At 34.2% G+C, this 116474-nt stretch overlaps 15 protein-coding genes and 1 long non-coding RNA gene across 19 annotated transcripts in view; 5 read left to right on the forward strand and 11 right to left on the reverse strand.

Annotated features, from left to right (window-relative positions):
- The window catches only part of LOC120773390 (fizzy-related protein homolog), a 37757-nt gene extending 30979 nt beyond the window's left edge, over positions 1 to 6778 (reverse strand). The window contains exons 1-2 of one of the 2 annotated variants that reach the window (XM_040102225.1): positions 6648 to 6778; positions 6190 to 6580 (exon numbers count right to left, since the gene is read on the reverse strand). The gene's annotated coding sequence lies outside the window, so the exon portion shown is untranslated. Of the gene's footprint in view, positions 1 to 6189 lie in introns of both variants that reach the window. The other variant, XM_040102224.1, reaches the window with a different exon arrangement.
- A 529-nt stretch (positions 6779 to 7307) lies between these two features.
- LOC120775630 (lanC-like protein 3 homolog) lies at positions 7308 to 9205 on the reverse strand. The gene is made up of 2 exons (XM_040105884.1): positions 9071 to 9205; positions 7308 to 8931 (listed from the first exon to the last, which is right to left on the reverse strand). The coding sequence occupies exon 2, from the start codon at positions 8923 to 8925 to the stop codon at positions 7666 to 7668; it is 1260 nt and encodes a 419-aa protein (XP_039961818.1). The 5' UTR covers positions 8926 to 8931; positions 9071 to 9205; the 3' UTR covers positions 7308 to 7665.
- Positions 9206 to 9641: 436 nt separating this feature from the next.
- Positions 9642 to 11351, reverse strand: LOC120775669 (growth hormone-inducible transmembrane protein). Its single transcript, XM_040105938.1, has 7 exons — positions 11241 to 11351; positions 10868 to 11179; positions 10695 to 10806; positions 10497 to 10638; positions 10092 to 10428; positions 9907 to 10039; positions 9642 to 9843 (listed from the first exon to the last, which is right to left on the reverse strand). Exons 2-7 carry the CDS (start codon positions 11106 to 11108, stop codon positions 9756 to 9758), a joined length of 1053 nt encoding a protein of 350 aa, XP_039961872.1. The 5' UTR covers positions 11109 to 11179; positions 11241 to 11351; the 3' UTR covers positions 9642 to 9755.
- Positions 11352 to 12093: 742 nt separating this feature from the next.
- On the forward strand, positions 12094 to 14403 carry LOC120775745 (zinc finger protein 20-like). Its single transcript, XM_040106070.1, has 5 exons — positions 12094 to 12558; positions 12622 to 12747; positions 12833 to 12913; positions 12980 to 13294; positions 13352 to 14403. The coding sequence occupies exons 1-5, from the start codon at positions 12325 to 12327 to the stop codon at positions 14330 to 14332; spliced, it is 1737 nt and encodes a 578-aa protein (XP_039962004.1). The 5' UTR covers positions 12094 to 12324; the 3' UTR covers positions 14333 to 14403.
- A 213-nt stretch (positions 14404 to 14616) lies between these two features.
- LOC120776133 (protein rogdi-like) lies at positions 14617 to 18707 on the forward strand. Of its 2 annotated transcripts, none has more exons than XM_040106664.1 (6): positions 14617 to 14679; positions 15157 to 15228; positions 15407 to 15541; positions 15604 to 15761; positions 15844 to 15964; positions 16030 to 18707. In XM_040106664.1, exons 1-6 carry the CDS (start codon positions 14644 to 14646, stop codon positions 16270 to 16272), a joined length of 765 nt encoding a protein of 254 aa, XP_039962598.1. In that variant the 5' UTR covers positions 14617 to 14643; the 3' UTR covers positions 16273 to 18707. The 2 variants fall into 2 exon arrangements, with proteins under 2 accessions (XP_039962598.1, XP_039962599.1); XM_040106665.1 differs by lacking the exon at positions 14617 to 14679 and adding an exon at positions 14909 to 15078.
- LOC120776132 (lambda-crystallin homolog) lies at positions 18532 to 22052 on the reverse strand. The gene is made up of 3 exons (XM_040106663.1): positions 21757 to 22052; positions 21314 to 21692; positions 18532 to 19438 (listed from the first exon to the last, which is right to left on the reverse strand). Exons 1-3 carry the CDS (start codon positions 21789 to 21791, stop codon positions 18908 to 18910), a joined length of 945 nt encoding a protein of 314 aa, XP_039962597.1. The 5' UTR covers positions 21792 to 22052; the 3' UTR covers positions 18532 to 18907.
- Positions 22053 to 24933: 2881 nt separating this feature from the next.
- On the reverse strand, positions 24934 to 25412 carry LOC120773606 (D-3-phosphoglycerate dehydrogenase-like). Its single transcript, XM_040102606.1, has 2 exons — positions 25409 to 25412; positions 24934 to 25331 (listed from the first exon to the last, which is right to left on the reverse strand). Exons 1-2 carry the CDS (start codon positions 25410 to 25412, stop codon positions 24934 to 24936), a joined length of 402 nt encoding a protein of 133 aa, XP_039958540.1.
- Positions 25413 to 25833: 421 nt separating this feature from the next.
- On the forward strand, positions 25834 to 27103 carry LOC120776131 (D-3-phosphoglycerate dehydrogenase). Its single transcript, XM_040106661.1, has one exon. It carries the CDS (start codon positions 26061 to 26063, stop codon positions 27063 to 27065), a length of 1005 nt encoding a protein of 334 aa, XP_039962595.1. The 5' UTR covers positions 25834 to 26060; the 3' UTR covers positions 27066 to 27103.
- Positions 27104 to 30879: 3776 nt separating this feature from the next.
- Positions 30880 to 35495, reverse strand: LOC120776130 (synaptic vesicle glycoprotein 2A-like). Its single transcript, XM_040106660.1, has 8 exons — positions 35407 to 35495; positions 33553 to 33642; positions 33166 to 33490; positions 32089 to 32446; positions 31675 to 31998; positions 31488 to 31617; positions 31275 to 31431; positions 30880 to 31216 (listed from the first exon to the last, which is right to left on the reverse strand). Exons 1-8 carry the CDS (start codon positions 35408 to 35410, stop codon positions 31033 to 31035), a joined length of 1572 nt encoding a protein of 523 aa, XP_039962594.1. The 5' UTR covers positions 35411 to 35495; the 3' UTR covers positions 30880 to 31032.
- Positions 35496 to 37262: 1767 nt separating this feature from the next.
- On the reverse strand, positions 37263 to 42800 carry LOC120775841 (synaptic vesicle glycoprotein 2A-like). The gene is made up of 8 exons (XM_040106210.1): positions 42368 to 42800; positions 39949 to 40038; positions 39533 to 39857; positions 38717 to 39074; positions 38300 to 38626; positions 38103 to 38232; positions 37887 to 38043; positions 37263 to 37829 (listed from the first exon to the last, which is right to left on the reverse strand). The coding sequence occupies exons 1-8, from the start codon at positions 42369 to 42371 to the stop codon at positions 37634 to 37636; spliced, it is 1587 nt and encodes a 528-aa protein (XP_039962144.1). The 5' UTR covers positions 42372 to 42800; the 3' UTR covers positions 37263 to 37633.
- Positions 42801 to 53302: 10502 nt separating this feature from the next.
- LOC120774040 (synaptic vesicle glycoprotein 2A-like) lies at positions 53303 to 75596 on the reverse strand. Its single transcript, XM_040103340.1, has 8 exons — positions 74364 to 75596; positions 55530 to 55613; positions 55125 to 55449; positions 54683 to 55043; positions 54298 to 54624; positions 54093 to 54222; positions 53865 to 54021; positions 53303 to 53804 (listed from the first exon to the last, which is right to left on the reverse strand). The coding sequence occupies exons 1-8, from the start codon at positions 74431 to 74433 to the stop codon at positions 53600 to 53602; spliced, it is 1659 nt and encodes a 552-aa protein (XP_039959274.1). The 5' UTR covers positions 74434 to 75596; the 3' UTR covers positions 53303 to 53599.
- A 9756-nt stretch (positions 75597 to 85352) lies between these two features.
- Positions 85353 to 98665, reverse strand: LOC120775906 (synaptic vesicle glycoprotein 2B-like). Its single transcript, XM_040106297.1, has 7 exons — positions 98158 to 98665; positions 89222 to 89332; positions 87177 to 87501; positions 86744 to 87110; positions 86189 to 86675; positions 85971 to 86127; positions 85353 to 85900 (listed from the first exon to the last, which is right to left on the reverse strand). Exons 1-7 carry the CDS (start codon positions 98195 to 98197, stop codon positions 85672 to 85674), a joined length of 1716 nt encoding a protein of 571 aa, XP_039962231.1. The 5' UTR covers positions 98198 to 98665; the 3' UTR covers positions 85353 to 85671.
- A 6987-nt stretch (positions 98666 to 105652) lies between these two features.
- On the reverse strand, positions 105653 to 107091 carry LOC120775479 (transmembrane protein 256 homolog). The gene is made up of 3 exons (XM_040105678.1): positions 106631 to 107091; positions 106270 to 106563; positions 105653 to 106203 (listed from the first exon to the last, which is right to left on the reverse strand). Exons 1-3 carry the CDS (start codon positions 106724 to 106726, stop codon positions 106060 to 106062), a joined length of 534 nt encoding a protein of 177 aa, XP_039961612.1. The 5' UTR covers positions 106727 to 107091; the 3' UTR covers positions 105653 to 106059.
- A 283-nt stretch (positions 107092 to 107374) lies between these two features.
- Positions 107375 to 108704, forward strand: LOC120773864 (40S ribosomal protein S2). The gene is made up of 2 exons (XM_040103020.1): positions 107375 to 107445; positions 107829 to 108704. Exon 2 carries the CDS (start codon positions 107830 to 107832, stop codon positions 108646 to 108648), a length of 819 nt encoding a protein of 272 aa, XP_039958954.1. The 5' UTR covers positions 107375 to 107445; position 107829; the 3' UTR covers positions 108649 to 108704.
- A 731-nt stretch (positions 108705 to 109435) lies between these two features.
- On the reverse strand, positions 109436 to 110880 carry LOC120773865. Of its 2 annotated transcripts, XR_005705196.1 has the most exons (6): positions 110780 to 110880; positions 110373 to 110531; positions 110123 to 110199; positions 109891 to 109947; positions 109658 to 109709; positions 109436 to 109468 (listed from the first exon to the last, which is right to left on the reverse strand). It is a non-coding gene; the product is annotated as an uncharacterized LOC120773865 (long non-coding RNA). The 2 variants fall into 2 exon arrangements; XR_005705195.1 differs by lacking the exon at positions 109436 to 109468 and having other exon boundaries at positions 109475 to 109709.
- A 348-nt stretch (positions 110881 to 111228) lies between these two features.
- On the forward strand, positions 111229 to 115603 carry LOC120773863 (TBC domain-containing protein kinase-like protein). The gene is made up of 9 exons (XM_040103019.1): positions 111229 to 111627; positions 111697 to 111952; positions 112018 to 112777; positions 112842 to 112997; positions 113061 to 113238; positions 113304 to 113510; positions 113588 to 113859; positions 114177 to 114470; positions 114530 to 115603. Exons 1-9 carry the CDS (start codon positions 111426 to 111428, stop codon positions 114632 to 114634), a joined length of 2430 nt encoding a protein of 809 aa, XP_039958953.1. The 5' UTR covers positions 111229 to 111425; the 3' UTR covers positions 114635 to 115603.
- The last annotated feature ends 871 nt before the right edge of the window (positions 115604 to 116474 follow it).

A 116474-nucleotide genomic window follows, 5' to 3' on the forward strand; every position in this document is an offset into this window, starting at 1 on the left:
TACAGCTATGGACATATAAATGGCACATCCATTTAAGCATACTCTCATATGCTAAAGCATCTTAATATTCTTTCAAACAACCAAGTTTTTGGTGATTTCTGAAAGTTTTATTCTCATATATAAAATATAGCACAAACTCAATTTCGAATGCATTAATAACACAACAAAAATTATGAAAGGTAGAAAAGGTGAAATTAGATGGACACATAAAATGGCAATAATCTGCAAAAAGAGGGTAAAAGTCGAGTTAAAACGTGTTTTATCTGGTTCTTCTTTTGTGTACAAACAATTTAGTAGCTAATATTTTGTGCTATAGCCTTGTTTACGACTGCTTCACACCTGCGACTCATACTCAACCAGTTTTCACACTTATTCAGGTGTGACATGCCCAGCTTCTGACCAAGTGTTTCAAAGATCGTCCAGATTTTTATATAATTTTCATGGCGACTCTAATCTTGGACTTCATTCCATAAGTTTCAATGGGATTTAAGTCGGGCTCTGCGCTGGCCACCTAAGACGATTTTCTCCGCATCTAAACCAATTTTAACTAGTTTGAGGAGTGTTTGGGGTCATTGTCTTGCATAAATTTCCATTTAATTGGTATGTTATCGAAGGCATATGGTTCCATATGATGTCTCAAAAATGCCTAAGTATTGAAACTTATCCATCTTGCCGTTTATCCGTACGAGTGGCCCTATGCCATGCTACAGGAAAATGCACCCCAAAACCATAATGTTTCCTGCCCCTCGTATGATTGTTCTGTGTGAACCTGGATTAAATTTTGGCTTTTAGGACGATGAATGCAAAGACTCTTCCATCTGGCCCTCTATCCTGTTGATCTTCGTTTCGTCACTCCACAATATGTTTTTCCAAAAATTGATTGCTTTTTCTGATGGGTTCTGGCGAAGGCCAATCGTTTAGAAATGTTTTATTGCGAGCGGCTTTTTCCTAGAAATGCCCAAACAAGCTTTGCTTCATTCAGTCATCTCCTGACGTTTCCACAGGATATTTCTGTATCCACGATTGAGCTGATATCGGTTGCCATCTGTCGTGATGACTTGAATGGGTCATTTTTTGGACATTCTACAATAGCAGCATCCGTGGCCGCGCATCTGTTTTCGAGGCCTTGATTTTCGAATCTCTAGGATTTTTACTCAATAAATCAGGGTTCTTTCTACACATGAATTAATTGCATTGTATACTTTTTTCCGAGAAATATTTAAATTTTATAATTTCTGGCCACTTTATGTCCTCCTTCATGCATTTTCCATATGATTCGTCTTTTTCTTCTATTGTGGTATGCTTTCCTGATCCCATTTCTATAACTTTCTATTTTACTCAAAATACTTCTTGATAAAAAACTATCCAAACTGCAAAATATCGCGCTTCTCTATCGAAGTTTACGCGGAACTGTGTATGCAAATTAGTTTGTGCCATTTACGTGTCCATTCAATATTAGTGTTGTTTACACAAAATTGATAACGGTAAATAATTAGCAAAACATAACGGAATATTTCGCTGCTGCAGATATGAGAGCTGTTACGGGACAAAGTTGGATGCAAAAAATTTGACATATGTACACTATTTGTGGTCGCATGATAATACTAATTTATTTAAGAACTACACAATATAACTTTGCTCCTTAATGCTTTCTAAAATCTAAACCGCAGCCAACATTCTTTCAGTTAATTTCGAAATCTTATCACAATAATGACATATTTCACTGTCACTCTATTTGTTGCATTGTATTCCATTTGTGTACATACATAAGTACCTACTTACATATATACATACATATATATAAAATAATTTGCTTTATGTTAATACAAACCGAAGCATATACTGACTATCAACCTGAAACAATTCAGTGTATTCCACTTACCTAATAACAGGTTACTTTTTTGTGTTCATTGATAATTTAGTTTATCACCATACGCATATATGTATGTACATACAAACATTATACCATACTAATAGCTAACTGATAAGGTTTGCCATATCTTTGGGAACGTAGGTACTGAAATTATCTACACAGGTTTAACCGATAGAAAAATTGTATTGTTATGCCTGTGTGTCTAACGTGACTTTAGAAAATGAGAAAAATTTTTGAAAAAAAAATTACCACAATGCCTCAACAAAAGCTTTGCCGTTGCGTTAATATGGAAAATACACTTATGTACATATCATTTATATTTTTTAGAAGTAGCGACTGAACATAAATGATGTCGAATGGAATTTTTCACTTTATTTGAAGAACAGCACCGCCGTGTTACTATGACTTTTATTGACAACTGAAGTAAAAATTAGTCAGTAGACTGTTATAACTATTAAAAACCTGCATAAATATCTATCATATAAATATGTATGTAAGCACATGTGTATAAGTAATGGTGATAACTCGCTACATAAGCGCATTGTTATAATCATCTATGTACATAGCATATTCTCACCTAAATTTTTGTTTTATAAATGGGGGCGTTTACTTATCTACTGCAATTTATTGCCTGCTGTACTTTGTCGTTTACATAGGTAAGACTTGTTTGTGCATACTATGTGGCTGCATAGCAAATCTATTCACACTTGAGTACATACCGATGCGTACGTATCTTTATACTTATGAAATGTCTATGTAAATAATCAAACAATATGGATTTGTCAATCAGAAAACAATTGCAGCAAACAAAAGCCGCTATCAGTAGTGATGACGTCAAATGGAAAACATTTTCTCATACATACATACATACATACATATGTACATACGTGTACGTCTGTATGAATATATTGCCATAAATAAAGTATAGCATGTGGGCATTCTAATGCATCTGATAACAATGCTAAAAAGTCAAACGAATTTTATAAATGTATGTATGTATGAGTGTGGGTCTTTGTGTGAATTATTTATAATATACATATGTACATACATACATATGTAGGTACAAATGCATTTTTAATACTTTTATTTTGTATGCAGTTAAATTTATTTTAATGTAACTAATCATTTCGGCATTTGAAATTTGGTAAACAGAAAAACATGTGTTTACTTATATGTACATTAGGGTGCTTAACAAATTTGTTTGAATTGAACTCTTACTCCCTCAAATGTTAGTGATTGACAAAAATAAAATCCTCCCTCAAGCCAGGCGCTGTAGCTTAACTCTAAGGGGTCGCTATTTTTTTAGGTTCTCATTCATTTAACATAGGAATTTCCGTTTTTTCTTTCAAAATAAAATTTCAACAATTAATTTTCAATTCTCAAAAATAACCATCACATATTCAGAAAGTTGGCTTTTCAAACTTTAAAAATTCCCGCGACAAAATTATTTTTTTATTTTTATTGAAAAAAATCGAAATTCCAAATCACTATTTTTAATCGTCTAATTGAGATAATCAAATTTTTTATCAATCACAACATTTGAGGGGGTAAGAGTTGAAAAAAAAAATTAAAAAGTTTTTTTGAAGCACGCTAATGTACATTAACATTGTTAGGGCGGCGGTGCAATGGAAATGTTAGATGATAGCAGGTACAGCCATTACTTGGCTTTGGAACTAATAAATAAGCGTTCATAAATTTGATATACAAATATTAAGAGAATATAATGAGTAAAAGTATATAAATGTAAGGCCAAACTGAAATAAAAATAATAAAAAAAATACTTTGCAAATGGGCGTAATCGATCATAAGCTCAAGAAACAATTTTGTTGTAAAATTTTACTTTTTTAAAATACAACCTGTAAAAAAATTATAATAAAATTTGGCATAACTCAATTTAAATTTCTTTGCGTGCTTTAAATATATACATTGAAATTCCTCATAACCGGGCACACACCGTCGCAGAGTTTTTGTCCGGCTAAGGGAGCTGGCGATTTATGGGGGCGTGACAAAAAGCAATGTTTAAAATGCATTCTTAGAGTCAGAAGCTGCAACTGAGAACCATATTTCTATTGAACTAATAAATGCGAGCCAATGTCAACCGGGAGCGAATGAATGATAATTAACCCCTAAGCTTCCGTTGAGCCACCGCGAACCAGGCGGCACCGGCGCAAGACAATTTCTTTGCAGTGATAATTTCACGTATTGTTCTTAAAAAAACTGTCTCAATTTTTAGGAATTTAAAAAGCAAGAACTATAAATTGTACACAATTTTATTGACAAATTTTATGAAATACTCTCCATTTATCAGAGATAATTTGAGCGAAATATTACCGAAATAGTGTGGGTGTCCGACCATTAAAACGTTCTCATGTCCGGTTATAGAAATTGCTTTTGTTCTTTCAGTTCAGACGAAAACGTTGTGTTAATGAAATTTGCCCAGGCAGTGGCGTAGCTACAACTTTGGGCGCGCGGGGCCAAGGATGTTCTGCCGCCCCCCTTTATCTACCTACCTACAAGTTTCATGAGGTGGTTCGAACAAAAGTGAATTGTTACAAAATATCTTCGATATTAAGTATATAAAATTTAGGAACTAGAAGCCACGCAAATTCTGAAGTTCCAAAATTCTCACAACACGGTTTTTGAGGAAATTGATAGTAAATTTACAAGACATCTTATTAAAAGCCATAGAAAAAACCCATTTTCGCCCTATATCTTGTACACTTTTGACACAATTTGCAGGAATTTTGGAATTTTTGCCCGAATTGGAGTTTTTAAATACCATTTTTGAAGATTTGGAGAAATAAAAGTATTTGTTACATTCAAAGCATAGGGTAACTCTGAGAGTGACACGTCGCTAGACAAAGTTAGAAAAGTGCATCTTTAAGTTCTATCACTATTTTTAAGAAAGATATAAGCCAAAAGATATAAGACAAATTCAAAGACTGAAGAGTATTCGAGTAAAAATTAATATTTTTCATTGTTATTCAGATTATTACATTGAGAGTGTACAACTATTTATCTTTTATAATAAATTTTGTAAAAGAATTTGTTGAAGTATTTTTCTGGGCTGGGGTTTAGGATAGCATCCCCGGATTTCGGGAATAAAATGGGTATCACTGGAAAGGTGACGTTCTCCAGATCACGAAAATATATATATATAGTTGCCGCTAACTTATAGTTTTAAAGATATTTGCATTTAAAGTTGAAAAATTGATAACTTTTACATTGGTAATTTGTATATTGTGAACAACTTTTTCACTTATATTATGCACTTTTCACTTACTAACACTTCACTATAAGGTTTCTGTATATTAATTTTTTTAATATTTGTTGTAAATAAAGCTTTATTTTAATTATTTTATTTTAGTTACAATTCTCTGCATTTGCACAATAAGAAAAGGGCTGCCATGGTTATTTTTTTTCTGCGCCGCGCTCCAAAAGCTTTATTTACAACAAATATTAAAAAAATTAATATACAGAAACGTTATAGTGAAGTGTTAGTAAGTGAAAAGTGCATACTATAAGTGAAAAAGTTATTCACAATATACAAATTATCAATGTAAAAGTTGTCAATTTTTCAACTTTAAATGCAAATATCTTTAAAACTATAAGTCAGCGGCAACTATATATATATATTTTCGTGATTTGGAGAACGTCACCTTTCCAGTGATACCCATTTTATCCCCGAAATCCGGGGATGCTATTCTAAATTTTAACCTTTTTCTGAATATTAAAAAACAGCGAAGATCGTTTTGCCGCCCCCAAAACGTTGCGCCCGGGGCGACCACCCCCTTCATCCTGCCCCCCCTAGCTACGCCACTGTGTCCAGGTATGGGAGATGTCCGGCTATGAGGACTGGGGAATTTCACATAACATATATTATTTTAAATAAACTAATATGGCAATCAATGTTGTGAAGACAAAGGACACGAATAAAATATAAAAAAAAAAAAAACAAGAAAACGTTAACTTCGATATTGGCGATTGTAGCAAATGAGCTGCAAGAAATTCGTCAAATTTCACTATTTTATTTAGTAAGTGTTTCACGAGCAAAATATTGACAGTCCTGAGGATAGTTGAATATTTTATAGGTATAAATTTTATATTTATACTATTTTTTTACTTCAGTTATGTTTCTATATTATACTTTTTTACAGAAATTGTAAGGAAACAGCGTAATCTTTATTAATATGGAAAACTTTTAACTAAATATTAATATGGCAATACATGCAAAGGCGAAGGACTATCGAAAGGAAAAACACAAATAAACAAATTGTTTGCCTTATCGATCCGGTTGCTGGACAAACAACCCTTACCTGAACTCACTTCTCGCTTTCAGCCCACCTCTAGCGTTAGTTACTGCAGCAATAATCCACATACACCCCCTTTGGTTTAGGTTTGCTTGTCTAATTTTTTTTACGATTTTCTTACGTTTCATAAACAAACGAGAATAGGGCTAATAGTTCATTCACTCTATATTTATATACAGTTTTTGATTTGATTTATTTTTAACACGTTCCTCTTGAAATTTACGGTTTGCTTAAACTTCACTGCATATAAGTCACTTTTTTGGACAAAATATATGTAGGCATACGTATGACACAACTGTGGAAAATCGAGAAAATATCCCCCAAGCACTAGCTTTTCCACGGATGCGCGTTCAATTTTCTTCGTTTGGTTTCGTTCGCGACGTTTATACAATCGGTTCTGTAAGAGGATACTGTACGAACTTATGTTTTCGCACTAATTAATACATTGAAAAAATTTCACAAACCGAATTGTTTCCCGTATGTTTATGGTTTTCAGAAATTTTCCAATTGATAAAAACTACGAGACACGAACGAAGCGGCAGAAACTTAACAAATGTAGACAAATCGTTGAATTTTTCGTCTCTTCTTAAACTACTCCGCTTTTGGCTGTCAATTTATTGACAGTTACGACATGCTTTTGTGTTGGTGAGATCACTGAGAGCACTTTTTGAAACCTCTTTTAGTACAACTGACATTTAAACATTCATTGTGAATGGCTACACAGCGTCGCAATGGGTATGATTTTTCTAACCAAATAATCAAATAAGATCTTCAATCAGACTGTGGTGAATATGTGCAAACAAATGAATTTGAGGTAATTACTATACACCAATTTATATACATACTTATGTATATTAAATAAATTCAATATTCAAATACCATTTTCGACGATCTAAAACTGGTGCAGGGAAATTTCCACCAAAACTGCCTTTAAAAATACGTTGACAATTTAGTATATTGCCAAATTCTGAAATTTAACAGTATGTAAAACGTTTTCCGCTGAACATAATAAAAACTAGGTCCCATGGTAAAGTCAACTTGATGTTTTATTTGTAAATGTAAACTGGATAGTAAATACCATAAAAATATTAATTATGTTCTCTTTACAAATAATTTAAGTATCGTTTCGAAGCAATTTTATGTAAGTTTATATTTTGAATATTTATGCATACGTTTTGGAGTATATATTATATAATATAAATTGTTAGCAAACATATTTTGGGTCATTTTTCGATAATTTAACCCTTTTAAAGGTCATGCAATATCATAATTTGTAATGTCACAAAATTGATTTCCTTTTTAACGAAGTCAAAAAACTTAAGAGTAATACAAGTTACAATTTTGGATAACATATATCTGACACTTGAGTATTCCCTGATATGCTTTGTAAATCTGCACCGCTCCTGTGGTCATTTGTCAATATAGTAGTACATCCGATACTATAACAAATTCGTTCCTTCAATTTTCTAAGCAGAAAAAAGACTAATGAAAAACGTCCATGAAGGGAAAATGAGCCTGTTGTGGATTTAGCAAATCTATCAAGTAGCAAACTGTTCCAGCTACGCCTTCATATAAGCTATGTGGTCGATCCGGAGTACGCGCACGATGTTTAAATTCTGAATCAGTTAACAATTCCATAAATTTGACGGCGCGGTAGTAATACTTGGGTTCGTTTGTTAAGCGGTAGAGTAATAAGAAGACGTATCCGTTTCCAGCGACACCATGGCAAATTCCAGGCCCCTTACGTAAAAAACCTTTCTTCCACACCAGATCAGCGCAGCGGCGCAAAGCTTGCAAGTATTTATCCTCCTTAAATATTAGATATGCTTTAGCAAGTAAATATACCGCTCCTGGCGCACCATGACACCAATGCACTAAACGTTTTTCACGACCACTTTTTAAATCCTCCAATGCGACGGGAAAATTACCCTCCGAGTCTTGGAGCGTTAAAAAGAAATCTATTGAACGTTTTATGTCGCGTAATTCTGCGCTGGGTGCAGATATTGGGTCTGTACGAAACCACGGGCTATCTAATAACATATGCAAAATAGCGCACACACCATGAGCAGCACCTAAATATTCCGTTCCGTGGTACTGGTACATTAGAGGCAATGGGGCGTTGGTCTTTTTAGCGTATTCTCTACCGCTGTTAATTATCATTTGACAAATAGATATTATGTCATCATCAGTTATTTTTTTCTCACAAAGTATATCATTAAGCCAATAACATCCAGACAGAAAACCTGCTCGGCCTACTAGAACTTCATCGCAACCATATTTAGTATGCATAAATTCTTTGCTGGATGGTATACCAGACTTAAAACTTGTCAAGTCATCGGACAACTCTTCCATATGTTTTAGATCATGGGAGATTGCTGCGGAAACAGCAAAAATCCCAGCATTTCCACACAAAAATGAATACCTTTCTGCCGAACGTTTTTTGTATCGATCTGCATTGCATTTAGCATTGCGAATAAAAGTTTCTGCATGCTCGAGTGCTGGATAAAGGTCTTTAGTATTTTCCGACCTTGATAATTTCCAGAACATAAAGGCAATTCCAGCATTTCCTACGTACAAATCTCCTCTATGGTCTTCTTCCGAATTGCCAATTTGACAGCATTCCATGATTGCGTCTATATATGTGCAAATAAGATTCTTAACGTGTTCCTCATCCAGAACTATAGGGGTACTTTCTGGACTGATGTAGTCGGGGAATGGGTTTTCCAAAAATCGTTTCTCCATTTTTATCTGTAAAAATAAATTTGAAAAAAATTATATTATATCGATCTGAATCTTGCAGCCAGACGCTACACCCAAATTGCGTATGTATGCATGACAATACTCTGAAAATATTTTATTTTAATGATCTTTTACTGACAGAAATTACCTTTTTTCAAAATTTAAATCTCTTTTGTAAGTGTCCACGGTAAATATATTTTTTTAAGAATAATAATTTTTTGTTTATAATATTAGCACAATCTGTTCTAAGCCGGTCGGTTGTTTGGTTGGCCAATACTTTGACATTCACAATAATACAAAATTGAAACAAATAAATCATTCACAGTCTGTTTCTAATCGCAGCTGGGTTCCGGTATATTAAAAAAAATAATATAGTTAAAATTAACCTTATAACTTTTCAAAATTTATAAATACTCAATTCGCTCTCGCGTTATATTAATAAAATACATAATAACAAATTTAATTTCTACCGATATACATATATCCAGAAAAAAAATTTCTATTACTATGTTGACCGATGAATATCAAAAGTTTTACATAATAACTCAATAACTATGTTCATGCATGCAATTACTTTGTTGTAAAATATTTTATTAATATGGTTTTCGAATATTTTTAAGATTCCATAAATTTGTATTGAGAGTACTCTTAATTATTTATATAAGAGCACATACATACTTACATACAAACGTATAAGTTTACAACTGAAAATCTGTTCATAAGCTTCTAATTATGTTTATTGAAAATAATTAACGAAATACATTGTGTACTGTTAAAGCGAGCTTTTTAGATTTTGTAATCAATCTTATCACGTCAGGTATCAATTATAGAGCTTAGCGACGACGATTTCCTCCACCACCAGCTAATATTGTTGCAATTCGAATAAATATATTTATCGTATCCATGTAAATCGACAGACATCTATAAACAATATTGCTTTGAAATAAAACCATTTCATTTTATATTTAAATAGTAAATACTTACGCATTTATAGGATCATATGGCTTTACAAAAATTTGTGGGTGGTTCTCCGCATATCGCACTATACGTTGTGTGTCATAAAGTAAAAACCCTCCGAAAAGGATTAATCCACCATAAAGGGACATCGATGCCAAACCTAAACCATATATCATAATATTTTTCGAAAACTTTTGGTAATTTGTACATACCAGCTCCTAAAGCTGTTGTCGGCGGTAGCCACATTGAAGCCAGGGATGATGCGAACACCAATCCAAGGCCTACTGCCAAAGGACCGCCCATATATAAAAATTTGTCACTCGGTGCACAAACTGCTACTGTCGAGAGTCCTCCTACAATGCCGGCGGTGTATAAAGCTGCCCTAGTAAGAATCGGTCCACCAAGGAAACACATTGGTGCAACAACAGCACCTAAAACAGCACAGTGCAAAGCCCAGGCTATTTGTTTCGGGCCAATACCGGGTTGGTATTCGATAGATTGGGTTAGAGCACCGGTACCGATCATTAGGGCAAATGTGCCTAACATGGACTAATAGATATTGTATTACAAATTTTCCAAAATTTATAAATACAAATTGATAATATTATAAATCTTACCATCCATCCACTCCTTGTTACTAATGAGAGCAGACGAGGTGATCGAAATACTGCCATGGCCGCACCTGCAGTAATAGCGCATGATGCACCAAAGTATCCGTAGGTTGCGTGAATTCGATCGCGAACGAACTCTGGCCATAACCTTAAAAAAATATATATAAAATATAGCTACATATTTAATCCAGTTTTATATCTTACATTGAGTTAGTGTATATGCTTGGATCTTTATTTAATCCAAGACCATAGAAACATAATGCTCCAAGTCCTATTGCTGATGCACCGGCAGCTGCTCCCTTTCCAATAGAGTATGCTAAAAATGTATAAAATACAGTATACCAATTGTTAAGTGTTGGTGTTTAAAATTGCTCTACCATTTTCTGAAGGAGGGCCCATAAGCTTTTCCTTTAATGTTGGTGCACGCCCGGCTTCGTTTCGAGTATATGGACCGCGAGTTGGACCTCGAGCATAACTTCTCGATATATTTAAGTTATAAGATTTTAAGGAATTTGTAAGACGCGATTCTAGTGGACCACATCTTATTACATTGGATAGTGCCACTGTTTTGAATCCAGCCCGAACGGGCATTGTAGATAATGCAAAACGTAACAACATTTTTATATGATGAAATTTATTTGCTTATGACGAATATGAATTCGAAATTCCCTTACAATAATCAGTTTGCGCTAAAACACAGGAAATGTTTATAAAATTGTATTATTTGAAGGATGTATGTAAGTGTATTACGTTTTATCTGACAAAGCTGTTTAACAAATATTTTTTAGAATTTTCTCGATACTGTCTGATTTTGTTTGGTAAAATTTCCTAAATTTTGACAAGTCGAGTTATTTACTAAAGACGACACAATCGATAAATATATCGTTCCACACGTTCTTAAAACTTGACAATAAATTGTTGAATTTGGTCAGTGTACATAGGTATAAATAATGGTGATATTTAAACTATTATATATGTTTTTGTTTATAATATTTAAATTTCATAGAAAAATTCATCAACTAAAGTTCTTGAATATCTAGACATACTGGAATGAATTAATGGTTAATTATTGAACAACTATCGTGAATGTGATATCGAAGAAGAACAATATTGATTAGAAAAAAAAACTATTTTTTGAGTTAAAGCAGAGAACGTAAATTATGATCAGAGAACGTTTCCGTCACACCACATATGTATGTAAATATGTAACAGAGAACGTTTATAATAATAATATAATTATGATATAAACGTTCTCTGTTGAGTTTTTTCGATACCCATATGCGCCGACATCAGAAACGTCCTAATAATATATGCAACATATATTATGTTCAAAAGCAAATTTGAATGTTGCGCGACAAGATTTGTAATGTTTGTGGAAAAGAGTTCACTACGACAAAATACTTACATCAACATAAGCAAATTCACTCAGAGGAAAATAAATATATTTGTAGAATATGTGGGAAAAGTTTTGCCAATATGCCGGTCTTAGTGGACATATAAAGTCTCATGGCACATCATTGGTAAATACCCTTGGAAATGGATCAGAAAGGCTGAATAGTTTAAGCGATAACAAAGATTACGGGTAATTAATTTAACAAAAGTTAAGTATTGATAATTGTACGTATTTTTGAGATTCGATAATCAATCTCTACTCAAGATGCTCTAATGAGTCGTTAAAATAATCGATAAAATATTTTGCGCTCAAATTGTCATATCTAGCATAGACGTTGTAAACAATTGTAAATAAGATATTGGTGTTAATATATGTACTTATATACATTCAAGATTTGATTTGTGATTTTATTTTTGATCTATTTGATTGGTCACTGGAAGTATGGATATTTCTGTTCAGAAGTGTGGTGAGGTCACCACTTGCTTAAAAGAGGGGAAAAGAGAGTATTTCCTCAATTGCATATTTTGTGACGGAATGTTTGTAACTTTAGATAAATTCGGCAAGCATTTGGAATACGTACATTTGCATTCGTCAGATGGATATGATCAGGAGTTATTAGAGGATTATAAAATAAAAGAAGAAATAATTCCTTCGATAGACGCTGATGCGGAAGAGGTTGGTAATGTTACAATAATACTTGCAAATTTAAAATGCAATACAAATTTATTTATTACACAGAAAAATGTTTTTATCAATATAGAAGTACTGGGTAATTCACAAGGGAAAACTGAAGAAATAGAAAAAATAATTGGATTCCAGGAAAATGAAAATGTCAAACACTTATTTGAATTGAGGGAAAATCAGGTTAGTATCTATATAGCGTACAAGATAGTGGGATAAAAATAAATTAAATATTTAGATTCACAAAAATTAAAATATATAAACATAGGTAAACTGCAAAAATGAAGAAAACTATAACGATATTTACGAAGAAACTGACGAGGAATTAAGCGACACAGAAAAACACTGGGTATGTTAAATATCAACAAAGCTCTACTTTTCAGAAAAATTACAAAAAAAATTGTTTCTGTTTTAGCCGAACGACCCATTGAAAATGTTTGATAAGGAAACCATGAAGACAATATTTTCAAATTTTGAGAATCATTCTATATTGTGGGACAGAGAAGATCCAACATCAAAAAACATTCATTTACGTTCGATTGCATATAAAAGTTTAGCATCAGATGTAGGAAAGTTGGGTCAGTGGAAAAAAGTAAGAGATTTGATTCGAAAACTTAACTACCGGCTTAGACATGAGATCCAGAAAAAAAGAAATTCCATTTCGTTGGATGAAGACTACACTCCATGGTGGTTAAAGGATATTGACTCTTTTCTCAGAATTAGGAAGGAGGTATTGCTGTCAATGAATAATATGTTAATTATTTAAGCAATGTTTTTGATTTCCTAGAACAAGAAACTCGTCGTAGCTCCAAGTATACTCACAGACTCGGAACGAAAAGTATTTATAAAATGCTATAAGGGATTTACGTGCCTTTGGAATGAAATTGATATTGATTATCGATTACCAAACAAACGAGAAGAAGCAATGATTGAAATAGAAAATTCGCTCCAAAATCATGATATTTTCCTCACACAATCGCAAATAGAGCAGGAAATTGCTCGAATGAGGAAAATTTGTTGGCAAGAGAAAAAAAGAAGACTAAAATGTGAAGAGTTAAATAATCCATACATACCTCATTATGCCACCTATGAACAAATCCGTTTTCTTGAAATAGATGTTGGTCCTTTCAAGTGTGATATTTGTAATGATATCCTTCCTGGACTCAATAAATACAAAATGCATATATCCAAACATGATGGAATAAAACCTTTCACTTGTCCTCTATGCGGTAATAGCTTTACTACTGTACATAGCTTAAATATTCATATAAATCGACATACGGGTGATTACAAATATATGTGTAAATATTGTGAGAAAAGTTTTCCTGCTTTATCAGAGCTAAATGTCCATGAACGTAGTCATACCGGCGAAAGGCCATACTTTTGTGATCAGTGCGGAAAAACATTTCGTGTATGGGTATATTATGATTCACATATAAGGCGACATCAAAACCGACCGGGGTATAAATGCAACATTTGCTCGAAAGATTTCTTTGGCGCCCATCATTTAAATGAGCACATGAGTATTCATCGCAAAGAACGAGATCAAGTGTGTAATGTATGTGGGAAGGCTTTTAAAATGGCAAAATACCTTAGGCAACACAAACAAATTCATTCCGTTAATAAAAGATACATTTGCAAAATTTGTGATAAAGCCTTTGCACAATATGCCGGCCTAAGCGGGCATATGAAAACACATGGTACCACTCTTGTAGGCCATAATAACAGAATTAACACAACTGGAGATGATAGTAATGAAATGTTATAGTAAGTGGTATTAGATGTCTAAATACATTATGACATATTTGAATAAGTATAATAAACGTATTTAAAATCACATTGGTCTTCTAATTTGCTAAAAAATGTGTTAATCCACTGGTCATTGAGTTTTTCGTGTCACTAGAATTACTACTACTTTAAAACCATTACACTCATTCATTCCCAACATACATTTGCAACTACTCAGCAACCCCTTTTTGTGCTTTTGCTGCATTAGTTTTTTCGGCGCTTTTTCTTGGTTTTCCACTTTTTTTAACGCTAACGTCTGTCAAACGTCATTCCGTCATCCGCACACAAACAATGGAAGACACCGAAGTTGAAGAAATTAAAAATCTTGTAAGTTTTCTTTAAAAAAATGAATAAAACTAAAGTTTTTTAATGATTGTGTAAACTAATTGCAATTGCAAGGACAAGATGAAAGGCCAAAGTGTCGGCTCATAATGAGTTACGGTCAATAGAGTCGAATACAAGCAGCTGAATATATAGATTATTTTCGCATCGTAAATCATGAATAAAATAATCAATATAATTGAAAAGGAAAAAACAATACTAAAAAACCAAAACGAATAAAACTACTACAAAAGAATCTGTGTTAATTTTCTGAAATAAATACATACATATATCTTTTTATATATAAGTTATTCACGCTGATTTAACCATTGCACTCAAGATGTGATATAAATTTACTTCTTTTCACCAGCGGTAATCAGTATATGCAGTGGCAAAAATCAATAAGTAAAAGTTGGCGCCCGTTCTACAATTGCTGTAGTCTGCAAAATTAAATTAAATTGTAATTACTTTTCTCTTTTTCAGCAAACCGAATTTGAGTGGGTTATGCGTGATGAGGTTCACGCCATACTTAAGAAACTACGAGAGATTCTAGTGGTGAGCAATTTTTATTGTTGATCCTTTAATAGTGGGAAAAAAGCTTTAAAAACAAAGAACTTGTTTTTCAGTTATAACTTTTAAAGAAAAGTTAAAAAAGTAAAACATTAGTGCATATGAAATGTGACATTATGTACCTAAATATGGTTAATACTCGTACATTTATCTAACATTACAGGAGTGCGCAAGACGATTTCCGGTACCATGTTTTCCAGACAACGAGGGTAAACGTACTGAAAAGTTTGTGTTAATGGCTGCACAGGATCAGTTAAAGTGTTCCGTCACGCTCACTGGCGACAGCATAACTCAAGCTGTAATTTTGATAATATTTTTAAAATTGACTTGCCAGTACGAAATAATTTGTGTATTTTCAAGGATATTAGTTACAAATTGAAACGTGCATCCAGCCAAGTGCAACGTACGTCCATAACACCCGATGCCCCATGGAAACTTCAACAGGTGCAAGATGCTGCAAATCATCTACAACAAGCTATCAATCATATTGATAATGTTGACGGCAATTATGCATTCAAGTACGTATAAACAGGGCAGTAATTTTCCTTTACGTATCCTCCTTTCATGGTGACATCTTTCTGAATTGGTTTTTTGTTTTAGATCTCGTGAGGAAGTGCTTCAAATAATTGGCGAATTGATAGGAGCTCTGCAGCGTGGTCGAACTAGTCTAATAATACCAAAGAAAAAGGCAATAGATGAACTTATGAAGGGGCGAAATATGGTGATTGCTACCAAATTAATATTAACGAAAGTAACTATTAATAACATATGGTTTTTAAATTACAGAAATCGCTAACACCTAACCTACCAGAAGATCAAGCAATATCCTTCTTTTTACAATGCCACAAACTCATTGTAGCTGTTTATCAATTGTTAAACGTTCAGGGAACTATGAAAATGGAGGCCACTCAGGCTGAATGCTCAGTCGGTTGGCTTAACGAGGTGCTTGTGTTGTTCACTGTTGGCCTAACACTATGCCAACAGCTCAAGGATAAAATTAATGCATTTAAAATGGACGTATCAAGTTAGTAAATTACATGCCATCTTCAATATATTTTGTTGAAAGTAAGTTAATATTCATATATATATTATGCCAAAGCCAACATAAACAGTGTGCGGGTTCAAACCTTTCTAGTACTATAAAAAAAACTAAGTACACCTACTATATTTATAATACCGCACATGCAAGTAATATATCAATGGTTAGTTATAAATACGTACATACATATCGGCAATAGAAAAAAGGCATGCTACAAATATATAACTTCCATTAGTTGTGGCGATAAACCTATACACTGTCACAGTCACAGTTACTATGATGAAGAAGGTGTTACAAAAGCGGGTGGTAACCAAACAAATTTATTGATCTCAACCAGTTAAACATAACTTGAGCATTATGTTATTATTTTTCGAATTTCAACATTCGGTTTTAGTATTTTCATTTTGATTTAAATATGTTTTAAGAAATAAATATTTTTTTTTTGGCTTTTGCTCACCACCCTGAAAGTTTAATAAAAATCAGAACTTAGCAAATCTTTGGCAGTAAGTATATTTTGGGGCTTAGTTCGGCGTGTGTAGACAAGTATGTATATTGCAATCAGTTGAGGTTGTAAAAGTTTTTCAACTTTATGACACTTAGATTACAATTATCTTTACGTACTAGGCATCGGTAATAGTAAAGGGTATAAACTTGCATTATGCATTTTCTGTATTTATTTATATAAAAAAATTTGCTGCTGTTTTTATTCTCATTTCTGCCTACATTCTATCTTTAAGTACATTCTCTGATGAATTTTAATAGTTTAGGATTTGTTAAAAAAAAATTATAAAATAAATTTTTTTGAGGAATAATGTAAATTTGTCCATTCATGAGATTATTATAAATTCCAGTTGGTCGCCTAATAATTTTTATTGTATAAAATTTTATATTCCTATGCAATAGCATTTTATTTGATCAATATGCTATTTTTTTTAACATGCTATCCGCAAAAGAAATGCATATTTGCAGACAAAAAAATTCCCCATATAATTTGTGGCAATGTTGCCTAGTTCAGAATTGAACATAATTCCGTTTAGTGTTTTCTCCTTCAAGGAAACGGATTGATAAAGCTTATGCCTAGGTTTTCTTACGTGCGCTTTGGTTCCTTATTAGCAATATAGCAATATACATTTCTTCTTCCACACAGTCAAGCTGCTCCACATCATTTTATTTTAGTTTTTTTATGTGCGAAGCATTTTTGGGCAAAAAGAATTTATAATACATACAAAAACTGAATATGTATGGATGTGTGTTTCACAAACTTAATGCCACCTTCGAAAATACTGCAAAATTTTTTTAAAAAACTGTAACAATAGTTGTGTGCACGTGGATGTATGTATGAACACTTCTAGGGTGCTGCCGTTAGTAATATTAAGCTGCAAGAAGCAACATAGTATTTATAAAAATATATACGTATGCATGTCAGCAACAGCAATATGTAGTAGCAACGACAAAAGCAAATGCAGTTATCCAACTGAAATTTATTGGTTCAACAAAAATTAATAATAATAATTAAACAAAAAATTGACAATAACTTCTATTCTGCAACTTGCAAAATTAAACCGTTAAATATACAATGGCATAGTAATATAAACGGGATACTTTGCTCGTACTAAATGTGCTATATTGAAATATAAATATTATCAAAGTTCTATTCATAATTACATTTAAAAATGTTGACTACAATCGTTATAAAAAAAGCGAAATGGCGCCTATTTCTCCAACTGGCCATTTAGCGAATTTATTGCCTTTCAGTGATTGTATCATGAAAAATGTCGAACAATTTAATATTATGTATATTATTCATGTCTGCTAACAGTATTTTGAATTTTTACAAGTACTTACTACATAACCTAATTAGGTGTGCGAGTTAACGAGAGTTACTAACCTTACTTTAATCAGCAATGAAAAGTACGTGTGTTTCACGATTTTTTTTTCGAATTTCAAAATGTAGTTCTAAGATAAAATGAAAGCCCAAACAGAAATTTGGAATCAATTATTCTTGATTGCCTTGGATTAATTAGATTATTGATGAAGCAAAATTAATTATCTTTGCGTGTTTATAAGAAATTGGAAAAATATCCTTTATCTCGCTATTTACTTAATATATATGTAAGGCACTTTAAATCTCGAAAGAAACCGATTAACTACCTACTCAACTAAATACCTGTATACTTAAATTTACTTAAGCGTATTTATTTACAACCATATGTGTTTTAAAATAAAATAGTAAAAAAAAAGAAATTACGTTCTTTCGCTAGCATTTAAGTATTTATTTACATGCAACATAAGTAAATGATTTATGTATGTCTCATTAAGAGCGTGGAGCATAGTATATCCCTTAAGAAGCTCCCATTTTAAGAATAATAAATGTTTAAAAAAAGCTCATGATATACAACAAATACCATACATACAAACATGATAAGTGAATAGCGTTTTTTGTAAGCTACAATATTAGATTTATATATACATATGTACGTATGTATTACAATTGAATTAAAAAAAAAAAAGTTGTTAAATGAGTTTATAATTCAAATAAATGTAATCAACGTTACTAAAACAACGTATAAATTCAACAGATATATTTACATTTCATTCATATTAATATACTTTCAACACGACATTTTATTCATTCAGCTTTTTCTTCAAAATGCTCAACTGTGTTAAGCAATTATCACGATAGGTGCGTCGTTCAGCCAACTTGTCTAACGGTACCATAACTTCCAATTGTTTCGCGATCTCCACCGCTGTTGGGCCTTCCATTTTCGGTGTTGGTCCCATAGTTTGACTTACTGCATACATGGTGTTTGAATAGCGTTCGAAGTAATTGGTCATACCCTCGGCATTTAAATGCGCCGTCTCAAGTGGTCCCAAGAAAGCATAACGCATACCCAAACCGTCGGACATTACACTATCCACATCCTTAACGTCGACAATGCCGCTGTCGACCAAACGCCAAGTCTCATTCAATATAGCGTACTGTATGCGATTCAGTACGAAACCTTCGATTTCACGACTCAAAACGACGGGCTTCTGACCAATTTCCTCCATAATGGCGCGTGTCTTTTTCATTACCTCTGGTTTTGTCCAAGGAGCGGGTACAACCTCTACCAGAGGCACATAGTATGGTGGATTGACGGGATGTGACACTATTACCTATTTAAAAAAAATAAATAAATTTGGTATATTATTATTATAAAAAGGCAGGACGTGATTGCTTGCTTGTTTGATTAATAAACATTTTAATTTCTCTAAGTTATACTCCTTTAGTTGAAAAACCTATTTTAGGAATAAAATTAATGGTATATCATTTTGCTTTTTACAGTGTTAAAATATAAACATCCGAATTAGTATTTTAGTTTTCTTCCCAAGAAGCTGCTCTTTTGTCGCAACCGCCGATATCCGACCACTATAGCAACAGCTGCCATACAAATTGAACATTCCAAATCAAGTTCTAGTATGGAAAGCCATTTTATTTGTGAAGGGTATTATAGCTGTGTATAGTTTTTTATAAATACCTAACTTTTTTTGTCACTGGAAAGTTACATTTATTAATAAGGTTTAAAACGGTCAAATTTATATAAGGTAACAGTCTTTTAAAAAGTTTGTAGTACAATTTCAAAGTTGTATTTGCTCCGTCTTGCTATTTATGAATCATCTGACAATACGGTCTTACGATACCAGTGTTTTTAATGCATTATAACAAAAATTTAATCAATTTGCAATTAAATTTAATTTGAGTTTTTTTGATTATCAACAATCCACTTGCGCAAACGGTTGAAATAACGCGATACTTTAAATGCACGCTTGGCGCCCGTGCCATTCAAATGTTTTTCCTAAAAGAACAGCCACTTCAGATAGGGTCATTTCAAGAGCGCAACACGATACTAGAGCATAAGTACTACGGAACTAAGGTAAATCTGTAGCAGTGCTGATATGATAATGGACTTATGCATGGAAAACTAATATATTTTTCTTATCTAAGTCACCTTGCTAAGTTGCGTTGCTTAAAATGTTATCCGAAAGTATAATTTCAGAGATCAGCAGAAGCGCAAGTGATCAGCGGCATGTTCTCCTCTTTATGTTTGAAAATGGTGCCATATTAATACAAATATATTTTTTCTTATATCTTATCAAAATTTGGATGCCATATAAAATGCGAGTGTACATGCATCCAAACACCTACATATTTATTTTTATTTTTCTATAGCTTTTTTTGTGAATAAACAAAATGATAACAAACAATTTGTTATCTGACACTCAAGCAAGTGTTAGAAAGATGGCACTTGTGTTTAATTAATGACGCGCTCAATTACGCAAACACACAATCAATTTATGAGTTTTTATTTATTTTTTTTGATTCTTCCTAAGATCACCAATTTGATTTGTTCCAATTTCTTTTTAATCTCACCAGCGCAGTCTATTGATGCTGTTTTGTGTGAAACTATGAATGATTGACGTCGTTTTGTGTGAACATTTGTGACTTTGTGGGTTCGTCTTTATGGCATTGTTGTATAAACTTTTGGTTATTGTTAGTAATTTGATTGGTGACTTAGAGGGTAGTTCAATCAGTGTTATCGCTCTTATATTGATTGTAAAATTCAATTGGCTAATCGAAAATATGTATACCTATGCATATAACGGATATGTGTAAATATATACATATGTATGTATTTTTTCATACATATCCATACATAAATATATACTTAATTAATTTATGTTGATCGCTCTTTTGTTATTGCAGGTACTTTTTTGTAACCAATAATTCATTCAGTCAATTAGAGTACACTCTAATAACGTGAATATATCATCCTATCAATGAGCAGAGTGAATGAATTTACGTCAGTTCGTAAGTCAAATCAAGGTGAAAATGTGTACATATGTCCAAATATTTTACCTAAAGCTGATTGCTGCTTAGAATGCTCTACAAACTAGTTTTCATGCATTGTTGAGCAACACATTTTTTGTTTGCTTTTTCTTACAGTTACAATTTGGGATTATAAAATGTAATTAGCGCATAAATTTACTTACATTCGACTGGTGTTTCAAGTCTTTCGAGAATAACGATGGCAGGAAAGTACTTGTGGAGCTGGAGAGTATGGTTTGCTCTTCAACAACTGCATCCAATTGCTTGTAAAGTGCCTGTTTCCAATCCAAGCGTTCTGGTATGCATTCTTGTATGAATATAGCATCTTTCACCAATACTTTAATATCAGTTGTGCCCGACATGAGTGCGAACTGCTGGCTGGCATTTAGTTTACCACGTAGCAAGCCTTTAGCTTCCAAGGATTTGAGCTCCTTTTCCGTTTCCTTCAAAGCATTTTCAATTTGAGTTGGTACACTATCGTATAGCACCACTGAGTAGCCAACGGAAGCGAATAACATAGACCACGAACGTCCAATAAGACCACTAAATATTAATGCGTTTAATTTGTTATAATTTTTTCGAGAAATATGATTTTAAATGTCCTCACCTGCCAATAATTCCCACTTTGCCTTTGCTTGCCATTATTTAAAATAATTTGAAAATTTTAACGCAATTAACTTTGTCGGTTATAATACGCTTTGCACTATATATTAGCTGCCGGTCTTTGTAGTTAGACTTCTGTTATACGTTTGACTTCTTTTGTGGTGGCAGAGCGTGTATAAATACTGTGTTGCTCTTACCGCAGTGGCAGTCGGTGCGATTTGCTCAGAGCTTTGACGTTTTGCCTGTCACTCGGATTCGGGGTATATCCGCTACACGAGTCTGTTAACAATGTTGTCAAACATGCATATTGGCCTCTTAACAATGATAAGGCATATCAATATTATAAATAAATGGGAATAAACTTGCATGTCCAAATTAGAGATTAGAACTAAGTAATATCTCACATAAGGAGAACGGTATGATTGCTTCCACCATTAGGCGTGTTAGGTACGTGTCTATACATCTTTACTTAAATTCTATGTATTTGTATGTGTTTTGCTGCTGTTTTATGTATTTTGTGTATAAAGATAAGTTATTTTTTATTTTATGTAAGTGATGTCGTTATATACAAGTATATTTCATCGAATCATATTTTGTATAATATGAACCGACCTAATCCATTTTTCTTACCGAATAAGTAAACTCTCGAAAGCACACCGTTATATGTAACTGACCTACCTGACTTTACATACTTGGAGCTGTTCGTTAGGGCCTTATCGCATAGGTAATAGTTTTGATTAATATCATTCTATGGCAGTGGGCTTGATTATAGTTCAGACATATAGAATTGTAAATGTTATTCCAAAATTTAAGGGAATTACAATCCGCTCGATGAACATAACATGTTCCAAAAGTTTAAACATATTTTCCATTTTCTTTCTAAAGCAGTTTATTTAAACAATATTTTTTTTTACGAACTTCCGAAGCTGAATTCGATTTTTCACAAACGAAGAAATACAGAAAGTAATAGGACCGAGTCGATTTAAAAAATTTATTGAGTCCATCGTTACAATTCTTTAAAAACTTTCGAAATAGGCTCCTTCTGCGTCGATATAGCGCTGCCCTCGCAATTTCCAAGCATTAAAGGTGCCACAGAATGCATTTTCCGGAATAGCCTTCAGAGACGAGGTGCATGCTAGGTGCTAGGATTCCCTCTGTCATCTAAAAATGTTTGCCTTTCATCGGCCTTTTCAAGCACGGAAACAAAAAAATTCCGGGCGGGGCCACATCTGCGCTGTAGAGCGGCTGTGGAAGTGATGGAATGCCGGCCTTGGTTAAGTAACTGTTCACAAGAAAGGCGGTGTGAGCCAATGCGTTGTAGTGGTGCAACTTCCAATCGGCTGCGATGTCTTATCGGACCCGATTGACCCTTCGTTTGACACTCTTGAGGACTTCCACGTAAAACTTGGCGTTGACGGTTTGTCTAGGAGGAACAAATTTACAGACGACGGTGCCTTTGATGTCAAAAAAGACAATGAGCATCGTTTTCATTTTGGATTTGCTCATTCATCAGCGACCTCTTCCAGGCCCTCCAAAAAGGCCTGGTGTTACCGATACACACCACTTCTTGCTAAAGCAACATCTGGGTAAGCTTGCTTGATCATATCAAACGCCTCTGTACCAGATTTACCGAGTTTCACACAGAATTTAAGCGCGTACCTCTGCTCTAACGAACGCTGCATTGTCGGCTTGCACCACTCATAGAAACACGTCGCGAGAAAATGTTTGTCCTGACTCTCTAGTTGCTCGGAGACAACTGACCGCTCATTCGTTAACTAGGAACGCCCTCTACCGAATCCAGTCGGTGCGCGCACGCACTAAAGTACAGTCGTGGCGGAAGAAAATCAGTCCTATTACTTTCCGGAAAAACCCTGTAAACATTTGTTCGAAATGTGTCGTGATTTAGAAATCTCATAGCAGAATGTCACAGATTCATGTATTTAATATTAATTCTTCACAAGCCTTATTTTGATCTGTTCCGAAGGATTGTTAACTCAGCAGCATTTTCTAATATGTCTTAGGAAAAGGTCCAGCGTCTCTTGAGAGCACTTTTAAAATTTTGTGAAATCCAACGATTGTGCAGACCGAATTTCGGTTTAACTCGTTGACGTATATTAATTCACTTCGGTTCTCACTACACAAAACTGAGGTTATACTTGCACTAGTGCTTAAACTTTCTATTTCTACTCACAATAAGCAGGTGTTACCTGGAGCGCCGTCCAAAAAACGGGTTACTTTTTACAGGTATGTTGTTTTTTCGCATTAGCTTTTTTAAGTTCCTTCGCTCAATCTTACGATTTGTGAACTAAATAAATGTTTGAGTACGCACTATAATGTATTAAATCGACACTGAGAGCGAAACTTACGAGTGTTCATTAAATACTCTAATGCACTTTGCGAAAATGATTTTCAAAGAGAGTATTATGCAGTTTGCTCACTAACAAAAAACGATGTTAAACAAATTCAAAACAAAAAAGTTTTAACTTTCACAGTTTCTATAGATTCTATAGTATAGAAATACCGGCACTAACAAACTGAACAAAGCTTTCTTCGTTAAAGTTTTGTTTTTAATTAACTTAAAGCTTTTACGTTAATATAAAGTAGAAGTGTAGAATCTGTACCAGAGAATGTTAAAAATAAAAGCAAACCGTTTTGCAGACAAGTATTTGTATATTTATAATCGCTCTATGTACTCGTAGAATGCTTAAACTACGAGTACAACAATTTAGTGCAAAGCTACGTTATCGCTTTCTCAGTCTCATTAAGCTCAACAGCGCTCAGAGCGATCTATGGATGTTTGTTATGTTGAAAAACCCTTGTAGTCAACAAGTGTCTTACGGTGGACCTGAGAAGTGAGAGATTATAAAATTTCGCTGACTACAGACATTAAAACAAATTGAATATTATCGCTGTTTGCATATTCGCTTGTATTCGTATCCTCCTTTATAGCATACCTTACCTTCATTTTCTTCCATTTACCTCCATTTTGTGTAATAACATTATGTAGAGATAACACAAATGATTACGTTTGTAATAGAAAATATTTATTAGTGACATTCCTGCTTCTGCAATACATACATACTTTGTATTTATTCTAATATAAAATTGCATAATACATAAACTGTGACACAAAACTAGCGATCTTTGATGGCAAGATTAAATACAAATTTATTTGATACTCTTAATTAGCTTTCAATACATCTTTATTTATGACACCAGGATATGTTGTGTACTTCGGTGACTTTCCGGTCAATGCAATGAATTGCTCAGCAACTTCGACTGCCACACGCACCTGTGCCTCAGCTGTGCTGGCGCCCAAATGTGGCGTCGCTACCACTTTCGGATGCGCGATCAACGCTTTGGTCACCTCCGACTTTGGCGGCTCTTCAGGGAACACATCAAAGGCGGCGCCACCGCAAATGCCAGTTTCGAATGCATCTAAAACGGCTTGCTCGTCAATAATACCACCGCGTGCCACATTCACCACCTTAACGCCACGCTTACACTTCGCCAGCGTTTGAGTCGAAATCAAATTCCTAGTCTGCGGTATTAGTGGTGTGTGTACGGTGATATAATCGGCTAAGGGCCAAATATAAATTATACAGTCCACTAATATTAAATATCTATGTTCAAATATATGTATTGAACATACATACACATATACATAAACAGACACATACTTAAAATGCATTGTCATGCAAAACAATAGCATTCAACAGATAATAACACAAACATTACTAAGGATAAGATGTTTGCATATGATAATCCATGGGTTCTTAGAATACATTTTAGCAACTGTTTGTAAATGTACGCACATTAAAACAAACCCAAGGTCACACAACATAGGTTCAAACAATAGCCAACATATGTAAGTACATACATATAAACATACACATATATTTAGTTATTTAGGATATTTTGAAAAATAGTATATAAGGTTTCCAAATTTAAAAATAAAATCAGAATGAAAGATTTCTCACTCGACGAAAGACGGTTTGAACTCCCCCCACCAGCGGTAAGGTTGACAAAATCTTTGTTGAGTTTTAAATAAAATGCGTAATTTTTACAGATTCCCTTCTGCTAAAGAGTAAAACACTGTTAATTCAGATTCTGTCGTCGTGAGGTGAACGTCGAAGCTGAACCTGCTCATATAAATGGAATAAAACTTAACAGAAGGCTTTAGTTATAAGCCGCGCTCAGAGCTGGACAGACGTTTACATATATATTTAGCACAAACGATTTAAACTCGGACGCTCATCTAATCATTCGCTTTTATACGCACCGACAGAGAGGTTACTACAGTTCAAAATGCCTGTTGATATTAAAAATGTATTGATCTGTGATGCGGTAGATAAAGCTTGTGTGGAATTGCTACAAAATAATGGCATAAATGTGGACACAAAACTAAAATTACCCGTTAGCGAACTATGCGCTGTGGTGAAAAATTACAATGCGGTCATTGTACGCTCGGACACCAAGATAACAGCTGAAGTTATCAAGGCAGGTACCGCAGACGGTGGACAGTTGAAGGCGGTGGGACGCGCTGGCGCAGGAGTCGACAATATTGATGTGGCTGCAGCTACAAGCCATGGTGTGGTTGTATTAAATACACCAGGAGGAAATTCCATTTCAGCTTGTGAGCTGACTTGTCTGCTAATTGGCGCTTTGGCGCGACCAATTGTGCCGGCAGCACAAAGCTTGAAGGAGGGTCGTTGGGATCGCAAGTTGTACAGTGGCACGGAATTGTATGGCAAAACGCTGGCGATCATCGGTTTAGGACGCATTGGACGCGAAGTTGCCATACGCATGAAGACATGGGGTATGCGTACGATTGGCTACGATCCGATAACAACCGAAGAAGAGGCACGCGCAGCAGGCATTGAAAAAATGGAATTGGATAGCATTTGGCCCTTAGCCGATTATATCACCGTACACACACCACTAATACCGCAGACTAGGAATTTGATTTCGACTCAAACGCTGGCGAAGTGTAAGCGTGGCGTTAAGGTGGTGAATGTGGCACGCGGTGGTATTATTGACGAGCAAGCCGTTTTAGATGCATTCGAAACTGGCATTTGCGGTGGCGCCGCCTTTGATGTGTTCCCTGAAGAGCCGCCAAAGTCGGAGGTGACCAAAGCGTTGATCGCGCATCCGAAAGTGGTAGCGACGCCACATTTGGGCGCCAGCACAGCTGAGGCACAGGTGCGTGTGGCAGTCGAAGTTGCTGAGCAATTCATTGCATTGACCGGAAAGTCACCGAAGTACACAACATATCCTGGTGTCATAAATAAAGATGTATTGAAAGCTAATTAAGAGTATCAAATAAATTTGTATTTAATCTTGCCATCAAAGATCGCTAGTTTTGTGTCACAGTTTATGTATAATGCAATTTTATATTAGAATAAATACAAAGTATGTATGTATTGCAGAAGCAGGAATGTCATTAATAAATATTTAATATTTTCTATTACAAACGTAATCATTTGTGTTATCTCTACATAATGTTATTACACAAAATGGAGGTAAATGGAAGAAAATGAAGGTAAGGTATGCTATAAAGGAGGATACGAATACAAGCGAATATGCAAACAGCGATAATATTCAATTTGTTTTAATGTCTGTAGTCAGCGAAATTTTATAATCTCTCACTTCTCAGGTCCACCGTAAGACACTTGTTGACTACAAGTGTTTTTCAACATAACAAACATCCATAGATCGCTCTGAGCGCTGTTGAGCTTAATGAGACTGAGAAAGCGATAACGCAGCTTTGCACTAAATTGTTGTACTCGTAGTTTAAGCATTCTACGAGTACATAGAGCGATTATAAATATACAAATACTTGTCTGCAAAACGGTTTGCTTTTATTTTTAACATTCTCTGGTACAGATTCTACACTTCTACTTTATATTAACGTAAAAGCTTTAAGTTAATTAAAAACAAAACTTTAACGAAGAAAGCTTTGTTCAGTTTGTTAGTGCCGGTATTTCTATACTATAGAATCTATAGAAACTGTGAAAGTTAAAACTTTTTTGTTCTGAATTTGTTTAACATCGTTTTTTGTTAGTGAGCAAACTGCATAATACTCTCTTTGAAAATCATTTTCGCAAAGTGCATTAGAGTATTTAATGAACACTCGTAAGTTTCGCTCTCAGTGTCGATTTGATACATTATAGTGCGTACTCAAACATTTATTTAGTTCACAAATCGTAAGATTGAGCGAAGGAACTTAAAAAAGCTAATGCGAAAAAACAACATACCTGTAAAAAGTAACCCGTTTTTTGGACGGCGCTCCAGGTAACACCTGCTTATTGTGAGTAGAAATAGAAAGTTTAAGCACTACCTTCGTTTATTTACCTTCGATCATTTTCCTGCAAATGTTATATCAATGTTGATTGTTTTAATAATTCTTTATTTATCGCTCAAAAATTGATACTCACATGAAGGCACATACATACATATGTATGTAAATAATCGACTTACATATGTATGTATGTATATGAAATTTCTACATCACCAACAAAGTAAAGGCTTTTCCCGACAAGCCGTAGTCAGATTGCACAAACACGATGAAACGTGTTCAGCTGTTTACTTGAAAGACAAAGTAACAACAGAGAACATAACATTTTTAATAATTGTGATCACTGTTAAGCGTCAATCGTTACTGCCTGCTGTATAAAAATTTGTAAGTTAGGTCTTCGACAACTCGTCTACATTACGCTGAAATACTATCGATGGAGTATCCTCCGAGCGCTAGACGAAAGCAATTGTAGATTATTGGCTATACTGTTATTCATAACATAAGCTTATCAAAAGAATTGTGTGCGAAACTGATACCCCTTGACGATATGATTATCAATCCGGAACCAACAACTAATCCTCCTAACAACTAACTACAATTTCTAAAATTAGAATATTTAAGCTTGCATGATTCGTTTTTAGTGTGAGTGTAAACAGAATTCCAGACAGAATGTTCAGCAGTATGTACATACATACATATGTACATATGTATGTACTGATAAAATGTGAATATATACATATGTACATATGTAAGTATAACATACTCATCAATTATCATGAATGTTTGCTCTCATTTTTGTAAATTTGTTGTTTGTAAACAAAAATGAACTTTCGTCTTTATGCTCTATTAATTTTTTGTGGGAATTCGTTCAATTCTCTACTAGTAGACACTCTCTGATCAAATTTAACTGGGAATGGCTCACTGAAATTGCACGTGTAAATCAAATCGATTTGTTCCAATATTGGTACAGGCATTTTTTATGTCCGGACTCGTTTTTTATGTCCGTGTAAAGGTTGATCTCCATAAGTTAGTAAACTTTCTTTTTACTATTAAAAAATTTGATTTTTGCTTCATGGACGAAGCGTGGATGAAGTGTGTCAAGCTAGATTACGTACCAAAGCTCTTCTTATTCTTTACTGGCGTAGACACCGCTTACGAGTTAACAACAGCGCGCCAGTCATTCTTCCTTTTCGCTGTTTGGCGCCAATTGGAGATTCCAAGTGTAGTCGGGTCTTTCTCCACCTGGTCTTCCCAACGGAATGGATGTCATCCTCTTCTTCTGCTTCCCCAGGCGGGTATTACGTCGAATACTCGTACAGCTCATCGAATGCGGTATTCGCCGTGGCCATTGCGCAAAGGACCTTACATCTTCCGCAGAATATTTCTCTCAAAAATTCGTAACGTCGACTCATCAGATGTTGTCATCGTCCATGCCTCTGCACCACATAGCAGGACGGGAATAATGAGTGATGGAGTTTTGTTTTTGTTCTTCGAGAGAGGACTTTACGTCTCAATTGCCTACTCAGCCCAAAGGAGCACCTGTTGGCAAGAGTTATTCTGCGTTGTATTGATCCGTTGTGCTTTTGAGCGCCGTGGAGTAAGGCTGTCGTCAGCAGGTACCCACGTTAAACACACCAGACGTTGTCAACAGTGATGTGGGAGCCAAGTCGCCAGTTTGTTTGATGACAGGATAAATTTCGTCTTGTCCTCGTTCACTACCAGACCCATTTGCTTCGCTTCCTTATTTATTCTGGAGAAAGCAGACCTAACGACGCGTACCAAAGTTTGCAATGGTCGTCATCAAAATTGGGGTCTCTCATCCGAGGCTTGTTGCTTCCTTTCATTGGAGGTGTTTTTTTACGTGGCCGGTCCCAAACCCAGCGCACAATCCTATGTAGGGGATGTTTCGCCTTCTCACATTAGCTCGCCTTCGAACAGATGTTCTTAGGCTACCCAGAGGATACTTGGTCAAAGACCGGAAGTAGTGAGCTGCTTGAGCCATGTGTAAAAGAATCGTTTCTGGCCACTCCCAAGTGAATGGCGATCAGAGAACTTTCCTCACTTGCGTGAACTTCTACACATGACTCCATCCTCGCGTACCAAAGTGAGGTTTGGTTAATATGGTATGCTTGAGAGCCACGTATAGACCAGTTTTGGTCCTTAGGGATGCCAGATGGAGTGCTGTTACGTAGTTCAAGAGAAGTAGTTATCCTTCAGGATGCCTGCGATTATGGTGAATTGTATTAAGATCTCCGGTCTCATAATCGACACATCTTCCAGTGTTTCGTACCGTAAGTCCCCAAATGTTTGAAGCGTTAACTTGCACGTGTGAGACAAGAGATGCTCCATTGCCTCCCTGGTGTCCTGTTCTTGATGTTTCTCATATACATATGTTCCTACAGTCTCTTTAATCAAGAGTGAGTAGGAACTTTGTGTATTTTCGTCAACCGAGTTGCACATGAGCTTTGCAGTTTTGCAATCTGTTAGATCATTCCATCGAATTTTAATTCTACCAAACGACCGGAATCTTTTGTAAAAATGACATCGAGGTCTCAAGAGAAATGATTAACAGCGTAGCTACAGACCCTACACTCATCATAGGCATCATTACAGTTGGCGAGACGTGGGTTTATGAATATGACGTCGAAACTGTCTAAAATGACTCTTCAACAAAATGAGTCGAAACCGAAATAAATTCGAGCGTATTTTGAAGACTATAAAAAATATTTTTATTGGAATACATGAAAATGTATTTTTTGTAAGTCCGGGTCAAAGTTGATCAGATGGTATATACATAGGTATATCTGAATATAATTGTCGTATTATTATTTTAATATACATTTATTAGTTATTTTTTAAGAAGTTCATACATTTTGTATAAAATAAATAATAACTGTTTTTTGCCTTTGCTTTGAAGTTAAGATGTGCTTTCCATAATTTCACCAAGAGCTTTGCCTAAAGTTTTTAAAATTTACAAGCTGTTTACGATTCACCATGGACTTTTTTACGTGGCAGCAGTAAAGCAAGAAAAGCGCAAATGAACAGAGCTCCACAGCAGATATAGAAATTCCATTCGCAGTGCTGACCCATCAAAGCTCCAGCAACGTTGGCCCCGGCTATACTTCCAACACGACCCACCATAAGTGATATGCATGCAGCCATGGCGCTATTTTTACGAAAAAATTGGAATTTGCTTAAGTAAATCTTTCTATGTATGGGCTTACCGCAAGTGTGTTGGATATAGATCTACTGTAATAGCATTCAGCACAATGATTGCCACGCCCACCACGAAAAAGAGCACATACAGGTAGGCGGCAATAACTGGATTGACGATGAAGACAGAAGCTAAACCGCAGGATGTGAATAATATTATGGTAATAACTGTAAAATTCTTTTATTATTTCTACTTATATGCAAATCGTGTACGAAGGACCTACAAAGAATCAATATTTTTCCGACACGATTTATGATAAAACCCACTAATGCGAATGAGCTGGCGTAAAGTATTTCCATAATAAGCGAGTAATAAAATGTGGGGGTCTCCAGCTTATTCACACACTCAATCGTCTAAAAGTAAAGTTTAGAATTTCAAGGTTTAACGAACTTACAGGAAATTTTACTCACTCCATCAGTTTTGTATAACGTTTCTTGCTGGTCATAGACAATTTCACAAATTAGTTTGTGCTCGCCTGGGTGTTCCTGTATGAATGCCACCACACCATTGATTGTTTGTGGGAACCACATATACAGGCCATTGGCGGCGACTAATGCCCAAAATTGAATATTACAAATGATTACCGTAATTTGAAAATATTTCCGTTGGAATAGTGGCGCAGTTTGACTCCACATCGTTTGCAAAAATACGAGTGCGAAATTCGAATTCGAATCGCAGTTGTTCAATTTCGGTGTTATGAACGAGGTGTCATCATCTGGGAGAATATGTGTAATCTGTGAGAGCGATAGTGTATAAATCATAAAAAGGATTTTGTTCGTGAAAAGAGTATACATATATACATATATTATAATTGTTTAGCTTACTCTAAGTGTTTCCTTTCCATTATTCCAGCGGTGCATTTTTTGCAACACCTGTATGGCCTTGGTCTCCTCACCGACCGTCAGTAAAAACTTTGGACTTTCGGGCAAAATATAAATTATAATACTGCAAAGTAATCCGGGAACACCACATACGATTAAAAAGACCCGCCATGGTCTATAGTTTATGCGTAGAAATGTTAAAGGCAAAACCCAATCTTGATTTATCACCAAGTAAGCGATCATCGGCAGAAGCATCGCAACAACGGAAAATATGACTGCTGAGCACATAATTGCGCGGAAACGTGTTTTTGGTGCATGGAATTCGCCGAGGTAAGCGTAAATGATAGCAGTGCTGGACACACTAATCGATTAAATATACATATATGTATATATATGAAGTGAAAAATTCTTAATGAAATTTACTACAATTGATAGTTATATGTTTTCAAGGGAACTATTTCTATAAATACATACCTATAGAGCTTTGCTAATTTGAAAGAACTATTTGAGGGGTTATGTTTACTTGCAAGTAGAATGTTTACATAATTTAATTACATTTATAATAGATGATTCATTTAAAAAAAATTTTGTGTTCCCTTGATTCTGTAGCCGATCTCCAGGTGCACCGCCAAAAACCTGTGTTTGCAGTGAGGAAGATTTTTCTTCCAGAAATTATCTCAAATCCCAAAACCAAAAAATTGTATTTTTACAAGAGATGAACTGCCTAACATAACCTTATATTGTCGAAGAACTAAACAAAATTTTGATTTTTGCAGCTTTCCAAAACGCTCGTTTTTTGTGAAACAGTTTACATAAAGAGTGGCTTAAAACATCAAAATTACTATCAAAAATGATATACATATCTAAAAAGATCGTGTGAAAATGTTGATCGTTCCAACGTTTCATAAAAAGTTTCCTCATCGGCTCTTAAAACAGCGTTACGAGGAAAACGTATTTAAAGTTTTGCGAGCCGAAACTCAAAAAATAATAATATCAATAAATAAGCCATTCATTCACAGTTAAAAACAAAATCATTTGAGCTATATCTTTGCTCGATACTGAGAAAATACTGATACTCACAAAAATCCATTGATGAAACGCAGTAAAACCATCGTCCAAAAATTGTGCGCAAAACTGGAGAAAACAGTGGACACAAAAGCTGCCAGCAAAGTGGACCATAAAACCTGTCGACGTCCCTTGGTATCAGCAAAAAATCCCCACAAATGTGAACTAGCGATTATACCCACAAAATTGATGGCGCTGAGTATACCCTTGTCGCGATTGGTCAGTTGCAATTCGCATTGAGCGATGGGCAGCACAAAGCCTATTGATGTGGTCTCCAGCACCAGTGTGCCCGTCACCAAGCCGGAGATGAAAATCAAAACATAGTTGAATTTGCCAAAATCTGCGGGCGAAACATTCCAGGTGTATGAGAGTTTACATTTTATGCTCTATTTCTCTACTTACTTGTTAGAGCCAATGCTTCAGTGAAGGTGTAGGTACCTGGCTCTCGAACCCGGTTCACTGTTTTGGCATCTTGTGTGAAAACTGTTGTGGCTGTTTATATTTTTTTCATGTTTTAGCAGTGGATGGGATGTAGAAATTGAGAAATAATTATAGTAAACAAGTAATGAGAGGTAGGGTTACAATTTTAACTAATTTAAATTTTGTATTTAAGAGAACTTAAGCAAATTCAAAGGAATATTTATGTTAAATAATATTTCACCAGCTGGTTGTCATTCAAATTTTAAGAGTTTAACGGTTGATCATGTTATTTATTTTGTTCAGTATTGTTTGACATTTCATCATGGAAAGACTTACGCCTGAACAACGTTCATAAATCGTTCAATTTTATTGCGAATATTCACTTTCTGTAAAGAATGTGTTCCCCGAACTTCGCCCAACTATTTATTACTATTCGCAACACCATCACTTATCTTGAGATCCAGCATTCATAATTGAATAATATTCGACCGAATAGACCACGACCAGCACGCAGTGAAGAAAATATAGCAGCCGTAGCTGAGAGTGTACACGAAGACGGTGAAAAGATTCAAGAGCTGCCATTTCATTCAGAAAACGTTACGGTTTGGTGCGACATTTGGTTTCAACAAGGCGGCGCCACTTCCCACACATCGCATCAATCAATGGATTTATTTAGAGAACACTTTGGTGAGCAGATAATTTCATGTTTTGGGCCGGTCGATTGGCCATCAAGATCGTCTGATATCACACCGTTGGAATTTTTCCTGTGGGAACACGTAAAGTCTAAAGTTTATGCGGACAATCCCGCTTCGGTTAATGACTTCAAGCCAAACATCATGCGTGTCATTCGCCAGTCAATGCTCGAACGAGTTATCGAAAATTGGACTCAACGAATGGACCGTCTGAGATGTAGCCGCGGACAACATTTGAAAAACATAACTTTCAAAAAATAAATGCCAAAGAATGTTCTTTCGAATGATAATAAACATTCCCCAATAAGTTTGAAGTTTCTGTGTTTTTACTTAAAAAAAATAGGGAACCTCGAAATAGATCACCACTTTTAACTCAAATAACGGATAATTAGTAGGTTTGTTTTTGAAGTACTAGTAGCTGCAAGCCATTAGGAAGGAGAGGAATGGGAAAATTTACTCTCAAAAAGAAAAGGAAAAAATTAAAAAAAAGCTCGTAAAACAAGCAAAAATTGGCAATAAAATATCAGAACGTTGGTCTTTATAATCGCATATTAACACTTGAAAATTAACCGATTAAATTTTTAGTTGCACAAAACTATTAAACTGAACATAATTAAAATAAATGCGTTAAATATTGTTTGTTTCTCGATATGACTTGCTTCTTCATAAAAGAGTTGCTGACTTTTTGCTAGCAAAAGGTTCTTTAGCAGAAACCAGCAGTTCTCTCTGATTCTTGCGCTCTCAATTTGTGCTCTTCTGCTAGTTTTTTCAATTGAGAAATGCTTTTCCAGCATAAACTTGTCTAGCTAGTGATATTTATCCATTCGGGAACAAACTTATTTATATCTCAAATTTCACATTAATTTTATTCATTTATATTAATAAAAAAAATTTCGAGTTATTTTGCAAACACTATACAATTTATGATCACATAGTCCACCAACAACGAATGCAAAATTTCTCTTCACAAAACTTGTTTATTTTTTTTATTGATAAATTTGCCGTTTTTTACTTCGAACTTTAAGCACTATTTGTATGTGTGAATATAAATATCATAGTAACATTTCGCGGCAAGAAATATTCATGTTTTCTAATTGCGATTATCATCTGTTTATATTTTCATAAATATATGCACATTAATTACCCATTTCATGAAAACAAGTAAAATTATTATAGCAACACTGAGCGCCTTAATTGAAAGGACCAATCCTAATTTGATTATTCTGAATGCACAGTCAAATATCTACTAACTTCCTAATATAATATATTTATTTTATCAAGCCAATATTTAAGCAACTGCAATGAATCTGAATTAAATACAATTTTATTAATTAACGAACCAGTTCTAACTCGCATATATTTTGTACACCCAGTTAGCATTTTTGAGATTATCAATAGAGATGCCTCTAAATATAACAAGATGTGTCACGATTCTACAAAAGCGATGGTTTCAAAATAGTTAGCTAACCCCAATTTCGCAACGAATCGTTATACATAGGCAGTTTGTTTGTAGAAAATTGGGCCATTTTTTAAAAGCTCCGATTTTCATGAATTTTGTTAATGATCTTAAAGAGTCATAAAATTTGAAGATATGTTTATCTCACAAAAAAGGCTTCAGTTAAGAAATATTATGCGGTGAGAGATTGTACAACAACCTCGCATAAATTGCCGGTTCTGCGACAGGAACACAACACCTGCTAATAAACTGCATAGCGGTCTAAAGATGCAGGTTGTAGGTCTTTGAATCCATGTTTTCAAATAGGGACAACATCGCCTCGCTAGCACATATACATATGTATACACAGTATTTTGGACTTTATCAATATGCCGGGGCTTGGTGAGTCTTTGTGATTTAGGAGAGAGCACAATAGACCTAAAGTCGCAGCGCATTCCTCGTCTATCAATCCAATCTAATCTTATCTATTCTAGAGATTGTAAATATTTCGAGATTTTCAGTTAGAGTTTTTCAGTATTAAATTACTCTCTAGACAAGAGTTTCTTTTCTCATTATTAGAATTACTTTATGAGCAGGAGTTCGCCGTCTGCCATGCCTCTCTGTCTATTTTTTTTTACTTAAATTCCAGAAGTCAGTGAAAAACTGTCAGTCAGTCCGGAAATTAAGTAAAGTCTGGAATTTAAGTAAAAAAAAATCAGATTCGTCTAATATCGTTGCCATGTTTTTGTCAGAACCGTCACGAGAAATTAACGATTGAACAAAACTTAGCTTGAAGAAACGCTTCCTAAAAACGCTTCATATTGAGTTCGATCAGTTTTCAAATACATTCATATTCTTCTCATTTTGCACGATCATGGTCTCCATTGTAACATAACGTAGTAACAACACGGTCAAAATAAAAATTTGAAAGAGTAAATGGCGATTCAGCGGACGTTCCTTTACCCGCGCATGAAGAAGTTCGAATAGTAATTACCCGTCTAACATGTTCTGACAACAAAGCGGCGAATTAGGCTCTGCCTAATCTATAAAAAGACAGACCCGACAATCTGAGCTAACTACTATAGGATAAGCCTCCTCAACATTCCGTATAAGGTTCTATCGAGCGTACTGTGTGAAAGATTAAAGCCCACCGTCAACAACCTGATTGGACCTTATCAGTGTGGCTTAGGCTTGGAAAATAAACAACTGACCAGATATTAACCAGGCGTCAAATCTTGGAAAAGACCCGCGACACACACCAACTATTCACCGATTTCAAAGCTGCTTTTGACAATCCGAAGAGAAGCTGCCTTTATGCTGCTGTGTCTGAATTTGGTATCCCCGCAAAACTAGTACGTCTGTGTAAACTGACGTTGAGCAATATCAAAAGCTCCGTCAGTGAAGGACCTCTCCGAACCAAACGAGGTTTCAGACGTTTGGCGCGCTGTTGTAAACCCGGCTATAACCGCATAAGCGGTGTCTACGCCAATAAAGAAGAAGGAGAAATGGCTGGAGCTACGATTTTGAATATAATTTTCCAAATCTAAATTAGTTTTGGGCACAAATATTTTCAAATTTATTTTAATTTTTATTTCCTTTCCTAGAAAACCATATAATCGCATATAAAAAATCCATATTTTTATAAAAACCTAAGTCTATTTTTAAAAATCTATACATCACTTAACTTATATTCTAATAAATTTTTAATATCACTATTGTGAGAGTTTACAAAACTCTAGTTAAATGGTTACGGGGTAATCGTTTTACTTGACTTAAGTTACTAAGCTATGAAATAAATAATACATACATACATATATATATATATATATATATGCGTTTAAATCTATGCACGTAAACTTGTACTAAATTCTTTACGAGATACATTAACGGAAATAACTAAAATCACGCTAAGAACTAAGGAATTATAAGCCAACGGTCACGCTTCACTTTTGACCGCCGCATCGGGACTCTTACGTGGCAGCAGAAGTGCGAGAAAGGCGCAGACATACATAGCACCGCAGCAAATGTAGAAGTTCCATTCACAGTAATGACTCATCAGGACGCCGGCAATATTAGCGCCGACTACACTGCCCAAACGACCCACCATAAGCGAAATACAACCGGCCATGGCGCTAAAATAAATGTGAAATTAGAATGCGTTTCGATTGCTAGCTCACTTTTTGACCTACCGCAGGTGTGTGGGATATAAGTCGACTGTAACTGCACTTAGCACATATATAGCCACGCCCACCAAGAAAAAAAGCACATAGAGGTAGGCGGCTACAGCTGGATCGACTATGAAGACCGATACTAAGCCACAGGTTGTGAAGAATATTAAGGTAATAACTGAAATAATTTTTTATGGATTAATTTTAGTTTCAAAATCTTGTAGTACAAATGCTTACAAAGAATTAATAGTTTCCCCACACGATTTATGACAAAGCCAATGAATGCGAATGAGCTGGCATACAATATTTCCATGATGAAAGAATAATAATATGTAGAGTCCTCCAGCTTGTCGATGCAGGCGATGGTCTAGAAATGCAAAAAAATCAAAATTCAATTAAATCAATTGAAATTTTTTCAAGGTGTTGCCACTCACTCCATCAGTATTGTATAAGCCTTCTTGATGGTCATAGACAATCTCACAAATTTGTTTGTGCTCGCCTGGGTGTTCCTGCATGAACGCGGCCACACTATTCATAATATGCGGGAACCACATATACAGGCCATTGGTGACGACAAGCAACCAAAATTGTATAAGGCAAATGATCATTGTGATTCGTAAATACTTGCGTTGGAACAGTGGCGCCGTTTGGTTCCACATCGTTTGCAAAAAGACAAGTGCGAAATTCGAATTCGAATCGAAGTTTTTGTTAAATTTCAATGTGGAGACTGCAGCGTCATCCTCGGGCAAAATATGTGTAATCTGTGTCAGTAAACGAAATAATTGGTAAATATTGAAAGCGTTCCCTTAAGAAATAAATCAAAAAAATACTCCCACATTCCCATTACTTACAATGAGCTCTTCCTTTCCACCATTCCAGCGGTGCATTTTTTGCAATACTTCAATTGCTTTGCTCTCCTCTCCAATGGCAAGCAGAAATTTTGGACTTTCGGGTAATACAAAGAGCGACAATCCACAAAGAAATCCTGGAATGCCACATACGATTATAAATAGACGCCAAGGCTTGTAATCTATGCCCAGAAATGACAAAGGCAGCACCCAATCTCGATTAATGACTAGAAAAGCGATCATTGGTAAAATCATTGCGCCAAGTGCGAATATGAATGCTGATCCCATAATAGCTCGTGAGCGTGTTTTATCTGTATGGAATTCACCAAGATAGGCGTAAATTGTTGCAGTGCTAGCCAAACTGTAAAAAATGTGGAAGGAACGCGAATGAAAAATTGTTCATGATTGCAAGATAAGAATTAACTAGAGTAATTTGCCAAAAAAGCATTTCAAAATTATACTAGAAAAGTGTTCATTCACTTTAGAAGATATTAAGAGATAAATAATTTAAATATTGTATTCAAGAGTCGGAGCTTTAAAGTGTGATTCGATTATCCTATATTGTCAAAAGTGTGCTCAATAATGTACAAAAGTCCGAATAAAATTACTCAATTCATATTTATGAAATAATTTAGTAAAAAAAAGTATTTTTTTTACCTTGAAACCCTAACCCCTCCATTAACTCTATCAGAGGTAGTAAATATGTATTATGCTTCAGTTGGACTATCGAATTGGCGCGAATACAGTACAGTAAATACTATTTATAAATATTACTTTTTTCACTACTTGTAATCATGAGAGACATATGTATGTACTTACAAAAATCCATTAAAGAAACGCAGTAAAACCATAACCCAATAATTGATTGCGAAACTTGAGAGTATTGTAATCGTAAATGTGGCCAACAGCGTGGGTCTCATTACTTTGCGACGACCCTTCGTATCTGCCAAAAACCCCCACAAATGCGAACTCGTTATTATGCCTAGAAAACTTATGGCGCTAAGAACACCCTTATCCACATTCGTCAATTGCAAATCACATTGTGCAATTGGTAGAATAAATCCCATTGAGGAGGTTTCCAGCAAAAGCGTGGCCATCACCATGCCGGAGATGAATATTAAAAAGTAGTTAAATTTGCCAATGTCTGCAAAGAAATTAAATTGACAAAATTAGGTGCTTGTGAAGTAGTAATATAGTGGATCACAGTTATATATGTAGATGAAGGATTTACTTACTTGTTAATGTCAAGCAGTCGGTGAAAGTGTAGGCATTCGGGCCCCGAAATTTGTTAACCGCGGCGGCATCTTGCGTAGATATACTTTGTACTAGTTCAAAATAATGACAATTTGAAAAAGAAAATAAAAGGATGAATGATTTTTTTTCAAATATTAACGTTATAAAATTTTAAACTAAAAGTCTCAGGATAAAATTTGCTTGGTTATATTATCATAAATTAAAAAAAAAAAACAAAATGTTGTTTGGTTTACCCTGTACTTATGTATATATACTCGTATATGTATGTATGTATTGAAATATAACTGCTTAATAAAGTGCTGTGGGAATAAAATTATTCATGCAGTTTTTGTTGTTTTTTAAATACACATTCATGTTTACCAAAAGTAAAGGGTTAATTTGCTTTTGCCAGCAAAAACTTTAGAAGGGACGTTATATACACTATAGTTTTTAAGAGATTGTGATTTGTGCAACAAAATACTCCAGTTACGATTTTAAATTATATTTTTTACATGTTCAACTAATTTGTTCAACTTTAATTTATTCAGAAAATAATTAAATTTTAATACAAGTGAGAGGTGTCACAATGAAAAGTTCACCATTTAAAAAAAATATTTTGGCTTGGGGTGATTTAGCCCAACATAATGTAGGTACTATTTTACAATCCCAGCTTGCATTTTTTTTTACAAATTTTTTAGAAAATGTTTTATTTTTTTCAGCAATCAGTATAAAGTCCTTTTAGAATAAAAACAAATACTAAACAGTATTTAATTCTCATTTTCTTCCATTGTTCTCTTTATTACTTCGCACCAAATCGGGTCGCTAAGCGGTGTTTATTTTTTTTAAGTAATGATTGTTTTTAATTTAAATTTAGTTTATTTTAAGAACTCGTCTCAAATGACGTATAATTTTTCCTCTATGGTTTTAATAGTTAGGTATTTAGTTACACCTTTTCTGACCACTCTCCCTATAAGTCACAATGTCGTAGAGAGAAAACCCTGGCCGGGGAGGATATAGGGGTACGGTCCCCCGATTCATCAAATGCTGAAAAAATATGCAAACATTTTTTGTAGAGCACCGGATCGTCTTGAGAACTCCTGGCTTGGCCTCGGAGTTTTTCTCGATTTCCAACATATAAATATCAAACAACAAATTTGTCTTAAATTTTGTATTTCTAACCGAATTTCATGTTCGGAATCATTGCGAATGTTGGAAAAGACTTACGGAGATTCAGTTTTATCAAAAACACAAGCCTACGAGTAGTACAAAGCCTTCAAAGGCTGGCGAGAGATCGTTGAAAACATGCCTCGTTCCATTTTTATCTTCAACTGATAAAAATATTAAAAAGATGAAGTAAATGGTGTTTGAAAATCGTCAGGCAAGTGTTAGAAAGATGGCAAGAGAGCTCGATTTTGGTGGATATTTTGGAGATGAAACGCGTTCCTGCTCGACTCGTCCTGATAAAGCTGATTTTTTTTCAAAAAAAGTACCGTCAACAAGTCTCTTTGATGATGCATGATCGTGCAAATTCCGATCCCATATTCTTGGAGAGCATTACAACTGCCGATGAGACATGGGTTTATGAGTTTGACATGCAAACAAGTCAACAACCATCGGAGTGGAGGGAAAAAACGAGCCGAAACCAAAAAACCACATCAAAGCCGCTCAGAAATCAAGGCGATGCTCATTCTCTTTTCGATAAATAGAAATTAACTAGTTATATCATTATCGTGCTAATCAAGAAGCTATTAACACCAAAGAAATTTGTATTTTTGTACTGAAATCCACTTAAAAAATTTCTAAACTCATTGAACCTTTTGCACACACAATATGCATTGGTAATTTATTCATACCAAACTTGAATTTTCAAAACAACCATTAAAAATGCACTTTACAACTTCATTAAGTGAATTAAATTTGGATAAATATATACAAGCATTTTAGAAAAAAAAAATTAAGAGGCTGTTATAAATATCTAAAAATATAACAAAAGCAACGCATTGAAAAAAGACAAAATCCTTGCGATGTTATACATACTATTTGATTACTAATGTCCTTAAAACGCTGTAGCACTTGCAGAGTAGCGGATATAAATTTTAAATAAATAATTTTTGACTGATTTCACAATTTTTTTTTTTTAATTTTATTTTTTTTAAATTATTAAAAACAAAAAATTTAGAAAAAATTAGGAGCATAAACATTTCTAATAATTATTGAAAGAAAAAACCTCAAAAAAGTGCGCTCAAGTTTTTTTCCACAAACATTCTGCATATTACAAATTTTTGAAATTTTTTCAGTTTTCTGAAAACACAATTTTTTCGAATATTAAATCACAAAAATTATATTTTATGTCAAAAAATATATATTTAAGCACTTTTATAAATCTGCACAATATTTTTTATACACTTGCGCTGCGCTTACCCATTTTGTTTAGAATGAAAACAATTTGGTGTTGGAATTGACGGTCAACCAGTAAATAAACACGATCGATTCACAAACGATGGGATAAGCGCGACGATTGAAACTCGTCTCTAGATGACTATTGTCCGCGACTTGGCGATCTACTAACTTTGCTAAACGATTTTATTTGTTTTAATAAAATACTTGTCAACTTGACTACTCAACGAACCGGTGTACGCATGCGCAGATTTCTCACATTCAAATCATATAATATTATCAAAATTTTTAATACTTGAGTATTACTCCACTTGTTGTCAAGTAGTGTTAGACACTAAAACCGCGCACGCGATAGATTAGAGTAACCCAGTTTAGCGGTGTTGCGGGTAATAAGAGCTACGGAGCCAGCACATCCAAGGCATACCGAATCACAGCGATAACTATCACAGACTAACTAAACTATTCGCAACGATTTTGATTTTGCAAGTGTGACTTACCCGAGCAAGCAGCCTACTCAATTCAAATCGCGTCTTCAAGTGTCCACCTTCAATTCGTTATGTAAACGGGAGTATTAACAATTGAAACGGTTCAATTTGCAGCCATCTTCACTTGTCGTTGAGTACGTTCTCATGTATATGTGGAGTATGTAGTTGAATTTGAATACTTTCACCATTAAGATACAATACAATATTCCAATATTCCAATATATAATGTATGTACTTAGCCGGTTCGATATGTCTGTTATGTTGCCGCAATGCGTGATTAGATGAATGCAAATACTCGTAACGATGATAAGGGTACTGTATTGCCCACACCCTGCTGGAAATAAATGAAAATGTTTTCAAATTCAAGAAGTTCAAAATACATTATATGGTAATTCTCTTTAATTAACCATCTTTATATCGATAGTTTAAAACAAATGTTTCCTTACAACTATTTTTCAAAAATCAAATTATTTTTATAGTTATAGCCACTTATGAGCGGATGACGAAATTTTAAACACGTTTTTCACGCTTTTTTGTCGCCATGTTATCCCAATGATCACGTTATCTCAAATCAAATGACCACAAGGATAGAATCGTGATGACGATGACGACATTACATTCATTACCAAAAAACGTTTGGGCCAATAGACTGGTATCGGTATACAAATATCCTTAATATTTTACTTATTGGCTACGGCTGCCCACTCGAATCACTCAAATATTTCTTCTTCTTCCTTATTACCGATTAAGCGGTTACAGCCAAATTTAAAACAGTCCTTCTACCTTTGTAGTGTAGCCAGGTCCTTCTCCACCTAGTGTTTCCAAATGAGCGAAGACCTTCCTCTCCTCTGCTTCCCACGGCGGGTAGTACGTCGAATAGCCTCATATTCGGACAACTTGAGCTAGCCAGCGCAGTCGCTGTCTCTTGATTTGCTGAACTATGCCAATATCGCCGTATATCTCGTACAGCTCATCGTTCCATCGTCTGCGGTACTCGCCTTTGCCAAAGCACAAATACCCATAAATCTTCCGCAAAACTTTCCACTCTAATACTCCTAAAGCCAACTCATCAGATGATGTCAAAGTCCGTGTCTCCGCACCATATAGCAGGACGAGAATGATGAGGTACTTGTAGAGTTTGGTCTTCGTTCATCGAGAGAGACTTCACTTCTCAAATGCCTCCTCGGTCCGAAGAAGCACCTGTTGGCAAGATTTTTTTTGCGTTGAATTTCGATGTCGGCATTGTTGTTGGTTGTGATGCTGGTTCCAATATAGACGAAATTATCTACGACTTCAAAGTTTTGACTGTCAACAGTGACGTGGGAGCCAAGCCGCGAGTGCGACGACTGTTTGTTTGATGACAGGAGATATTTCGTCTTGCCCTCGTTCACTGCCAGGCCCATTTGCTTTGCTTCCTTATGCAGTCTAGAAAAAGCAGAACTAACGGCGCGGTTGTTGAGGCCAATGATATCAATATTATCGGCGTACTCAAATACTTCATCGATATCAAAAAGTGAGAGAGAGAGAGTGATAGTCACTTAGACATTTTCAATCGCAACAATTCTGTTCCTGAACAAAGTTTGAGTATTTTGGTGAATTAGAAGTATGAAGTTTGTACCTACATGGAGGCTTTACATTTTACCTATGTATGTGGATATGTATGTATCTATATATGTACATATGTATGTTTTAATTAAAATTATTTGCAGTATGCCAAACATTTCATAAACCAGTTGGCAGTAGGGGCTTGTTTCAAAAGTCATGGTCATTTGGTCACTTGGTCACATGCAGTGGACTTGAAGCATTTTACAAATAATTGGTTTAAAATGTGCTGAATTTGAGATAAATTTTCTTACGAAACCGGTGCATTGTGTCACATTTGTGCAACTGATGTAAAAAAACGGAGGTGTTTAAAATAAATAAAAAAATAAATAAAATTAAAAAAAGTTTATGGAATTAGCAAATACTTTACTAAGCTTAAAATTAGTTAGAAAACGTAAAGTAATTCAACTGAGTTTTCAAATTTATGCGGTAAAAAAATAAAAAATCGATCATCATATTAAATGTTTGTTAAAAGGTTTACTAAAACAAAAACTGCATGTAAGTATGCCGGTGTTTCCGCAGACCCAAAAAATGTTTTCAGTAACCGAGAAAACAAAAAAATTAAATGAAAAAAATGAAAAATTAAAAAATGAAAATTTGAAATGTTCTGCCAACACAATTGTACCATCTGATCATTTTAAACCCCACAGACAAAAAAACAGCATTTACATATGTTAATTATCTTTAAAGTAGGCTCCTGAGCCAATACAAAAATGACGAGGCTTTGTCCAATTTTTATATACTTTTGTAAGTACCATATCGTTTCGGATATCCCCCAATGTCTTTAGCAAATAATGATTTTTTCTGCCTCAACTCATATTTGGAGCACTTTTCGCTAATTCTTCGACGTCATATTCATAAATTGAGTCAATCCTTCCTCAACATCTTTTGAGATCCTGTGCTAACTCTCTGAAGACAGCACGACGATTTTCAAGCATGCCAACGCTGTTAACTTTTTCCATGATATGTATCGTCGTTAACATAGGTGAATGGACAGCTCATATAAGGCAAATTTCCTTGACTTAGCGGCTTCACTGAATGCTCGTATTCTTCAAAAGACTTCTGGAACTCTTTCAATGATTCCGTAACTGAGATTCCATTGGAAACATAAAATTTGAAGCAACTAAATTTTTTGCAAGATAAAAATCGCCAGACAAACTTTCCGCCTTGAAAAAAAAAAACAGCTGTTAAATACATACTAAGGACCGACTTCTTAACGTCTAGTTAGCAGCCATCGGTCAGTTAAGCTCTGAATAAAAAAAGGTTCTTTATTGAAAGAAGCAGTCTTGGTCAAGTTAACCAGAACTTAACTGACAAATGGTATTGAGAAAACAGCCCTAAACGACATATAAAGATCAAACTTCACACGAACTTAAAAACGGTTGTATCAATTTAGGAAAAACCCCGATCACTCCGGGTCAAATTTAATCAGAAGGTAAATTAAGGGGGTATTCTGGTTTAGAAGCCCGAATTTTAGGTATTTTTTTTGACGCGATAAAAAAAAATTTTAAATTATTTTGAATATCCATTTTTTTACATGCTTTTTATTGATATTTTAAGAATACAAAACATAAATAATATAAGAAAAAAATTAAATTTAAAAAACTGCAGTTCGGCGAAGTAGAGACTGATGAAACAATGGCTTGGCCTGGTGTGCAGGATATAATTCCTTTCCGTGACCTAAAATGAAAATTTATGCGAAATCCGTGAAGAGTAAAAGTGTAGTTATCGCATTACGAAACTTTCTTGAAAAAAAATTTACAAAATGGTGGAGGTTTGAAAAAAAAGTTTAGTATTTTCCCTGTTCTTTTGTGGTTCGGAATTTTTTAAAAAATAAAAAAACTCTTTCGAAAGTTCTTCGCAGTGCGATACTAAAATGTATAAGAAAGCTCTGTGTAAAATTTCATGTGAATCGGTTGAGTAGAACTTGAGATATCAAGCACACCGTTTCTAGAAAAGTAGTTATGAGAAAAACGAGTTTAAAGTTTGAGAACTAGTCGCGCGCAGTTGGAGTCGAAGTCACAAAATGAGCTGTAACTCGGAAAATAACTTGAATTTCGAAAAATCCTCTTAGAGACATTTTCTTGAAGGGTTATACCATAAAAATATGCAAAAAAAATCGATTTTTTCGAATTTCTATTCTGGTTTAAAGAAACAATGTAAACAATTTGACTCTCCAAGCGTGTGAATTCGGAAAGAACCAGCAATCAAAAGCATGCTAACACAAAATTAGTAAGGTCTACTTACAGCAGATTGTTGTACTATTTAGAAAATGAAAGCAGTTCCAGTAGAAGTAGATGGAAAGTGTTATAAATGTGAAGCAACAATTTATAAAAAAAAAATTGTTGATTTCATACGTTTATGATTTTCAAGGATTTTCGAGTTTTTAATGTATTTTAACCTCATAATTTCGTATATTCATTTCATTTCAAATTGCCAAATTATTATCGGTAAAAAATTTTTCAATGTTCTATAGAATTCCCAGAGAAATTGCATGACAATTGCAAATCCTGTTTATAACCCTAATTCATTCCTGTTTGTGGATAATTTTTTTCTAGGGATCATCGCCTGAAAATAATCAATAGTTAATGTCTCCAACCCTTATTATTATTAATATTATCGTTAATGGAATAGCCTGTCTATCGATGGACGCAGATACTTCGTAGTATGCTTAACTTAAATTACGCTTAAGTCTACTTAAGCTTTTCCATTATTTCGGCGCAATTACACAGACAAGCATCCCCACATATGCATATGTTTGCAGTCGATCTGTTAATTAAGAAACTGCGTATTCGTCTAAATCAATAAATTTAGCAAAATGCTAAACCACAAGTGTCTCTTCAAAAGCCACTCGTTTTTTCTTACCACTTAACATGGCATTAAATCGTGTCTGGATTTAACTGGTATAATTGTGTAAAATTACAAATCATCGAATCTATTGCAACTAATCCTTTACGAGTACAAGTTGTACATAGCTCTTCATATGTAGGTATAAACATAAATTTTTGTTTTTATGTAACTAAATGAGAACAAAGAATTTTATTTAATTTTATATTCTACTCATCAAGTACACAGTTGTTGGCTAATTAAAGCTCATCCGGAGTAGGTGCTCGAGTACGTACTAAGTAGTATAGAATTATGCATGTGATGTTCGCATGCGCAGCACGTGTGATATACACACATACATATACATATGTAGACATATATACGTAATATGCACTTAGGGTGTAAGGTACTCAAGTTAAGGGTGCCATTTTTAGAAATTACGTTGCAATAATTTCAAATATCGCTTCTGCAACAAATTAACTTATTACTAAGTACAACAGACTTTGAAAAAACTCTCGAAAAGCAATCTCAAGCTGTCGTTTATTTTTAGTTTAATTTTCCATAGTTTAATAGGAAATTGCCACTGATGATGTAAATTGGTTTCAAGTACTGGTAAACTTTTCCGAAGCGTATCTTTGCACATTCTATATTTTTATACCCTGAACAGGGTATATACATATACATCAGTGGCGTAGCTACAACTTCGGGCGCCCGGGCCAAGGATGTTCTGCCGCCCCCCTGTATCTACCTACCTACAAGTTTCATGAGGTGGCTCGAACAAAAATTAATTTTTACAAAATATCTTCGGCATTAAGTACATATATCAAATTTAGGAACTAGAAGCCACGCAAATTCTGAAGCTCCAAAATTCTCACAATACGGTTTTTGAGGAAATTGATAGTAAATTTACAAGACATCTTATTAAAAGCCATAGAAAAAACACATTTTCGCCCTATATCTTGTACACTTTTGACACAATTTGCAGGAATTTTTGCCCGAATTGGAGTTTTTAAATACCATTTTTGAAAATTTGGAGAAATAAAAGTATTTGTTACAAACCAAGCATAGGGTAACTGTGAGAGTGACACGTCGCTAGACAAAGCTAGAAAAGTGCATCTTTAAGTTCTATCACTATTTTTAAGAAAGATATAAGCCAAAAGATATAAGACAAATTCAAAGACTGAAGAGTATTCGAGTAAAAATTAATATTTTTCATTGTTATTCAGATTATTACATTGAGAGTGTACAACTATTTATCTTTTATAATAAATTTTGTAAAAAAATTTGTTGAAGTATTTTTCTGAATATAACAGCGAAGATCGTAGCTACGCCACTGATATACATTGTAAAATAAGCACTCGTAAATTGTAATTAAATTCCCCGGGTAAATAATATTTCAAAAAAATGTATTTTGCTAAGTTGGCAGGACTGTCCTTAATTACTATGCCAAATACTATGAGCGCGATCTGTCAAACAGTTTGTTTACAGCAGCTGTTTAAGTCGGTATACCTCAGTCGGTATATAAAGAATTTGCCTAAAATTTTGCACTTCTAACCAAACTTCATGTGCGGAATCGTTGCGAATGTTGGAAAAGGCTTACGGTGATTCACTTTTATCAAAAATACAACCCTACCCGTGGTACAAAACCTTCAAAGATGATCGTGAGATCGTTGAAGACATGCCTCGTTTGGATGACCTTCGACCTCTTCAACTGATGAAAATATAATATTAAAAATTAAATCAAGGATCGCGAGTTCGTTCGTATGATTTTGGTGTATATTTTGGGAATGAAACGCGTTCTTGCTCAACTCGTCCCGATAAAGCTGAGTTTTTTTTTTCAAAAAGAGTACCGTAAACAGGTCTCTTTGGACATGCTTGATCGTGCGAATTCCGATTCCACATTCATGGAGAGCATTATGACTGCTAATGAGATATGGGTTTATGAGTTTGACAAGCAAACAAGTTAACAATCATCGGAGTGGAGGGGAAAAAACGAGCTGAAACCAAAAAAGCACGCATAAGCCGCTCGAAAATCAAGTTTATGCTAATTATTTTTTTCGATATTCGTGCTTTGGTGCATCATGAATTTGCTTCGGAGAGACAGACGGTCAATAAGTAGTTCTGTATTTTAGACGTATAGAGGCGTTTGCGTGAGATTATCCGTCGAAAACGGCCGGAATTGTGGAAGAACAATTCATGGACTTAACACGATGATAATGCACCGTCGTATCGAGCCACACTTGTGACCGTATTTAAAGCCAAAAACGCAGTGAGTACTATCGATCAACCCCGTATACACCAGATTAGGCTCCGTGTCATTTTTTCTTGTTCAACAAACTGAAATTTCCGCTCCGTGGAACCCGTTTTCAGTCGATCGAAGGGACCAAAAAAAATTCGCTGAAAAAGCAGAAGGTCATCCCAAAACGCGCTTATGAAAAGTGTTTCGAGGACTGGAAAAAAGGTATTACTTCTGGAAAGGATTGCATTGAAGGCAGAGAAAATAAATATTAAAGAAATTTCAAATATTTTGTGTTTTATTTACAATTTCCGGGTACTTTTTTGTCACAATATAGTTTGGCACGAAGTTTGTAACACTCATGCGACAACTGCGGAAATCCTAAAAAACAATTATTGTATATGTATAAATGATTAGCGTGACGAGCTGAGTCGATTTAGCTATGTTTGTCTGTCTGTCTGCATATACGCGATCTAATCGCTCACTTTTTAAGATATCAATCTGAAATTTCGCGCTCGTTTTTTTCTCCACAAGAAGCAGCTTATTTACCGGAACCGTCGATATCGGACCACTATAGCCTATAGCTGTCACAAACTGATCGAACCCAATAAAGTTCTCCTTTGGAAAACTTTTTTATTTGAAAAAATATCTTCAGGAAATTTGACAAAGATTATTTTGGGCAATAATGCTCTAATATTAAAAAAATACTAAATTCCGATCTCGAAGATGCATATTTTTTGCACAACATTGTACAAATAATTATGCCCATATACATATGTATGTATGGTATATTAAAGGTTCCCGATTCCTAAGTGCTTTAAATCCTTAGATTAAATTGGCGCTTTCTACTCACCTTGCCGATAGTGAATTAGAAGTCAATGATTTTCCTGACCATCTCAACATTGTATCAACGCTGACCAATGCTATGAAATGCATTTCCTTTATCAAAAGCATACTAAAGTATTTACATATGTACTCACACACGTACCAAGGTATATCTAAGTATTCTCATGCATTTAGGATGCCACACGCAAGTGTACTTAAGCCGGAGTCAACTGAAACTTTCCACATTTAATTCATACCGCAGGGCAACAAAAGACGTGAACCCGCACAATCTGTTGCCTACATAATATCATTGTGGACTTAATACATATTTTTGTACGTAAAAGTTTCTGGGATAATTCCATCGCAAATGAGTTGATCAACGCTCCTCGAGTTAAGTCAAACACGAGTTGCAATTTTTTTCGTTTTATTGCTTTGCTTTGGCGGGCGTGATTGTTGCCGGTATTATTTAATATATTTGTTGTTGTTTAGCATAGTATGTATATAATGGAGTAGACGTGAACGGTGTTGACAATGTCGCCTCTTTCAGTGACAATCATGGGGAGATGAAACCAATTGAGTTGCTGCACCCAGGCGTGTATGTGCAAGCGCTTCTATAAATGTATGTGTGTTTTAGAGATGGATGCGGTAGTAAATATTCAGTGCCGATCCCGAAAATTTCTCGTCTGCGTCCCGATATCTTTTGTGTGATTATTTCATGTTCGTGTCAAAATAATAAAAACGTTTAATTTCACATAAAATTTTTGAGAATGTTCTCTGATTTTTTGGAAGTTGAGCATTTTATCGAGAGTTTCAGTATTTTGAAGGAAAAGTTATGAAGACCTGTCTGGGCAGTCCAGATCGAAATTCGAAAAATAGCTTCTTTGGTTCAACGAGTCTCGATCTTGATCCTGTCTATTTCATTTTATAATCCTTACTGCAGGAGATTTGGCCTAAAATAAGTCTTATTTTCAAATGATTGCTCCAACAAGAAATGGGCAGGACCGAACCATTCGATATTAAACGAAGAGTCAGACAAGGCGACTCCCTATCGTTTGACTTCTATCTTCAACCTACTGATTTACAAAATAATTCGATTTGGAGAGTTCAAACTAGAACGTACAATCTAAAAATTAGAGGAGTGTACAGCTGCTGGCGTACGCCGATGATATTGGTCTCCAGACTGGATAAGGAAGAGAAGCGTTTGGGTCTGGTTGAGAACGAGGCCAAGACGAAGTATCTCCTGTCATTAAACAAACAGTCGTCGCACTCGCGACTTGGCTCCCATTAAAAATCGCTGTCTCTAAACCGGTTTCTAATCCATAATTTAAAAGTAAAGTTGTTCATAATCCATAGAAAATTTCCCACACGCTGTATTTTTTTCGTTTTTTGGCTCCCTGTAAATCAACCCGCTTAAATGTATATTCTTGCACTAAATGCATAAATAGAAATAAGAATAGACTAAGCAACAAACAGAGCTCGAAATATCTACATTTTTTAAGTTTAACGGGAGGTGCTAAGATTAAAATAACTTTGTGATAAGAATAAAGTAATTTTTGGCACACTTCATAAATTTTTTATGCTGCTCAGCGTTAAGAGCTTTAAGTGATGACTGATAGCTGTTGTAGTATAGTGTTTGCATAGTTTAAGATAAAAAGCATATAATAAGTTATAATATTAAGCTGGTGTAAATTTGAGGTTTCCAGAAATTTTTTTAAATTTATTCAGTCTGTGCCAAATTTTTGAGGGGATTAGAGTCGAACTCGATCATTGATTTCATAAACATTCTAAAAATTAATATTATATATATACATTTATTGTATCCTATGGCTCCGTGAGGGAGCGAAGGGCCACGGTGGAACTCTTTCATTTTTGCGTCTTAGACATGACGATGTCTAAATTCCCTCTCTAGGTCAACGCAGGTCGGTCTTTCGGTCGGCTACCTTGTGGAATCCAGTGTGCGATGAGCTGCAGAACACATTGAGGGCGCCGAAAGCTTGCTTGAGTCATAATAATGTCAGAAAATCTATTTGTCATAAAATCCATATATATTCCCCGCATAGTCTAGGTCTTCAAGTCGTATATTTAGACCCCAGATTTTTCCTTTCATTTCATGTTTCATGGGGAAGGACCTCTCCGAGCCGTTCGATACCAAGCGAGGTTTCAAACAAGGAGATTCCCTATCATGCGACTGCTTCAAAATAATGCTGGAGAAAATAATACGAACCTCAGAGCTAAATATAAAAGGTAAAATCTTCTATAAGAGTGCACAGCTGCTGGCGTACTCCAATCATATTGATATCATTGGCCTCAACAACCGCGCCGTTAGTTCTGCTTTTTCCAGAATGGATAAGAAGCGAAGAAAATGGATCTGGTTGTGAACGAGGCTTAACGAAATATCTCCTGTCATCACACAAACAGTGTTGGCAACGGGGAATACCGCAGTCGATGGAGCGATGGTGTGCACGAGATGTAAACGGACATTGACATAGTTCAACGAATTGAGAGACAGCGGATACGCTGGTTAGATCATGTCATCCGAATGGATGAAAACACTCCAGCACTGAAAGTATTCGACGCAGTACACGCCGGGGGAAGCAGAGGTAGAGGAAGACCTCCACTCCGTTGGAAAGACCAGGTGGAGAAGGACCTGGCTTCGCTTGGAATCTCCAAGAACGACTGGCGCGCTTTTGTAAACTCGACTCCAACCTTGTAAGCAGTGTTTACTCCAATAAGGAAAAGAAGAACTACTTTATAAGCACTAAATTTCCAAATTTACAGATCGATCGCTTGGGAAACGATGTCAAAATTGGTTGAACGTGTCATTGTTCACCTTTGGAGGAAGTTTTCTATCGCAGAAAGTACTATATATCATACATCTTGATGAAATTCAGAGAGTTTCTTGCTCAGGTATGTCGTGGTACTAAAACAGCATATAATCGTGTGAATACTACTACACATTCAAATATTAATATAATTCAACACAGCTTTTAGTTTATTAAATTTTTTGCTTTATTTGTAGTTTCATTCAATATATTTTACCTAAAAACACACATTCCACACGCATCTCAATAAGCACCATAAAATTAAAAACCAAATAAAATAAAAACACTTTCATACAAAATACTAATTAAATATTCACTCACACAAACACTCACGCACACATAGAATCACAATTTATTATAACAGCATTTCATCCATCCCTAATAGTAGTTGCGAAGTTAAGTATGCTATCCGCATTTAAGCCGCAATTTAGAATAAGAATTGACGCATGCCTTCGCACATTTATGCCTCATCCAAAACGGGCTTGGCGGGGGGCGCCAAAGTTCTGCGCGGTATCAGTAGAGCCAGGAAGGCGCAGACGTACAAGGCAATACAAGCGGTGTAGAAAGTCAGTTCGCAGTTTTTAGCCAGTATCGCACCCACAATATTAGCGCCCACAACACTGCCCAAGCGACCGAACATCAGCGAGACGCATATCGCCATGGCACTGTGGGAAGAGTTTCAATTAAAAAATGTTCTTTAGGACCTGCTGACGATGAAGACTTACCGCATTTGTGTGGGATAAAGCTCAACTGTGGCAGCGCCCAAAACATTTATTGCCACGCCTACCAAAAAGAAGAGCACATACAGATACGCCGCAATCGATGGATCGACCACAAACACTGCAGCAAGGCCACAAGAGGTGAAGAAAATAGTTGAAACAACTGTGAATTGTAGACAATCGAAAAATGTTAGTGTGAATTGGAAAGTTATAGAATTGGTTTCTAATACTTACAAAGTATGGTTATCTTGCCGACTCGGTTGATTACCAAGCCAATAAAGGCAAACGAGGAAGCGTACAAGATCTCCATGATTAATGAGTAAAAATATGTTGTGTTCTCCAATTTAGCAACGCATTCCATTGTCTGAAAGGATGAAGAGTTGCAATTAGATGTTGGCGATTGTGAATTTGGTTTTCATTTTCAGATATTTGTACTTACACCATCAGACTTATATAAGCTCTCATGTTTGTCGTAGACAATTTGACAGATCTGTTTGTGTTCGCCTGGATGGCCGTTCATGAACTCGACCATGGAGTTGATGATGTGCGGGAACCACATGTACATGCCGTTGGTCACCACATACAACCAGAATTGCATATTGCAAACGATCAATGTGATGCGTATGTATTGTTTGTGGAATAATGGCACCGTTTGGTTCCACATGCTCTTCAGAAAGGCGGTGGCAAAATTCTCCTTCGAAGCCGATTGATTGTTCAGCTGCATCATAGAGCCGGGTGTCTCCTCCTCCGGTAGGATGTGTTTTAACTAGGTAAAGTGAAAATAATTATTTCCTCAGCACAAACAATAAAGCGCCACCACTTACTTTTAGATCCTGAGTGCCACCGTTCCAACGTTGCATCTTTTGCAAGACCTCAATGGCTTTCGCCTCTCTGCCGTGGGCCAAGAGGAATTTCGGACTTTCGGGCAAAGCGAACATGCATAGACCACAAAGCATGCCGGGTATGCCGCAAACGATTAAAAAGAAACGCCAAGGCTTATAATCAATGCCCAAGAAAGGCAAGGGCAAGACCCAGTCTTGATTGATGACAAGGAAGGCAATCATTGGCAAGATCATCGCGCCGATCGCAAAGATAAATGAGGAGCCCATCATCGCGCGCGAGCGTGTCTTATCTGTGTGGAACTCGCCGAGGTAGGCATAAATTGTAGCCGAACCGCCAGAAACGCTGTAAAAGAGAAAAAGAAGAAATTATAAATGTTAATTTGTTAAAGTATGCTCAGATAGAAGAACGCAACAGCAAACTTACAAAAAACCATTGATGAACCGCAGCAACACCATCACCCAAAATGTGTGCGAAAAACTCGAGAATAGTGTGACAATAAAGCCAGCCAACAATGTCGGCCTAATAACGCGTCTGCGTCCCTTTGTGTCGGCCAAAAAGCCCCACAGATGCGAACTTGTTATGATACCAGCGAAACTAATGGCACTCAAGACGCCCTTATCCTGATTGGTTAGATTTAAGTCACATTGTGCAATTGGCAAAATAAAACCCATAGCTGCCGTCTCCAATAACACATTGGCCAAAACCATGCCAGAGGTGAAGATGAGGAAGTAATTGAATTTACCGAAACCTATGAATGGTGTCCAATTAATATGAAGTGTGATGGCGGTATTCACTAAAAAGGAATACTAAGCGTCAAATGGTACTTACCGGTAAGTGATAAAGCTTCTGAAAATGAAATGGCCCCATGTTTACGATTTACCTTAACGGGCTCTGTATGTATAATTGAAAGTACTGGAATAAGGTGGGAAATTTGTTTGTAAATTAATTTTTCATGTTCGACAAAATTTCTGGATATGGACGTCTTACACATAAGTACATACAGTTTTATGTATGAGTATGCATGTATGCAGTATGGGAGTTTTTAGCGATGGGATGAGGATATTGCTGTTGTAGGGCACTTACATAATGCGGTTTAGCTAAACAGTATGTTGTATTTTTTTTATTTATTTTTTTTTAATTTTTTTAAGCTTTAATTTTTTTTTTCATTTTTGTTTTTTTTTGTTTATTTTTCTTCCACTTTCTTATTCAAACAATTAATTTTTGCTTTCATTTTTTTTTAATTATTTAAATTAATTAAATTTTTTATGTACATAGTGTTTATATAAAAAGTTAGCTTTGGTTTCTATATAAAATCTTAATGGTAAATGGTCTTCTTGGTGTGATGTTTTGGTAGTCTTTTAATTCAATAAAATAATTTTGGTTTTGTTTACTTAAAGTAATTTTAATTTTTTGATCAAATGCACTGATAGTATATATTTGTTGTTTTTTTTTTTAAATACTTATACATAATTCTTTATTATTATTATGTTTTTTTTAATAAATAAATGTAACATATTTTTCTTTGTATAATGTATTTAAAAATGTTAAATAAAGTTTTTTTAATAAAAATTAAAAATAATTATTTGTATACAAATATATATTATTAAAACCTCAAGACTTTTTAACAAAAATTAAAAAAAAAAAATTGTTATGCTATTATATACTATCAATTTAAAATCAAATAACTTTTTAATAAATAATTAAAAAAAATATTTTTATACAATTATATACTATTAAAATTTCAAGACTGAAAAATTAAAAATAATTATTTTTACACAATTACATAATTTTCTTTTGTTTAAATTATAAACATTTAATTATTAATTAAAAACATATAAATATCTTATGAAATAATCTTACCCATCTTGTTTATATTTTTCTATTCTACTGAATAATTTCTTTTCTCGAAATTTTCAATTTACACATAAATGAATTTAAATATAAAAAAAAACAAGGCTTATTTTGAGCACTAATTAAACGCTAAATATAAAAGTCTTTTGAATTTTTGTACTGTCTAACCTTCGCGCCTCTTAGTTACTAATGGCAGTTAAGAAAGTAACCATCTATTTAAACCTTTTCGCCCACTCAACACAAAGTATATATGAACGTACATACATAGATGGGTGCAAATATACAGAAGCTATCTCGTGCCGCAAATTTAAGAACTAAGAAATGTGACATTTTTACGACAGGTGTAGGCATAAAATTGAGTTATTCTACATGCACTTACTATGTACACACGACAAAAAATTGCATATGTTTATATTCAAAGGATGATGTGTATTTTCTATACCTTTTGGTTTGATCTTCACACAACGTAGCTATGTACAAGTTGTTAAACCTGCACAATGTCAGCGTGAAACTTACAGTATCTAACCACCGAGCCATGTACGCTTCGTGCTTTTGGTATTTGGAGAATGTGAATACTATTTTTTTTCTAAACGGGTGACAAAAAATACACACTAAAATAATAAGACGAGTGAGGCTTGTTCATATATCTTTATAATTTAAAAGTACGTGTCACGTTGTTTGTCCGCGATGGACTACTAAACTACTGAACCGATTTTAGTAAAATTTAGCACACTGTGTTCAGTTCGAACCAACTTAAAAGATGGGATATTGAATGGACGCTCTATTAAGCGGACATCTCCATTAACTATGCACATTGTTGATGTTTATTAAATACAATCTATTAAGCGGACAATTCTATTAACCGGACAGAAGCACTGGTAACCAGACATTGAGAAAGCAGCCTTAAATTCTTTACTTTTTCCAATGAAATTTATTTGTAAGAACATATTCAAAATTAAACCTTAAGTACAGTCCCTTGGATTCTTATACCGACAAACTTTTCACCTTTATTCGTATTTCGTAATAAAATTTTCACTGTATTGATTGGTTTAATATATGAATAATAGTACAAAATGTATACCAAAGTAACTAGTCTAAATATATCTAGTATGTAAGCGTTCTAAAAAGAAATAAAAAATAAGCCTTTCGCAACTGAGCTTTCACAAACACCAAGTTCTAGAATATTCGGAGAACCAAGAACAATTTTGAAGTGGTAATTTTCCGGATCAAATTATACACGGATAAAAAAAAATAGATTTTCTGTCTCTACTCATCATCTTTGCAAAAGATTCAGCACATTTGGTACGTGGCTTGCACTGACTCGCTTCATACCTAAAACATTAACCAAAATGTGAAATATATTGAGTCGACCCATAAGAGATGTTGAGATCCTCTGCAAGATCGCTGATGCTAACACGATGATTTTCAACCACTGTTTCCTTAACTATTTCGAATCCATCATTCTAATGGCAAATTCGTCGCTCAATTTTGTCCATGGTCAAAAGTGCCAAAGAAGCTTTTCGCGTCATGAACAAAGAGCTACCAATCAGGGCAAGCAAAGTTATTGGTTCTATTCACGCACACAGTTTGAATCGACTACGTTCAGATCAAATTTGATCAGCTGGTATTTCTTAGTTAATGAATGTTACAAATGTTTATACTTTTAAATATTCGGCGATATTTTCTACTTTTAGTATATGTTTCATATTTTTTTAATATACCTAATTTTGGGAAAAATTAATAAAATATATATTTTGTTTTGAGTTAACTTACTTTTTATTAATTTGCTGAAATAAAATGTTCTAAGAAATTATGCTCTGGGAACGCAATGTAATAATTCAAATCAAATAAAATAATGTAAATGTACATAATTAATAATTTCAGGTTTATGTTAAGAGAGGAATGTTGGCTAGAAGGTGATAACATTCTGTATCTCATTAACATTTGACATTTGACGGTCATTGAAAATTTATTCTGTTGAATTAATAAACGATCTGTCTTCAGATTACGAACTGAAAATGACTTTGAAAATTTTTTTGAAATTTTTATTTAAACTTTAATATAAAATATTAATTTTTTTAAAGCAGCGAATCGGAGATGAAACGTACATCCATATTAAACACATCCACTCCTAATTAAATCTCAAACTAATATCATTTGAAAGTAATCATATTTCCAAAAGTAATTTTTTTTGTTTCACACATAGTTTTATGTACATATACTGTATATTTATTTCAGCCCAAAGACCAACTCACACAACCAATGCCAAGCGAGATTTGCGTCAGTAAGATCAGTTAATAAATTGCCGAATGCAAATAATGTTTCTGTATTTATATAATATAGGACTTCTAATACGAGCAGATAGTGACTGTAAATGCGTAATGTTTGCGCCATTTTAGTTACATTGCAATAACAAAACTAGACGCCTACGACTTAAGGGAATTTGACTTTGTATATACCAACAGCTGATCTGGGTAAACAGTTGAAATACTATTTTTATTTTTAAAACAAATAAAAAACACCGAAATAAATCGTACTTACATACTTAGATATATATATATGTATAAGTATGTATATACATATATACATACATATAAATATGTTTCTAGAAATATTGCTATGCCTTTACATTTCTTATGCAGCTTCCTTAAATCTCTTTACGACGAATAAGCTCTGAGCAAACACAAAGCTACACTTTATGGGCGGAAAGCAGTGGTATTAGGCGTGTTTTGCCCCTTTTTATATTGCTTGTTTTTTGAATTGTTAGTTATCAGCAATTATGTTACGTATATGCATACATACATATGTACAGCTGGCGGATATACCGTATACCGTTTGCACTTTCCATATTTGTGCTGTTGTCATGTTTTTATTTCGGTAAATAATTATAAATAGCCGTTAGTTTGAAAAGAAAAGTTAAACTGGCTTCTGTCAGATAAGCGCTTTGTGTAATTTGGGGTTGAAGGTATAAAGCGTGGGAACCCGGTGGATGGTATAAACAATTCTTGTTGTTCTTAAATGAATTATAACGTGTTTGTGTACAACAACACAGCGTTATCTTTTTAGACTGACGCGTGGTGGAAGTTACTCATTTTTCACTTCTAGCAGCTTGAGAGTTGCCGTTGGCAGTGTTAGTGTAATTGTTGATACATTTAAATGTTAACATTTGAAATATTTTAAGAGAGTGTTGAAGTTATTTTATAAAAAATGAAATTTTATGGAACAAAGTAACAAAAGGCACATAAATTATAACAAAATAAAATTTCTTTCTGGTGTTGAACACGGAGAAAACGGATCTGCCACAAAATTCGTCTATGGAGATTCCCTTCGATAAATGAGACACAACTTGTTCTCAAGGACCGCACCAAGTACCTTGGAATGGTTTTGGACAGCAAACTGCTGTGGAAGCACAACATGGAAGAAAGAGTGAGAAAAGCAAGCAATGCTTTATATGCATGTACTTATGTAGGCAGAGGTTCGGCACAACCTGGTTGTTATCTCCCTCTCTCATGCACTGATATTACACAGCTATTATAAGATCAATTCTGCTCTACAGTGCAATATTATGGTGGACAGGTGTACGGAAATCCACCTACCGGAACCTGGTCTCTAGTAACCTCATATCGCATATCGGCCAGAAGTATCTTCTGAAGCTGGGCAGCAGTGAGAAGTGTTGAAAGAAATAAGCAACGTCACTTTTACTGGATGACAGGCCACAAGGGCATCAAGGGCAATGAAACAGTGGACAAGTAGCCAAGGATGGTGTACGACTAACAACCGAAAACGTGATCAACATTGGGAAACCCATGTATTGTCTATACGACAGTCTTGACAAAATTGCAAAATTCATGTGCAAAACGGTAGATCGGAAGTATACAAAATTGCTATTGGCACTCGATAGAAGAAACTATGAGAACATGATTAGAATATTAACTGGTCTGTTGGCGACACACGCCCACAGAATGGGTCTGACAGATCGAGAAGACTGCAGGAAATGTCTAGAGCAAGGCACCAGGGAAGCAATAGAGCATCTCTTGTGCACTTATCCCGCATTGGCACGACTACACTGTAAGCAACTGGGGTCCCCACAATATGATACACTGTAGGAGGTATCAATAGTGAGGCCGCGTCCAGCGCATGCATCATAAAGGATGACTTCTCCTCATGGACCTTGCAAGTTAACTGCATTTGGTATCGCAAAGGACCTTAACTGGTCTATGCGTGGTTTATTGGCCTACCAGATTAACCTAATCTAATCTATCTACATTAACATAAACTATAAATCAAAAAAAAATAAAATAAAATAAAATCAGCTTTTGCCTCACATTGTCACATATTGCAGAATCTTTTTAAAGTATTTCTTGAGCTAGTTTTATATTTTTTATATTACAAGTTCGCTACTTTGGTTATTTTTTAAGGGAATTTTCTCAAAAGTGTTCCAGGATCAGTGTTGCACATAATTCATAAAAAAAATAATTAAATTTGCATTTGAATTAACTCTATTGTTATCCGGAAAATCTTACCTAAGAATAGTTTTTAAAATTCTTATTCCAAAATACCGGATTAAAAATTAAGAATAATGGTCAGTAAGCTTACACATTCAATCGGTTTATATTTTATCAATATTTAATTATTTAATAAAAAAATAATAACTTGATAAAAATTAAATTTGTAATACCAAGTTTACAATAAAACAATAAATTCTAAATTTTCATCCCCGAAATTCGAATTAAAAATCTAAATTGAATTTAAAACGCAACCATTATCAGAATAAGCAAATTCCAATGGAAACCTCTTTATAATAAAATAGTTCACATATGTACATATGGGGTATTCCATACCAAATCGACCACTTTTGAACCCGACCCCTTTAGATTTTGCTGAAACTTATCCATAAAAAAATTGTAAATTTTCAAAACTGAAAAAAATAAAAAAAAATAATCGGCCCACTCCGGAATTAGCAGGGATAGTTGTCAAATTATTTGAAGTTTTTTTTTGAGGAAAAAGAAAATTTAAAAAAAATGGTGAACTTCCAAAAAAATTTATTTAAAAAAAATTGTCAAATTTTCAAAAATGAAAAAAATAAAAAAAATATATAAAAAAATCGACCCACTCCGGGATTAGCAGGGATAGTTGTCAAATTAATTGAAGTTTTTTTCGAGGAAAAAAAATGGCGAACTTACAAAAAAAAAAAATGACGATTTTACCTAAAAAAACCGATTATTTTATATAATTGATCGTGTTAAATTTTTTTCGTGTATATTTTCGAAAAGTTCATTAAAAAGCAAAGCATTAAAAAGCAAATATTAAAAAAAAAGGACCCTAAAAGTCAATTTCTACAAAAGTTATGGCTATTTGAAAATTAAAAAGCCATTTTTTTGAAAAATTCATAACTTTTTTGAAGTTGGACAAAAAATTTTGAAAAAATTCTCAAAAATGTTTTTCAAAGGGTAGAAAAGGATGGATAAGTTTCAGCAAAATCTAAAGGGGTCGGGTTCAAAAGTGGTCGATTTGGTATGGAATACCCCATATGTACATATGTATATGGCGTCATTTGCCCAGGAAAAATATATACATATGGTATATAAATTTAAATTACCAAGATATTCGAAAAGAAAAATATTTAATAAATAATAGAACAAAATTTTATTTATTCCTTCAAAATTATGGGGCTAAATAATGTAAAAATATATTTAAAGGTATTCAAAGGCTGCATGCGCACTAACAGAAAACATCTTTCAACAGCAAATTTACATATGTATGTATGTATGTATGTATGTACATATATAAATTAACATATACCAGAATGTAAATTTTTTAAAGCATACCTTTGGGCGCCGCCAAACATTTGGTTTTATTAGAGGCGGAAATGAAATACATCCATGTGTATGCATATACGTACGTACATACATATGTACATGCACTTATGCAGATTAAAATTACTTACATATATACATACATATATGTGCATACATACATACATATATGTACATATGTATGTACATTTGTGAGAATTTAATTTTATTAATAAATTATTGCACTAAGTATTGAATATTGCACCGAGACATAGAATAAAAATAAATGTCAACAATTTTTCCTATTACCAAAAAAATTATAATACCACATAGAATGAGTTTTGTTTGCCATTATTGACTTAAAGTTAAAAATACATATATGTATAATTTAAGTAAAATTTAAAAATAATTATAAAATGTACCGGAAAATGTTAACAAATTTAACAATATATGTATAATAAATTATTAGTATTACCTATAAACAATTTTTAATTGTGTTATTAAAAATAAATTTTTAGAAACAATTTTTAATTGTGTTAATAAGAATGTATTCTTAGAAAATGTTATTTAACAGAATAAAATTCTGAACACTGTTAATTAGAGAGAGCGTGTTAATGAACATGATATTAACGTGAATAATTTTAAAGCCTACATTTAGGCGAGCAATAATTGCTGGCAAATTACCGATAAACAGCAACAAGTAAAAAAACGTGAATATGGCGAGACAAACAAGAGGATAACTGATAAATTAATTTGATTAAATAAACTTATCTTTTCAGTATCAAGTATATATGTAAACATAATAATGTACATCGTATACTTCATGTATGCTGTACATATGTATATTTAGATATACTTATATATTGAGTAATGTATATTTGTTATGGCATATTATAATTAAGTGGCATTTTAATATTCAGTGTTGCGCATGAATACAAATGAAATTGCCGCTCATTTCATAACATACATTTAGGAGTACTGGTAGTGGTGCAGTAGTTAATGGATAATACGAAATTTTGATTCATTATTTGAATCATATTATAATTATAATTAATAACTAAAATAATAAAATATAATTAATACATTTTTACACAAACTTTTTGTAATTCGGATAATTTAAAAGAAGTGTTCAATTATACAAGGGCTCATATATGTACATATTTAAAGAGACAAACTAAAAGTAAATCATAATTAAAATAGTCTTAAGCTCCTATTTTTTAAGATATACATAACTATATGTCGATTTAAAGCTGTACCTTAAATGACAATATTTATTCACTTTTCTGTAGCTTTTGAAAAAATATTTGTTTTACTGCTCAACTCAAGGGAATAGCACTAGAACGTAAAAAGCCACTGCAATGACAACAAACTTCAACAGATGTACAACCATGTGTGCATACATACATACATACATACATATGTACATATGTACCTTCACATTGTATGTAAGTACTGAAGCAAACATAGCTAAACATTCTTTTAAAACATAAAGGTGATTTTTACAAAATATCGTGTATGTATGTATATACATACGTCAATTTTAAAAGTAGTCTGATAATAGAATATTTATAATTTTCATCCGCCAATAGTAAATCAAGTTTCAGCTGTTATGTGTGCATGTATTTTGGAATTCGGCCAGACTAAAAATATTATGAACATACATACAATAAACGAGTATTTATAAATAAAAGAAACTACAACATAATAAACATGATGTACGTATGTATGTTTGTCAATTGTTTTTATTGCATTTAGCAGTTATACTATCATAAACAATGTAACGAAGTGTGATAAAGTGAAGTGTCATGTTGTATAATAATAACAAGTCGCTGTCATCGCCGTTATTGATTTGAATTTAATCTCATATTGAAGAGATTGGCTGTCAACCAATAAATTGTTTGATGATCTACCGCCATAAATGCCAAAGTAATCAATTGGACTGGCAAGTATACACTTATGTTTGAGATTATGATATTATATATAGGTAAACGTTTGCGAAAGTAACGGTAAAATTATACTTATGCATACATATGTATATTACAATATATACATACATACATACATATATGACTTTAGTTTACTGCAAGACCGCTGTAATTGAAAGTTTGGTGTTTCGAGAGAAAGCTTTCAAGTTTGACTCGCTTTCTAAGGAATAGTAACGGAATGTATATTTCCCACTCAGAAACTATTAGCAAAGAAACATGACAATTTGACACAATAGAAAGCTTTATTGTAGTTATTCTTGAATAATTAACATAATTTAGTCAAAAATCCCATTTCGGGAGTTATGACTACTTACAGTAAGCAAACGATATAAACTTTTCACCGCTTTTTAATATACGAATTCAAAAATTCCCTTGAGACGGATTAATTAAGAAATTTTAAATTCTACAATAATCCGAAATGTAAATTTTTTTACTAAAGGTTTCAAAAGTTATGGTATTCCTTATAAAAAAAAAAGATTTCTTACGTGCCATTTAAGTGGGAAACCTTGAATGATCACCGACTACTGTTAATTTTAAGCCATAAATGCTGCCTTCAGGAATATTTTTTCGTTGTTTTTATTATTACTTTAATTCAAAATTCGATAGGTTAGTGTTTCTTTCGCTCACTCTAATGTGCATATACGTATCTGCATATGTCTCCTCTAACTGTAGTACATTTAGTTGATAATGGTATTTAGATAATAATGTCACGATAATAAAACACGCAGCAGGAAACTATGTCAGACGTTTTACTTAAAAAAAATGTAATTAAATTCATTTAGATAATGTGAGTACACAAGTTCTACATTAAGTGCGTTGGGAGCTACATTACATATATTTCCAAAGCAAGAGCATACACGCACACTGCGGCACCCACTTGCGAATTAAGAACTGTGTAAATATTTTGGTAATTACTAGCGATAATTAGAGAGTTTTGCAAATAACTACTCACACATTAATATATGCATATATCGTCACCTAAAATGCAAAACAACGTAACATCAAAACAATCGAATTGAGTTTTTTATTGCATATGATTCACTACATCATATTACATACATACATACATACATATGTATATGTGTGATGTAGCATAAAATTTTCAGCTATCGTTGTCAGATATAACCAATATATGTATAATCATTTTGTAACCAATATATAACCATTTTATAACCGAAACTCAAATTTAGTTTCAATATGAGTGGTTTCTATAATATCACTTTTCCTTCGCCTGTAAACTTATGTAAAGTGATGTTACGTTATTTTGCATTTTATGTGACGATATACATAGTCTTCTATGTCTACGGTACATAAACTGAATGTTATGAATTCTGTGTAGCTATGTAACAGTAAACTCACTTATGTATGTATATATGCACAACTGCATAAGTCTATATATTGCATTCAGAATTGTCAACAGCATACAATGATAATGCAATTAATACTACATTTCGTGGGCTACAAACATACATACCATATATACATACATATAATACAGATACCGTTTTCATATATTTGAGCAGTTCAAGGTAACATTGCTAATTCCGCGATCAAGCAACAATTTTCTTTTTCATCATGAACACATTTTCCACCAATTTTAATATGACAGCGAATGACACAATACATTCATACTATTGAGAGTGCCGAGTGTTGAGCTACTCTCTACGACACGCTCGATGGCGCCAAAACAGTGGTGCCAATGTGACTGCGGATAAATAAAAGCACAAAATGCATAGTAAACTATAATATTAAAGTAAAGTTCACGCATACAAACAAACACACACAAATGCGTTGACACGTGCCTACAAACATATTTTTATGTGCCTATGTTAATTGTTCACACGTGCGTTCTACTTGCCAGCGGCAATATTGACAAATTGAATAACAGACAAAGCACGTGGCGAATTCAACTGCATTTGCGAAAAATTGAGAGAGCGAGAGTGATAAAAAGACTTTGTGCTTTGTGCTTCGGATACGAATTAAGCAACGGTCTGGTTAGGCTGTGAAGTAAATGTTGCGCCTAAATAAATAATAAATAAATTTGCTGATTTTTTTATTAAAAAAAAAAATATTACAAAAAAATGTTTTAATATATTAATATTTACATTTAAATAAGTATCAAAAGAATATTAAGATTGGAACATTTTTTTACTAAATAATAATAATAATATTTATCTAAATAACTAAAAAAAAATTAAGTTTCGAAATTAACTTTTATGCACAAATCATGTCAGTGCAAAATTCCCTACACGGTTTATCAGTAATAATAATTATCAATAATTTTCTAGATAATTTTATTACGCGCATACACCTACCAGTCACTGATTTTTTCCACATTAAACATTGATATTCTATCCATATTTGCGTTCAGTTTATGCCGAAAGTGACCTTGGCCCTGCACATGCAATTTTTATTGCTTTTATAGTATTATTACCTCGTACTGTTTATCATCATCAAATTCTTTGTGAACAAAAGCGTCATATTCCCAAACAAACAGTAGAATACTCTGAATACTCTCTTGTAGAAAGCACTCAAGAGCTCAACCAGGAAATGGAGTTATTTATTCTATGTAAATAAAGCTTTCACGTTTGCAAATGAGCTATGTAAGTAATGAAACTGTTATCGATAGAAATATGAAGCTGAATAAATGCACGCAAATATTTTTTATAAAGTATAGTAAAAAGCCTGATTTAGTCGATAAATATGCTGGAATTACCGTTGTTTACAAATATTTAAATATTTTTGAGCTATATTTACTGATATTTATCTAAGCTTTTAAGAACAATTAGTTCTAGCCGCGTTCGATATTTATTTATTATTTTCTTAATATGCAATTTTTACAATAAAAACATATTATAAATAATAATAATAAAAAATAAATAAAAAACTTATTATCTATTAATGGACACATAATAAAAACGAAATAAAAAAAGTGGATTTTCCATATTTCGATAGGTATAACGGTATAAGAGTGATACGAGTATTATAAAATTTTTAATTGAAACCTCAAATAGTTGTTTGAACTGATGGCGTTAAGACTCCGACTGTCAATAACCCTAAAAATTTACATAGGTGTGACTTTTGTCGCTTCTTCACTCCTCACATGACCACGATTATTGCCAAAGTACAGAGCTGCAACAAAATCCTCAAGTCGCTAGCCGGCAGCACATAGGGAAAGGACAGAAAAACTTTGTTGGCAACATATAAGGCAATCAGTCGGCCGGTTCTTAACTACGCCGCACCAATATGGTCGCCTGGATGCAGTGAAACGCAGACGAGGAAACTGCAAACATGACGGAATACTGCACTCCGGACTACGACAGGATGCCTCTTGATGTATCCCATTGAACACCTGTATAGTGAGGTCCGTATGCTTCCAGTTAGAAGTATAATGAACTCCTCTCCAAGCAGTTTTTGCTGATGTGCTTTCGCAGAAACCATCCCTGCAGTCACCTGCTTAGAGCGGTACCGAATATCCAGAATGACCCTGACATATCAAACATACATATGTCCAACGTATGACACAAATCACCTCTTTGCATGCTCTGCTAACCCTACACATCTGACGCCCTTCTCCCTTTGAGCCGACGCCGTCGAAACAGCACGTTTCCTGGGCCTAGAGTTGGATGACGCTGACGACATCTTATCTAATCCTTATCATCTTAATGGAATTAAGTAACCGTTACAACATCGACTAAAATGTCAAAAATAGCTGTACGTGATGGAAGAGTTTTAAACTCAAATACGTAATCAGGACCCCTCAAATACCCCACATTCCTCTTTACACATCAGAAACAAATTTTTTTTTCAGATTTTTTGAATAGTGTTATTAAACAGATAATATCTTCTAGTGTTAAATTTTTTTAAATGTTTCATTCACTGCAACAGTGGAGAATCTTTGTTTAAGTGCCGTCAGAGATTACATGCAACTCGAAAAATAAATAATTTTTAATAAGAATAATAAAACAAGAACAACTTATTTTAAATCACTAAAAAAATTTATGAAATAAGTTGTGAAAAAAATTTCGCTTTGAGTGTACTAATGTCCGTGTATTGCTATCATTCTCATTGAGAGTGCCAAATTTGAGCAATTTACACATTTTTCGTGTTTTTGTACCATTGTACATATAAATATACAAGTATATAAGTACTCAGTCACATAAATTAAAGTGTGTATGTGCGAAGCACGCGCAAAAATAGTTGTATTATTATGATTGTTGTTGTTTTATGATTCGTACGTCGACTGGAGAGAATTGGCGGCATATTCTCTTTGTAGGTATGTATGTATAATACAAAAGCATGATATAAAAATAATTATGTACAGTCGTAAATATATTTTGTGACGTAGACGAATAATTGTATTTGTTTTTGTTGTTTATTATGCAAATTATTAGTTTGCAACGATTTTCTAGAAAATTATGTGCACTTCCCTCTACTTACTTATATACATTCAATGCAAAATTGTTGTTTTAAATATAATTCGCAATATTTTTGCTTTTCAGAAGAGTTTGTTAGCGCAATTATATTCATACATATATAGAATTATACTTATATTATTGCTGCTCACTGTTGATACTTGCGTTGCCGCCTCCATTCGACGGTCATCATTGTTGTGATTCAGAAATATACAGGCATATGTATATCATATACACATAGACATGTGTGCAAGCTTGTACTTTGATGCGTCTTATCAGATTCATTATAATAAAACAAAAAACAATTTATGTTTTAGCTTTAAACGCCACATTTGTGCGAAAGCTTATGCACTACGCATAACATATTTACATTTTGTCTTTGTCCAACTGGGTCTGAGCCAAAGAGCTTGTCTCCGCTGTTACTATGTTACTATTAATGATAAGAAACCGAGTACTTCTTCGGAGAAAAGTAAGTATACGCAGTGTACACACTCACATACATATAATAATATTCAGACTTATGTATGTACATATGTGTGTGTTCACATGTTCGCCGACTGTTGCTGTATGATATATACTACATACATATGTATGTCAATATTTTCTTATTATATTTGTACATACATACATATATATTTGCGAGAATCACACAATTTGCCTCGTACGCGCAATGATTTCTTTATTTTGTGCGTTATCAGCGCCAACTAACCAAATGCTAACGGATTAAATTCATAAAATTTTTGAAAATTCGCGAGTATTGTGTACTAATATAAGTAACACGTGTGTTAAATGTGCTGATAATATTTATCAAGCTTAACTAATCGCATGGATTTTTGCAATAATATTGTTGCAAATCCTAACCCATATTTTTATACCCTGAACCCTGATAGTTTTGTTTACCACTAAGTTTGAAGCACCCATAAGGAAACGTGGAAGACGCTAATTGTTTTAGTTTTTGATTCAGGTTTCATTTACTGGCACTGAAGTTTCAAATACAATAACAGCAACAACAAACGTCGGAAACTTTATAAGGTATTATATAAATGATCAGCGAGACGAGCTGACTCAAATTAGCCATGCCCGTCTGCCTGGCCATCTGTATCCGCGTCTGTCTGTATAAATTAAAAAACCAGAAATGTGCTCACTTCGGCAGTCACATTTATTCTGATTCTTTTTCTGATTTGATACAATTTCTTTTGCTTAAAAAACTAAGCCTATCAAGCCTACGCAAATACAAAGTGGAAATAAACAGGTTGTTGTTGATGGTGTCAGGTATGCGATCAGCGGACGCTTTCCATAGATTTAGTTACTACAGCTGTAAGGGAGTTGAGATGAGGGTCGATCCACTAACTTATATAAGCGAACTAGTCGCACAGTTTTTGAAATATCCTTGTGAAATTGTGCAAACGTCCTTTTCTCCTCAAGAAGCTGCTCATTTGTCGGTAGCTCCGATATTGGACCGATCAAAATCAAGTCCTTGCATCAAAATTTTTTTATTCGGCAAGATACCTTTATGACATTTTGCGTGAATTGTTGTCCAATGTAACGGTAAAAACTCCCCACAAATTTTTCAGATCTGCCTACTGTCGCATATAGCTCCCATTTTGACTGACCGATCAAAATTTGGCTCTTTTATAGAAAAAGTTAATGTTCGCCTGCTAAATAACTAAGAAAGAGGCTGTTAAATCATAATTGCGGATTAAAACGAATGCATATGTATGTATGTATATCGTCACCTAAAATGCAAAATAGCGTAGCATCAAAAACAAATCGAAAACCGCTGTCAGATATAATAACCAATATATAACCTTTTTATAACCAAAACTCAAGTTTTGTTTCAATATGAGTGGTTTCTATTATATCGTTTTACCTTCGTCTGTAAACTTATGAAAAATGATGTTACGTTATTTTGCATTTTAGCTGACGATATATGTATGTACATCTGTATGTACATTAGTGGTTGATTTTATGTACTCATTTTTAATAATGCCCAAAATGAAAAAAAAAGAATTTTGTATTTTTCAAACATCATTTTCACCCCCTATTAACATACATAATCTATGCAAATGTATGTATAGAGTGTTTATTTAATCTACCCCTAAATCATATTCCAAAGTGCATGGAGTTGAAATAATGTTATGTGCAAAGTTTCGAAATTTATGCGTTTACAGAAAATGAACATTTTCAGTACTTCAAGAGACAATATTTCCGCTTAAAGCTCGTAGAAACCGGCTATGGGCCGCTTCGGCATAATATTTACAGTCAAATACAAACCAAAAGGCAATAAATACAAGCAATTAGTGTTTATAATCACTTTAATGCATAATAGATAAGCGTAAAAGTTTGAGTGCTAAATAAAAATTCATTGAAAATCACCGCAGAAAAAGTGCATACATGTAAACCCATATATGTATGTGTGTACACTGAAATACTAAGAGCATTGACTGCGCTGTATTGAGTTTGCACACGCACATACAAACAAGCATATGAGCTCATAATAACTATGTATGTACATATGCAAATACGTTTGTAGGCGAGTTCGCAGAGCGTGCGCGAATAAATAAGGAAATTCGCCAATCCACATACACACACATACTAACGACAAAAAGGGGGTTGCTGCCAGACTGCCTTGACCTGGGACAATGTCTGACACTGCTAAATAAACAGTTAAAGCATAAAACAAATCGGTGTATACATACATATGTATAAATCATAGTAAAATATAAGCGCAAAATCACTAACCATTGTTGTGGAAGTATGGCGTCATGGCTACTGCAGGGTGTTCCGCATTTTTCAAATTCAAGCGGCACACAAATAAATTCCTTTAATAGAACAATTTCATGATTTTACAACAAATAATTATAGAGAAACGTGTATTCAATGCTGTTATATAAGCATTTTATTGCTTAAAGCGATTTTATTTGTGACAATTAACTGTTATATATTTGCCTGTGTGTGTGCTTTCCGGTGGTAACGACTTCAGTAATTCCCCGTGAAATAATTGTATTCTTAATAGCAGTCGTTGCTTTACACTTTTAATTGCTTGCGTGTATATATGTAAATCAAGTAATCAATAGATTATATGCACATATATTAATTTGTGTTGTAAAGCAATTAATGCGACGAGTACTGACATTTTTATAAACAAAACAATAACCTTAGTAAAAAAAACCTTTATAATTCACGCGACAAAATATAAATGATTGCTGATTGTGCACAGCGCTGCTACAAACATACCTCTGTCTGGCGTTTTATTGCCAGCGCGCTTACCCAAAACACTCAACCTGTAACTGAGACGTGTTGAACTTAAATACGCTGAGTCATGCGCTCAGGGTTATTGCATTGCATGCGCTTCATATCTTATTTCCATTCGGCTTAAGAAAAACAATCGTCGATTGGTTTCAGTTTTTTAATGAATTTTCTTTCATTTCTCTTTTATTTCGCATATGTTTCGGATCTTCAATGCTTATTTGTATATATTTTCATTAGAAAACTATATGGCTACTTGTTTTTTTTTTTTTTGTTTTTTTTTTTTTGTTGTTTCAGGCTTCTTTTACTGGCACTGAAGTTCAAAATTATTTCACTAATGCATTATATATTCTGCTATAAACTTAATTTATTTGTATTTGTTGTAGAATATAAATTATGAATAAGGTGACCAGCTACAACTTAAATACTTACGCTTGTTTACATTGTAAAAAGTGATATATTTACTCAAAATTCCCACATTGAAGTGGGCTGTTGGCAGGCACTGTGCCTATAAATGCATAGGGATAAGTGAAAAGTGTTTATTTTACTCTCAGTCTTAGCATCTAATTCCCAGGTACTTGCTTCAAGAGCCACTTATTGCTTGGAATTTCCAACTGCTTCTAGCAAAATACTACTGATTTATATTTGTTATCTTCAAATGTGAATTTTGGAGGAACTCAAACAAAGAATTTAAGAAAAAAGTCAATACTCGCTAAATGCAATATTAATTCTTAATTGTGGAAATGCTCAAAAAGCATTGTAAATTATCAAAAAATAAATTATTATACCGTAACAAAATAATTTAATCTTATATAAGTATGTGACAGTTAAAGTTTTTGCAGGGGGTATTAATGCTATATTGTGTGTAATTTGTTCGGCTTACTTCAGTATTCTCTTTCATTTGACCGCATAGCAAAGACGGCTTTCATTGTATTATTATTTATGTTAAATTAAAAAAATATTGCATTATATTAATTGAATTATTTTAAGAAATAATAATGTTTATAGGGTAATATCCACTTGCAAGTCAGTAAAGTTGCAATGTTTTTTTTTTATTTTTGAATGCATTTTACTCAACAAGTAAAATAAAATAATGTACATTTACAGAATTCAAGGCACTTTAATAATCTTTCATTTTTAAAATTTTGGATTTCTTTGATCCCGAGGAGTACCCACCCCACCACAGTTGGGTCTAAGTAGCCGGAATAGACCTCGACTTTTATCTGGCCAAGGACTGTAACTTCGGCGTCATTCCGCGAAAATACTTCAGGGACTTTTTCTACAGCTACAACAGCAAAAACAGGACCAAAAAAGGTGTCTACCGGTGAGGGAGAGTTTTCTGCTTAAAATTATTTCAAACCCAAAAACCAAAAGGATTTATTATTACTTAGGACGAATTCAGATAATAAAAACATTTTCATTTTAGAGCTGATGGAAAAATTGGATTTGAAAAAAATTTTAATTTTTGAAAAAAATTGTAATTTTTGAAAAAAATTTTAATTTTTGAAAAAAATTTTAATTTTTGAAAAAATAACAATTTTTAAAACCGTTTTTTTTTAATATTGCACTTTGAAAAAGCTTAAAAAATCGAAAACATGTTCAAAAAGTTTATTCTTGCATCATTATCTGAAAATTATGTCTTTAAGAAGGTCGTTTGAAAATTTCAAGTCGATCGGTCAAGCCGTTTTGGATAAATTTTCCTCACTAAAATAACCTTTCGGGCAAAACGCTTCTAGAATTTTAGAAGCCAATTACACTATGTAAAAAAAAAATCAGTCGTATCTTCGATAGGTACTTTTTTTCGAAAATCTTATAAAATAATGTAATTGATATACTTATGTGTCTGCAAATCGAAATTAAATTCACAATTGGATATAAGCCCTTAATTATGACATTTTATGCATACAATTTAATAGCTGATCACCTTATATAGTATCTTATGTTTTTTTTTCATAATATCTTACGTTTTTTTTTTAATTTTTTTCAACTTATTTTTTCTATTTTTTAATTGCAAATATATACTAATTAATTTTTTTCCAACTTATTGCTTTATGTATATAAGTACGAAAAAAGTAAAGAACTTAGAACCTAATGCTTGCCGTAACACTTCCGTGTCGCTTGACTAAAAAACAATGCATTCGTGCTAATACTAGTACAGACATTTATTCAATGTCATGTATTTATACAGACAGACATACATACATAAGTATGTATGCAATGTGTTTACATACATACATACAAACGTATGCTTTGTAATTATGTATAGTAAAAACAACGAATAAGCGAGAATGCGGTTTGACACAATTTCGATATGGCTGTGAAGGTATGAAAGTGATTAAAAAATATTTACAACAAATGATTACTTACAACGCTCAGCGGCGCTTTCGGCACTGCAATCTTTCAGCTCAAAGCTGCCCAGTTTCGAACGCATCTCCATATTGTACGAGTCTTTGGTGAGTACGCTGCCTTGCTTAACACTTTTATATAACTGGACTGGGGTAACTAATGACCTTAAAGCGCTTTTATTTAACTGTTTCACACAACTGGATTTAAAATTATATATAATTTATAATTATTCGCAATGTCTGCATGCGCGAGGTTGATAGGCTCCACTGGCTTTATTAATTAACAGCTTCAATAAAAAGCACTGTTTACTTTTGTAATCCTAAAAAATGTTATCACATAAGTACGCCGTTATAATTTGTAATACCTGCTTGTGGGCTTAAGTTTTCACGTGTTTATATTTGACTTTGGATTTGGTTTTGCACGTAAAATGAATTTTGCTTAAATTTATTATATTTGCTTTGGCAGTGACTACCTTCACAACGGCACGTTTAATGCGCAAAAATGCTGGCGCTTTACAATATTGTTAATATATATTTTTTTTTAATTTTTAAAATTAAATAACTTTCATAAATAGCACTGCGCACTTCAAAAATTGTATAATGTCCTTGTATTTGTAATGACTGGCTGTCGTATTTGTATTACTACTTTGTATAGAATTTTGTGAAAATGTATAAATATTTTATATTGTACACCCGCTACTTGCTAACATTGGCAGTGTTTTTATGTGATTTTCTTTTTCCTACGTTTCAGCGACGCGTTGCCTGTTCATTTAAGCGAAAGCGAAGACAGCGGTGGCCACAGTTTGGCAAGTGAGCAGTTGTTGGCGTACACTTCGTTGTTACCCGTTGGACTTTGCGGAATTGACTGAGCGATGTATCAGGCGGCTGGGCCTAATATACACCACTAAATTGTGAAAAATCGTTGACTAAATAAAATGAGTATTCGAACTCGTCACTTCTGTTTGACACTCGTGTGTAGCAGCAATAACAACGAATACCGTTGACACTACCGGCAGCAGCGACTGGTGGAGAAATGGTTTTTTGCGATTTTATTCACAACGATTTCACGCTATTTTGGTGCGCTCTTTTAGCATAAAACTCAGCGAGCGTAGCAAACTGAGCACAAGTGCATAAGTGTTTCTTGTATTTTATTTTTGGTTGCAATGGTTGAATCGTTGCAGCGCACTTACAACAATTGGTGTCGGTTGCAAATCGATGAATGGTGTATTAATTGTTTATTTCGCTATTCGGCTGCTCCAGAGCCGCCACTTGGTGGATCGTTGGCGTGCCTCGCGGTTGTCCGTTTACAACTGGGAGCTTCAGTTCTCTGCACGCGTATATTAAGTACAAAATTTCCTGTTTATGGTGCTGCCGACGCCGCGGTGCGCTTCGTCGTCTCTTCGGCAGCGTAGACACACGTGTTTTATTTTTGTGTTTGCATATGTATGAAGTATAAATTTTAACCGCATATAAGATTAGCCAGACAAGCAAATGTGTAATTTGAAGTGGGTGTGCGCATTTCTACAATGAAATGATGATTAACAGCGTAAAGAAATTCATTCAGACTGGGTTGAACCGGCACACTCACAAAATAAACACCTTATGATTTGCAAAAAATAAGTTTTGATGAATTAGAGATACTGATTTATTGATTTTATAATTTATTGCATGTCTCGAAGGGTGCTTAAATTTTTAATAATTATGAAAGAAAAATGTTTGTTTTCATATTTATTTTATTTTTTAATATTATTTGATTTTTAAATATTTTATGATTATTAAAATATTTTATACCATAAATAAATAAAGGTAAATTATGTATATAAATTCATATATAAATATTATTTCGTAAATAAAATATATTCATAGGTTTTATAGGCTCTTTAATGTATGAAACCTAAAGCCTTTCAAAACAGCTGTTTAACGAAAAAAATATTCATAATGAATGATTACTCTTTCGAGAAATCCTAAACTAAAAGAGATTACAATAATTTTCTAAATCTAAACAACATTCACATTATTTGTGAAATATTTACGTGTAATGTATACTTTTTTTTCGCTTAACAGCTGTTTTTCAAAGCTGTAAGGAGAAGCACGAAACTTTAAAATATATTTTCAAAATGCTATAATATGTTACTCTTATGTTAATATTTGACTATTTAAATTTTTTCCATTTTTACTCATATTATAATGTAAATATTTTTCAGATTTTTGAAGACAACTTTCATACTTTGTTATCCAATATCTTACATCATGTAATAAATGTAACCGGTTTTTCAATAAGATCGCTACAAAAGGTTCGGTTTGAGATAGCGATGAAAATCTTTATACCTGTGAAAGTACATTCGATGCCATTACGTATAGAATTCGATTTCTTTTGCATGGCCACGGACACGCTTGCAGAAGTCCAGACACTGAGCGCAATTTTCGACGGTTTACAAGTATAAATCGGCCGATACTGCTGCAATTTCACGTTCGATATTGGTACGAAGTTCATCAATCGTCGCTGACTTGTTGGTGCAGACCATAGACTTGACGTAGCCCTACAGGAAATAGTCTAACGACGTCAAATTGCACGACCGAGGCCGCCAATTGACTGGGCCATTTCGTGGGATAACACGTTCACCAAACTTGGTTTTCAATAAATCAATTGTGACATTCGCTGTGTGGCTTGTGGCGCCGTCCTGTTGGAACCACATGTTGTCCAAGCCCAAATCATCCAATTCGTGCCAAAAATATTCGGTTATTATTGAGCGGTAGCGATTCCCACTCACAGTAACGTGCTGTTCTTGATCATCACGAAAGAAGTACGGCCCAATGACGTCGCTGGCCCATAAACCGCCACAAACCGTAATTTCTTCGGAAAGCAATGTAGGCTCATGGACTACGTGCGGATTGCTGCCTGACCAATAATGCATATTTTGCTTATTGGCGAAGCCATTCAGCCAGAAATTAGCTTCATCGCTATAGATGATTTTTCGATCAAAATCCGGATCATTTTCAAGTTGTTGCTCAGCCCAACTCACGAACATGCGACGATTTTTGATGGTCAAGCGGCTTCAGTTCTTGCGTCAATTTGATTTTGTAAGGATGTAGGCCAAGATCTTTTTCATAAATTGGCCACAATGACGACCATAAATTGGACGAAGCGCTCTTAAAGTTAAGGCTAAATTTTAATATTTTTGACTCGTTGTTGAATCGTATATCTTTCCATGATGAAATGGCAAATCTTACTGAAGAGAAATGTCAAAAGATCGAGAAAAAATAACGCGTTATTTGCTGTCCCTATCGGTCAACTTTTGTAGCGTCTCTATTGAAAAACTCGTTACATCAACACAAATTTCTAGCAAGAAAACCACAAAAAGAAATATATATTTTTATTTTAAATATTTACCGAAAGCTTTCATGCATATATCATCCTTATATCTACACAATTTTATGCAGCTATACATGGCGTTTGGAACTACAACTACTCGCGCCGCTTTAGCGAAAGCTTTAAAGTAATGTTTACGAAAAGCAAAATTAATAATTTATGAGACATACATAAATAACGTTGCTTATCGGTAATGTAAAAATGCAAACTTCAACTGAAATGTAGTTAAAATTAAAATATATTGATAATTTATACAAAATAATGCCTTATATGAGTGTAAGCTTGGGAAACTATTTTTATTTTCTGTTTAAACAAATTCGCGAAAAAGTTCGCACTGTCAACTAAAACAAAATAGTATTGCCACAATAAACACAGAGCACTGTTATTTATTTATTTGAAAAAAACATTTTGTGGGTTCCTCCCAATCAATCGGGATCTGTAAAAATTTAATAATAATTTAAAAAAATGTATTAATTTAATATTTCCACTTCAAAGAGGCTTAAAAAATCGAAAATATTATCAAAAATTATATTCTTCGATCATTATCTGAAAAATATACTATATATCTATTGGGGGGGGAGGTCGTTCGAAAATTTTACTAGATTTGTATATGTAGAATTGTACTATAATGACTAACTCCATTTAATTATAATTCTGTATGAATAAGCTTATATGTCTTGAAAATACATTTTTAACAGGTTAAATAATAATTTTCTAAGATAAAATCATTGTTTAATTTTCTTATGCACTTACTAACATAACATTTCTGTATTAGCACCTGCACCGCGTGAACTTATTTATGATTGCTTTATATTCCACTTTCTAAGTTGTGCATCATTTATTTAAAAATCTATTATTCTCATTACATTCGTATATTATAAAAAACTAGTTTTGGAAAACTACCGTTAATACATTTTATTTTTTATTATATATAATTGTTTTTATTGCAACTTGAATATTATTGATTTAATTATTCGCTTTTATATATTCGCTCAATAAAACCGTTCCCGTTATTACTTAATGCATAACTATAGTTTGTTGCATACTTTTATTCAAAAGAATAACTTACAAACATTACCATATAATTCGTGGAATTTAATTTTATTTGCCATAATTATCGCTACTATCAAACGTGATACTCGTGATGCAAGTCACTTAAAATAATACCAATGTAAATATTTGCATTTATTCCAGCACGCTCAGAAGCAATGATTAAGTGAAAAAGTCACTCATACGCACCGTGTGCTCCATTTGAATAATGCTGTGAACTATGAGCGTGTGCGTGTGTGTGTGTGTGCGTATCTGTATACAGGAAAAGCAAATAATATAAATTCTTAAAACTATTTCGCGCTCTAAGACTGCAACAAGGCCACTACAAATGCAACAATTGAATATCTTTATTACTTACTACGCTTGGCATTTGATACGCGTTCCACAAGTAATTTAAAAAACAATTGAGGACAATTAAGTTTATCATACGCGTAGTAATTACTTACGGAACATCCGATAAAACAAGCTAATAAAAATATTTACAAATACATGCGCGCGTATAAAAATATAAATAAATTGAAATATAACTCAAAACACCTCAGCTTTTGCAATGCTAAGCAGAAATACATACATACACACAATTATGATCTTCAAGTTCACATTTTGCACAGCGATCTTCGGTGCTTACAAACATACACACATTTATATACACGCGATGACGCGTTCCCACTAGTCTTTGCGACGCTGCTGCGCGTTGATTGCTTCGTGTCTCGTGCGCCAACAGCGTCGCCAATTAAATTTGTCATTTATGCTCGCGTAAATATTGTTGAACTTAGCGCTGACGTTGGCGCCGGCCTCTGTGGCTATCAGTTTTCAATTCATTATCGCGTCACGCCGCCTCAACGCTGGCGCTGACAGCGCAGTCACACACTCGTGCATATTTACATAAATATGTACATATATCAAAGTAGGTGTGCGAGTGTGTACAACGACCGAATCGATTGACTTTATTCGTTCTTCGGCATTTAACGACCGCACACCGAGTAACGGTCTGTGCCACAAGCGTTGCGAAATTCCGTGAAGATACATTTGTTTGTAGATATGTATGTATGTAGATATGGGTGTATGCGTATGGTGAATCGGTTTTTACCGGCTTTTGTCAGTTTAGTCCAGTATGTCGTCTTTCGACTCACCATTAAAAAGGTGTACACCGACATATACATAAATATATAGCTGATTATTTACCGGTTTTTGTGAAGATGTTGTGGCAAAGCGAACAATAAACATCTTTTTTCTAAAATAGTCGCTTTTGCTAACACTCGAAAATAGTCGAATTGTGAAATTAATTTCCATTTTAAGGTACTGAAGACATACACACACACATATTTATATAATACACATTGCACTAAATGTCTTCCAAAAGTCTGCATTTGGCGTCATAGCATCTCATAAAACTCTGAAAAATCTTGCAAGTTACCAAATGCCGTTGAACTTTGCCGCCTTGCAGACGCTCTTAATGTTGTTAACATCATTTAATCTATTTGTTTGTTATTTAAGGTACAAACGTTTAAATTAAAATACGCACTTCACTTGTTAAGATCGTGAAATGAATCAGCAAATCAGTAAGATTTGGTTATATCTGGTAATGATAGCGTAAGGCGGCCATGCTGCTCTGCAATATATTTGGCATAGTTTTAGGCGCTGGATATACAAAGCGATCGCACTTGATCTTTAATATTTAAATATTTTATAAACTTATAGTTTTTACAAAGTTGCTTTAACAACAATTTTGTCATAAGACATGAGAAAATTTTTATTTTTGCTTTTAAAAGAGATGGTTTTGATTTTTTGGTTTCAAATCAAATTATTTTGTTGCTAAACTTTAAATTTAATGCTATTTAAAGTTGGAATATACACTATGATAGAATCAAAATACAAAAATTAATTAAACTGAAAATTTGGTTTGTCGGCATTATTGCCTGTTTAGCATATTTTTAAGCTTAGTTATATTTCTTCTGTCAAAAACTGAGCACTTTTAAATAGAAAGCTTTTAAAAAATAAATTTTAAACAATATTACACACATCTTTTTTTCATTATTTCTTTATTTATTGGATCTGCCTTTTTTTAAGAATAATAATTTTTTTAATAACACACATCTATTTAAGTATTGATAAAACCATAAACTTGTTTTCTTTCAAATAAATTATATCTATTTTGTTACTTTTTTTATCAAAATTCGCTAATGTAAATATGTTTGCTCATTTTTGAGAAAATTGTATGAAACAATGTACATATGTATATATTTTACTTCATCTTATCATCTCAAGCTTAGGCGAGACACAAACCCAAAGTTGAGTGAACAAATTGACTCCAAGGAAATAAAAACTATATAGAATTCAATGAAAGTTATAATTTAAAAAAATGCTTTTTTGAACTTAAGAGCAGGGTAAGTAATGAACACTAGTTTTATCTGAACATAGAATATAAGGAATAGAAAAGCTGAAGTATTAACACAACAATAAAAATATTTAACGACTTTGATGGCTAAATTGATTTTCTTATTGTCTTATTTTTTCATTATAAATTTTCAAGATGATCCGAGCAATAGTTTCGGAGAACTTGTGCGCTCTAGGCTAGATATGCTAAGTGTGGCATCTTTAAAAGCCTTTTCCCCGAAATAGTGTTTTTGAAGTCAGTTGGGAAGATTTCTCGAGAACTACTCAACCGATCTTCATGAAATTTTACACACGTCTTTGAGTTATAATTCTTAAAGACTTGAATAAAGGATTTTTTTCCGAACACAACTATCTGTTTCTCGGGAGGTCACCGGAAACGGCGACGCAATGTGCGAGTTGAAAATATTTTTTTCCAAAATTTTCTGAATTTCTTTGTTAATAGTGTATGTTTGTAATGATAAAAATTCTAATATGATACCTATTTATTTTTTTATATGAAAAAAAATTGTTGAAAAGGACCGTTTTTTACCCGAGGAAACCCATGTAATCCCTGAATAATCGCATCTGTATTAATCCAGCAGGTCACGATTACCGAAACTCCGATACATTAAAAGAATTAGCGGGAAACTACCACATGCACGCAGTGAAACTCATAAAGGCGAATTAACAGAGCTTTGACAAAAAAGTTCCATATATGCTTTTGAATAAGTATGTGTCAAGAATGCCCAAGTTGTTTATTTGATATCAAGAATGTCCAAAATTGTTTATTTTAAATCGTTATCAAACGAATACAAAAAGTATTATAAATTTATTATTGTACGAATACAAAAAATATTGAAAAGACAATTAATTTATTTCCCAGCGCCTGCTAGGACTACTCCATTTGCTTGCTTGTTAACGAATGCCTTTCACTTGTTAAAACTGTCTGTGACAGCTAGGCCTCTCCTGACCTTTCGTCCTGCAAGGACGATTCGTCGTCTCCTTCGTCGCCATCTAATTCAAGCGTCTCGTCCATTTGCTTCTGCATAACAGACATTTCACTTGCCGTCGTTTCCGTGCTGTTTGAACTTTATTCGTCGACTTCCAAAAATTGAAAAAATATGCTGCTGACAATTCTGTCTACAGTTTTTTTTCAAAATTCTCAAACGTTGTTCTTCGCTTACTCGTGGTATTCGTGTTGCTCCCTTTTATTCGTTGAAACTTTTTCTGTTGCCATGGACAACTCTCTGCTGTGTCTCTTTGCGATATTCTTTTAAAACATATAAAACCGTTTAGACTGACTTACGTCCACTCTTTGTCCGTTGAGAAAATACGTTTCTCCGTTGGCATTGAAGTGCTTACAGTACTCGTTAGATTTGATAATTTCTCACTGCCAAATAATTCCTTCCTCTCTTCTTCGTTTGTTCGCTAGTTACGTTGACGAATGCCTTTCACTTGTTAAAACTGTCTGTGACATAAGTATGTTCAAATCGAAGAGAAACGCAGTAAAGACAAAAAAAAATGTTGGGCAATTGTCATCTTTTTACGCTTTACCAAGCAACAGTCATCGTTTTTATTAAAACGCACTTCCAATGTGACAGCCGTGACAGTGGTTCTGGCTTTCTCCATGACTGAATAAAACCTAAAAATAAACTCTTCTCGTTAAACTGGAACATTGTTCGTAGAACGATCCATAAAAAGTTGAATTTTGAACGTCGTTTTAGGCCTGCCCAAAATTCGATTTTTGTTCAGATCAAAAAACCGATTCAGTCATTGTATGTAGAGCCAAATACAGAATAGGCTTAACAAATTTTAATGATGATATAATGCCTTTGTCTTCGAGTTATCACTTCAGCAAATTCGAAAAATTTTGTTTGGGAAAAAATGCGTTTAAAAAAAGCTGGTGGACCGTTTCAAGTAAATGGCTAAACCTTAAATGGCTGTAACTAAAGAACTATTTGAGATATCTATTTGAAATTTTAATATGTGATTTCTAGAGGCAGGAACTATTGAAATATAAGTAGCACAGAAAGCATTCATTTCGTTCAAGCGTTCATTCTACATACTTGCTTTGCTTTGGGGTAAAAGTTTGATTTGTCAAGCAAAGCGAGGAAAGTTGTATTGCCTATTGCTATTAGCTCTTTGCATATGAAAGGGATGAACCTGTAATGTAGGTATAACTAGAATCATACCCAATAAAAGATTCGGTTGAAAGCTTGTTGGCATTCGAGCTATTGAACCCCAAACCGAACCTTAACATTTTATCATTTATCTATAAACGCGTTTCCCAAAAATAGTGTTTTAAGTAAAGTTCTTGGTATTCGACTAATCGACAAACCGGATTAAGCGCATTATTAGAATAATAAGATCCGGTTTGCAGTATCCGGATAGTCGTAAGTCGTCGACTTTTCGATTAGATAAACGGTTTTAAGATTATTCGAATATTTTTAAGAGCCCTAGTTTTATGCTTTGGTACAATTTGCAAAAAATGTTTGTTGTTGGTTTTTTGAAATTTTATAGCGAAGGTAGGGTCAAGAGATCAAAAAGCTCATAGGAACCCTAACAGAAATCTCTGGTTGCGCTATTGAGTATTTATCAAGTGATTCAACTGACTGTAATTTACAATTTGAAACTTTTACAGAATTAGAAAAACCCGTAATCTTACAAAGCACTCTATGAAGAGAATTTTCGCTCCATACTGTAAGTCTATTGATTTGTTACGTGCTTTGCATTATGTTATTAATTACCTATGGAATTAAAATTTTTTTCAAAAATGTAAAACACGAAAACAACAAGTCTTCTTCTTTATTGGCGTAGACACCACTTACGCTATTATAGCCGAGCTTACAACAGCGCGCCAGTCATTCCTTTTTTTCCACTATTTTCACAGATTCCGAGTGTAACCAGGTCCTTCTCTACCCGGTCTTTCCGGAGTGGTGGTCTTCCTCTTTCTCTGCTTCCCCTAGCGGGTACTGCGTCGAATACTTTTAGAGCTAGTGCGTTTTCATTCATTCGAACGACATGACCTAGCCAGCGAAGCCGCTGTCTCTTACTTCACTGAACTGTTGGCAAGAGATATTTTGCGTTGGATTTCAAGGGTGATGTTGTTGTTCGTGTTAATACTGGTTCCAAGATAGACGAAATTATCTACGACTTCGAAGTTATTACGGTCTACAGTAACGTGAGAGCCAAGCCAGGAGTGCGACGTTCTGTTTGTTTGATGACAAGATATACAAGTATTTTATCTTGCTTTCGTTCACTTCCAGACCCATTTGCTTCGCTTCCTTATCCAGTCTGGAGGAAGTAAAACTAATGGCGCGATTGTTATGGCCAATGATATCGATGTCATCGGCGTACGCCACCAGTTGTACACTCTTATAGAAGATTGTACCAGCTTGATTAAGCTCAGCAGGTCGAATTATATTCTCCAGCAGTACATTGAAGAAGTCGCACGAAAGGGAGTCGCCTTGTCTGAAACCTCGTTTGGTATCGAACGGCAGGGAGAGGTTCTTCCCGATTCTGACGGAGCTTTTAGTATTGCTCAACGTCAGTTTGCACAGATTTGAAATCGACGAAGAGGTGGTGTGTGTCGATCTCTCTTCACTGGTCTTTTCCCGAGCTTTGGCACATGGTGAATATCTGGTCAGTTGATGATTTTCCAGGTCTAAAGCCAAACTAAGGTCCAATCAGTTTGTTGCCGGGGGTTTTAATCTTTCACACAGTACGCTCGATAGAACCTTATATGTGATGTTGAGGAGGCTTACCCCACGGTATTTAGCGCAGATTGTGGGGTCTCCCTTTTTTGTGGATTGAGCAGAGCACACTTAAATTCCAATCGTCGGGCATGCTTTCGTCCGACCATATTCTACAAAGAGCGGATGCATGCTTCTTATCAGTTCTTCGCCGCCGTGTTTGAAAAGCTCGGCCGGCAATCCATCGGCCCTCGCCACTTTGTTGTTCTCCAGACGGGTAATTGCTATTCAGACTTTCATATGTAGTACGGAGAATGAAATCATGTGTAGAAGTTCACGCAAGTGAGGAAAGTTCTTTGATCGCTATTCCCTTGGGAGTGACCAGAAATGATTATTTTACATATAGCTCAAGCAACTCACGACTTTCGGCTAAAGTGAGAAGGCGAACCATCCCTACTCAGGGTTGTACGCTCGGTTTGGTATCCGCCACGTAAAAAACGCCCCCAATGAAAACTAATCAACGTATTATACATACTTTTTTATTAAATGTAATGCTAATTGTTACAAACTAAATTTCAAAAACATATTGCTTTAAAACAGCAATCACTTACAACTACTTACTACGAGTGCTAACTAAGTAAAACGATAAGTGGGTAAGTATTATGATTCACTTTCGGACATAATACTTTCAGTGCTAACACAACTATCAGGTATGCTGTAGTTCACAATCAGACTTATCAGGCAACAATTTTTTAACAAACTAAGCACTAAAACATGCACTTCTTTCGAATAATAAACTCGCAATACACATGAAGCTTTTCAACGGCGGAAGATATTTTACTTCAGTTCCCCGTCATGGAGACTAGGCTGGTGCGACGCCAAGACTCTTGCTTCCCGCTACGTTTGGTCGGTTTGGTAATGAGGAAACCAAGGAAGCCGCTCAATATCAAAGACACACCCGAAACGATGAAGGCGGTTTCGCAGTGATGACTTAAGAGCGCGCCAAAGACATTGGCGCCGACGACGCTGCCCAAGCGACCCATCATGAGAGAAATACAGATAGCCATTGCTCTGTGGAACACAAGAAGACACAGAGTATGAAACCCACTGCACAGTAAGTGGTATAAATATTGTTAATTACCTCAATCTTGTGGGATAGAGATCGACGGTGGCGGCGCTTAAGACATTAATGCCCAAACCACAGAGCAGCAAAGCCACATACAGATAGATGGCAACCATTGGTATATCGACGTAAGCTGCGGCTATGCCGCAAATGCCACAGGCACCTAAAATCACAACTACAAGCAGAAGAAAGACTAAATAAATAACAAAATTAACTTTAAATAGAGTACCACTTACAAAGTATGGTGCATTTGCCGACTTTGTTGATGATGCCGCCAATTAGAGCGAACCCCACGGCGTAAAGCACCTCCAAAACCAGCGAATGTTGATATGTCGAGATCTCCAATTTTTCATTGCATTGCGAAGCTGTTAGTGTCACGCCATCGCTGACGGCGGCGGCATGTACGCTCTCTGACTTAAAAATGCTCTCCTGCTTGCTGTACACCACTTCACACATATAAGTACGATTGCCAGGGTTGTCGTTCAAAAACTCTGCGACGGTGTTGAGAATGTGTGGAAACCACATGTACATGCCATTCGAGGTCACGAATATCCAAAATTGTATGGAACAGATGAGCACCGTGGTGCGCATGTACTCGCGGTTAAAAAGCGGCTGTGTTTGGTCCCACATCGAGTGGAGCAAAGCAACAGCTGGATTTGAAATGCGTTCACGCTCGATTTTCGGGCTCATTGCGCTGTCAATGTCTTCAACGACGTGAGAAACCTAAACACGTGTTAAGGAAAAAATAAATTGAAGGCGCTCAAAAATTAATTTAAATGGCATACACTTACTGGATATTCATCACGTGGCCTGCAGTTATTTACGTGGAACATTGTCTGCAGTATCTCGAGTGTCTTATCGTCATGGCCCTGACTAAGCAAGAATTTTGGACTCTCCGGTATCTTGAACAAGGCTAAGCCACATAAGAAACCGGGTATACCGCAAACAACCATGAAGAAACGCCAGGGCTTGTAGGTGATACCCAAATAGGGAATCACAAAACGCCATTCCTGATTAATGACCAGCCAAGCGATGCAGGGCATCAGCATGGAACCTACGCCGAAAATGAACGCTGAACCCATAATAGCGCGTGAACGATTCTTGGCCGTGTGAAATTCACCCAAAAACGCATAAATCGTTGCAGAACCACCGGAAATGCTTCATTAGCAGAAATGAAATCATTAATTCAAACGATTCATATAGATGACATGATTAACTACTTACCAAAAACCATTAATGTAGCGTAAAATGACCATTAACCAGAAATTCGTAGCGAAACTTGAAAGCACCGTCACCACAAAGCCCAACAGCAATGTCGGGCGTATAATATTTCTACGTCCGGTCGTATCCGCCAGAAAACCCCAGAGATGTGAGCTGCTAATAATGCCCGCAAATCCTATGGCGCTCAGTATGCCACGCTGTTGGATCGTCAAGTTCAGATCGCATTGTGAGACGGGCAACACGAAGCTGATGCCGAGCGTTTCGAGCAGCACATTGGCCAGTATCAAACCGGATATCAATATGAGTAAATAATTGAACTTTCCAAATGCTAAAAAGAATTATTTATCGATATAATAAAAAGATATACTAATTGAACTTACTGAACTATGTTTTTGTATATCAATATTTTTATACCATGAACAAGGTATATGAAGTATGCTACGACGTTTGTTACACCCAGAAGAAAACTGTGCGGAGCAAAAGATAGTAAGACTTTCTTCTTAATTTATTCTCTAAAATCTATGTCGTCCCCCTCAAAGTAATTCCCCTTTGGCCAATCCTCGAAACAGTTATTAAAGTAAATTTCCGGCATAGCCTTCTATGCGCTTAGCTATTCACGTTTAATGTCTTTAATTGACTCAAAACGGTTTCCTTGGAGCGGTCGTTTGAATTTGCTGAATAGCCAGAAGTCACACGGAGCTCATTCAGACGGTGGTTGCGGCACGATGTTGGTTGAATATTTGGCGAAAACCTTTCGAAGAATCAATGCAGTATGAGACGGTGCATTATCTTGTTGCAAAAACCAAGAGTTCTCAGTCATCATAAATCCCATAATTCCGACCACTTTTTACGAATAGGTTCGCGCAAACGATGCATAATACTCAAATAGTAATCCTTGCTGTTAGTTTGGCTGGTCGGAAGGAATTCGATAATCGATGAAAGCTGTCAACATAACCTTAATTTTTGACCTGCCGTCTGTTTCCGAATCGTAAGCATTGATCCAAGGCTCATCGCCAGTAATAATACATTTGAAGACATCTTGGTAGTCGGAAAGCATTGTTTCACAAACGTTAACGTCACGATTTTTTTCGATAAAATTTAGTTATTTTGGAACCACCAGTGCTTAAGCCCAAATGATCTTTCAAAATGGTTTTCACTGATCCGTCCGATATTCCAAAGATGTCAGTCAGATCTCTGACTGCTAATCGTCGATTCTCAAGCACCAATTTTTCTGTTTTGTTGATGTCTTGATCATCAGTTGATGTTGATGGCCATCCTGAACGTGTCCTCAACGCATCCTCGACCGTCTTTGAATAATTTGTACCAATCAAAAACGCTTGCTCGCGAGAAGCAATTATCACCAAAGGTCTATTCCAACATTTTGACCGTTTCGGCACACAAAATTTAATGGAACTTCTTCGTTGAATAATTTTACTCATCGTAAAAATTGCCGAATGCACTTTATGTACTTCATAAAGACAAGCGCATACTAAACACTAATAATAGATGTTACTGACAGTCATACCAACCTAGAAAAAAATATTTCGACGAACAGGTTTCCATGCGAAATTTAAATTCAAAAGTCTTACTATTTTTTGTCCACAAATATATAAACATACATAAATGAGCAGCATGAGCTAAGTCGATTTAGCCGTCTGACTATACTCGTACATATGCGAACTGTTTTTAAAATATCCAAATTTTACACACGTCGTTTTCTCCCACTGAGGCTGATCATTTGTCGGAACCGATATCATATCGATCGGAATCAAGTGTTTAAATGCATGGATATCTCCATAGATATCTCCACGAATTTCGGCGAGGGTTCTTGTCTAAGACAATAATGTAGTCTCCGAAGAAATTGTTCAGGTTGGACAATTTTGGAATATAGTTAGGTGCCATACAAACTGACTGATCAAAATCAAGTTGTAAGGAATCTTTAGTTTGGTATAAGTGGATGGTATTATAGCTTAGGTGCGCCCGAAGTTAACGTTTTTTTTTTCTTTTTTGTTTTTTAGTAGTTGCTTAAGAATATTTTGTACACTTACTCGTCGCTTCCAAGGCATTCTCAAAATATTCAGCGCCTTTGCCAGGTTCTGGCATACTGGCGATGACATTGCCACCTTCGATTGTGGCAATCGTAAGTTTCGTACTCTCAGCTGAAATTATAGAAATGACAAAAAATATTTTTAAAATTTGTTTGTTAATATTTATGTTATTATCAAATTTTTGTATTGATCATAATAGTATTATATTAATTATATCATTAAACAATTCCAAACTATTTACAAATAAACAGTAAAAATTGTGGAAGCATTTTCTCTTAATAATTTTTTAATATTTTTAATCAATCGCTTTTTCTAAAAGTCTAAAATAATACGGGTTTTAAAATAGAAATGCTCAATCACAGCTTAAAGTAATATTTTCAATTTAAAGCTCGGATATGTCTTGAACATTTTAATTAATTATATTGACTTGCGCTGAATGCGCGAATATAAAATTTTTAGAATTCCTTTCAATTGGCAGAATTACTTTATTAATTCGAAAAAATGAAAACGTGCAGCAAAATCTATTGCCATGAGTCCAGATGTTTGCTTCAATTTCAATTAATCCCGAGCTTGTCACCTATTGCTTACTGGCAAAAGCCACGTGCCACTTGAGAAAGACGACTAATCGGCTTTCAAACAATTCAATTGAGCCCATAGGCTGTTTATTTACATGCATATAAGAATATTTGTATTCAGCAGTATATACATAGTGTACGTATATGCTAAACAAATCGAGCTAACCATCCAATAAACAAATTAATTGCAATCGATGTCACGTTATGGATCGAAGTTTAAATAGAATTGTAATAAATTCCATGCTAATGAACTTCTTCATGTGTGTGTGTTCATAACACTGTACAACATTCGAATAGGTGTGGCATCAAGCCGTTTTTTTCGAGAGATTCAGTCAAGTGATTTTTTTAAACTGAGGTCGAATAAGATGGTTTTAATCAAGTAACAGAATCCATTGACAACGTAGTGTTATAAAAGTGATTGAGTTATTCTTTATTTGGGATTGAACACAGTTTCTAAGTTGTGACGCTGTACACCTCTACCTCTAGTACTAGAAGCAATCAAATATGATTGATCGTTCCTTGTGTCCATTTTTGTTTGACACGTTTTGCTTAACACGTTTGCCAAAAATGTTAAGGAAAGAACAAATCTAGGCATGAGAGTTTAGTGTCTTGATACCAATAAGTGGCATATACGCTTGTTACTACATCTTACAAGTCTTTGGGAATTCAACGTCCGCTCCATTGTCTTCGATTGGGAAATCGTGTTCACCATCATCTGGTGTTATGCCATTCAGCAGGAGAGGTATTTCTTATATATAATTTCATTATGCTCTGGGCATCAGTTACTTCTTAGGAAGTAGGTTCTTAATAACATTCAACATATGTCTTTATTGCTTCATAAGAATCAATAACTAATAGCGATGCCTGCGTGCTGAAACGTTTTTTGGTTTGTTGCATTCAATGAGCTTAGAAACTCATAATAGCGCTATTTACCGAATTCATTATTTTTAATAAACTAACTAAATTTTTATATTTTTTTCCAAATAATTATGGTTTAATAAACAAACCACTTGTTCTACTTAAAAATTTTAATTATTAAATAACCCAAGCATATGCAATTATAAATATGTTTATAACGGTCTTAAGCATTTAATTGTTTTATAATAATAAAGATGACATATTTATATAGTTATGTATATGTATGTACATAAAAATGCGCATTTGCATAAGTGATGTTCATTTAGCTTTCTCTCGCTTCTTTATGAATCTTCAGTTAGTCAATTAATTGGGAAGGCATCGACTGCCTTGTGCTGTGGCCAAACAAAATAAACACAATACTAAATTGAATTGCGTTTTTTATTTTAATTTAAGCACGCAAAAGTGTGTGGACTATGGCTGATCATATTGTATATAAATATGTATGTGTATGTACGTACATACATATGTTTAAAATTATGATTTTTATGTGAGCATGGCATGTTTGATAGTTCTTTTCGAAACCCGTCGTTGTGGTGTCATTGTATATATAGTAGATAAGAATATGAATTACACAGAATCGATTTTGCTAAGTCTCTCACTTACGTAGCTAGATTTTTTATATTAATGACTTTATTTCCTAAACGCAAATAAACGAAAAAGCTCTTCAACAGCCAATTAAAAATTCAAAAAAGGGAAAAATTATAAGTACATACGTATGTATATGTATGTATTTTTATAATTATCTATCTCAGACATAATTTTATTTTCAAAATATGTTACGTAATTAATGCCACTAAAATAAAGACTTATGTTAATTTATTTTTAAAATATGTTATGCATTTTGTTCCAATATAGTAAGAACGTATACATCATGTTCGAAAAAAACCTCCGTATGCCTTACAAGCAAATAGTTCGAAAGTTACCATCTATTTGAACATTTTAAAACTAAAGGAATGTATGAAGAAAGTTGAAATTTTCTTCGAAAAGTGTTGCCACCTGTTTTAAATTTGCAGTGGAAAATTTTACATAATACATAAATCAAATAATAAATAAATCATATAGAAGAGTTACAGTAGTTTACACTTTCAAATATTTTTTCAGGATAGTTGCCATATATTTCAAATAGTTTTACTATATCTACTTTAGAGTGGATCAAAAAAAAGAATTTTTTTTTCGGTTGATACTCTGAAAAATAGGTTCTTAGAAAGCTCTAAGGAAGTCTCACAAGTGCTTATAGAGCTGAAAATTCCACACAAAACTATTAGTTTTCTGATTTACCATGATTTCATTGAGTTATAAAGTTCTTATAAAACAGTTTGACTTAAAGTAATCAATAATAATTTTAAGAAAAAATAGATAACTGTAAGGACCTCCTCGCTACAATTAAGAGCTCACCCTTAGAGAAACTTTCTTAGAGCGGTTTAAGAACTTATTTTTCAGAGTTCCAAGCGAAAAATCTTTTTTTTTACACACCCTAATGTAGCTACATATAACTGTTAATCTAAATACTCGCCTTTTTAATAAATGGACGTCTATCTCGAAATCGATTTTTTTTATTATTTTATTAAATTCTAGAAGACCTTTTTAATATTGTCCTAAATTTTCAAGATGATCCGAGTAATAGTTTCGGCGATACAGCCTTGAGAACTAGTGCGCTCGAGGCCACCTTTCATTGTCACTCAAATCTTTAGAAGCGTTTTTCTCGAAACTGTGTTTCTGAAGTCGGTTAGCAAGAGTTTTCGAGAACTACTCAACCGACGTTCATGAAATTTTACAAATGCCTTTGAGATACAATTCTTAAAGACTTGGATGAAGAATTTTTTTTCGATTACAGCTATTTGAAAAAAATCGCGAAATTCTCAATTTTTTATAAAAATGTCTGCCGAAAATACAATTTTCAGTTTTTTCTGTCCAAGTTCTAAGTTAAGGTTTTAACTAAAACACGTATTTGTTAACTGTCGATGATCCTGTAAGTAGTTATCCTGCCAACGCGGGCGCATATCTTTTCCGAGGGGTCATCGGAAATGGCGTCGCAATGGCCGAGCTTAAAATATTTTCTTCCAAAAATTTCGGAATTTTTTTGTTATTAGTGTTTGTAACAATACAAATTTCTAATAAAATACTTCATCTGTTATATGAGACAAAAATTGTTAAAAAAGGCTGTTTTTACCCGAGGAAACCCATGTAACAATTAAGCTAAGTCATATATAAAATGTCATAAATCAAAGAATCTATTAATTAAAAAAACATTTATGGTAACCCATATTTAGAACCCTCTCAGCTATAGGATTCAGCATGGGAGAGTGGAATAATACGATTTTAGAAAAGTGACACAAATTCAACTTCACAAATAATATTTATACCTACTTTGCACTCTTTGGTTTTAAAATATCGCTGCAATGATTGCGCATATATTTCTTGTATATTTATCTAATCAGTTGGTTATTAAAAAATTGTATATGTCACTCGGTCACTGAACCACTTAATCACTTGATCCCTAAGATGAATATTTGTCTGCTACACTACGAACCACCTATTACTGTAGTTACCAATAACGATTTAAAGCTTACATGTGATATGCCTATACACTAATGCCACTTACTACACTCTTGTTTTCCTTTCGGCAAGCAAAAATCACTAATGAAAGCGTGAACGTGTTTGATTACTCAAGCACCGGGTTTAGTCTGAAGTGTGAGGCGTATGAGTAATTTTTTGGTTGCGCTTGTTTACACACGCAATTCATAAATAGTTGGAATATTTCTTGATACCTAACCATACAATGTATCTTATCCATTTACTGACCGTGTAAATTGTAATTCACAACTTACTAAAAAATTAAATAAATACAATTGTCGCGTGTGGCGCATTTTTATGCGATGCGCAGTTTTTTGCTTGGGTTTTTTTTAATTCCCCTCTCCCCACACTTTGAAAGTCGCTTGTAGCTTAAGCACTCGAAATGTAGCAAAACATATGCAACAGATTTTATTCAATAATATTTAATAGTTTATAAATGAGTATAATTGCATTACTTGGTGCATAGTTCTGAAATTAGTTCATTGGTGAAAGAGAAAAGAAGAAATTTCGTTTCAAACGTAACGACGATGTCATCAGTTTACACTATGCATAAAAGTACTTGAAGCACTGCAGAAGAAATTATGATTTGTTATTGGTTTATTGGTTATAATTGACATATAAATATAACTAAATCCATATCGAACTTTCTACATTTCAGAACAGCGTTGTCCTTTATTGAAAAATAAATATTTATTATTCCTAGAATCTTTCCGTTAATTCAAAATCAATTACATTTCGAAGTAAATACAACTGTGATATTAATTGGATTACAAGTAATTTTTTATAAGTTGAATTAACAGTGTATTTATCGATAACGCATGTCAAATACTAATAAAAACTTGCTTTCAAAGCGCTTCAATGTAATTTGTTTAAGCTGAAATACAAATAAATATCTGGAAAATTACAAGTAAGCAAACACATCGCGTCTTCATAACAATACACGTTATCCAGTATCATTAAATGTCGATATTCTTCAAAGTAAATTTATATCAATCTATCGTGCAGGTTTCTCAATGTTTGACTGTAATCAGATCCTTCTTCTTCCACGAATTACAGCACATAATTCTAAGCACAAGTGCCGAGCTTATTTGCTAAGAGTTTGCTACTCGTATGACAATACACACACATATACACTCGAATACTTATGGAGAGTCAAATGTAATCAGTGGTGAATCACTGCAAAAAGCGCAGGTCCAGGTATAGTCTTTATAAATATTTGGATGGAAGCGGCAAGTTGAGTTTTATTGCATTTAAATGTGTACGAGTTTAGTGTTTTATTATCTACGTATTTCTCGCACTTAAATACAAATGTATGTGTGTGACACACGAAGTGTATACAGTGAGAGTTTACAGTGAAGAAAAAAAACTATAAAAAATGCTGGCAACATTTTAATTAAGCAAAATCTATATTTCATATTATTTACTACTTTCTTATTTAAGAAAATGTATGAAAAAATCCGTCGTATTCAGACATATTAGATATAGTAAAAAGAAAGCTGTTTATTTTCCAATCGTTATCTATAGTGACCTGTGGAGTTTGATGTAAGCACTATTTTGATCATCCAGGAGGCAGATGGAAGTCCTTGGATCCATGTTTCCAAATAGGGATCACATCGCTTCGGTAGCACCCAGCAGTATATTGGATTTCATCAATATGCTGGGGCTGGGAGAGGTTGTGATTTAGGAGAGGGCACACTAGACCTAAGGTCGAGATGTATTCCTCGTTTATAAATCTAATCCAATGCATATCTAAAGTCGATGACTACAAGTTATAAAAAGTGGGTTACTTACGACAACGTCAAACGAAAACGCTCGTTGTCGAATCGCGGGAGCCGCCCAGGATTGATGTTCAAGAGGAACTTGTCGCTTGTTTTGTGGTATTGGCAGGGAATCATCTACTATCAGCTGCTCCAAGAATCTGGGCCCATTATGAGTAAGTGCATCTTCAGCTTGCAGCGGCCAGTGTAGAATGCGACTAGTAGTCTGAGTTTGTTCCTAAGGAGATTGATTGCATATTTAAGCCTGCTAAGGTTGTAACCCATCATTAGCAACTTGGCACGCCGTATGCCTTGTAGTTGTTGGAAATACCTCTCTCTACATACTCCTTCTTCATTGCAGAACAGCTCCTTTATGGTATGCGGACCCACCCTAGTGAAGGGTTTAGGTTATACCATGATAAGGGATGCTGCGGAGCAAGCGACCTCATCAGCCAGTTCATTTCCGGCTATACATTTGTGACCGCAAGGCTATTCAGCCGTCCTCTACACTCCTGCACCAGTAGCGATTTGATCTCATAGGAGGAGATTGATTTAAGTGTCGCATGACTATCGCTAAGTATGGTTATACGTTTATTGAGAAAGTTGCATTGAAGAATTATGCACCGAATTATAGCAAAGACTTCAGCCTGAAAAATGCTCAAAAATCTTCCCATAGGTATGGAGAGGTGAGTTGGTGCGTGGCCCGGCGATTTCTGCACCGATTCCCTCCGACGATTTTGAGCCGTTAGTGCACCACATGATTTTACTATCCCTAAGCAGTCGCTCGAGAGTGGAATCATACCAGTCAGCCTTGCTACCAAAGGTAACCTTGAACTTTTTGGTGAAGTTTACCCTTTTGGTAATATTGACCCTTGGGAGACGGGCAAATGATTAACTTGCCTCTGCCACACCCTTCTGCTGTCATTTGTAGCAGTGTGTGTCTGACCGTTCACTAGATGGTGGTGTGAGTGCAATCATGGCTTCAGTTCGACACATGCGAGTCGTTGCAGCTTCGATAGTTGAAGCCCTACCGAAGTCTGCGAAGCTTTTGAGGCCCAAGCCACCACCCCATACATGATTATCGGTCGCACGATCATGGTGTAAACCCACCTACAGATTCCAGGATTTTCAAGCTCGTTAATTGCACACCATTAGTGCTTAAGTCGCCTTGACCAAAGTCATATTGACCTAATTCCACCGCAGGGATGAATTTTATTTTATTTAGCTTTCTGCACCCAAGAGTAAGGTTCGTGAATGAGACGATGGTTATCTTAGAGGAGTTGATGTTCAACTCAAACTCATTGCACCAATATTTAGCCAGATTTAAACTACTTGGTTTTAAGTTGCAGAAAGTGTCTTCGAATTTGCCTCTGGTTGTAATAACAATGTCATCCGCATAACCTTGACAACGGATCCCATTATCAGTTAGCGAAACAAGTAGGTCGTCCACGACAAGCCTCCATAACAGGGGGGTAGTACCCAGACGAATCCTTGTATCTCCTACTGTGGTTTCAGCTATTCTGGTGTTCAGTACGGCCTCTATCTATCTGCGCACCGGTGCTACCACATTCCTTTTCTCCAGTGCCCTGCCTACCCTTTTGTAAGACGTATTGTCAAAATCACCTTCGATGTCTAGGAAGACGCATAGCATCACTTTTATTTACATTCTCTTAAATGCACTTCTTCGCATTGAATTGTATGCAAATCGGTATCTGTTGCAATTTATAACATTTCTTATCATTATCTTGTATTCGAACAACTCTGCTGTTTAACGAGAAAAAATTGAGTTGATAAAGTCAACTGATTGTCATAAAAAGTAAACTCTTAAACATTGCACGTGCTGGCGAATTCGTCAGGAAATAGTTTGTCCGCAACTATTAAATGAGAAAACCACATTTTGCGTGGGCAGCGAGAATGTTTGCAACAATTAATACAAGTTGGAAAAACGTGAACGTGACACGCAACTTAACTTGGAAAAACTTTTTATCAGTGACATTGCGAATTCTCAGTAAAATCTAGTCATTTTCTTATTAAATTATTATTATATACAAATTATTGGAATTGTAACTATTTCGCGGTTTTTCAAGACGAGGCATAACTTGATCAATATTCGAACCATGCTCTGGAAAGCTATTGTCCTTGTGCGTCTTTTTCAATATTTCTCATTCATCTGAAGAGTAAACAACAAGAAGTTTTGTTCACACAAATACTATGTCGAGCTTTGTGTCTGAGAAAGTATTCTTAAGGGGTCACATGGGTTTACGGGTTTCAAAAAATCGATTTTTTCTATTATGTTATTCAATTCTACAACACCTCTAGAGTATTTTACTAAGTTTTCAAGTTGATTAGAGTAATAGTTTTGGAGATAAAGCCTTGAGAACTGGTGCGCTCGAGGCTAGCTTTTACTGTCACTCAAATCTTTAAACGTGTTTTTGAAATCAGTTGGCAAAATTTCTCAAGAACTACTCAACCGATCTTCATAAAATTTTACACGAAATTTCAAAATTCTTTGTGATATAATTCTTAAAGACTTGGACGAAAGATTTTTTTCGATTACAACTATTTGAAAAAAATGTCTCGAAATTTTCATTTTTTTGTAAAAATGTGCGCTAAACAACCAATTTTAAGTTTTTTTCTTCGTCCAAGTTCTAAGTTAAGATTTTAACTAAAACACGTATATATATGAATTTAAAAAACAATTTTCCAAAATCTAGAGTTTCTTTGCTAATAGTATATGTTTCTAACCATAAAAAATTCAAAAAAATATTTCACTTTTTTGTGAGAAAAAATTGCTGAAAAAGGGCTTTATTTTACTCGGAGAAATCCATAACCACTTAATTTTTTAATTCAAATTATTTAATTTTAACCATTTATAATTATTTTATTATTCAATAAATACACATAAAAATAATTTTGCACCAAATCATTAAATTAGTTAAAATTAGATAAATTTTATATAAAAGTGTTAATTTTTTAAGCTTGTTCCTCATTATTAAAATATTTGTTCCTAAAATATTTAAAATAGATTATTAAACGTGAAAAAAGTGATTAAACATAAAAAATAAATTGAATTAAGTTCTTAAATTAGTTAAAATTATGTATGTGCGCTTACCTGGAGCAGAACTGCTTTGTTTCTCTTTGAATTCACACATTTTTTACAGAAATTTCAAAATTCACAAATAAATTTATACGAATCAATACACCGTTCAAATGACACAATTTCCCGTAGATCACGATTCAACTAAACTTTCACTCAGTATATTATCAGTAGTACATATATTTTTGCAGAACTCAAAAGTGACTTGAAGAGAATCTAGCCGACAATTCACTTCAGCGGCTAAATCACAACTGAAATCTTAATGCCTGAGTCGCACGAAAGGAAGCTTCTAATGATCAGCACAATCAACTTCAATTAATTTTCACTATTACGCCTATATATTGTTACGGCACATACGAATATGTATGTGTGTACAAGCCGCAATGAAGTCAGTGAATACGCCAAACGAGATCAGTAGCCGAAGCTAAAATCAATTTATTTACTATTTATTTAGTAAGCGTGACTCAAGTGGCACAAGAAGGCAGTCTAAGCCGGTTGCCGAAATGCCAAACCAATTGCAAGATCTCATCTAAACTGACTGATGTTGAGCACGATGGACAACCGAGTTTTATACATTCACGGCAGTGGGCCAAATTCCCAGCGTGGCAGCGCGCCAGTGCTGAACAATCAACAATTTTGCTGATAACAGCCAAGCGAAATTGGGAGAGTTGAGAGTAATGCTCAGCAACTACTTAGACATGCATACATACATTTAACGCTATATAAGTTCACGAAAATTTAATTGCAATTGTTTGAAGTTAACAAAGACGATCCTGCTTTTTTGTCCACCAATGACGCGTAAAACTTAGATAATCTGTTCTAATTCTAAAATTAGCCAATGTTTATTATTTTCGACTTTAATATATTCGTACTCATGTAGACCTGTGCTTATATACCATAGTTTGGGTAGATCTGAGAATCTGGTTATATAAAATTAATTTAGTTATTTTTCTTCGTTAATAATTTAGTCTAGAGCGGCGAGGGAATTTCATAATTTTAACATTTAATTGAAATTGATCTGGTAAATAGTTGCGGAGTTATGAGATCGGCTCACAAAACTTTCGACACGTTTTCTTCTCTAACTGTTGTTACCAGAGTCCGTGAAGATATACTGAACGATTTGAAATTTTCTCATGACCTTCTTAGTTATTTTCCAGAAAATTATCGAAGGAATACTATTTTTGATAATGTTTTCGGCTTTTAAACCACTTTGAAGCAAAATTCATTCACTTAATCCACTTTTTTTTGGAAGCCATTTTGTCAATATAACAAAACGATCATAGTCTATATTCAATTCAATTGTAATAGTAAATTGTATGGATTTTGGGTTTGAGACAATTTCATGCAAAAAAATCTTCCTCGTCATCTGCGTTCTTTTCCCCCCTCCTGGAGATAAACTACGGTATCAAGGAAATCCATTTTTTAAACATGCAAGTAATCTTGTTAAACTAAATCAACAAATATTTGGCGGTAAGAACTTTTTTATTTTGAATCGGTTAGGTTGTACAGACCGGCTATCACGCCATACATAAGCCTACTGGTCCTTGGTAATGGCAGATGGAGTTTCAGTTTAATTTGAGGTGAAGAATTCGTCACACAGAACGTCAACGCGAACTTTAAGAGCGACTTGATGCCTACTTTGTCCAGCCCTTTGAACTGCGAAGCTCCTAGATGTTTGAGTCGAGTTCTAGGTAGTGCTGGACAAAGGCATAGGTGGTGTTTCAGCGTCTATTTCATGTTCTCTGCCTTTCTGTCTGCATCATGTGTATGAAAAAGAAACAAGCAAGTTTTTCTAAGGGATCTTGGAGATTCTGCATGTACTTAAGGCATTCCACCTCGCGCTATCACCCTGTCAGCCCTTTCGTAAATTTCGTTGTTTATCGTTCTTAGTGACTTTCGTATTTCCTGTACTTGTTCGGTAGCCAGACGGATGACACTGGCAATCTCATCAGCTGCTTCGTCTCTCGGAACTCCTTTGTCGCCTGGAATCCAGTATACTTGTATGTATATGCAGCGGTTACATCGTTAGATGTTAAAAAAATTATAAAAAATACTTTCCTTCAATTATTTTATAAAATAAAGTGATTGTTTTATTTCTATATATTTTTTACATATTCATTATATACCATATACTATATAAATTCAAATATTCCAATGGATATTTTGACTGTTGAAGAACAATATAATACTTGAAAGTTAGTGAATCCAAAATTTTTAGAATAATATCGAACATTTTTCGATAAAAAACTACATTCATATTTAATACAACTTCAATTATTATTTTATTATATAATATTAAAAAAAAAAGTTAGTTATATATTGTTACAAACACAACTTTTTTAAATCAAGTTAGTAATAAAACTATTTAAATATTTCCATGAATTATGTCACGTTGTGATTTTAAAATATGATATTAGAGGTTTCTGTTATTTACACTGCTTTTCAAAAACAGCGCACCAACAATTGGCTATCTACACTATCATATACATATGTATATAAGCGTATATACAACAGCATGTAGGTATGTAACAAATTGCACAACGCTAGAACGCTAGAACGCCACACCACCCCCTCGTTGTTGTCAGCAGTGTCAGAGGTGTCATCTGTCATATATTATTCGGCTATTTAGCGCTTAGCTCCGATCATAAAACCATAAAAAATTCGCGTTGTATATTTAAAAAAGCCGGTGGATGTGTCGCGCATAATACACGCTCGCTCAGTCACTTGGAATTTGAGGAGACAACTTGGCTTTATCATTTTTAGCAACAAGTCGCGCGACTTAGCGTTTTACGAGTATTTCCTATGTGGTTATAGTACAGATGGCGCTAACAATATTATTGTTTTGTTGGTATATACGACTCATTCCAGTGCATGCTATACTATATTTCTCATATTACCTATGGCATTTAGGTTAAAATTTACATTTTATGACTCACTCCGGGGGGTTGTGCTGATTTGCGAATGCAAAACAGAAATAGATTGGCACGCGACCGATATTTTTGAATTCACCTCACAGCTACTCTATAGTTTGCAGTGGTGTGCTATAATTGAGATTTCTGCCGCAAATGGTTAGCTGGTAGTGACGAGAGAACTATTAGCACGCTTTTAACAGAAGGATTCGTATTTATTCGGCTTGAAACTGACAATTTAAGTATTTAAAATGGATGCAGCAATAATTATTTTTAACAGTTTCAAATTGTCTAAAACCACCACAGGGTGTACACGCCGTATACGTAACTTTCGAAGATTTTTTTTCAGCAAGTAGGAAAATTATGCTTCTTGGCTATGCATTTGGTAATTTTTAAAGCAAAAATTATTTTTTAAAAACTTAAAATTATTTTTTTTAATCTTAAAATTATTTTTTTTTAATTTACCCCATAAAAAATTCATATAGCCTTGCTTTTATTCAAGTTTTAGACGTGTAGAATCATAAGCATAATCTGGCATTTACATTTCTATAAAGTTTTATTCCTAATTAATGATAATCATTATGTGTAAACCTCTACATTTCAAATTCAGTTTTATTTTTCTATACCCCTTAAAGCATTTTAGGCTTAACATATTATCCACTATACTAATCACCGCGTAATCAACCACGTACGACTTTATGTTTCCTTAAGAGAATTATCAGGTTTAGAACCCAGTTTAATGGAAAATAACGGCAAATAAAGTGTTAACATAACATTCCAACAGCGCATTATATATCCATGTGTTTATTTGACATCGTGTCCGTCCAATGGCTGCGTTATTAAACACTTTCTAGAAGTGCGCAATAAAGTTGTCAGGTTCATTTCCATTTGGATTATTGGTTTGTTCGTTGCGAAGGCGTCACACAAGTGTAACATCCAAACGAAACCTTGACTATAGCTCCGGATGCTATATACCATATATTTCAGTTCTTTCTCCCCGTTTTCCCCCTTTAAAGCACTTTATTTCGGGACACATTGTAAAATGATATTGTTTTTCACATTAGATATACTCGCAGCTTCTACTAGCTATCTCTCAGGTACGTTGAGGAGATTATCAACACAAAGACGAGATGCGAAGTATTGCACATTGTAGCCGCGCACCGTTATGTACAACTTGCTACTTATGTATGGGTGCATGTGCTTACGTTGGTGTGTGTGTGTGTGTATTTACTTGGCGTAATCACTCGAACCTGGAACGTACTGGCTTATGTATGTATGTCTTTCGCTGGCTTATAATCTTTGTTTTTATTATTTATACATGTGTACATACGCGTACTTTAAATTTGAGATTTATTTAGTAGTTTGTTTTGTCATTTAAATACTAGGCGGCTGTTACTGCCAACTAGATTTATTTTTATTTATATTTAGTGCGCCAAAAGCGGGTTGAAACTATAAGTTGGTGTGTATTTGGAGTTATAACTGTATTATTGGTCAACAAATACACTCATACATACATGCATTGGTATTTAAATGAAAATATAATATTAAATGTGAAAATTCTATTGAATTTCACGGCTTTCGAAATTTTTAACGGTTAGCCAGTGTGGAGCTTCGAAAAGAGATTTTTATACATACTATACATATGTACATACATGTATTTTATATATTTTTTCATAATTATTTCGTCCTCTAAATTACATTATTATACAAAAAATTTTAAATCAATATTTTTACGATTTTTAAAGTGACAGCCTTCTAAAGTGTAGCCGTCAGCTCAATCATTTTACCTTTCAAGTTTTTTTTCTGAAAAACTACATTTTTTAAATTGGTTGCAGTTGTAGCTCGAAGAAAAATCATCACTTGGATTTTATTTTTTGCTAATTTTGTATATGTCTTCCTGAACAACGAACTTACAGTTTGTTAAATGTATGAGAAATGACAGGCCAAAAATATTTTTTTTACTAGATAAAAATAATAACACATAATACGAGTATTTTGAAAGTAGTTGCATTCAGCTTGATGCTTTTTGACCAGAATTTGACATATTTTTTAAAATTTGTCATTTTTTTTATTATAAATTCTTTTAAACAATCCTATGTTTTTGTATATGCACTACCTTAAAGATTAATAATTGTTTATATTTTGTTTTGCCTTTAAGGGGTTATATACAGTTAGAAGGCCGAAAAAAGCGAATTTTCCAAAATTGTTTCTGAGACTACTTTTAAACTATATTTTAAGACTTAGTATTAGTAAAAATATTTATTTGGAAAGGAACAACAGCTGATCTCCAGGAGTTCTTCTCAAAAAAGGCGTTTTGCGGTGACCATTATATCTCTGAACTTCAACCCCTGAAATTAAAGACTTAGTATTAGTAAAAATATTTATTTGGAAAAGAACTACATCTGATCTCCGGGAGCTCCTCTCCAAAAAGACGTTTTGCGTTGATCACTATATCTCTGAACTGAATCCTCTAAAATTAAAAAAGCAAACAGATTTGGTTAAAGTAATGTTAAATCGAGTAATTAGTAGGAGAAATACTCAAAATAAATTTGTTTAACAAAATGGCAGTTTCTAAAAACAAGAATCGATTTTTGACAAAATTTTTAACTTAATTTGTTAAAAAAATTGTATTGTTTAAAAATTTTTTTTAATTAATTACTAAAAAATATATTTAAGAAGCTCGTGTTAAAATTTGAGACTAATGGGTTTAGCTGTTTTCGAGTAAAGTTTGTCACCAAGTTTGAAAACACCACTTTGAGAAAAACGTGTTTAAAGTTTGAAATGCACTATATAAAGCACTCTGAAGCGCCTTTTCAAATTTGCGTGTAACCTCGAAAATATTCACCGGGACGATATGAAATGTGTGTAATCTTAAAAATATGTAAATTAAGAAAATACAATTAAAAAAATAGCTTTTTTGAAAATTCTAACTGTATATAATCTCTTAATCACAGTGAAGGTTACAATCAATGCATAGCAGTTCAGAACTTTTTTCAGTCACCTGAAAAAATGTAAATAACTCGCTTAAAATTATTTTTGTTTTGGATTTTTTTTATTTTTTTTCATTAACTATGTATACATATATACATACATATATACAATATACATACATACATATGTATGTATGTATATAATCTCAAAATATTAATACAGACGACTTTTTTTTAAATTCTCAGAAATGACACCAGGTGTGTTCCTTAACTAACTTTCAACTGATACTTCTCTATGCAACTATTCTGAGAACATTCGGTTTTGTTTACGCACATATTACACTTCACAGAAAACGCAGCTAATGAACTTGGCTTCACACATCTTGCGCTTAGAAACTTGCTTTAAATATTTTTAATTGCTTCATACGAAATTTCGGTGGCGCACAAAATTTACTTAGTGTTAATTCCACGCATATTTACATACATACATAACAACAGTACGTTATGTTCATGTTCATGCATGTGCATGTTGAGCCCAAAGCAGTAAATAACATTGAATTTTAAACCAGTTCTCTGCAACAAACTTCATTTTTGTTGTTTCAAATTACGGGAAACCCCATAGTCAACGCATTTGGCTGTTCAATAAATAGTTACATATATTTATAACTGTCAGCCGGTTGCGTTCAAAAAAGTGCATTTCTCAGAATTGATAACAGGAGCAAATGCAAAATGTGATTTAAAATTTAGTCTTTACAGTGTTTGTTGTGGCAGTTACACCAAATAGCGATAAAATATTGTGTTTGAAATTAGTGGTTAATGTCACGCGGAGACTTGTTGATTTATTAGGGTTTAAAGAGTTTTCGTATGCAATGTTTGGGTTTTGACTCCCAGGACATCATTGAAGAGGCAATATTCATTTAAGTTTTTTTTTTCTGCAAACTAAATCGATTGCCTTTTATAGGTAAAACTAAAAAAAGTATTTTCAAAAATTCACACTGGCTTTGAATATTATTAACAAAAAGCTTTAAAAACTTATAAAACAAAATTTTTAAACTTTTTTTACTCTTTCTACAATTCCCGTTTTTCGTAATTATTTCCTATTTTCTTTAATAATTAGCTTTCAAATACTACACTGATCGACAAACTGTCGATATTTGATTCGATAAGTATAATAATCGTGATCAGACCCCAGAGCTGCAATTTAAAGCCGTAAAGCATGCATTTAAAATGTTTTGAAGCATTACAATTTTGTTTTTAATGTTTACAATTCTTTACTAAAAATTAACTGTACTACATATTTCATCTCAAATAGTAAAAAGCATAATATGAAAAAACGTATGATTAAATTTGACACGGATTATCAGTGATGACATTGCAAAATTTATATGTTTTGCAAATTTCGCCAGACATTAAATCCTTGATTCCATGTATAAGCGAATGTTTTTTTTTTTTAATTTAATTATGAGTAAAAACACAAATAAATTTAAGTAATTAAACTTAACTTACGTTTTTTCACTATGGTACACCTTTACGATGCTCATCAAATTAGACCTGTCTCTAATTATTTTCCGGTCACCTCGTTCATTTTTCGTATTTTCCTCCCACAATGCAACATAATATTTACACTTTTTATATTTAAAATTTTTAAAACTAATTTAAAACACTACCAAATTTGAATAATCTTCGCCCGCATTCAGCATTGCTGATTTCGTTTTATTGGAAATGTTTACATTGCGAATGTGTTGTGGCCAATTCAACGCGCGTTTATTTGAATACATTCAATTACTTAAGCGCTATACGTATGTTTTATAGTCAAATATTGTACACATTATTGTTATCTAAGAATGACCATTAAAAATCAAATTTATTGAAATTTCCTATTACGCCGATTTGCAGACACTTCAAATCATATGACATTCATTAATAACAAAGACCATTTAATTCTGTGATTATTAAATTAAGTATAAGTATACATGGATATGTGTACATTAGTTGAATTGCAGTTCATATTTGCTTATGTAACACAAAATCGTTCTTATTTGTTGTTTTCATCCTTCTGCCATTAAGTTTTCCAATATTTAAAGCAATAACGTCAGCCAGCCGACAATTAAGCAAAATCCGCCATATGGCGCAAAACGGGCATACTGTTTATCACCAGTAAATGCACGATAATAAAGAGTACCGCTAAATAATATAGTTCCGACCAAAAATAGACCACCAGTCTTTAATTGAAATAATTCAGTATTAGTTTATAAATATATATAACTACAATAACTTTGATTTCTTACCACAGCTGGATATTTAGCCAACGGTACGCTAAGGAGAGCCAATGAGTGGAAGAAATGGAAACGGTTGGCTGTATCAAAGATTGTTTTCATCTCATCCTTCTCGTGTGTCGGGTGCAATTTGTGACTTCCAACTGCACCGAGAATTACGGCTGAAGCCCCGCTTAAGCCTGCTAAACGCACGAAAAGGTGGTTGCGTCCTGCCAATTTCCATAGTGGAGGAATTACGCTCCCCATAACTTTAGCGGTGACTACTTCAGTTGAAGCTTTCACGGAAGGCGCACTAGTGCTTGAAGTCTAAATTAAAATGAAAGATATGGGAAGTTTTATACAATTTAAACAAAATAAAGAACGATCCACATACCGTTCCGCGGGAAAATAATGATGTGGTGCTGGAAATCACAGCCTTGCTCACGGGATTACCAATGGTAATGTAATGCAAAGTGTCAGTGATTGCCATTTTTGTTAATTCGATATTTTTGCGAACTTATTATTTTCTCTTTTATAGTTTATTATCTGTATAATATCTTCAGTTGCATTCGTACAATAGCGATTTTTTATGTATATAATGATATTATGAGGATGAAATGAATATTATTTAGCAATTTACACAAAATTTTTTATTAATACAACACAAAATAAAGATACCGGTTTTCGATTATTTTCTTTTCATTTGTGTGATAGGTTATCACAGGGATGCCGATATAAAAATAAATACCTTATTTTGTTTTAGGGTGATAAAACTATTTTTACTTTCAAATTAATTTCTTTATAATTTTTCAGTGCAGAAATTTTAGGTACCTTCACAAACAAACTAATTCGGATACAGGGCATGACATAATGGCAAATAAAAATTTAATAATATATAGATTGTATATAGTACCTAAAAAACAAGATTTTGAAAACATTGCAGAGATAAAATTGTGTAGCGAAAATGAAATTGTTAATTGACAATTACGAATTTAGCTATAAGAAATTGTTTTGATTTTGTAATTTTCACAATTTATGAATTATAATTATTAAAATGACTTTCGGAACAAACCCTATAAGAGCTCGGTATAAAACGAGCGATTAATTTCAATTCGCCGTTTTTATCAAAATGGTTCCTGAAAAAGCGAAATCCGTTGACTCGTTCATTCGGTTTTTTCCCTTCACCGATATTACTTGATTTAACTACAGGTAAGTCAAGATTTTTTGTTTCGGATTTAATTTTAGTTTTCATTAAAACATAAAATCTTTTGAAAAATTACTCAATTAATTAATTGAATCCTAAATAAAACCCGTAGTTGTTTATTATATGTGTAAAGTGAAAATAAAAGTTTGTTATTTGGAAGACCACGTGGCTTCATCAAATATTGTTACTAGAATATGTTTATAAAATGTTAGTAATCTGTGATGATACAATTTATCTTCCTTTTGCGGTTTCCTCCAGAAAGTTATTTAGCATCTGCTTAGTAACTTAAAGATGGCTTAAAGGTGTCTGATTTCATTTATAGTAGCTTCACTCGCAGAACATAACCTCAAATGTGTGACTAATAAAAATATGTATATTTGTTTTGCAGAATGGCGGACGCAGCTCCAGCCCGTGGTGGTTTCCGTGGAGGATTTGGTTCTCGTGGTGGCCGTGGAGGTCGTGGACGTGGTCGCGGTCGTGGCCGTGGACGTGGTCGTGGAGGCAAGGAGGACTCTAAGGAATGGGTTCCAGTTACCAAATTGGGTCGCTTAGTGCGTGATGGAAAAATCCATTCATTGGAGGAAATCTATCTTTACTCTTTGCCAATTAAAGAGTTCGAAATCATCGATTTCTTTGTCGGCACAGCTCTTCGTGATGAGGTATTGAAAATCATGCCTGTCCAGAAACAAACCCGTGCCGGTCAACGTACACGTTTCAAGGCTTTTGTTGCTATCGGTGACAACAATGGACACATTGGTCTTGGTGTTAAGTGCAGCAAGGAAGTAGCTACCGCTATTCGTGGTGCTATCATCTTGGCTAAATTATCGGTTGTACCCGTCCGTCGTGGTTATTGGGGTAACAAGATCGGTAAGCCCCACACCGTGCCATGCAAGGTTACTGGCAAGTGTGGTTCCGTATCAGTACGTTTGATCCCAGCTCCTCGTGGTACTGGTATTGTCTCGGCTCCAGTCCCTAAGAAACTTTTGACTATGGCTGGTATTGAGGATTGTTATACCTCGGCTCGTGGTTCAACTGGTACCTTGGGTAACTTTGCCAAGGCCACCTACGCTGCCATCGCCAAGACTTACGCATACTTGACTCCCGATTTGTGGAAGGAAATGCCTTTGGGTGCTACTCCATACCAGGAATTCGCTGACTTCTTGGCTGAGAAGCCTGGAAGTGCTCCTCGCCACCAAGTCGAAGCTTAATTAAATGCTAATGAAGTTCTAACTAAGAACCAATAAATAAATACAAAAAATCAAAATATCTTGTTATTTTATTAGTTTAAGGGCAAATATTTACCCAAAATTTTTTTGGTAAATATAGAAATTTTAATGGATGTAGAATGTTGCTGGGGTAAAAATCATTGTTTTAATGCAGAATAAGCAAATAATTGTACCAATATTGCGATACTTGTTTTTCTGCCTTGCTATATTGCGGTAATGATTGAAATTTGATATCCTCATTGTGATTTTCAGTCGCATAAATTTGAAAAATTGTATAATTAAGTTATGCTTTCGGTTGGGCAACCAGGCAATTAACAGGAACTAGGTTGTTATAGCGATAATATGAGAAATGTAATTAATGACCGTTTGTATAATGCAAATGCATGTGGGAACAGGTCAAGCATTTTCTGGAAAGTCATCCGACAATAAATATCCGACATGTTACAATGCGTGAACTACGATTTCCCCACCGAAGCTTGTTGTAGCACCTGAAAATACCTTTGGAGTAATTTTAAGGAATGCTGTCGAATTGACAGTCTTTGGATGGATAATTCGTACCCACACCATTTATATGGTCAAGTCCACTGGTCGGCAACTCTCCGTCAATCAGTGAATTCTTTCTGTCGCTGGTACAATACATCTGCCCTCTCACACTTTTTCCAGAACTTTTTAATGACACCTTTATATTGCATAAGCTATACTTTCTATATATTTTCCTATCTCATCCTTAATATTGAAAAGACAAACAAAATTTGTATGTTTTTTAATTTATTTTATTTAACTTTCTTTTGAAATCCAAAACCTGAAATTGAAGGAAAACAATTTATTAGCCTTTAATATATAAATGTTTAAAAAATGTGTTAATAAGTTTTTGTTTAATCAGACAATCCTAGCCATCATAAGCGAACTTCTGGTGGAAACCGCAAAAGGAAAAGCCATGTGGTTTCATCATATAAAATCTAAAACAATAATTTCATGGTACAACACACACCTTTAATTCATCATTGCTATCATAGTAAAGGGCATACCAAATATGAAGACACCTGAAAAAGGAAAAACATGGATTAAGTTTTTGTCGAACATCAAATAAAAAGGAATTATGGAATACTAAGTATCAGACGTCCTAACCGTCATTAGTAAACTTCCGGTGGAAACCGCAAAAGGAAATGCCATGTTTTATCATCATTTACTTCTACAATTACTTCAATTGATTTCAATAATTACCTTTCCCAAAATCAAGAATACGCCTTTTTAAGTTCTCGATGATCACATGTGAATGACCTGAAAATATAAAAAAATCTTTTATAAGGGTTTCCCAGTTGATAGAGAAAAATAATAGTGTTATAGCAAATCAGTCCTGTTGAGCTTGAGTTGTTATAATCCACAAAAGTTATTCGGAAATAAGAGTTTCATCATAAGAGAACTATATAGAAAACTTAAATACAAAAGTACAAACCGTTTTCGACTGGTTGTCCTTCCCAATGTTGCGATACTATGTCAATCCATTACATCCATTACCGTTTACATGAGTATCTAAAAATATAAAACATATATTTGAAATATCTGCTTTTATGCAACTGGACATAATTTTATTTTATTTTTAAGTCAGTAATTAAATAAGCATGTCTATCATAAAATATATCAGAACAGGTCTGTGCAATTTTCATCAGATAATGAGATCTTTTAAGCAAGTGTAATTTGCGTACCATTTTATGCGAGCATTGCATCAAGAGGGATTTATCGAAATCCATAACACGTTGTTAGGTAACTGTGTTGATACATTTTTATTCATTCCAATTTTTTTAAACAAAAATAAGTCAGGAAACTTTCATAATGCGTCCTTCAATTCTCGATTTTATCTTTTCCTATAAGAGAAAAAATATACATATATAATTAATATTATACGTAACTAAGTTTAAGTGAATATAAGACTTGGAACAGTTTTTCAGCGTTGCCGATTAATCATTTGTCTTGTATTTTGTGTTGCAAATTTCAATGAAAAATACATAGAAGAATGCGATAAAATACAAAACTCAGTCTCGTCATCTGGTATCATCAACAAAAATTAAACACTAATTTAAATACATAATAGTAACAGTAAAGAAATAATTACCATTGTCAATTCAGTCTCCGAGGGCCACCAATCTTCAAGAAGAATTAACACATGTGCACGCGATGAAATTCAAGAGGAAAGAGAACTTTGCTAATATCCAGTTCGTAGATCATGCCTCGGTCGAAAAGAGCGAGTGAAAAACAGCGAGTAAGAAAAGCAGCTAACTTACTTTCCTATTTATCTCAACGAGTTTTGGCCTTGCCGTTTTAGGAGAAAAATATAAACAAAGTATTTTTTTAAGTATACCATATTTGTTTTAAAATTTTAAAAATCCATATCTAATCAGAGTAATTGTTCAGCCAAACTGCTTTTCTGAAAACTTGGTCCAATTATGATTTAATTTGTTTATACTATCTGTTTTTATTTAAACAAAAATTTAACAACACTATAAAATTGATGTAACACATCTGTGTTTTCACTCGGGCATCAGCTGATTAAATAAACAAATACAAATTTTTGCCGCATTCCAATTATTTTTTTCGCTAAATTGTTTTAGCACGGCATTGTAATATATTATATTTATTTTTCGAACAAATATCATTCAATATATGGACGGTGCAGTATTAAATAAAATGTTGTTGCTTTAGTATTGCTAGAATAATATAAAATTTTGCTGGTTGAACGTTACCGCTTGTACTCTGATGAGATGCATCAATCATCAAGTAAACCTGAGTCTCGTTTGGCTGCAATCACTTTCTTTGCGAAAACACATCCTGGTGATGTATGTGGTAGCAATGGTTTACCTCTGACGCCAAACTCGATTGCAATATTGGGTCGTGCGCAAAAGCTCAAAGATTTGAAACATCCGCATTTGTGTCAATATTTAGATTTTGTGCGTGGGAAACATGGTACGTATGCAGATTACGCCCCCTTCAAAGACATATCAAAAAATACAAGTTTTTTTCTTTAACATGCAGAACGTACAATCGTTGTATCTGAATACTTTGGCACCACTTTGCAGGACAAATCACGGGTTGCTTTACTTGAAACTTTGATTACTCGGATATTTTACCAAATTGTCTGCGCACTTAAAGAGTTAGCAGAGCAAAATTTGGTTGTACATAATTTGGAACCAAAACATATACTCTTGGACGACTGTAATAATGTAAAAATTTTCAACTACGGATTATATCATATGACAAAGTGTGGAGACTATGTGCCCTTTCCCATCGGGTAAGCTATGAGAAAATAAATGCATGGCGATAAATGTTTTTTTTTTAAATTTAATAAATCGACAGAAATGTTCGTTACATGCCACCGGAACGATTTCTTGGTGCGAAAAATAACATAAAAAGCGACATTTGGTCACTGGGCATGATTGTGGCTGAACTGCTACTTCAGACAACCTTTTGGTCTGGCATGAAAATCTCGAATATAACGCGTAAAATACTTTCATTTCTACAAGTAGAAAATGTATTCGAAAAAATCGCACGGGAACACAACTGTCTGGAACGATATGCGCAAATTAATGGGGAATTACGTGCTTTGGTTGGAATCTGCTTAAATGTTGCACCATCAAAACGCCCACTGCCAACGGAACTTTTGTCACATCCATATTTTTCAAAAGATGTCACTACATACGCATATACTGAACCACCCAAATCCAACGTTTTACTATTGCGTTGCCCACTTGAACAGATTTACTACTGGTGGCAATTAGCTGGCGGCGATGTCCAGAGTGAATTGAAAAAAGAAGGCCTTATTCGCAGCGAAGCACCAATATTAGCCATACCGCAAATAGTTTGCCTCAATGGCGCAATTGTCGGACCAAAACGCAGTCAGAGCTATCTCATGGATGATCGTGTGGTGCCACTAAAATTGAATAATCTCTTTGAAAAGCTATGCAATCTACCGGCCATGGCATATTTCCCCCTAATACATTCACCGAAGTTTCCACACAATTTCGGCGCGAGTATGGCGCAATTGCCGCTCGTTATACGTGAAAAAGATATCGAATATCAATTTTATCGCGTGCGACTTTTCTCGAGATTACTTAAGGTAATTGGTGAAAATATGTGTAGGTTGTGATTGTGGCTACAATTTCAATATTTCCATTTTATAGGGTTATCCTTATACGAATGACATGATACGCAAGGAGGCTGCCAAGGATATACCACCATATTTGCGTGGTCCCATTTGGGCTTGCTTGCTCGATGTAATACCGATTGGTAGTTATGAGAAGATTGACAAGTTTACGCCGACCTCCACCGATCGTCAGGTGAGTGCCTCAAAATGTTCAATATTATATGTTTTTTTTTCTAATTGAATTACTTATAAACAGATCGAAGTAGACATACCTCGCTGTCATCAATATGATGAGTTACTATCGTCGCCGGTGGGTCACTGCAAACTGAAACGGCTTTTAAAAGCCTGGGTGACTGCTCATCCCCAATATGTGTATTGGCAGGGTTTAGATTCACTGACAGCGCCATTTTTATATCTCAACTTTAATAATGAAGGTGACTTCTAGCGCATAATTTATGTAATTCATTAATCAAAAATTTATTTTGCTAATCCTCTCTAGAGTTGGCGTTCCTCAGTCTATACAAATTTATACCGAAATATCTTCAGTGGTTTTTCCTTAAAGACAATTCGGCGATTATTAAAGAATATTTGTGCAAATTTTCACAACTCACAGCATTCCATGAACCAATTTTGGCTAAGCATTTATCAAGCATTAATTTTATACCGGAGCTATTCGCTATACCTTGGTTTCTCACTATGTTTTCACGTAAGTTTGTTTTGTTGTGGTTTGTTTTTTTCCTACTATTTTGATGCTTTTTTTTTAAATATTTCTTATCGTTGCAGATGTTTTCCCGCTCCACAAGATTATGCACCTCTGGGACAAGCTCATGCTGGGCGATAGCTCATATCCGCTATTCATCGGCATCTCTATACTAAAACAGCTAAAGAGCACGCTGCTTAGCTCTGGCTTTAACGAATGCATTTTACTCTTTTCCGATTTACCGGATATCGTAATGGAGAATTGTGTCTTAGAATCACAAAAGATGTACGAATGCACACCGAAGAGTGTTTCACATCGTCTGCATGTGCTACGCGAGGAACCTCTAACTGAATTTGTAAGACGAACACAAAAAAGAAAACAAAAATTTATACTTACTTATTTTTTTTTGTATTTTTATTTTTAAAATTTTTTTATATAACTGTTTTTTATTCTTATAATTACTCGTTTTTTTTAATTCTTATTTAATTTTTTTTTGTTACATTTAATTATTTATTTTATTTTATTGATTTTTATTTTTATTTTTTTATTTTTTTTTTTTATTTATATATTTTTTTATTTTTTTTTTTTATTTTTTATTTTTTTTTTTTTTATTTTTTTTTTATTTTTTATATTTTTTATTTTTTTATTTTTTTATATTTGTTTTTTTTTTAGGATATTACAACTGACGTTACGCTGGCGCACTTGCAAGCCGAGATGTGTCCGCGTATTAGCGCCAAAGACTTCACGAATCTCCTGCATCACGCGCCAACCGACATGTGTGCGCTGGATTTGCGCAGTGCTGTAGAATATTCACATGTGCGCGTGCCACATAGCCTTAATGTGCCATTTGTCGCTGCACAATTGTCCGAACCGCGTCTGGATGCACTAGGTGTGCCGCAATTGGAGGAACTTATGCTTGGTCGGATTGTCATATGCATTAGCAATACACACGAACACGCTGTGCAGGTAAGCTCTTTTAAACTTTTCCCTCTAATGTACGGTACTATAGTACGGTTTCCTTTCAGTTCTCAAAATTTTTAGTGGAGTGCGGTGTGATGCGTGTCTGCATCCTGCATAAAGGCTTCAATATTTTGCACACCATCGAACCGAACATACTAATTTCCATTTAACCAACGTGGCGCTTCGTGAGCCGAGGTGTGCGTTCTGCTCATGGCAGTAACCGTTACATCAATACTTGCATAGAAAGCGTTTATTGTACCCTGAACAGGGTATATTAAGTTTGTCACGAAGTTTGTAGCACCCACCGACCGTTGAAAGCTCTATAAAATGTATATAAAACTGATCAGCGGGAGGAGCCGAGTCGATTTAACTTTTTTCATCGATCCGTCCGTCCTTCTGTTTGTCTATATATACGCAAAGTAGTGCCTCAGGTCTTGAGATATCGATTTGAAATTTTGCACACGTCCCTTTCTCCCCAAGAAATCTTTCATATGTAGCTTTCATATAAACTCAATGATCAAAATCAAGTTCTTGTATGGACAACTTTATTGTTTGAAGCGATATCTTTACGAAATTTGGCATAAATTATTTTCAAAGTCAAGGGTACAATTTTCGAACAAGTTGCTCAGATCGGATAACTATAGCATATAGCTGTCATACGAACTGAACGATCAAAATCAAGTTCTTGTAAGGAAACTTTTCTAATAGTGCACGGTGTTATTGCTTCGCTGCAATCAAAGTTTAAGTTTTTTATGTATTTTGTGAAATCGGTTAAAGTACGTGTCTCAGACTCTCCCAAAGGCTTGGTATATATTGAAATTGGTTATAGCTTACTGTCTCCTCGTAACAGTATATACTCGGTGGCGGCATGGCAAGCGTGGCGTCGGTTTCAACTGATTTGTTGTTCAATAATTTGTATATCTCCATTGACAATTATGCCTAAATGTCAACACGTTCTGGCTCTCGCCAAGCAATTTATATCTAAGCTTAGTTAACAAGAAAAAAAGTTCGCTTTTACTGTGGTTATTACTTTTTATTCCTTTATAATATTGTTTAAATATCTTTTGCTAAACGTATACTAAATATATATAAATAATTACATTTATATTAACTAAATAAAAAAATAAAAAAGTTCATTACATCTTACACCTTATATAATATGCGATTACATATCTGCTTTAAACATATAATTATCAAAAATGAAATACTCACTTTTTATACTCTATATGTATATAATAGCTAAAAGGACATATAAATTTGTATTTACAATTTTTTTTTTTGGTTTTGTTTAGTGGAAAAAAGCATTTTCTAACGTTCAGTACTTTTGCTTAAGACATAGTGAGCATTTACTATAAAATAGTAACTACTATTCCACAATAAACCAACGAATTATACACACACACATCTATACATAATCGCTGGCAGTTGGTCTATAAAATGCATTTTCCTCCAGGACTTCTTCGCTATTCTACATTTGTTGTAAACAAGAGATATGCTACATTCAAGCACAGCTGAGCAGTTGCAGTCTAATGGTGCCTACAAGCTGGTGCTCAGCTTCTTCAGGCTGTGGTTAGTATAAGTTTAGGGATGCTTCAGTCGTTTTGGCATTTATGTTCGCTGAGTTGATTTTGTGGGCCGAGTCGAGCATTAATTTTTGAGTTTTTGGTCTAAAGTTTTTGCATATGTTTGCAGTCGGGAAGTGTTTTCAAATATGTGTATGTATGTTTGTAGCAGGCTCTTCTCGAATACATATTTTGATTTAATTTGCAACAATAAAACTATTTGCAAAGAGCTTAACCGCTAAAGAGGTTAGATCCACTTACGAATTTGAAAAAATAATTTTTTGTTTAAATATAGAATGTATTTATATGTAATGTACATACATACATACATACATATGTATGTAATATATTTGAAAATATTCTTCGAAATTTTTAAGCTGATCCGACGAATAGTTTCGAAGATGTAAGTAAATTTTTTCACAAAAACGGACTTTTTTGCGGAAGTTTT

Source organism: Bactrocera tryoni, chromosome 4 (genome assembly GCF_016617805.1).
Source record: "Bactrocera tryoni isolate S06 chromosome 4, CSIRO_BtryS06_freeze2, whole genome shotgun sequence".
Classification (NCBI taxonomy): Eukaryota; Metazoa; Arthropoda; class Insecta; order Diptera; family Tephritidae; genus Bactrocera; species Bactrocera tryoni.

What these genes read in the sequence shown, in the direction of transcription:
- LOC120776131 (XM_040106661.1), top strand. Translation starts at nt 26,061, where the DNA reads ATGCCTGTTGATATTAAAAATGTATTGATCTGTGATGCGGTAGATAAA.
- LOC120776130 (XM_040106660.1), bottom strand. An exon ending in TGAAGCATTGGCTCTAACAA is followed by an intron (nt 33,491 to 33,552) that starts GTAAGTAGAGAA and finishes TTTCGCCCGCAG; the next exon opens with ATTTTGGCAAATTCAACTAT. An exon ending in CGTTTCATCAATGGATTTTT is followed by an intron (nt 32,447 to 33,165) that starts GTGAGTATCAGT and finishes TTAATCGATTAG; the next exon opens with TGTGTCCAGCACTGCTATCA.
- LOC120775841 (XM_040106210.1), bottom strand. An exon ending in GGGGAAACTATTAATTCTTT is followed by an intron (nt 38,044 to 38,102) that starts GTAAGCATTTGT and finishes AAATTATTTCAG; the next exon opens with TTATTACCTTAATATTCTTC. An exon ending in TTATATCCCACACACCTGCG is followed by an intron (nt 37,830 to 37,886) that starts GTAGGTCAAAAA and finishes CATTTATTTTAG; the next exon opens with CGCCATGGCCGGTTGTATTT.
- LOC120775630 (XM_040105884.1), bottom strand. Translation starts at nt 8,925, where the DNA reads ATGGAGAAACGATTTTTGGAAAACCCATTCCCCGACTACATCAGTCCA.
- LOC120775745 (XM_040106070.1), top strand. Translation starts at nt 12,325, where the DNA reads ATGGATATTTCTGTTCAGAAGTGTGGTGAGGTCACCACTTGCTTAAAA. An exon ending in TTGAATTGAGGGAAAATCAG is followed by an intron (nt 12,748 to 12,832) that starts GTTAGTATCTAT and finishes ATATAAACATAG; the next exon opens with GTAAACTGCAAAAATGAAGA. An exon ending in TTCTCAGAATTAGGAAGGAG is followed by an intron (nt 13,295 to 13,351) that starts GTATTGCTGTCA and finishes TTGATTTCCTAG; the next exon opens with AACAAGAAACTCGTCGTAGC.
- LOC120774040 (XM_040103340.1), bottom strand. Translation starts at nt 74,433, where the DNA reads ATGGAGATGCGTTCGAAACTGGGCAGCTTTGAGCTGAAAGATTGCAGT. An exon ending in GTGGCACTCAGGATCTAAAA is followed by an intron (nt 54,625 to 54,682) that starts GTAAGTGGTGGC and finishes CACTTTACCTAG; the next exon opens with TTAAAACACATCCTACCGGA. An exon ending in GCTTATATAAGTCTGATGGT is followed by an intron (nt 54,223 to 54,297) that starts GTAAGTACAAAT and finishes TCATCCTTTCAG; the next exon opens with ACAATGGAATGCGTTGCTAA.
- LOC120775669 (XM_040105938.1), bottom strand. Translation starts at nt 11,108, where the DNA reads ATGTTGTTACGTTTTGCATTATCTACAATGCCCGTTCGGGCTGGATTC. An exon ending in GGGCCCTCCTTCAGAAAATG is followed by an intron (nt 10,807 to 10,867) that starts GTAGAGCAATTT and finishes ATACATTTTTAG; the next exon opens with CATACTCTATTGGAAAGGGA. An exon ending in GACAACAGCTTTAGGAGCTG is followed by an intron (nt 10,040 to 10,091) that starts GTATGTACAAAT and finishes TATATGGTTTAG; the next exon opens with GTTTGGCATCGATGTCCCTT.
- LOC120773863 (XM_040103019.1), top strand. Translation starts at nt 111,426, where the DNA reads ATGCATCAATCATCAAGTAAACCTGAGTCTCGTTTGGCTGCAATCACT. An exon ending in TATGTGCCCTTTCCCATCGG is followed by an intron (nt 111,953 to 112,017) that starts GTAAGCTATGAG and finishes ATAAATCGACAG; the next exon opens with AAATGTTCGTTACATGCCAC. An exon ending in CACACGAACACGCTGTGCAG is followed by an intron (nt 114,471 to 114,529) that starts GTAAGCTCTTTT and finishes GTTTCCTTTCAG; the next exon opens with TTCTCAAAATTTTTAGTGGA.
- LOC120776132 (XM_040106663.1), bottom strand. Translation starts at nt 21,791, where the DNA reads ATGGCAAGCAAAGGCAAAGTGGGAATTATTGGCAG. An exon ending in AAAGTGGGAATTATTGGCAG is followed by an intron (nt 21,693 to 21,756) that starts GTGAGGACATTT and finishes ATTAATATTTAG; the next exon opens with TGGTCTTATTGGACGTTCGT. An exon ending in ACTTGAAACACCAGTCGAAT is followed by an intron (nt 19,439 to 21,313) that starts GTAAGTAAATTT and finishes TTTTTTAAATAG; the next exon opens with GTAATAGTGTCACATCCCGT.
- LOC120775906 (XM_040106297.1), bottom strand. Translation starts at nt 98,197, where the DNA reads ATGTGTGAATTCAAAGAGAAACAAAGCAGTTCTGCTCCAG. An exon ending in ACAAAGCAGTTCTGCTCCAG is followed by an intron (nt 89,333 to 98,157) that starts GTAAGCGCACAT and finishes CTATAATTTCAG; the next exon opens with CTGAGAGTACGAAACTTACG. An exon ending in CTCTATCCCACAAGATTGAG is followed by an intron (nt 85,901 to 85,970) that starts GTAATTAACAAT and finishes TGTGTTCCACAG; the next exon opens with AGCAATGGCTATCTGTATTT.
- LOC120776133 (XM_040106664.1), top strand. Translation starts at nt 14,644, where the DNA reads ATGGAAGACACCGAAGTTGAAGAAATTAAAAATCTT. An exon ending in TTGAAGAAATTAAAAATCTT is followed by an intron (nt 14,680 to 15,156) that starts GTAAGTTTTCTT and finishes TCTCTTTTTCAG; the next exon opens with CAAACCGAATTTGAGTGGGT. An exon ending in GCGACAGCATAACTCAAGCT is followed by an intron (nt 15,542 to 15,603) that starts GTAATTTTGATA and finishes TGTATTTTCAAG; the next exon opens with GATATTAGTTACAAATTGAA.
- LOC120775479 (XM_040105678.1), bottom strand. Translation starts at nt 106,726, where the DNA reads ATGGCAATCACTGACACTTTGCATTACATTACCATTGGTAATCCCGTG. An exon ending in CATTATTTTCCCGCGGAACG is followed by an intron (nt 106,564 to 106,630) that starts GTATGTGGATCG and finishes ATTTTAATTTAG; the next exon opens with ACTTCAAGCACTAGTGCGCC. An exon ending in TGGCTAAATATCCAGCTGTG is followed by an intron (nt 106,204 to 106,269) that starts GTAAGAAATCAA and finishes TTTCAATTAAAG; the next exon opens with ACTGGTGGTCTATTTTTGGT.
- LOC120773864 (XM_040103020.1), top strand. Translation starts at nt 107,830, where the DNA reads ATGGCGGACGCAGCTCCAGCCCGTGGTGGTTTCCGTGGAGGATTTGGT.